Below are 144,179 nucleotides of genomic sequence, written 5' to 3'. Positions count from 1 at the left end.
AAGAAAAAAATAGTTCCATCAATAGTCACTTCTCCTAACCAGGAGACAAGTGAATATATTATGTAAAGAGTCTTTTTTCTCAGTCCTGGGGTTGTAACACCACAACCTCCTCAGTCCGTAATCAGAGAGTGTCTATTTGACAATAACCAAAATGTCTTTGGATAGTCTTTGTGAATGCAAAAAACAAAACAAAACAAAACAATGGTGTTAGCTGGCCAGCAAAATAAAGAGAGTGTATGGCACTGAGTGCGGGCGTGTGTGAGTACTTCGGTCCAAATAATCGAAGTCCGGATGGATGAATGGATGGCAGCCGCCGGTCCTTTAATGGCACCAGCGAGACAGCACAGTAGTAAGGCAGCACAGCAGTAAGGCAGCACAGCAGTAAGGCAGCACAGCAGTAAGGCAGCACAGCAGCGAGGCGTCTGGCAGGAGAACGAACAATAGTCTTTTTTAAGGCTACTGCAGAAGAAGATATTCCCCGCTAGCTCACCCAAGCTTGCTCTCTGGCACAGCTACAAGCCATGTGAGCTCGTAACCCCACAGTGACATACGAACTTGGCTACCAACGTCCGCTTAGCATGGCAGCTAATTGTCGAGCTTGCTAGCTTATCCCCGATTAGCGATTAGCACCTTAATAACCATTACTACACAGCACATCATAGCAAACACATGATAACACATGGAATAATATAATATACATACAAAACAGATTTTTACCTGGCAGGAGAACGAACAATAGTCTTTTTTAAGGCTACTGCAGAAGAAGATATTCCCCGCTAGCTCACCCAAGCTTGCTCTCTGGCACAGCTACAAGCCATGTGAGCTCATAGCCCCTCCCGCTAGGATGTACTACCACAGTCGACTGTCGTAAAGCAGCCGCAAACCAATAACAATAAAAAAAAACTCAAAATCATTGAAGAACATTTTATAACTGAACACCCAATATAGATATACATATATATATATACTGAATATTACACAATATCAGACAACCAAATTAACACTGGGTTACATCCACCCCTGCTTAAAGTGTGACGTCCCCGTCACTATCACCTGACAGAGATTGCACTAACCCAGCAATCTGTTGCTGTAATGACAGGAAAAAGTTATTGAGCAATGCAAGTGTCATCGGCGCATTGAAACTGTGATGCTTACAATCGACTTTGTAGCCGACCTGATAGTCACTGAGATAAGCCGGTGGCACTCTCCTCCTTTGTGGCCTACCACATGTTGGGGCTGGGCTGAGCACCTCCTCAGCGTTTGCTGTCTCCGATCCCGTCAGATCTAGAATGAATTCAGGTGCCCCAGGATCCAGAGGATACTGTGGCTGGGACGCCTCCTGTTCTCCCAGAACATCCCTTTGGTCCGCCAACAAGTCATTGTCAGGAAATTGGCTGGATGAAAAGTTTATTTCCTCGTCTTGCCCAAACTCCTCCTCCAGCTGAGTTTCTTCTGTGTTGCTCCCTGCATCCGCTCTCATGAGAGGTTGAACCGAACTGGTTAGCACATCCTGACTGTCACATTGCAGGTTAACTGGTAGGAACCCACAGGGAAGAAGCATGTCACGATGCAGAACTCGCTCTCTGCCCTCTGCATCCTCTGGCCTAATCACATAAACTGGGATAGACTCATCCGGCTGCTTAACAACGATGTGCACAATAGGTTCCCACTTATCAGAGATTTTGTGTTTCTTTCTGAGGCTCAGATTCCTTACCAGGACTCTGTCACCCACTTCCAATGGAAGGGCAGTAACCTTAGCATCCCAGCGTCTTTTGTTCAACAATTGTCTCTTCTCAGCATTTCTTGAGGCTAGGTCGTATGCATACTTCAGCCTACTCTTTAGTTCTCGTACATACTGAATGTGTGTTCTGGTGCTGTGGCCACGTGGACTAAGTCCAAAACAGAGGTCAATCGGAAGGCGTGGCTCTCTACCAAACATCAGAAGGAAGGGTGCTTCTCCAGTTGCGTCATGTTTTGTACAGTTATAAGCATGTACAAGGGGGCGAACATACTTCCTCCACTCCTCTTTTTTCTTATCCTCCAGAGTTCCGAGGAGGTCCAACAGAGTCCTGTTGAATCTTTCCACTGGATTTCCACGTGGATGGTAGGGTGTCGTACGGGACTTTGTAATCCCTGCTAGTTTACAAAGCTCTGCCACTATTTCAGATTCAAAACAAGCACCTTGATCACTATGGATTCTGCGAGGAAACCCGTAGTGACTGATGAAGTTCTCCCATAACACTGTGGACACCGTTTTTGCTGTCTGATCTCTCGTGGGATATGCCTGTGCATATTTTGTAAAATGATCAGTTAGTACTAGGATGTTCCTGGTGTCTCTCGAATCGGGTTCTATTGTCAGAAAATCTATGCACACTAACTCAAGGGGACCACTGACTTTGATGTTGACAAGTTTAGAAGCCTTCTGCACTCGTGCCTTTCGTTTCACACACCTCTCACATGTTTTACATTTGTTCTCAATGTAGCTAGCCATTTTTGGCCAGTAAAACCTCGCTCTAGCCAGTTCTAAGGTTCTCTCAATACCCATATGACCTGTCTCGTCATGAACACCTTGGAAGGCTCTCTCTCGATGGCTATTAGGGATGACAAGTTGATGGAAGGCCTCCCCCTTTTGATCAAAAACTCTACGGTATAGCACCCCCTCAACTAGAAGTAACTTGGATTTCTCTCGTAAAAACAGAACCACCTCAGGTTCCTCAGACTTTCTGTCAAAAGTCTCATCCCCAGTCTCTAAAATGCCTATGATGCGGGCTAAAGAGCTGTCATTTCTCTGTAACTGATACCAGTCCACCATAGACATTCCTGGTAGGGCTGACTGGCCAGGTATGGGGACCGGATCCTCAAGGTCATCAGGAACCGCACTGTCATTGCACAAGAGTGTTTCCACGGCAGGGATTACAGTGTCGACTGTCTGTGTGCCTTCACCTAAGATCGTGTTGACATTGACACTATGACGCTTACACAAAGTACTCATTGCCTCCCCATCGAGAACTTTAAACTCCTCAGGGGACAAGCTAGCACATTCCAGCATGCTGGAGATTTTTCTGTCTGTCTCCAGGGACTCCTCGTCCTCCTCTGAGGGTCCATGAGGCCTCCTAGAGAGCCCGTCAGCGTCAGTGTTATGTTGGCCAGATTTGTAGTGTATGTCAAAGTTGTAAAGCGACAGAGCAGCAAGCCATCTGTGACTTGTAGCATCAAGCTTCGCACTGGTCAACACATATGTCATAGGGTTGTTATCAGTCAGCACCTTGAAATTAGCCCCATACAAATAATCATGGAACTTCTCACTTACTGCCCACTTGAGGGCGAGAAATTCTAATTTATGTACAGGGTAATTCTTTTCGCTTTTGGAGAGGCCACGACTAGCATAAGCTACTACTCGAGTCTGGCCGTCTTGAACCTGATACAACGCTGCCCCCAGGCCTGACATACTGGCATCTGTGTGTAGTACGTACGGGAGCTGCCAGTTGGCGAAAGCCAGAACAGGTGCTGAAATCAGTTTTTCAACAATAAGGCCAAAAGCAGCCTGGCAGGCAGGGGTCCATTTTGCCCCAAGTGAGGGTGACTTTGTACGTGGCCAATGTTTTTGGCCTTTATGCCTGGGGGCTAGTTCTCCCTTCAACAAGTCATTGAGAGGCCTGACAATGCAAGAATAATCCCTCACAAACCGCCTGTAATACCCCGTGAAACCTAGAAATGACCGAAGCTCTTTGGCAGTTTGTGGGCATGGCCAGTCTTTCACAGCAGTAATTTTGTCTGGGTCAGGCTGGATCCCCTGGGCAGATATTACATGCCCCAGATATTTCACGGAGGTTTGGAAGAACTTGCATTTAGAAGGGGATAACTTCAGACCAAACTCAGCAATGCGCTTAAGGACCTTCATCACCCGCTCTTCATGCTCTTCCAGTGAGTTGGAGAAGATTATGAGGTCATCTAGAAATGCAACAACCTCCTGGAGGTTAATTCCCTCCATCACTTTCTCCATGGTCCGTTGAAATGTGGCAGGGGAGTTAGTCAAGCCTTGAGGCATCCTCCGAAATTGCCATGTTCCAAACGGCGTTGTAAATGCTGTCTTGGGTCGATCACATGGCTCAACTTCAAGTTGATAGTACCCGCTCTTGAGATCTAAAACAGTGAACCATTTTGAACCAGAGAGCAGAGTGAACGTCTCCTCTATACGAGCCAATGGGTATGCGTCCTTTTTGGTGAAGTTGTTTAGTCTCCGATAATCTACAACCATTCGCAGTTCCCCATTCCTTTTCCTAACAAGCACTACTGGAGAGGCATAGGGGCTATGTGACTCCTCTATAATGCCTGCTGCCAAAAGGTCTTGGAGGTGTCTTTTCAAGTCATTGAAATCAGCGGGCGAAACACGTCTTGTCCGCTCTTTGAATGGGACATGAGGTTCTAACTCAATGCGATGACTGACCCCAGTCACACTACCAACGTCAAGATCATGTTTCGAGAAAGCATCTGATGCTTCTTTGACAATTCTAGCCTGTATGTGCTCTTTAAATTGTGGTGATATCGGGCTGTCCCCAAAATCAAGGCCAAGAGGCACAGCAGATTGGCTACTGTCTTCGCGGTGAGAAGCTAGCAGGGAATGTGCCTGCAGAGGAGCATCTTTGGGCTGGGGGTTCAGATCAGGGAGTGCAACGGGAACTGCCCAATCAATGGGGGAGCACTCAGCAATAGCTGTCCCAGGATACAATGTGATGCCCCGCCGAGAGGCATTTTTGACCGCAACTTTAAACTTACAGTGGGACATAGGTTTTACATCCACTATCTGGTCATAGATGATAAGCCCCCCTGGTGTGGGTGTGTCCTCCGAGCTACACACAAGAGCCTGAAATTTATCGCTCCCAGGTTTAGTGTGGCAGATGGCTTTTAAAGTATACACCTCACCAGGTTTCAAATGCACCGGTACCTTGCTGGAGAGTGCAACACGGAGGGCTTTGACCTCGTCTGCTTGGGGGTCAGCCTTTTTGAAACATTCGGTATATGCCATGACCCAGTTGGTGTCAATGGGTAGAGTCTGCAGGAACTTTGCTCCACCCTTTTTTTGACAGTCTTGTATCATGGGACCTAACACATTTGTGCCCACAAGAAGAGAAAACTTATCATTGTATGATTGATCTGGACTAACTAATGCTAAGATGTTGAAACACTTGTCTGTGCCACAAGCACTTTCAGGGAACTGAACTTTAGCCTCAATGTACCCCACATATGGTACCTTTTGTCCAGCCGCACCTTCGATGTCTAGTACCTCTTTTATAGAGAACAGTTCTCTATGAGAAAGATAGCGAGAATAGAATGACTCTGATATTATTGACACTTGGGACCCGGTGTCAATTAAACACCGACACGGAACTTGATCTAACCATGCTAAACCATCACAAGGCTCCCCAATTAGACCCTGGGGAAACTGGGGAGGCACCGTTGGAGCTGGGGCTTCATACATGCACTGGCTTGAAGGCTTGGAACTACTCTGACCATCAGCTCCTGCTCGTTCCACAGCAGGAGCTCCTACTTGTTTAAAGGCCAGTTGGACTGTGGACTATTCTGTCGTTGAGCTATTGAACACTGGCTTTGCCCAGCACTGTGCCTTTCACACAATTTCTTTTGCACTAATATGGCATTGGTTGGGTTTGAACATTGTGGCAGCATATGTGAATCCTCCCCACAATTATAGCAAAATTTCCCAACCCTTTTATGATCACCAGGTAGCCTAGCAGGAGTTGGTGGAGATGGATTGTGGATTTTGGTTTTGTGCGATAGCTTCTGCCTAGTTTTATCACTTCTGGGAGATTGAGAATTTGCTGCAGATGAGCTGTTCGTTAGCTCTGCTTCTAGCTGCCTGATTCTCTCCTCCAGTTGCTCTCTGGTACAAACATCCAGAGCTGTGGGAGGTGTGCCAGAAGGCCTGCAGTCATCTGTGGCTACAAGGGTTCGAGCCTGCACTTTAGTTGAGGTGCCACTCATATAACGTCTCCTGCGCATTTCTTTTAATTGACTCTCTTTCTCATAAGTTCTGATTTTAAAAAGCAGCTCTGAGAAAGTGGGAATAACATGATGTGCAGATCCCACTATTTCTTTTAGATGTAGAGTGGCAATTAGAGAGTCATCCCAGCAACCTCTGAGGAACTGCTTTAGTAGCTGAACATCAAAATCACTTCTAGGTATGCCGTTACCGTCAACTACCTCCTGCAGCAACGTCTGGAGTCGGCGCAAGTAATCAGATGCCTTTTCTCCACTATTCTGATGAGTCTCTAGGTACTGGATATACAGCTCTTCACCTCCAGTGACATTGCCATAAGCCTTGTCGAGCTCATTGAGGTAGTCTTTTGGTGGTGCTTGAGACCCAATAGAAAGGGCCACATTCAAAGCAGGGCTAGCCAAGCTATCGAGGAAAACACGGCGCTGCTGCCCTTCGGAAAGGGCAGAGTCATTTAGCACCTGTTTAGCTCTAAGTCGCCATACCCTGTACTCTACCTCATTAGGGGGTTTTGGAGAATTTCCTGAAAATGAGCGGAGCTCAAAAGCAGAGGGAGTGTGCATGGGCGAGTCATGTTTTACAATGTGCTCCACAATGACTCTCTGAACCTCCGCTGGCACAGGATCAACAAGCAGGGAGTCCGCATCAAGTGGCTGTTTAGCTTTGGGCGCATGGCTATCATCACAGGCAGCAGTTGACCTGGGACCGGGTGTGGACTGAGTTTTAACTCCCAAGGCAGGAGTTGAGGTAGCTAACCCCTTATATGTATCATTTTTCCCACACATGTGGCTCACTGCAGCCTGATATAACGGATTATAAAGCACCAACAACCGGTATGACGAACACGGCCGTGACTCTGGCAGATGAGCTGAACACTTTCTATGCTCGCTTCGAGGCTGCAGCTAAGGACTCCAACGATGCTAGTGCTAGCGGCGCTAACGGCTGCAGACAGGAAGATACTGCCAGCACCGGAAATGTGCTCATCATCTCCGAGCATGAAGTAAGGAGAGCCTTCAAGAGAGTGAACACCAGGAAAGCAGCAGGACCAGACGGCATCCCAGGTCGTATCCTCAGAGACTGCGCATACCAGCTAGCTCCTGTGTTCACTGAGATATTCAACATCTCTTTATCTCAGTCGGTGATCCCCACATGCTTCAAAGAGTCCATCATTGTTCCTGTCCCAAAGAAACCCCACCCTGCTTCTCTCAATGACTATCGCCCTGTAGCCCTCACCTCAGTAGTGATGAAGTGCTTTGAACGCCTGGTCAGAGACTTCATCATTTCTTCACTACCAGACACACTGGACCCACTACAGTTCGCTTACCGTCCAAATCGTTCCACAGACGATGCCATCTCTCATCTCCTCCACACATCACTTACTCACTTGGACACTAGAAGGGGGAATTATGTTAAAATGCTCTTCATAGACTACAGCTCTGCATTTAATACCATAATTCCCTCCACACTCACCACCAAGCTGGAGCATCTGGGACTCAGCTCATCTATGTGTCAGTGGATCTCCAACTTCCTAACTGGCAGACCACAGGCAGTAAGGATGGGCGGACATGTCTCAGCCTCCACCACTCTCAGCACTGGAGCCCCCCAGGGGTGTGTTCTGAGCCCCCTGCTGTACTCCTTGTACACATATGACTGTGTGGCCACTACCAGCTCCACCACCATCATCAAGTTTGCTGACGACACCGTCGTGGTGGGCCTGATCTCTGACAACAACGAGACGCCCTACCTGAAGGAGATTAGGAATCTGGAGAACTGGTGCCAGAGGAACAACCTCCTTCTAAACGTCAGTAAGACAAAGGAGTTGATAGTGGACTTCAGCACTAAGCAGGAGAGGAACTACCAGACCCCCGTCATCAACGAGTGCCCAGTGGAGAGAGTGGACAGCTTCAAATACCTCGGAGTTCACATCACGCAGGACCTGTCATGGTCCTGTCACATCAACACCGTGGTGAAAAAGGCCTGTCAGCGTCTCTACCACCTCAGACGCTTGAGAGACTTCCAACTGCCCCCCAAGGTGCTCAGGAACTTTTACTCCTGCACCATAGAGAGCATCCTGACGGGAAACATCTTAACCTGGTTCGGGAACAGCACCATGCAGGACAGACGAGCTCTACAGAGGGTTGTGCGTTCAGCTGAGCGCACCATCCGCTCAGAGCTCCCTGACCTGCACTCAATCTACAGCAGGCGGTGCTGGACCAAGGCCAGGAAGATCGTGAAGGACCTCAGCCATCCCAACAACGGACTGTTCTCTCTGTTGAGGTCAGGAAAGCGATTCCGCTCCCTGAAGACCAACACAGAGAGACTGAGGAGGAGCTTCTTCCCGCAGGCGATACGGTCTCTCAATCACACCACCACACAGTACTGACCCACACATATGGTTCTTACACACACGGTTCTTACACACACACTGGACATTCTGGACATTGTTTTCACTTCATCACTTTAAGCATATTTGCACTGCACAAGACACTATATAATGTGGATTGCAGCTGCTGTTATTGTGTGTATATATATTTATATTTCTCTTACATTCTTATAAATGTCTATACTTTGTATTTTGTTGTACAGTTATCTTATTTTCAACTTTAATTTATATATTTTATCTTATTCTTTCCCAGTTAAATTTACCCTTCATTCTAATTTGTGTTGTACAGTTATCTCATTCTTAACTTAATTTTTTTTTTATATTTTATTTTATTCCTTCCTGGTTAAATTTACCCTTTTTTATTTTCATATTTATTTATTTATTTCCTATCTTATTCATAGCCTTTTCTTTTTTCTTTAGGTCACAAGCAGTTGTCCAAGCATTTCACTACATATCATACTGTGTATGACTGTGTATGTGACAAATAAAAAATTTGAATTTGAATTTGATTTAAAGTCATGGGGCTCACATTATATGCTAATGCCAGTTCGTTTACTTGTTCTCTGAAACTAGCAGTCACATCATCAATTGCTCGAGCAAGGGGGACCACATCATGCGCCAGGTGAAAACTGTCAGGTCCCTGAGGACAGTACTCCTCTATCTGAATAACCTCCCAACACTCCCCATCTGCTGAATGTTCTCCATCTAATAGCATTGGGGTAATGGACTCAGTGAACTGACACAAAATAGTGTCAGGGAGACTATCTATTTGTTGGATTTTGACAACGTGATCCAGCAAAGCGAATGCTCTTTGCACCTCTTGTAGTTTAATCTTGGCTTTAGCCCCTTTTAACAAAACAGTGTACTCTGGATCAAAACCATACCTGTCACAAAACTCCATTGTCTCTCTCTGCAAAGCAGTAGATTAATTCACAGATGTCTGTGCATGTGCTTCAGGATAAAGTTAGTGATGCGCTCCAGTCCCTGTTCGGGCGCCAATTTTTCCTACTACTTTTAGTTGTAACCAATACGTCTACTCACCAAAGAATGAGTGAAGCAATATGGACAACAGCAGAGGACAATTTATTTAGGGTCTGATGGCAATTTACCATCGGTGTCCAGCACTTTAAAGGATTGATGGACTGGAGCACATCTGTTCTTAACATACCCTCTTGAACATCAGCTTGACACTGATACATCAAAGGAAACTTAACAGACTTTAAGTGCAAATGTTTCAACCTGAACAACTTAAAACTTCTCTGGGATACAATACAAACAAAGACAAGAAGAAGAAAAAAATAGTTCCATCAATAGTCACTTCTCCTAACCAGGAGACAAGTGAATATATTATGTAAAGAGTCTTTTTTCTCAGTCCTGGGGTTGTAACACCACAACCTCCTCAGTCCGTAATCAGAGAGTGTCTATTTGACAATAACCAAAATGTCTTTGGATAGTCTTTGTGAATGCAAAAAACAAAACAAAACAAAACAATGGTGTTAGCTGGCCAGCAAAATAAAGAGAGTGTATGGCACTGAGTGCGGGCGTGTGTGAGTACTTCGGTCCAAATAATCGAAGTCCGGATGGATGAATGGATGGCAGCCGCCGGTCCTTTAATGGCACCAGCGAGACAGCACAGTAGTAAGGCAGCACAGCAGTAAGGCAGCACAGCAGTAAGGCAGCACAGCAGCGAGGCGTCTGGCAGGAGAACGAACAATAGTCTTTTTTAAGGCTACTGCAGAAGAAGATATTCCCCGCTAGCTCACCCAAGCTTGCTCTCTGGCACAGCTACAAGCCATGTGAGCTCGTAACCCCACAGTGACATACGAACTTGGCTACCAACGTCCGCTTAGCATGGCAGCTAATTGTCGAGCTTGCTAGCTTATCCCCGATTAGCGATTAGCACCTTAATAACCATTACTACACAGCACATCATAGCAAACACATGATAACACATGGAATAATATAATATACATACAAAACAGATTTTTACCTGGCAGGAGAACGAACAATAGTCTTTTTTAAGGCTACTGCAGAAGAAGATATTCCCCGCTAGCTCACCCAAGCTTGCTCTCTGGCACAGCTACAAGCCATGTGAGCTCATAGCCCCTCCCGCTAGGATGTACTACCACAGTCGACTGTCGTAAAGCAGCCGCAAACCAATAACAATAAAAAAAAACTCAAAATCATTGAAGAACATTTTATAACTGAACACCCAATATAGATATACATATATATATATACTGAATATTACACAATATCAGACAACCAAATTAACACTGGGTTACATTTACATGGAGAGCGGTCTTGGCAACAAAATGACAACAACTGCCAAACTCGCCAACTCGTTGGTGCTTTGGAATACTCAGTCTCTTTTTCAAACGCCAATAAAATACTACAGAAAACAAAACAGATACGCCAAATGACGTTCCCACTGTGTGAAACAGTTGTGTGTATTACGTTAAAGCTGGCTATCTCGTAACCTGAGAGCCTTTCTCATGCCGTCGTCTTGGCCTGCTCTCTTTTTATCCCCAAATGCCTACTCGTTCATTAAAAGCGCAAACCGACAGGGTCAGTAAACATGCTCATTCGCGATTAACTTTATCCATCTGGTTCGATCCAAGATCCCCACAGCCATGTTTGTATCATTTATTGTTGATTATTCCTGTTTGCGCGTACCACCACCCTTCCGAGGGAAACGCCGTGGAGCAGCACTGCCCACTGTCAATTTATACAACAGGGAAAATACGATTTCCGCTTGTAACTGTCTTTAATCACAGTGAATTTGGCCGTCTTGGCATGGACTGCTGGCTTTTATTACTTCTGTTTATCGGCTTAAATGGAAGCATTAGAATCGTAATTTCACCACAAACAGGGTATGCAGATGTTTGGAGTCTGTACCCCGGGGCAGGTCGTCGCTGTCTTAAGTTACCATCCATAGCACTCATTGGTCGCATTGAGACATTTTTCATTCGTATATGTCGCTGTTGGAAAATTCTGCAGTGTTCTTTGTGAAGAGGCGAAGCACTAGGCAAAAGGGGGCAGGGATAGCTCAGTAGGTAGAGTGGTGGCCCCACGATCGGAAGGCTCGAATCCACTGAACGGCTACGAGGTACCCCTGAGCAAGGTACCGTCCCTGCACACTGCTCCCCGGTGCGCCTGCTCAGTGCTGGCCATTGCTTTGCTGAGTGAATGGGTCAAATGCATATATATATATAGATAGATAGATAGATAGATAGATAGAGATATATAGTCTACAACATTACTCCTTTACATCAGGGGCCACAGTGGGCTCTCACACACCTTCCAGTGTTTTGGTTGTGAGTGTGTGTTTAACACTGAAATAAATGTGACAGAGACTTCATGCATTTCAGGCTGAACTGCTGAAAAGACGATTGAATCCCTCGACAGTAAGCGACAGAGTGACGCTCATACTCAGTCCATCATTTTCATATTTATTTATGAACTCTCACGCAGGCGACTGCATGCACCCCCTGCAAGCTGATATGCAAATGTGTCCATGGGACACACACAGAGATGCAGTTTACCTCATCTACCCCTTGTTTTACTCTCAGCAGATTACAGCTGGCTCCTTCTCATTAATTACCTACTAATTAACTGGCCAATCAACCAATAAAGCTAAGCACTGACTTCCTTCCTCGTCCACAGTCCACCTGCTCGACCCACCCCCGCTCTTGCATGCACGCACACAAACACACACGCATACTGCCATCCGTTCTGCATGTTGCCATGCCAACAGGGACCTAAGCCCCTCTGGTTGATGCTTGCAATCAAGGGTCTTTTTTTCTGGTTTTCATACAAACACAAATCGACACACAAACACACATTAGCATTACGAGGACTGTCTGGTAGTTTCATTATATAATTATTCACAGTTTTAGCTTCTCACTCGCAACTAAAAGCATCTAAAAAGGGCAGACATGTGTTTTCTTTTCTTTAAATTGTTGAATAATTTCATTTACAACAAATAAGAAAGGATAGAATAGTGCAACGTTAGGAAGTATTCTGTAGACTGTATGTGAAGGAAATTGTCACCCAGAGCATGTAGTGCTTTCCTTCATTCATTGATTTATTAATTCTTGCTTGTGCAGAGATAGTGGGTTGTAGCACAAACAATAAACATCTGTTCTGTTAGGCAGAGAGATTAAATGAGGCAAAGTGTTTTTTCTATCGTTAATTCTAACACTTTTTTGAAGCAGCAAGTTCAATTGAAGCTTTGAAAATTTGAGCCGTATTCTCACGCAGCTGCTGCCATCTAGCGTTCAGAAGGGAGTTTGTTTTATAAAGCTGACGTCATGCCTCGGAGGATGACGGGAGTTGGAGTCGGGACGGAGTCAGAGTACTTCCTGCTCCTACGAGGACGTCCAGGAAAATTTCCGTTGATACTAAAAAGTTTTTCTTTCACCTCGGAAAAGAACACCACCTCGGAGAGCCAAAAGTTAATACATATACAGAGTAAGTGTGTATTTTTATAATTACACGAATGAGCTCACGAAGCGGTGAATATTTGGCTTATTTAACAAAGAAGCGGTGAAGTTTTGTCATCGGAACAATCGCTAATGCCACATAAGCTAGTCTTGACAGGGATGTTACACGGTACTTGTCTTTAATTTAATAATTTCAAGTGTTGTTATTAATAAATGTAACAATAAACACATGTTACCAAAGGCAGAAGTGTGATGACGTGTGTTTAACGTGTGGATAGGGAAGTTTAGCAGCTGTTTTAAGATACCTGCATCTGGCTGGTATCGATTTCCTCAACCGCTTACCAAAATAGAGCTCAAGTTATAACAATAGCAAGCACTATGTCAGGAAGTTTGATCAAGTAAATAGAAGTTATTACAAAAAAGTTCAATGGTGAAATCATGAATTGCTGAGATTTTTTTTCATCTTCATTTAAAATCTGAGCTTTATATGCTTGTTTGTCTTTCTGTTACATTGTGACTTTGTTGTTCCAATGTACTAGTCGGTTTTGTTTAGTCAAATGTACTTGTTTGAATTTACCACGCAGTAAAAAGTCTTTACCAGTAGAAATGTGTTTATGTTTATGGGTGTCATGTAGCCAAAAGTTGTTTAAAAAAAACAAAGAAATTAAAATCTATATTAAAATTGATGCAAGTGGATTAAATACTTCTGCTGCTGTTTAAGATGAACTCTTACACTGAATAGTGTCATTCTCTGCCCTAATATGTATATGGACGACAGCCTGAATAGGATCGTCCATATATATATTAGGGCAGAGAATGACTATTCAGCGTAAGAGTTCATCTAAAGGTAATTTCGACCTAATTGAGTTCCCATTTAGGAGTCACATGAACTAAACGATTTGGGTGTGACAATGCCTCAGTCTCCGAGGGAACATGTTATTGTACACGCATTGAATTTGAAAAAAACAGATAAGCTTTGAGAAAGTTTGTATTAGAATGACAATCCAAAAACATCCTTGGGCAATAAGAAGACATAATTTATGTTAAGACCAACCATTAAAGCATTTTGTACTTTGTTTACCTTCCATATTTATTAAAACTTTTGTTTGTGTCTTCCTCAGATGTCTGTGATGGAACGTGGGAATGTCCGGCCAGTGACCGCTGTGGCCTGGGCCTCCAACTCTGGCACTTGCCCCAAAGATTTCACCCTTGTAAGAACAGAGATAGATTATAGATATTTCATTTTACTTAACTCCAACCACAATGTTTGCAGGAGAATTACAATAAAATCTCTTGTCCTTGTTCTAGGGTCGCAATCACATAGAGACTAGTTAGCAACTGCTTGGTTACCTCCAGTCTCTTGGGAAAAATTTGCATCCCCTTATTGGGTGCAAGTAGTTTCTGGAAATTGATAAGCTCCAGCAATACATGCAATCCGTTGATTGCATTCAACAATTATTCGTGGTGAATCAGCTAGGATTACAAATCCGTTGCTGTCGATATACACAGAAATTCACTTGAACTACTTACGTTTAGAGTCCAGCCAGAATCTTTTTGATTTTAAACAGAAATTCCTCCTGAAATAGTGATGTGGTTGCTGCAGATGCTCACTGCCCTTGTTTTTCTATAGGAATATAACCAAAATACAAGCCAGTTGAGTTGAGTCCCCTGTTCTAAAGAGACACATTGCAGTTGTGCTGAGTTGCACAGACTTGACTCAGATTGATTGTTACAAATTAGATGGGATTTACTTCCAAACCTTTGCTAATCTGTCTGATTGCATTTAATCCCAGTCAGATCACAATTGTACTGAAACAGGTTGCCTCCACCAGGTGACCTGTGCAAAGGTGTTGCACACTCAACTTCTGGGTAACCAGACGGTCGCTGCAACAAAACAAGTCAGCGTGTTAGTGACTGTGACAACCACAAGCTTTTTGGTGACACATCCTATCTGGGGTGGCTGTAGTTTAGGAGACAGAGCAGGTCACCAACTAATCGGAAGGTGGTAGTTCGATCCTCATCTGCTTCAGTCCGCATGCCAAATATCCTTGGGCAAGATACTTATTCCAAGTTGCTCTCAGATGCATCCTTTAGAGTATGAATGTTAGATAGAAAGCACTTACATAGGAAAAGCATAGAAATAAGTGTGTGTGTGAATGGGTGAATGAGGCAAGTTGTATAAAGCGCTTTGAGTAGAAAGCACTATATAGGACCAAGTACATTTACCAAACCTTTTTGACCCAATGATAGCCAGCAACCTCTACAACAAGAGGGCTCTTTGTGCTCATTGAGTAGAAGAGTACTTGTATTTTTTCCTTGATAAATTAACTTGTATAGTAAGTAATAGCCTGGGAAGTGGGATTTTCAGAAAGTAAGCTTAAGCATCTTAATATATATACAGTGGTGCCTTGTTTATTGCGGGATAAACAGTTAAACAGTTAAACAAATGTGCAATGATTTTTTTTCTGTTGAATCCAAAATCCCAACTTTTAAACTGACTGACTCAAGCTGACTCAAATTTTCATGGTACTTGCTTATTTTGAAATAAATCAAATGTGTTTGTGATGCCACAGCTGTCTCACTGTATCTCCCTTTTTTCTGCAGATCAGCCTGACAGAAGATGGAGCATCAGCAAATTTTACACGCACCTTTGGGATGAAGTCTGGATATTACCTCTGTTATAGCAAGGTGACCAAAAAATGCGAACTTATACACGTATTACCTTTGTATTACCACAATACATCATTTATTTTTCTAAATTTTCCATAAATGCAGGACTCAGCAGGTGGTATGGTAGTGTCTGACATCCGGATTATTTCTGATAAGGACTCACTTCCTCATGGTTACTGCTTTATAGCCGAACATCTTGAGCCAAGTGAGCACACACACACATACTTATTTAGCAGAATGCATCATATTCATTCACTTCTGACCTACCGTGTGATTGTTTGTCCAGAGGCCACAGTTTCCAAGAAAAAACGTGTGTGCGTACGCATCGTCCCAGTGGGCAGTGTGGAAACAGCTGTGTTGGATATCAAGCTGACAGCCAAAAGCAAAATGATGTTGCAGCATTACACGTTTGTGGGGTACATTCAGATACATGGACTTTTGTCTTGGGCCTGTTTTATAAAAGCATTTTCATGAACTTTTATGAATATTATGTTGCATATAATTTGTCATTATATGCACTTTTTCTTCAGAGACATCCACGGCTATGTGCTGTGGTACAGAAAAGGTTACTTTTCTAAACCCACGCCTCAAGCCAAGCCCCGCAGTGTCAGCCTGGACATCCGCCAACTTTCCTTAGAGCAGCAGTCTCCTCCTCTACCCCTCAGACCTAGGTACAAAGCCTATGTATATTTAAAATGGAGATGTTATAATCAAAATGTCACATATGTCTCTTATTAGAAGTGTATATAGTTAAAAATTATAGCGATGTGACATTATTACAGCAAAGTGTATTATCTTGGAGGCGTTTTGCTCTTGTGGTCGACATCTTATTTGTTTATCTTATTTATTTCTGCAGCAACCCTCCTCCTCCTCAATTACCACCCAGCAGACTTAGTCACAGACGCCACACTCTTCAAACAAAGGATGAGTTAGACAAACCTGCTGATGGAAGCATCCATGGAATTACAGGTACCATGGGTCTCTCGTCACACAAAGGGCTTCTCATTTACACTTCTCACCGCATAGACCCACTCACCTAGGCATACTCTTATTCTCTGCAGCTCTAGATGGAGTTCCTTTCAGCCTCCACCCAAAATTTGAAACCCAGGCAAATGAGACGGTATGTTTCAAGTTTTCAGTATTCAAGGGATGGATTCCAATGCCAAATACCGCTGACTTTCCTTTGTCATCCCAATTCTCTTTGACTATTTTTGTCTTAGAACTCGGATTTGAATATTCCCATAAAATCTCTCCAAGACATTGAAAATGAGGTAAGTTCCCATCTGGTACTTTTTATTGGGTATATAAATTGAGAATATTGCCACATTGTTTTTTGATTATTTTTTCCCCCAGTATAACTACACTTTCTCCGTGGAGGAAAATGCTGCCAAGAGGATCAGACCATCAGTACAGATGGCAGGGATCCCGTCAACTCAGTGATGCTTACACTTTGTCAAAGTTACAAAATAAAATGTTCTGTTATTCTGTTCTCTCAAGAGGGCATTTGCCAATCATGCTACAAGTAAAGGATAATCATCCCTCCAGTTAGGTTTATATTTTCAGGCTTTAAAAGGTCAACTCTGGAGACCCCTATTTAAGTCTTGATCCAGATTTCCATTTTCAAGCGTTTAAAGTTTCTATCTGCCAAAGACAAGGCCTATTTTAGCAAGGTCCTAAATGTAAGTGCCTTTAAAAGTATAACGGCTCCTTTCTGGTTAAAGATGTTGTGAACATATGGCTTAAGAACATTCTTTTCTTTAACACGCTTAATTTCCAAATTTAGAAAACTGTGCCGACATACGAAGGTGCACCTTCGTTTGCTCTGTTGTGTGGTGTCCAATACAGTTTGCCGTTAGATATTTTTGAAGAATAGTACTGTAAGTGGCCTTAGTGAATACATTTTCCTACAAATGATGATTCATTAGATACACTAATATATCTCAATATAGACTATGGTGCATTTCTTATATGAAGAATACTATCATTTTTTTATTATTTCAAAAAAATGTGTACATAAATATAAATATGTTATTTAAAGGTGAATATAGTAAATTGGATCATTTTTGAAACACTTTCTCTGTATATTAGTTACTTAAAGATTTGTGGTAATAAGGAGAGCTCATCACTTTTTTTGTTTGTTTGTTTGTTTTTTTAAGACCAAATATTTCATCAGTGTATAATGTCGTTTTACTATCTCTTTAACATGTGCTACATGGGGAAAATAAAAACCTGAGAACAATAAAGCATGTGTGTTGGTTTAAATACTATAACTTACAAAAACAAAAAAACTGTCCAGAGGCACATGTGACCGGTTAAGCTTCAAGGCTTGTGAAAAGGCCTGCTGATATCGCGCTGTTCTAGATGACATACTATGGTTTCATTACAGCAGCAGTGAAGCTATTAGGAATTTATTATGTTGACTGTGTTGTGGTGGTTAGCAGTGTTACCTCACAGCAGGAAGTCTCCACCATCTGGCCGGTGCCTTTCTGTGTGGCGTTTGCATGTTCTCCCCGTCTGTGTGTGGGTTCTCTCCAGGTACTCTGGCTTCCTCCCACAATCCAAAGACATAATTAGTGGCGTTAGGTTAATTGATGGTAATAAATTTCCCTTAGGTGTGTGTGGATGGTTGTCTTTCTCTATGTGTTAGCTCTGCGATAGACTGGCAACCCGTCCAGTCCGCCTCTTACCCTATAACAGCTGTGATAGGCACCAGCTGATGAGAATGGATGAATGGTTATTTTCCACTTTTCATGTAAAGAAAACAAAGAACCAGATTTTCTGGTTGGGTGACTTTCCAGCTTAATACTGCCACCTGCTGTCCTAGTTTTTTATGCTGAGGAGCTTCCTTTTATCATAAATTATTATCAGTCTGCATATAAGGATTTTATTAAGCTGTAATGTTTCCTTTTACTTTTCACTTTGTGTCCTTTGTATTCAAGGTGACAAATTGAAAAATGTATTTCTTAGCTGTTAAGTGAAAATACTTCCTATTTGGGAGCCATTTAAAATATTTTTTTAAAAACAGATGCAAAGGGAAATATATATATATATATATATATATGCACATATGAGCTGCTCAGTCATGCCATGAAGCTCCTGGCATACAGTTTTTGTGCTGAAGTTAATGCCAGAGGCAGTTTGAAAGTTTGGTATTATTAAGTTAGCAGAGTGTTGGTAATTTTAATGCACTATGCACCCCAACATTCAGTGACTCTGTTCTTTAAGGTTACGTGATCTACCACTTCATGGCTAAGTTGCTGTGGTTCCTCAACACTTCCACTTTGCATTAATACCACATACAGCTCACTGTGGAATATATAGGAAGGAAGAAATGTTACACACTGGCTTGTTACAACAGTTACTGTAGTAAACTTGAATGCACTGAGTGCTCTAGAACCACCCATTGTTTCACAAATATTTGTAAAGGCAGACAGAAGGTGCTTGATTTTATACACTTGTGGCAATGGGACTGAAGAAATTAAGAGTTTTTTCTGCTGCTAAGCTTCCTACTCTGCTGCAAACATTTTTAGTAGATAATATTGATTTTAAAACTTTGGTTACGTATTATTTCACAGACAAATTGCATTATGGGGACAGATGATCCTCTGAAGTGATCCTTAAAGGGTGCAGGTGAAAGGAAAGGTTATAAGTATCCTGAACAGCAGCAATGAATGTAATATAATATGATTAGATGGACACTTTTCATAATGAACATTTTTACATTGAAAGCTACTTTCAACTGTTTCCTTGTTCATAAGCAGTTTCTACAGCAGGTAATTCTGAATATTTTATTTGGCAGATTTTTGGATGCCCTTGTAGACAAAAACTACACAATTACTACACAATACCACTGCACAAATAAACTACTTAAGTAGTAAATGTTATTACTTAAGTAAAAACATCTAATCATATGTTTTCCACTTTGTGAAATGATCATGAAACACAAAATTATGTTATACTCTTGTGCGGCACCTCTGTTTGTGTAATAAGTCTGTAATTGAGCTACACGTGAGCATTTCTCTGGATTTAGTATTGTGATGGTCATTATGGTCATTTAAATTGTAATCCTTAAATAAAGTTCAAACAGTTAAGCGGTAACACACATATATGAGTACATTTAAAAAAAAAGAATTGTCACCTTTAAAATGAAAGTAACAAACCGTTATTGTGATTTCACCCCCCAAATCCTCCAAAAACAGTTTGTACAGTGTTTGGTAGCTGAAACACAACAATCTGCATGATGCATGCGTATTTACTTATTAATGCTGCACACCTCAACACCACATGTGCATATGTAGGAGTGTTCATCTCTGTATTACTTCTTTGTTTTATTTCTGTCTCCAGTAGTTTTTTGTTGTTTTTTTTTAAACTTGTGTTGCTTTGGGTTTTTCTTTTGTTAAATTTTACGATGGTGACTGACTTTTTTTGTCCAACACATTTTCATGTTGGTCCTTTGTTAACTATGACAAAAAATGAAATGAACTGTAGGACGGTTTGTCCATAAGCTTGGTAATGCCATTTATTTACAATATTACTTCAACTTTTATCACAATCAAGATATCAGTATTGGATTTTTATGTGATACGGCTATTGGCAGTACCAACACTGGACAGTCAGTCGTTGCACTTGGAAAAACAAGACGCAAACCGCTGCAGTTTAAATTTACCTTTAACCCTGCTGATTCCCAGGTTATAGTTCGGCGTAGTTCAAATTATATAGTCGGTATTTTGCTTACTGCTCGTAGATTTGCAGCACTGCAGTCAGATTCTTGCTGGTCTGTTTGTTCTGCTTTCCGGAAAACGAGCTCTGATTCCAACCAGCTGTTTCCCGCCTCACATAGATCAGCTGCACACACACACACACACGCTCGTAGTAGGCGGAGGCAAGAAGCCACACACACACACACACACACTGGAGGTAGCCCCATCAGCTGGGGAAAGCAACACAGCTTGAATTGTTATTTTTCTAACGCTTTTCTTCAGTCAAACCGAATTGAAAGCGGCTTTTTAGATGTAAGCTATTGGCAGGTACAGTGGGAGTTCTACGAGGGAGAAACAAAAACCAACCGAACATCTATTTATTTTAATAAGGAGCGCAGGGGAGGGAGAAGAAAACAGCAAACACGGACTGAAGGTGGCTTTGAAAGCATGGAATATTTCATGATGCCGACAGAGAAGATACAGTCCTTACAACAGTTCAAGAAATCGGAGAAGGATGTTATTGGAGGTCTCTGCAGGTGCGCAAAAATGCTAACCATCGGTGTTGTTACCGAACTGCGTGAATAAATAACCTTTCGTGTAGCGCGTGTATGTGTGTGCGCTGCAGTCAGCCTTCATGTAGCATGCTGTTAGCTTCGCTGCCATTTCTTGGCAGCAGGAGCGTGGTTGTGGAAATTAGCAGCCAGTGCTTGTGCCAGTTGATGTTGTTAGAGACGAGGATATATGTAACATTTCACCCCCTTGTTTTTAAATACGCTGGCTGAATTGTTTGTAATAACTTATAATAAAGCATGTTTGTAACCGCCTGGCTCAGGAATATGTAAATCAGTGAGGTGAAATCGATACATTGCCGTCCAGAGCACGTGGTAGTTAACCCGCCGCTTTGCTGCTACACAACAAATCACGTTTGTAACGTCACCGTTGCCCAAAAAACTGGCCATATTAACTAAATCGCTAGTGTGTCTCATCTATGTGTAGCTATGATGAAGTATGTGGTGTAAAACCGTGTTCGGGGATAAAAAATGCGTGTTTAAATACTGATCCGCGGCGTAGTCGTCGTTGCGTCTTGTGCTAAAATTAGCTTAGCGTGGCTAACTAGTTAGCTCTCACTGCGCACTCCTTCCAGCCGTATGAAATACACACAGGCGTCTCATAACTCGTATTTCCCGAGTCGTTTAGCCGAAATACGTCGTTTGTTGTGTGGTGCGACAGTTATGAGTGTTTATCGGTTAATGTTGGATCGATAACTTAAGTTCTAGCTTCATGCTAAATGGGGAAAGCATTGTTCTCTATGACGCCAGGGGGGCCTGCGGCTTGTGGCGGAGTGGAGTCACGTTTCACGGCTGCTACCGTGCAGACGCGCCCCCCGGCGGCCGTGCCGCAGGCCCGCAGCTCCCGGCAGCGTCAGCAGACAACAGCTGGTTTTATGTCTGAGCTACAAACCCCGGCGCGTTCAAGTCTGTAGGAGAAATGCGGTGTTTCTTCCCGAGTCGACGTAAACACCCCTATAATTTGTGTCAAACGTTAATATGATCTTTTTGTTTAGATAATTATTTTTTGCCTTTGATATTCACAGTTTTGGTTGTTAATCTGTTATTCTTTAGTCAATCGTTCACTTTTTTGTAGCCAAAGAAAAACCTTTGTGTGCTTAAACATTGGTCTAGATATGGTACAGAATTTCCGCGAATAGTTTTTCCTAACACCAAGGAAAGATATGGCAGGCAAAAAGACAGTTTTTATCTAAAAAAAAATAATAATAATGTTTTAGGGTATTTACCTTACCAAAGATGTCTTCCTCGTGTCTAAATTTATAAAAGGGAAAGTAAATAATGCATAATTTGCATATTTCACTCTAGAACTAGACCCTCAGATTTATACATATTTAAAATATTGTATTAGATCCTAAGTAATAGAGAAAGATTACTGATTATATGTTAATATCACAGTTAATGTTCACTAAATGTTGTTAAGTTGCAAGCTTTACAATTTGATTGGCACATGCCTGCCTACTCTTTCATTTTTTGTAGGACAGACATGTTTACAACTATGTTGAGCCGTGTGTTCGGTCTGACCTTTAGGCCTAGTAAAACATCACAGATCTGGTTCTTCAGGTTTGCTGCGGAAGTCTGGCTTGAATGGTTCACTTATTTTTCCCTCTGAGTAAATATGTCAGAAGGTTTTGTTACCATGATATTCATACTCATGCTCTACAAGTGCTTTAAGGGGCAACGAGTTCATCGCAGGGAAACTCGAAGAGTTTTCCTTGAGACAAATGCCCTGTAAAGTTCCAGGTAAAAGGTTTCAGATTGCAGCTAGTTACAGACTTTATTGTCCCAGTGTGTCATTTTAACCCAGAATACAGATTTGCTCAAATCTAATGCTAACTTTAATTATGTTTGAAAGGGGAACTTACGCTTTCTTGGTGACTTCACGACACAGTCATGATCATCTTCTTCATTTTACCTCTCTCCTTCAGCCTGGCCAACATCCCCCTCAGTCCAGAGACTGCTCAGGACCAAGAGAGGCGAATTCGCAGGGAAATCGCTAATAGCAACGAGCGCCGGCGTATGCAGAGCATCAACGCAGGATTCCAGTCCCTGAAAACACTCCTGCCGCACACCGACGGGGAGAAACTCAGCAAGGTGCTCCAAACGTGCACACATTGACACACGTGCGCATGCACAGTGTTGTTCAATTAACCAAATGTTGGCACAGCAAGATTGCAAAGTGACTCAGCACAAATGCGCAAAGAAGGGAATAAAGTTAATTTGTGCCTGTTTTTGCACTTGCACTAATGTCACATCTGCTCTAGAGTTCAGCTTTTGTTTTTTTTCCCCACTTTCAGGCGGCCATCCTGCAGCAGACAGCAGACTATATCTTCACCTTGGAGCAGGAAAAGACGCAGCTTCTGGCACAGAACAATCAGCTCAAGCGCTTCATCCAGGTAACAGCATGTCTCCCTGTTTTTCTTTTTTTTTTTTTACATAAAATGTTCTTAAGTATAAAATCGGGTTGAATTAATGTCAGTGTCACACAGATGAGATACTGATCTGTTATACAGAATATATATTATCTTACATGAGTACTAATGGTTTGTTTTAGGGCCAAAACAATCCTTATGGTTTTGTCTTCAGCTCAGGTTCTTCCCCAGGAGGAGACTTGAATGTAGTATGCTGTTGAATGTAGAATTGCTCCAGATCACTGACATGTACAACAGAATTTAGAGAATATATAAGACTTTTTTTTTTTTTCAGTATACCTTCAGTAAAAAACATGCATTGTTTTTCTGTTAAGGAGGAGCTCTGATAGTGTGTGAGCTCTGTGAGACCATAAATCCATATTGGCCTGATTAAAATAATAGTTGTTTATTCAACAATGGCAAAATTGTGTGTTCACAAGAGCAGATACTGTTTTTACCCCTCAGACGTAAAAGGCTGATGGGGAATTGTCCTCCTGCCGGGCAGCATGGACACATAAGTCTGGTGAATGCCATAACTTGAGAACAAGGAAATGTAGAATTTTGAAAATGATACTATAGGTGTAATTATTACGAGGCTGAGGGGTAGCACTGGCGGTCTCACACACACACACACTGGGAATCTTTACAATATTGACATACAGCAAATGAATGATCTAGCTTTGCTTTAACTTGTTAATGGAAGTAGGCTGACAGCTATGTTAAATCTCAATATTTGATGGTTCAATATTTTATTGTACCCTCCACACACAGTCAAATTTTTCACCCATCAAAAACAGCTACGTTAAGGGAAAAACGAGTGTCTCTGCAAGTGCAGTCACATTATGTTGTAATTTAAAGATTAGCCCAGTGGTCGGAAATCTCTTCCCATTGTTTGATGGATCAGTGGATTTAACTCACACAACCAGTTTGGTTGTAGTTGCTCGTGCACATCCAGTCGCGTCGGTTGCAAACGTGATTGTGTAGAGATGCAACATTAAACTATAGTGAGGCAGAATCAGGTCATTTGGATTCTGATTAGAGATATTAATTTAATGCATGAAAGGGGAAATGAGCTAAATGTTGCTTTGACTGGAGAGCTATTGTCCATCACTTTGACCATCATTGATTGCACAACACAGACTGGTCATTTTCTTCAAAGGTATTAGACAGTAGTGTAAGCAGACAGTGTATTAGATATAGTGTTAGATATAGAGATGGGAGGCAGTCTTAATTGAGTCCCTCCACCAATTTCAGTTACTCGAGTCACTATTTGATGACTCCTGAAGTGAAGATTGGCAAATAAAGCGGGTGGAAAAAGTTAACCTACTTGAAAACGCTCAGTGAGAGGAAGCTAACCTGAGAGCTAATAAATAAAACCAAAACATTTCATTTTAAAAATACAGATGCACACTGACAACAAAGAAATTCTGCTTTTTGAGTGTTGCAGAATCACTTCAATTATTGTGAGCAGCAGATTACACCAATACCGAGTTGGTCTGTGATTCTTACTTATAGTCAGTTAAGTTTTTCCATCTTACACGTTTGTCATTACAGACAAATTGTAACTTCCTGTTTAATAGAGGTGGGAATCACCATACAACTCACGATACGATATTATCACAATACTTAACGCATGATACGATATTATTGCAATTTTTTAAAAATATTTAGCGATATTCAAATTCTGTACATAAAGGTAAACTTTATCAATATTCATTTTATCTAATATCAAAGTCTCACACTCAGTCTTTCTCTCATTTCAGTTTTATTGTTGACAAACTGAACGGTTTGTATTGCAGTCTAGTCCAACTTAACTGAATGCAACCATCTGCTACAATTATAGCTATTCTGAACTATGCAATTTATGAAAACTATGCAGCCCCTTCAGCAACTGAAGAATTTGAAAGTAAATTAAAACAAAATATAATTTTACATTAAATAAAAAAGTTTTAAACTTAATTAAAATAAAACATGTTTATTGCTGCCAAAAAAACAGTTAAACACATTTGGACAGTGAAGGAATGTCAGGATTCTCGCTCAGAAAAAGGAGCTGATCAACATGCTCTGAAGTCAGAGCATGTTCCAGTCCACGAAAAAATTGTTTGTAACAAAATATCGATTTCTGCTGTCCCTGTATCGATACATTATTAGCAAACAAAATATCACGATACTACACAGTATCGATTTTTTTCCCCACCCCTACTGTTTAGCTTCATGGAGTTACAGTTGTAGCCAAACTTAGCTTGAATTAGTTTTTTGCACATTTAAATGTATGTTTACTGAAGTCATTTTTTACCTTCCCGTTGGTTCACACTGCCTCTTTGTTCAGGTCAGCATAAGCACCATGTGTTGTTTTAAATGGAGAAGAAAATTACACCAATCGTGTTGTTTCACATTTAACCGAATGTGGTTTCCATGTCGTTACAGGAGTTAAGTGGCTCATCGCCTAAAAGGAGGCGAGCAGAGGAGAAGGATGAAGGGATTGGGTCTCCAGACATGTTGGAGGAGGAGAAGGTTGAAGAGCTGAGGAGGGAGATGTTAGAGCTGCGGCAGCAACTGGACAAGGAGCGCTCGGCTCGCATGCAGCTGGAGGATCAGGTGAGGTTAAAGCAGGGGGTTGGAAGTGAAGTTGGAAAAGAAATATCTTTTTCCTTCCGTGTTATTATGTGTATTTAAAACACATTTCACTTTCTTGCTGTCATTACAAATAAGAGAGAACGTTTGATTCAAAAGAAAAGGTACAAAAATAGGACTGTTGATTTACCCAGGTTATACAAATAAGTTAGTTTACACCTTCAGGCTACAAAATAGTCTCAACTACTGGTCATGATATCGTATTAGAAAATCTTCAGCTTGAGGGGCTGACAGATTTTCCGGTACTCGAGCCGGTTCCTCATAAGCTCGCATCCTGGATCGACCTGAAGAGCAGGTTGAGACAAAGGAGGTGGGACAGGTGCAGAAGACAAACAAGACTTTAATTACGTTGTTTAAGTGGAAGGTAAACATCAGAGGAATGCATGGCAGTTATGTGTCTTAGACACTTTTTTCTTTTTCAGACAGTCATTATGTTTCCAGTGGAAACACTGTCTTGATATTACAGTGTTAAAATGAAGTTTCCCATTAGAGTATTTATTTGACAAGAATGCTGGGATATATTTTCTGTTGCTCTTAAAATTGGCAGTCTATCTTTGGTTGATGTAATTGCGTGCATTGTGTAGGTGCGCTCTCTGGACACTCAGCTGCACCCAGAGCGTCTGAAGGTGATCACCCAGCAGGTGGAAGAGGAGCATGCACTCATCCAGAGCCAGACCCTGCTACGGCTACACCAGATCCACGCTGTGGACAGACAGACACACAGTCCACAGGTTAGAAACAAACATGCTCAAAACCTAATGTGTACCTGTGCTACTGTTTCTGAACTGGAAGAGGCGGTAGATTGCTCCAACAGCCTCTGAAGTGGCCAATATTGTATGGAGCTCAGCTGTGATGTGGGCATATGTATTTATGGAATGGAAAACACACTTTGATGTCTGTTTTATAAATATTTTGTGTGTTCCTCTAGGTGTTGGCTTCTCCCCCTGCCCCCACCCACCACCCCACGGTGATAGTCCCAGCTCCAACACTAAGCCAGCACCCCCACCATCACGTCACAGTGGTCACCATGAGCCCATCAGCCCACACCAGCACGGTGTCCACCTCTAGACAGAACCTGGACACCATTGTGCAGGTTTGAACTTTTTCACTTTAGAGGATCCTTGCTGATTAGGCATTGACATTGCATTACTTTACATTACATTTTCACACTGTAGTATTTACTAGGCAGGTTTTGGGTGTCTGACACGTTCAATGTGTGTTCAGCGGCCCTGAAAAACATCTGTGTGGTGCTCGATGTTATTTGAGTAGACTCCAAGGCAACCGAAACAAGCATTTTCCTCGTGTTTTATAGCACTTCCTTCTAATGGCTCAAATAATGTTTCTGCAGTGGTCCTACAGGCAGGTTTGAAGACCTATGTCTACATATTATAGTTTACTGTCACCAGGGGGCAGTGTCACAAACAACTGGTCTGCAGTAGGGATGGGTGCCGAAACACCAAGTATTACTGACCCTGAGGCAAAACTATTAAAGACTGGTGTGTCAGTAAAATCTGACGTTATTGTTATTTTACATTTTATCTGACCACCATCATTACTAATTGAGACATTAATCTGTCATGCATTTTGGCATTTCCTGTCCAGAAGAGAATTCTCTGCCTCTGAGCTTAGATGTGAAGGGTGGTGTAGCATGTGTGAGGCAGAACTCAGCAGCGTGATTGCACTTCACTCAGTCCATGCTGACAGCAATTGTTGCCCTGAAAAGGAAAAAACATGAAAACACTAAACAAAAGTGCGTCACATTCAGACAAAGAAAAGCAAAGTTTTCTCCTTTTTAGCTCATAGTTCATCTTCCGCTGTCAAGTTATGCAAGACTAGCACCCTGAAACATGCACACAATTGTCTAAGTTATCAGTTAACTTATCTAAAACATGAAAGTGGTTTAATGATTAAATGATCAAAGTAATTAGTAACAAGCTGATTGTTATGCATTCAGTCCAAGGTTGTCAAAACATCCTCTGAGCCATTACTTTCAATTCCTAATCCCAAATCCTCAAATTCAGTTTCAGATCACTCAGTGATTTGGAGGCTGCACTCAAACTAATGTCACTGCACAATAACTTGTCTTAAAAAGCCTGCAACATCTGTTCAGTGCAGAGGTTTGAAATTTTTAAAATATTGGATACAGTGTACATGGACTTAATTTACAGTGTATTGTTTATCCATCCATCCATCTTTTTCCGCTTTATCCGGGGCCGGGTCGCGGGGGTAGCAGCCTAAGCAGAGAAGCCCAGACCTCCCTCTCCCCAGCCACCTCCTCCAGCTTATCCGGGGGAACACCAAGGCATTCCCAGGCCAGCCGAGAGATATAATCTCTCCAGCGTGTCCTGGGTCTGCCCCGGGGCCTCCTCCCGGTGGGACATGCCCGGAACACTGCGCCCAGGAGGCGCCCAGGGGGCATCCTTGTCAGATGCTCAAACCACCTCAGCTGGCTCCTTTCAATGTGGAGGAGCAGCAGCTCTACTCTGAGCCCCTCCCAGATGGCTGAACTTCTCACCCTACCTCTAAGGGAGAGGCCAGCCACCCTTCGGAGGAAGCTCATTTCCGCCGCTTGTATCCGCAATCTCGTTCTTTCGGTCACTACCCACAGCTCGTGGCCATAGGTGAGGGTAGGGACGTAGATCAACCGGTAAATTGAGAGCTTCGCTTTTACACTCAGCTCTCTCTTCACCACGACGGACCGGTACACCAATCCGTCTGTTGATCTCTGGCTCCCTTCTTGTGTTTAGTTATTATTAATTCATTATATTTTATCTTTATATTTTGATGGTTCTAGACAGATGATAAATGACAAAATCATATATGATCTATGTTAGTTATGTTAAAGTACCGGTTCAATAGCATTACCACTAAGAGTAGTAATGCTGTTACAGTGGTGTCAGTCCTTAGTCTGTGGGCTGCTTTTGCTTGTTCTTGGTCCTTGCCAGCTGCAGCAGAGAACATACAAAGAGCTTAAGTGAAACAGACTGTTTAAAAACAATGAAAAGTGTCCGCCGCGGTCACCATCTGTGCTTCTCATGCTCCATTTTATCATCTTCTGACATCCTGTTTGGAAGGAACTTGGCCATCGCTCCATTCCTTGTTCCAGCCCACTTCTCAACCAGTCAGCATACACATACTATCATGCTTGTCGAGCTACATGCTGTTGCGTCATTGGAGGACTGCATGCAACCACATTTGTGCTGGTTGCATACCCCTCTGCAAAGTCAAAAACCTACAAAAATAAACACACGTGTTACCATAAAACAAGCATTAGCCTGATTGCCAATGTTGGGTTAAGTGAAGCCAGATAATAGAAAGAGAGTCTGGGTTTGCTGAACTTGATTCATAGTGCACGACCCAGGTGCTTTTCTGCATGTTAAAACAAAAGGTTCAAGCAGACTAATTAGCCTGATCTTCATGGGTCTTTACTGCAATGGAGAGGAAAAAATAACTTCTGTGTACTTTGTATGGAAACTTTTGATTGTTCGTCTGTTTATTGGCTCATATTTAAAGTATACTTTCTTACCTTCCCAGGCCATCCAGCATATCGAACGCACTCAGGAGAGGAGAGCCAGCGCTGAGGAGGAGCAGAGAAGAGCTGTCATTGTAAGCCCCGCCCACATCGCCATGGACACCGCCTGCTCTGACACAGACACTGACACAGAGGGGGAGGACAGTTCAATGAATTGATCCATCCCATGAACTCTCTCTCTCTCTTTTACTCTCCCTCACACACACACACACACACACACACACACACACACACACACACACACACACACACACACACACACACACACACACACACACACATAAATACCTTTTCACTGTAAGATTCCCTCCAGGAGGTTGACTGCTTTTTGACAGAAAAAAAAAAGGAAAAAAAAAAGTCGTCTTTGGCATTATCCAAACTCCTAAAATCCAATGGTTAAGCTCTGTGTCAGTCTTGTACTGTAAAATCTCTCAATATTGAAAACATAGGATGGTCAGCGTGCAGAAGGAGACACTGTGGGATCTCTCGAGGCTGTCTTTCAATGGCAGAGCCGGTCTGTGACTATTATGAAACTTGAGGGTCTTCTAGTGTAAAAAAGCTATCAGCATCAGTCCGCCCTTCATTTTGTGTTTACGCGTCGCAGTAATCCATCGTCACTGGCACACCGGCAGTATTACTTGTGCTTCAAACTGATGGGAGTCAGTGTAACAGAGAGCTGAATGTATGATCGCAATAACCGAGCAGCTCTCAATTCTGAAACTCAAACTACAGCTGAAGCAGTTTTGAAATGCCAGAATTTGGAATGAAATTCACCTAATTACAAGTTTAATTTGAGGATACTCGCTTAAAGAAATTGTCTGATTTTACTTGAAAGAAAAAATGCTTTTGATGTCTAAATAAGCCCTTAAAATAAGCTCTTGATCAATTTACTTTGGTCGTCTTTTTGGTTATGTTTTTGTTAACTTTATGTCAGCGTTACTGAATACGGAAGGTGAACAATTTCTTAAATTGAATTTATCAAATTGGATGTTTATCAGGTTTTTACAGGGAACCGGGGTCCCTGAGGGGATTTTTTTTTTTAAATTTTATTTTATTTTTTTTAAACAAATTCTGATTTCAGTTTTGAACCAGCCGCCGTCAAATGTTGGTTTATCGCTCGAAAATATTAACCAACGTTCATGTCTGGTGTTAATTTATGATCGCTCCCAGACAATTTGACTGAATCAGATTTTTTTTTCTTCTTTTTTAATTGTAAATGAAAATATGTGAAGTTTAGCTGATGCGATTTGGATGATTCATATGCTTGCACTGCATGCAGGCTTCTGGTGTTCCTCCAAAGACTATCTAAGTCTCTTTTAGTCCTGGTTTATTAATTTCAGTGACTATGCACTAACGTTTTTTGGTATTTATGCAATTCCATCTTCATTACATTTGTTGGTGTCATTTCTACATGAGGTGAAGATCTCTATGCACCGTCAATAGGTGTTCACGCGCCTACAGTATATGTATGAAACTTGATGAGCTCGTGTCAAAGAATGTAGTCTCTACTTGCAAGGTGCTCTTTTGATAACCCTGGTGCTCTGCTGATGAGCAGTGAGCTGAGGCCAAAACCCTTCATGTAACCGTTAATCACATTTCCTATAGATCCAGTTTTGTTTTTGTTTGTCATTTACACACTTTGAACATGCTCAGAGTGTAGAGCAGGGATGGGTTTTCAGGGTTGCTCACACGCAGAAATAACTGGGAAGAAAACTCTTAATCACGGCAGTTCATGATGAGCAGCTTTAGGTGGGGAAAACTGAGCAAATAAATCAGATCATTGTCAGTTTTCAGGGCATCAACATTGGCTACAAAAAGGGCAAAAACACTGTTTGGTAAAATTGATACAACACCCAGCTACAATCCCTCCATTTGTCTGCCTCAAAAAAGCACCAAGTCTGTCCACCTCATGTTACTTTGTTCATATTTCTTGGGAATTTGACTGGAAACCCCTGCTACAAGCCTCTGTCCTGTCATACTCAATTTGATACGCTGACTTGATGCTGTAAACATTCCCTTTTCTTGGATTTGTATCTGTCTTTTGATCTCTTGTATGTTCTGTTGCCAACCGAATGCATATTACTAATCGGCATTTTCTCTCGTCTGAAGTAATCTTTTGTTATGACATTTTGTTTATTTCTTGCGGGGTCTGTTTTTTGTTTGGTTTTTTTGGGGGTTTTTTTCATGAACACATGACTGATGCGTTCAGTGACACTGTCTTGTGTAGGATGTGTGGACACTAGTCACTCCCAGGCATCAGGTTAGACTAGACTAGCATTTTCATGCCAAACGTGGGGTATTTTTCATATTTTGTTTGTGAAACTTTGTTAAAGGGTTTGGTGTTGCTCTGACATATGACAACAGCCTGATTTTAATCTGGGCTGTTGTTGGTCAGAGAAACTCTTACACCCAAATGTTTCTGTACATTGTGTTGCAGCACTGCTGTCTTTTGGTGGAATTTGACATATTTGATATGAAGCACTTGCTGTTCTTTAATGCCTGAATCAGCTTTCAGGAAGGGTTGTTTTGTTTTGTTTTGTTTTTCTCCCCATACGCTCTTTGCTGTGACGCAGTTTAAAATCTTTAATTTGTTTTGCTTTTCATTTTTTAAGTGACAAGCCTTTTATATTGTGATTTTAAGTTTTGTTTTTTGTTCTGCATCAGTCCAGGTCGATGAGAAGCTGTTATATTTTGTTTATAAAAAAAGAAAAACCTTGGGTAAACAGGCCTTTGTAAAGACGAAAAAATAAAAATTTGTACTTTTTTATTACACTCCCTCTGTTTGGTTGCTTTTATTCATACATACGACCATTTCTGCCCACCAGGTGGTGATAATGAGTGACTATTACTGCTGCGCAGAGTTCAAATTGGTGATAGAAGATGTGGCACATACACATGTGCACTGCAACAACGTGTAAAAATGATAAAATATTGTAGTGTACTATTTGTTCTGACAGATTTAAATGCAGTCCACTACGTATTTGTATTTGTAGTATAACAGTAGTATTTGAACACGAGTCATTCTATTAAAATAACTTTATAGCACCATTAAAAGATGCATAGTGTACAACAGCTTTGTAGTTTATTTGAAGGAAGTCAGTGAATCTGCGTGGCTTTTCTGAATGTTTAAGTTCAAATGAATTATATTAATTTTGACACAACTTTTAGGGGTTGGTTATTAGTGGCAGATTGGCTCGTCTGAGTATTTCAGTATTTCTGCGATTTTGCCACACAGCCATCTGCAGGGTTTACAGGGGATAGTTTGACAAAGAGGACAAAATCCAGTGAGTGTCAGTTCTCTGTGCAGATGGCCAGACTGCTTTGAAGAGCAGTAACTTGAAAAGCCACTTGTTAGAAGCAAGGTATGCAGAAGAGCATCTCTGATCATACAGCACATTGAACCTAGAAGCAGATGGGCTACAGTAGCAGAAGACCACACTGGATCCCACTCTTGTCATGTAAGAACAGAAAACCGAGGCTACAGTTACAAACAGCTTCACAAAAATTGGAACAATGTTTCCTGGTCTGAGTCTCAAGGTCTATATCAGCTGGATGACAGAGTCAGGATTTGTGTGTAAACAACATGAAACCCTGGATTCACCTTGCCTTCTATCAGCAGTTCAATCTGGTGGTGGTGTAAAATGGTGTGGGGATATTTTCTTGGCACACTTTGGGTGTGTTTGTGCTGTTTAAATCATTGTTAATGCCAACCGTGTCCATCCCTTTCTAACCACAGTGTACCAGTCTTCTGATGACTGCTTCCAACAGGAAAAACACACCATACACAGAGCTCAAATGATGTCAAACTGGTTTCTTGGGCATCATAATGAGTTCACTGCAGTCAAATGTGCACCACAGTCTCCGGAACTCAATCCAGTAGAGCGATGTTCGGAAACAAAAGTTTCCAAAATCCCAGAGGAATGTTTCTTCGTGACTCCATGACTGTACCTAATAAAGTGGCCACTTACTTTTTGCCCCCAAACCCATGGTAATCCATTCAGTGTTTTTTAATCTGAGCTAAAGCAATGAAGCAAATGAAAGGCACTACTGCTGTACTATAAATGTGACTTAAAAAAACTTCTCATCAAATGTAAAGCTTCTGAATTTTTCTTTTTCAGTTTTCCGAGGTGCTTTTATACAGCCTGCAAACCAAAGCACAACATGATCACTTAGTCTCCCTCTTCTCTCAACATTTCCGATTAGAACCGGCAGCTGCTCTGACACACAATGGCCGACATGGGTGCAGCTGCTGTCCCCCCCCTTCCTTCACTGGCATGCCCTCTGACCTTCAGCTAGAGCAGTATATATAGCTGAGGGAGATGAGCGGCAGGTCCCTGGCAGCCAAAATGAAGTCTGTGGTGTCTGTGTGCTGCTTGCTGTCTCTTCTGGCCTTGTCTGCTGCAGGTACGGTGGAGGGTTGAAGCTGGGATTTTGTGAAAATGTCTAAGTTTTGTAAAACCGCTTGATGGGTGTGTAATTCAAGCAGGTGTTATGTTTGAAATGGACCAGCTGATCCAATACATTTAGATGGCTGTAGGTATATTTCGCCTGTGTCTTTAAGCATGTGGGTTTTTGCACATCTTGCTGGAAACTGAAATGATAACGAACAACAAATGGAAATTTTAAATATTTTTTAATAGTCTTTATTTATTATTATCATGATTTGAGCCAGACAACTATAATGGGGTCACTGCTAACTGAATGCATTCTCAGGTTTGACTTTTAGGTGTGTACTATATGCTTCTGTGGTGCAGTGCAGAATTTTTGGTTGTGTAAGTGGAAATGTCAGGGCTGACTCCAGCTGATGGAAACTGTCCTGCCTGCTGCTTATTCTCTGTGCCCTCCAGAGGAACACAGTGACAGCACTGACAGAGTAACTTGGACATACTCCAAAGAATCACATTCTCTTCTGCATCCAAAGTAAACGCAGTGATTGAAAATGCAAATATAAATCATCTGCATTAACAGCACCGTCTGGTGCCCGAGTAAGGATTTAGGTTAGCTTAAATTTTGCTTGCTCTCCTTACAGATATAGGCATGACACTTAATCAAACTTATTGCGAAAGTTGTTTCAGAACGTTATAGTTGTTTTAAATTGATTTCTTTACTAAAGTTGAGGCCAGGAACACCCTTGTCTGCCCTTGCATTGCTTCACTTTGGCCCCTACAAGCTGCTGTAGTCAGGTGTCACAAAGTCGTCATCAGATACTGTAGTCACCAAAGCCGGGGATCAGTATATCTCTCTTTCAGAAATGCTCACATATTTGCGCTGTGTGAATAGTCACATACAGTGACTCACTCATCATAAAGTCATACATGAGCACAGACAGTCAGTACTTCATTTAATGTCTCAATAAAGCTTCACCACTCCCACTCTGCAGAGCCGCTAATCTGTCATTCCAGTCGGCGCTGTCCAGTCAGGATGTTCCTTCTAAAACAGGCGCGAGAAGCTCGGCACAGGGAATATAAGACCTGAGCCGAGAAGCCCAACAGTTGGGCTGTTTAAAATTACATAATGGGGCATTAAAAGTCGAGGTGAATGAAAATAAACTGTGGTGATAGAGTTGCTAACAGAAAGCACGCTGTCTTTGGAGGGTTAAATGATTGTATTTAATTAACTGTTTAAAGATGATGCTAAATGATGTATTTAAGTACTTGTTAACTGCTGGTGGCCTTCTAGCATATAAGATGGCATTTGCCAATGTCAGGAGTCGAATGAAGAAGAACAAAAGAAAAACACACATATCGACCCAAAATTTAACAGTCCTTCCATCCTGTATGCGAATAACTGTGGTTGTTATGCTCAAAGTGCAATACATAGCTGCATGTCATTGATCTCACCACTGACGCTTTTATTGTTCTTGGTCTTTAAAAAGAGCTTTGTGCAGTTGCACACTGTTGCAGGGGCTGCGTGTAATAGTGCAGCACAGATGCAGGCCTGCCTCATGAGAATCACATGGAGAAGAAGAGCGTCACACTTCCTGAAAATAGGAGTGGAATTATCCCTCCTTCTTTTCACCCTCTGACTCATTGTGTCACTATTTCTGTCTCAAAGTTGTACCATCCAGCACCCAGGCACCTGTCCCACTCTATCCCCACAACACCACGGTCTCCCCAGGCTCCACGGCAGCAGCCGGCGGTGCAGGGATTAGGAGCACATTGCTCCTTGATTTTGATAGCTTTACAAACTGAATCATTATCTATTAAATTATTGTTTTTAATATACTAATATCACAATAGCACATTAGCTTGCTAAGATTAACACAAAAGAAGCTTTATTTCTAAATCCAATATATTTTGTTCTGGGCCACTGATCACTGTATTCATGACCTTAGTAAGGCTCCAGTCACAAAGACCATTCTTTATATTTGTGTGGCTAACCATCAGTATCCAAAGAAAAGACCATTTGGGGAGTGGTTGCCAGAGGTTCCTGGCAATCACATGGTGAAAATTGCAAAACCTCCTTGCGATTGCTCTTGTCTGTAGCAGGTTTCCGCAGTGAGCTTCCATGAAAGACGCTAGTTTGTCTTGCAAGCAAGTGGTAGTGAAACTGTAAAAAGCGTTATACAAACTGGAAATGGAGACCATTTGCTTTCAAAGTAAAAGTTGACCCTTTTAAAACGTCTAGCCTATATTACTAAGGCACAACTTTTACTTGAAGGTGAATATTCTCTATTTCAAGTTTGCATCGCGCTTATTGAAGTTTTGCTACCACCCAGCTAGTAGTTAGTAGGTGTTTGCAGACCAGCCAGCATCGCCTACAAGCAATCTGCTAGCAGCCAAAGCAATCACAAGGAAGGGTTTTTTTTTTTCATTTTGTTTGTGACTGGTTTCTGTACATTTTTCTCTATCAGATGGTCGCCAGCTGGTCTGTGAGACTGAGGCCACCTTTGCTGATGAGTTTATGGTCGGAAATCTTTTTTATTTTTTTCATGATGCTCACTTTTTATCTAAAGTAAAATAAATACAAAAACAGTAACTTTTAGCTCATAGCTACCCTGTACATCAGGGGTGGGCAACTCCAGGCCTCGAGGGCCAGTATCCTGCAGGTTTTAGACATCACCCTGGATCAACACACCTGAATCAAATGATTAGTTCATTACCAGGCCTCTGGAGAACTTCAAGACATGTTGAGGAGGTCATTTAGCCATTTAAATCAGCTGTGTTGGATCAAGGACACACCTAAAACCTGCAGGACACCAGCCCTCGAGGCCTGGAGTTGCCCGCCCCTGCTGTACATCAAGTGTATATGAGTAGGTGATGCAACCCTTGCTCGTCAAGCCTGGTTTCAGAAACTGAATCAAAATGATGAGTTTGAGGTTTCAGCAGAGGACTTCACAAACCCATGGGTATCATAAAAGTGGCTACATCCATCTAATATGTACAGCAGACCAGCAGCAGACCCTTATTACCGTTCTCACAGCTATGCTGTAAAAAATGCTATAAAAATGAGAAAAACACTTATTTTGGTTTCTTCTAAATGTTTTTTTTTACATTGGAAAGCTGTGTCTCTGAAAGCACAGGGGATTATTTTCACACATACTATGTCTCATATAGTTTTTTCCTTTCACACTGGCATGTCATTCCCATTTTTAATTATGTTAACTTTAATTTAATTTGGCCACTGCTGGCAACTAGCACAGCAGAAAATGATCTCCCTGCTTGATGTGATCTTGAGACCAGCAGTTTCGAGAATAGCGTGTGCATAAAGTTCAGACAGCGTCGCTGCAGTGTTTGCAAGTTTAAAAACGACATGTAAATACCAGGTTCTTTAAACATGCACTTTCAGCAGTTAGTGTGATAAAGAGCCTTCCACTAAATCAGCATATCAAGGATTTCAAATAAATGTTTGGTACATACGCTTGGATAATTGATCAGATGACAAAAACAGCGGATATTTAATCTGTTTTGTATTACATAATTAGTGAATGATCTTTAAACAATGACCTTGGTGTGAAATGTCATTTAACTCTGGATACCTTCATTCAGTAACTGAACTCAGGATTGCAGCGCCTGCTGCTGTTCATGTTACTATGCAGACAATGCTGTAACAACATGTCTATGGACAGCATCCAGACCTCCCCCAAGCTTGATCAGAATCTCTGAACCAAACACCCTCCTCACTTTTCCTCTCACTAATCCCCTCTCTTTGAGTCACTCATTTGCTGACACCCATTGTGCACTTAAGTGTGGCCAAGATGTGTTTTATTAGCCTTGTTACACCAAAAATGCCAGAGTCTGGACAAGCATGACTTAGCCTCCTTCAGTAACAGCGAGGAAGCATCTTAATGCTGTCTCTCTGATGCTAATTATGCTCAGAAAGTGTGATAAAGTCACTAGACTCTTCTGCTTCGAAAGGAATTATTTGTGGGATTTTCAGTCTTTTTGTTGTTAGAGCTGAGGATTGGACAGGTTGTGCATTAAAGCCATGTTTAGCGATGGACCAGTGAAACAAATCTTGTTGTTTTCACTTGTATGAATGGACAGTTCCAGCACAAAGTGTCCAAAACATTTTAAATTATAACCTTTATAGTTCGTGAACAGTGAGGATCCTGTGGGATTAGAAACCTTCTCTGGTCACAGATGCTGACAGCAGCTCAGTAGGTGATAAGCTAATGACGCTTCCAAGAGGTGATAAGCAGCATCATGAGAATAAAGTTGATGTGTGGTGTTTGATTCAAGGCCTTAAAATAGGGTAAAGAAAACATAAATCAAAGCTTAAAGTCCAAGTATACCTGACTAAGAGGGAGCTACTGGTTACTTTCACATCCACCTTTTAGACAGAAAGTAGCCGATATCTGCACTACTCTTTGCCCACAGAGACGAAATGGAAAGGCATTCGGTGTTGTATCTGCATTGATACTAACCTGATAGTTTGGCTCACTCAGCATCTGGATTTTCTTTCATGAACTAATCTTGGATGTGCACACCGATTCAGAGGTTTGGAACTAGCCAATCCTGATATAGCAAAACAGAGAAAGTTTCCTGTGTTGTGGATTTTATGCTGTTGTTACAGTTTTTCCCCCAGCAGCCTTTTAACTTGTCAAAACAGGAACAGTTTGGGTAATAATGATTTAATTTCATCAAGTGTCCCAGTAAGCCGTGACAGTGAAACTGAAATATAAAGCTTTAGATTGTGAGTCTAACCAAAGAAAGTTTATCGAGCAAAATAATTCATGCACTGGGTTAAATTAGTAGAATTTAAATACATTTATGTTGGAAGTATTTTGTGCAAAAATGTAAATGAAATGATCACAAATTACTTATCAGCGTAGGACAATCTAATAACCATGACAGCTGCCTGAGGCTATTAGTCTTCATCCATTACACTGACCCCATCGTGTAACATGAACCACAGACATGTATTTAACTCCCTCACATCACACGTTGTACCACTGTGCATTCCTCCTCACACGCAGTTATAATTAAACAGAGGTCGTGGCCTTGTGCTCTCTGGTCACTGTGGTAGTGAAGCGTATGTATGTAGTGTAATGTAGAGGGAGAAGCTTGTTTATAGGTATGATTGTTTAGAAGCCACGGTAACTGTACAATGCTGATGTCTGTCTACCTGAACGGGTGCAAGCAACTTGGTGTAGTCTCTGCTAATAATGTCATATTGACCTGTGAGAAACATTTAAACCATTTTATCATCAATCACTGAACAAATCTTTGGCTTTAAAGTTAAGAAAACATTATTTAGTGGGAAAAGGCAATGTGTGGGTTAAACAGCATGTTTCTTGGTATCTTCTACAGTTGCAAATAATCCTTATTTTTTTTATATACCTGGTCTTGCTGCAGCCTGTCAGGTTATCAGTTTTCTTCCACTGCCTAATCATCCAAACAGAAGATTTGAATGGCATACATCACAGTTTTTGATTCAGTACAAATCAAGTGATGCTTCTATTTGTCCTTATTAATGATAGTAAAATCAGGAAATAAAGGAACTTATTTATTCATTGACACTTTCGGCCAGAAATTTCATGTTAATTAAAAACACCAAGTGAGCAAAAATGTGTACCCTTACATGAATTCATTTCTGTTTGGCGTCCTCTGCCACTGTCCAGTGTTTGTAGCCTTAAATAGTCCATTCCTTCATTCCACCATTCAAGGAACTGAAATCTGAGTCAGAAATCCGAGAGGTGATAAACATGCGATCTGCTCTGTTCAAGCATCCTGATTGAATGCGGGTCGAACGCTGACGTAGCAAACAAGGGTGACTTGTCTGTAAATCTCTACTTGAAGTGAATTGCATAACAGTGATTTTTGACTATGAAATGTGAGGCATTTCATTGCATCTTTTTAAAGTCCGAGATGACAATGACTTCAAAAACAATCACTTCTCTTTCTTTACAAATTTTTTCTGTCAGAGATATATTTCAAAGGTTTCTGTCATGCTGAAAGGTAAACTTTTGTAAAATCATATTTCCCTCTCTTTTCAGATCTCCTGACAGACTCCTCTGTCCAAGATGAGGATCCTCGGATGCGTCTGAAACTCCAGCGGCCAGAGGGAGACCTCTTTTCCTGTGGCTGTGACACATCAGAGGAGCATTCCAGCCAGAGCTCCTCCAATGACACCCCAGCCCCAGAGAGGGCCGTGTGCCATCCCTGCAAAGCCCCATCGACTGCAGATGCTGAAAAAGATCCACCCTCCTCAGAGGATAAGGAGGAAGAAGAAGCACCACAAGATGATTCTTCCACTGAGGTGGCAGCAAGTGAAGAAGAAGATGAAGAAGAAGTGACATCAGATGAAGAAGCTGAGGAGACAGTAGATGATCCACCTATTCCTGAAAATGAGGAGGAGACTTTGGCTGTGGCTGAGGAAGACGAGGAAGAAGCCAAAAATGGAATATCCCAGGAGGAAGAAGAAGGGATTGAACCTAAGGATACTGATGGAGAAGATGCGGTTAAAGAGACTGAGGAATCAGAAGATGAAGACGTACAGGAAGAAACAGAGGAAGCTTCTGTAGAAATGAAAACTGTGGAAACAGTCCTGCAAGACGATACAGATGTGGAGGATGCAGCTGAGAGGGAGACGGTCGAAGTGACCGAATCAGAATCACAAGAGGAACCAGTGGTGGTTCCTGAAACCAACCCTGAGTCTGAAGAAATGGAGCCAGAACTGATAGAAGAACCAAAAACAGTATCAGCAGATAGTTTAGAAACTGAACCTGAACCAGAAGTCACTGCAGAGTCTCCGGCTGGAGTGATTTTAGAAAAGCAACAAGAGCCAGGAGTCACTCCACAGGTTCACCCAGAAGCTGTTACAGAGGAGATAACACCACAGTCGGTTGAGGAAGCAGGAGTGCAGGATGTAACTGAGGAAATTACAGTAGAGGCAGTGGAGGAGGTAACTCCAGAGGAGCCTTCACAGTCTAAATCCAAAGGTACAAAAACATGATGTCCCTAAGATTTGTATATCAGATGTATATGCTCAGCTTTTATATAAAATCTTTTTGTTTGGGGGAGTTTTTTGTAGAAGAGGAAGGTGACTTGTATGTTTTTGCTGAAACCAGAGCTAAATGTCTTGTCTTCATTCTGACCTGCAAGTAGACTTGGAGGGATCATGTTACAGAAAATCTGTCCCCATCCAGCTGGTGCTTCTGTGATTAAGGAAGCATGTCATTATCTGGTATCCGGGTGTTGACACCTACTATAAAAGAGGAAGGCAAAGTCCTAAAGGGATTCCAATCTCTTACTCTGATCCCACTTCATTAATTTGTTCATTCATCATGTTTGGTGGGGTGTATGCTGTCTGTTTTTTTAACCCTAAATAAAAAAGACCTGTTTCTTTGCCTGCTTGTAAATATTAGATGAGAACCCTGACAAAAATCTCATATTTTCAGACTAAATATGAAAGTGCAGCAAACTGGAAGAGAAACTGAACTCAATGCAAGCAACGCCATGTGGTTTTTAGACTTTGTTCGCTTGCAAGCATAAAACAAACATTATTTATGGTTTTAGTTAGTGGACCTTATGGATGATATTAGGGAGATTATTTTTTTATATAACCAGTGTAGCTGTATCTGTTTTCAGTCTTTGTGCTAAGCTGATCTTCTAGTCATTTCATAGCTGTAGCTTTTTAGCTTTCAGACCTAAAATTGTATGTAGATGGTGACTATAGGCATTGTGGTACCATCCATTGGTTTGTGGAGCAGTATTTTGAAGTTTTATGGCATCCATGTGACTTTTTGTGTCTTCTTTGGCACCAGTTTCTCAAGTGAAATCATGCACACAATAGTTGGGAGTTGCTGAAAGCACATTTTCTGTTCCCGCTTTGTTGCTGAAAGTCAGATAGTAGTTGGTGAGAGTTTTTGCAGATGTTGGTGTCTTCCCTGCATATTAACCGAAATTAGATTTTCTCCCACCGGGCAGGGAATATAAATTATTCCCACATGACCGATGGTTGCCAGATGGTCTGACTGGGACCTTATTCACTTAACCTTACAGGGTCACACATCTAAAATGGCAAACAAGTTACTCTTACATGGTTAGCAGTCACATGACTGTGATTGAATCTCACCCCTGGTCTCTCTCCTGTTGTCCTACTGCAACAAAGGCTAAAAAGCCAAAAAATATATATTTGAAAAATGTAAAAGTTTTACTTTTGTTACGAAGGGGTAAATTATCTACAAGACTAACATTTTTAACTCATTGTAAACACGTTCATTTCACTGTAAGTTGGCCTCTTTTCACATTGGCTCACTTTTGGAGGCAGACTCAAGTGGCCACTTAAGGACCTGCCATATTTGGCACTTGTGCTCTGGCTTCATTTTTCAGCCTCGGAGTCGCTTACTATGACATGCCTACTGATTTTCTCATCGAGCTTCTGACAAGAAGGAAATAAAAATTAAAAAATGAGTCCCTTAATTTAAAGAACGCCTCACTGGAACATTTCATGCTTACCCTTCGGAAATGTTCGGTGGAGCACTCAGAAAAGAATCTATTGATAAATGAAAACAACCCGAGCTTTGAGGAGATGAAAAGATTTTTTTTTTTTTTTTTTTTTACAAACGCAGTAATGTGCAATTTGCTTATTTGGCAGCTTATTGGTGTGTCGCAACTTTAATAAAGACATTGTGTTTTATGTTTTGTGTATATAAAATGTGCCTTATGACATAAATTCTGTTTGGTAATGAGATATTTGTGTCACTGGGCATTTAACTGAGACAGGTCATGAAATGACAGCAAAGGTCTATGGTATCCGGCTTCTCTCTTTCTTTTGTGCACATGCCAAATCCCCAGAATATGACACTGTGTGTAGTTAAAGAGGAATCAGAAACAATCTCTGGTACAGAAATAAACAGCCGGGAGTAGCTGTGGAAAGGAATAGACAGATAGATATATAACAGCATGACATAACAATTTAGGACATTTTACATTGAGTCCACGTTTGTTTTCCCACCATGTCAGCAGTTGTGTATATTTTTCACAGATAAAATCCGATTACTTGCTGTCACCGTGTGCCTGTTTTTCCATGTTAATTGTCACGTGTTAACCTAAACAGTTGGTTCTTCCGATTTAAATGCACAGAAGGAGAGACATTAAGCGTGGCACTGAGGAACCGTTCCCACATTGAGGATACGCTGCGACTGGCGTCTGCTGAACCATCAGAGTTCTCAGGTAAGGAAGGAACGGCGGCGGTTAAGAATCCCCCTCTTTAAAACTCCCATGAAACACATCCTCTCAATAAAAAGCTGGCTCTTCAGTGAGCGCATTTGCTACGCTGCACACTGTTTCAAACATCTTTCAGACTTTTGCTGCAGAAATAACGCCTGGAGTCATGTACTGAAAAAATGCAGGAGAATGTTTACAGCTACTTTGTCAGTGGAAAAGAAAAACAGATGCTTTTCTGCTTGCATATGAAAGGACGTTTGAAACAATTTTGGAGCTTTTTTTCTGCAGAAACTATTCTGGAAATTGCTTCCCGATGTCTGGGTCCTGAGGCCTTTATGTGAGCGTGTGTGTGTGTGTGTGTGTGTGTGTGTGTGTGTGTGTGTGTGTGTGTGTGTGTGTGTGTGTGTGCAGACATGTCTTAAGGGAAGGTGATTAATCAGTGAAAATGCCTAACTCTGTCCCCGGCACAAAAAGCCCCTCTGTTCTGTTGAGCTAGATTGTTTTGTTGCGGTGAGGCCAAAGAGCTGAGCAAAGCCAGCCCCTAATCACCTCAGATCCATTCAGTAAACTTTAAGAAGCCGATTCATCACATACAGCAGGAGCAATTGGTGTCGTCAGTAAGGGTAGTAAGAGCATTCGTAATGCTCTTTTACATAACCAACAGTCCAGGTTGTCTTTCCTTTACTCCCCTCCAGGTGCCGTGAAGACGCTGCTGAACATCTACCACAAGGCCGTCAAGCCAGTGGAGCAAGCCTTCAAGTACAATGAGCTCAGGCAGCATGAAGTCACAGGTGATTTAGCTTCCCATGGAGTTTAACTGCACTTACCAAAGCACTAACAGTTTGTCTGTACAGTCACAAACAGGTTTTACAGGTCCACATTAGCAACATGGGAAGAAACTGTTGGTCACGATCTCTTCACGTCTATTTTTAACTTCAGCAGCGGCCTCTTGTGTTATAAAGTTCACTCTTAATTGCAGGCCGTTAGAAATCAGAATTTCACATGCTTCCCTGTCACAGAAATACTGTTGCTGTGAATGTCAGTCAGAAGCCACAGTCCTGGTAACTTGTCAAAAGAAACACAAAACGTACGACACGACTTCAACACATTGCTTTTCCAGCCGTTTACTGTGGTGTGTAAAACCAAAGCAGCACACCCTACCCACATTCCTTTATCAGTTCACATGTACACAGTGCCTGGGTTTAATGAAATGGAACAGCACAGCAACACTGAAGTACAAATAAAGTCATAATTAAAAATGAATATGAAGCCAAGATGTGACATTGATCAAACCAGGCACACAGAGAAGCACAATAAGGACTCTGTCTGCTGAAATTTAAAGGGAACATTGTGTGGGCCAGGCGTACTGCAACTTTGTTCCATAGCACTTCAGGGCATGGAGTATTATTTATGCTAAGGAGCAGGATCAAGACTTCACGCTGTGCCATGTGATTCTGGGACACCTTGTGTTCCAGAATGGAAGTACACAATTACAATCAATTCAAAGGTAGTTTCATTTATTATTGTTATTATTATTTTTTACATTGGTGAGTATATATCACAAAGTGTACCATTAAGGTCTTTTATATTAAGAGATTCTATGCTTTGTTTTCTAAGTTTATATTCTGAGGGGAGAATAAATGTGCTTTGAATTAAATGTCCCCATTCATTTTGGTATTTCCTTTGTCCAACGGGAGGTTTTAATTTAAAGACAAGGACGCCACAAAAGAATAATCAGAGGGATTTACTTTAAGTGGTCACCTTCAAAACTTTCTAGCATTCTTGAAAGTCTTTGCTGACCTGGGTTGTTCTGAATTAAAGTGTCAGGGGTGCATACCCACTGTATACTGGCAAACCAAACAACCAGTGTGTGGTGTGGTGACATGAGCAGGATGGCTGCAGCTGTGGATTTACTGTTAACTCTTTCCCCCAAAAAGAGAACATTTGGTGACCTTTCCTGTACCCTTAGTGATGAGTTTTGACACTTCAACATATATCAATATATCAATATGTTTTCAAAGGGTGATGCTAGCGAGCTGTAAAGGCAGAGGTCACCCTCACTAGCTTCTGATGCACAGCCAGTCATTTTGTGCTGGAAGCAAGCCTGAAAAATGACAGAAACCTGGATTAGCTCTAGTAAGCACCCGAGAAAAAAACAGTAGTTAAACAGTAGTGTAGTTTAAGTTTTTCAAAAACAAAAAAGAGGAGGGTTTGATGTGTTTAATGACTTCTTTATCTATGTCTTTGTTCCTTTTTTCTTCATCCTTCTTTTTTTATGTCTGGCTCTCACATGCTCAGAGGGCGAGGTCACATCCAAGCCCATGGTTTTGTTTCTGGGACCCTGGAGCGTTGGCAAGTCCTCTATGATCAACTATCTGCTGGGTCTTCATGGCACCCCCCAGCAACTCTACACAGGTTCATACAGATAAAGCATGATTGTTAGTTTGTCAGTGACAGCTTCATCTTGACTTGTAGCTATAACGTAACAGTGTAAATAAACAGAATAGTATTAATAGTAATAATAATAGCTTGATGCACGCTCAATAATCCAGGTGAGGAAATCCCAGAAAGTGGATTATGTTGTCCTGGATGCGATGTTTTCAGTGGGACAAGAGTTTCAACACGTCCTCAGACTATATAACATATTATATATCATTTCATTATTAAGGAAGGTTCATTACCACTTTGGCCCGTATGACACAAATAAAACAACCCTGAATATCTGCCAAAAGTTTTATCCCTTCTTTTAAACATGTTAAAAACACATTTGTCTAGAAACATTTTACAAACAAGGCTCAAAGTTTAGTTAAACATTTAAACAATAGTTTATTTTTACAGTCATTAAACATTAGACAAGCATTTTGTTTTAGTACTAAAATTATATGTTGGAGTTATTTGGCATTAACAAATTCACAATTAAGTTATTATTACAAGTTAATTAATCAAATTAATAAAGCATTTCCTTTTCCATCATTTCGACAGGTGCTGAACCCACTACCTCCGAGTACACTGTCATAATGCACGGCGAGAAGTTTCGGAGTGTAGAGGGCATCGTCATGGCGGCAGATAGCTCGAGGCCTTTCTCGCCTCTAGAGAAGTTCGGCCAGAACTTTCTGGAGCGACTGGTCGGCATTGAGATGCCACACAAGCTGCTGGAGAGGGTCACCATAGTCGACACACCGGGCATCATTGAAAACCGAAAGCAGCAGGAAAGAGGTGATGGTCGCATTTCTTCTATTAGTGCATCAGTTGATGAAATATTTAATGTTTTTGTTCTAATTCTCTAATTAGACATGTAAAATTTAACTGCAGGCTGCTATTGCTGGGGTGATCCACCACAATGACATTTCCACACTGGTTTATAGAGAGAGTTGTGAGAGTGGATTAAATCAGTATACAGCACTATCGGATATCTACACACTAATAGGCTAGTAGTTTATTAAACCTATATTTTTGCTAGTTATTTGTTTTTTGTGATTTTTTTTTTACTAAGCCTTTCACAGAAAACAAAGAATAGCTGTTAATAAAAAGCATGCTGATTGGTTTATCTTCTGGATGCAATGAGAGGTTTCCTTGAAGCTTTCTGACTCTAAAACACACATAAATTGTCCTCTTTTTCCTTCAGGATACCCATACAATGAGGTGTGCCAGTGGTTCATCGATCGGGCTGATCTCATCTTCCTGGTCTTTGATCCTACTAAACTGGATGTGGGAGGTGAGCTGGAGATGCTCTTTCGGCAGATGAAGGGCCGTGAATCACAGATCCGCCTCATCCTCAACAAGGCAGACAGCCTCTCGACCCAGAACCTGATGAGGGTCTACGGAGCCCTGTTCTGGAGCATGGCACCGCTCATCAATGTCACCGAACCTCCTCGAGTGTACGTCAGCTCCTTCTGGCCTTACGCCTACGCTCCAGACACCAGCCGGGAGCTGTTTATGAAGGAGGAGATCTCGCTGCTGGAGGACCTCAACCAGGTGCAACTTCTACAGCAGTTTTTGTTGACTTATTCGTTTAATAAGCAGGATTAAACTGGAGTTAGCTTTCAGGTGGACGCCGGAGTAGAAGTGGGGGCTTTTGAAACACTGGAAGCAAAAAGTAGCAGCAAATCTTTTAAGTGAGAAGTGTGGCAGCACAGATGCAAAAGAATTACCGAAATACAGCTTAAACCAGTGTGATTACAGAGAGGAGGTTGTGTTTTACTGAGAGCAGTACATATGTGGAGAAGTAGTGGACTTATGTTGGGTATGAGCTTTCAGACTTTTTCAGAAGTCTACTTGTTGGTTCAGTACTACTGGACTTCATAATGGTATCATTGCAATCAAAGCACACGTTCATGCTAGTATTCTATAATTCATTGTTTCAGTTTGGTCCTTTTATCTGTTTTGTATCACCCACTCTCTCCCGTTTCTCTTCCTCCTCCCTTGCAGGTGATTGAAAATCAGATGGAGAACAAGATCGCATTCATTCGGCAGCACGCCATCCGTGTGCGCATCCACACTCTGCTGGTGGATCGCTACCTCCAGACCTACTACGATAAGCTGGGCTGGTTTGGTGACCCCCATGAGGTGTTCCAAGACATTGTCAATGACCCCGACAAGTATTACATCTTCAAGTCCATTCTGGCTAAGACCAATGTCAGCAAATTCGACCTGCCAGACAAGGAGGCCTACCAGGACTTCTTCGGGGTCAACCCGATTTCCAACTTCAAGCAGCTCTCCTATCACTGCAGCTGGACTGGAGGCTGCCTGCTGGAGAAGCTCGAGAGAGCCATTTCACACGAGCTCCCGGCTCTGCTCGGCAGCGTTAGCAAGAGGACAGATGCACCCGCCCCTGCGAAAGCTGCAACAACACCGCCGCCCCCCCTCCCTGGTACCTGCGAGGGCCCTGCATGTGAGGAGAAGCCCAAAAACCGCTGGAGGAGACAGTGAGATGGAGGAGAAGGGTGCAGGAGGAGGCAGATGGTGGCTGGGAAGACAGAGAAATGAGACGGGAAATGTACCACGAACTAGAGAAACTGGAAGACCCGAATCAGAAAGTACTTAAGTTTATTTATTAGTGCTTGTTTGTGTCTTTATGATGTACCAAGCAGACGGAATATTTAACCATGTGGTTTTCATTTATCTAATCGCTCGGTAATAACGGCTCTCTGGAATGAATTTAATACATTACATTACATACATTAATTTTTGCACATAACTTTTTAACTGCAGTTTTAATTTGAAGTATAAATAACTACACGTATGCCAACCTTTCTATCGGAAGCCACTGCTGTCTACAAGATGTGCCAACTGCCTCCATCATGACAGGCTCGTATAATCTCACAAGATATCTGAATGAAATCTGAGAGACATTCTATCTCACAGCTTTCAAGTTTGTATATTATTTATTGGCTCTGCTTTTCATCAGAGAAAATTCACTGGCAGTGACTCTACTCTTCCAACAATATTAAACGCTGCGTCTTTTGTGTGCAATGTCTGAAAATTCAGTGCGATCTGCTGTGCTGTGTTTTTATGGCCTCTCCTCACCTAGCCACCAGGTTAAATGTCCTAAAATCAGAATAATTTTATATTAGTACAACGGAAGAGGGAATGGTGCTCCTGTTGTGTTTTCAAATGTCCCTGTACCACATTTAGTTGTGATTCCACTACCCTACTGTAAACTGTACTGGACTCTGTATTTTACTATACAATGTTCATTATACAAACTGTTTTTATTTGAACATCTCTGGTGATTTTCTGTTTATCCAATGCAAAAAAAACTATAATAACACGTGGCCTTTTCAGCCATCCAAACTGATACTAGTGTTACCTCAACCACGGCTGCAGACCACATGGGCATTTCCTTTAAAGTGTAATCTTCTTCTCATTCTTATAGGCCTGTTTCTCATTGTCATTGTTTTGTGTGATTTCTTTTGAGTAAACACCAAAAATCAGGAATCGTGCCTGTTTCCTTTGTGAGCCTTCAAAGACATTACCGACGAAATCTCTCCCACTGAAACGATTTATAATTCATATCATTTGGTTGTTCGGCTGCAAAATTTAGAAGGCTTTGGGAATACACAAGGTAAAAAGCATCAGTTCTCGCAACATGCTGTTTTGGACTGTCAGTCGGAAGAAACTGCGGTCAGATTTATTCACATATATCCATCCAGATACAGGCTTTATGAATCCGAGGCATAGCTGAGCGTGTAGCAGCTGAGTGAGCTCACAGCAGCCCAAATCACAGCAAAATACAAACGCTAAGCTTTTTTATAAGCTGCTGGTTAATTATCCTTTGCAGTGAGTGAAGACAGACACCAGGTGGCGCTTCCATTCAATGTGTTAATTGAGTTCAAAGCACTGCATGGTGAAAAGAAAGCAATAGGTTGGATGTATTTTTATAAGCTGCCCGTTTTTTGCAGTTTGTTTAACAGCAGCACAAACTTGGTATAGACACAATTTTTATGCTTGCTCGTGGTTTGTCAGCAGCTTATCGTTTTATATAGGCTCAAATTTCTTTAAAGCAGTGCATTTTTCATCAATCAAAAGTTTGTGTGTGCGTGAGTATAATTATATATCTATGTGAAGTGATTTAGATGGATCCCACTACAATCGTGTGCCAGACAATGCTACACAGTCAGCGCAGAAGTGTGCAGGCAAGCAACATGAGATGCGTTCATAGTTGTAGGACAAAAGTCAGACAATGTAGACAGTCAATAATAAAAGATCACACTCTGTAAATACGGCATATGGTGGCCTACACAATTAGCGCGGCTTTTCTAAATCACCGCCCACATCGCAGATCTGTTCAGCGATGAATGAAATTAAACAAAGAGGCAATTCAAGCAATTCAAGCAACAGTGTCTCGCTGCTTCAAAAGCACATAATGAAACCTTGAATCTGAGCTGAATAATCAATGCTCTAGACCACTTAGACACTACTACAAGTGACTCGACAACACACTCCAAACAAACTCATCTTTAGTGTATATGGTGGCATACAAGCAACATTTCAAGTTGCTTGTCGTTCATTCACTTATTTTTTCGCCTTTCTTTTATTCCAGACTGTTTGGACACTGGGTAATAAGTCACTGTACATGTTTACTTGTAATTCAGTGTATTTTTACCACAATTTGTCTGAATTAGATCAAATAAATAATTTTTCTTGCTAGGCGCCTGAGTGTGATTGTTCCAACATGAAATTGCTACCATACTAATGCAAAGAAAGCATGCTTATCATGTTTAATATGTTAGTTTAATTTGGCTTATTCACTCTAAATGGTAAGGCATATGGAATATTTGATACTAACCCAAAGAATCACACAAATTATGGTTATCTATCAATTAAACTTCATTTTTATCTGTATAGTGCCAGTTCATAGATCATAGAATATTAGAGGAACTCCAACAATCAGGCAATCGTATATGAGCAAATACTTGGCAACAGTGGGGAGCAAAATGTCCATTTTAACAGGAAGACCTCCGGCATTGGTTGCACTGTATGACCTTGTACTGTCTCTTTATTGTAGAAGTCTGTCTTGTTTGGAGTGGTTTTCAGTTTTGCAATTTTGCACTCAGACTGGGAGAAACACAAATTTATCCCAGTGTGTTTTAATATAACTGGAATGACAAATAAAGTGAACTTGAAGTTGACTTGAGTGGAACTGTAGTCAGAGAGGGACAGGCATCTGCTCTTTCGGGGTAAGGGGGAAAAAAGACAGGAAAGTGGAGCACAGACAGACCACAGTTTGATGATGATGAAGTGAAAAATCAGGGGGTCACTGCGTGTGCACTTCACTGCAACAGCACCACACATTTCCTTAAAAAATATCAGGATAATCTATCCAGCAGTTGCTGAGATATTTTGAGTCGAGCAGTGTTGTGGGTGACGCAGATTAATGGACTGACTTTGCCATATGACAATAGCGAGGCTAAGAATGTCTTTATTGTAGGCTTTTCAAAAGTGGGATATATTTAAAGGTAAACGTTTACATCAGTCGGGCATGCTGATTGTCACCGCAGTTTTAGCACCTTGCTGTGAAAAGTCACAACAACAAAAATGTGTTTTCACCCTTCCAGGCCTGCTGCTCACACTGAGCTTTAGAAGAGCTTAATTTCCCTGCGGTGGTCAATATGCAAAAGCAGCCATGTTTACGGTACAGTGCAAACTCACCTATGCATGTGCTCCAAATCCTCATCTGTGTTTGAGCATAATCTGTGTTTGCTGAGTTGACAGACGGGGCCGTGCACAGTGTCAGCGCAGACTTATCAGCGTAGCTTTATCAGCTCTTCAAACAGGCCTCTCTTGTAAGCTCTTGAACACAAGCACGCACACGCCACCCACATGCCACACACACACACACACTTCAGAGGGCAACTTGCTTCAATTCAAAGTTAAAACGTTATTGCTTCTTTAAAGATTCACAAATACATTAAATAAGCATAATAAACATTTATTACCTTGTTTATCATATTCTTATTCATGGCGGCTCAACGCTTATTTGATTCAGCTGCAGTGAACACAGGGTGGTGCACAATAGCAAAGCACACGTTACTGATCCTTGAGAGTCAAAACACCTTAGACATAAGAAAAATACATTTGATATTAATCCACAAGTTTGCCATGGATAATTGCTGTTGTGTCAAATGTCAAAGTTGTGGAACCACTTTTCAATGACTTTTGCAAAAGTCCTTAATTCCCCAATTCATACATATTGTAGTCAATTTGCATGCTGTGAATTTAAGCCCTGCTACTGTGGTTACACAGTTGCCCAGCATGGTTTCAAATTTAGCATTACTGTACTTCTTAACTTAAGACGAATGTAATGTGATTCTGATCTGATCTGATTTCACTGCAAACATTAGTAATTTACAACTGGAAAAAGCTCTAGATTTCATATTTTCCTACACATCAGACTAATCTGAAGAGTTTGGTTGCTGGACTCTACAAATATAGATGTGGACCAGGATGCACAAGTTAGGCACTGAGAGCAGTTCATTTGTTTCAAAGACAAAGTAAGACGTTCTGCTACTATCAGACAGGATGTACAAGGTCTAACCAGAACAAAAAATGCTGTATTTTATAGTATAACCCAATACTGAATACGGGTTTTAGTGTCCCATATGCATACCGTCATGTCAAACCCATTCCCCCCTATTTAAGGCCTGCATTGAAGTAATTAACTGTCGGTTTAATCAATGGTAATAATAGGAAAGACTGCCATATTTGATCTTCTAACCTGAAAACTTGACTCATCTGAAGTTCCAGTCAACAGACACATCAGATATGACGGAGTGTGGTGCAGGATATCCACAGTCAGGAAATGATATTTCAAGCAAAACAAAAAAGGAACCACGCCGATTAATATCTTGTTCTTCTGTGGGTGTTACTGTAATTAATGCTTTATAAGCACAAACTGTTAATTTAAAAGCGCCAGTTAAGCGCGTGAAGAGGCGTGAAGATAATCACCCAGAAAACATTCAGTTATTCCCTCTGACCAGATGCAGCGAAGCTTCGTACTTATTTATGGAAACCACCAATCAACAAACACTGATCGAGGAAGGTAACAGAGTCGAGCTTAAAACGATCAATCTGGTTTGGCAATTGTGTCGTATTATTATGGTAAATTAAGATCACTTTTAAAAGGTTTATTGCTGCCTGTAAACTTGATATGAGGTTAATTATACTTTAGCTTTTAGCTTAAGCTGAGTGCTGACTAATATTGGAAAACTTATGTTATTTGATTAGTTATTTGAGTTACTTATTTTCCAGTTAAATGCATAAAAACCAAGTACTTGTAATAAAGTATTACTGTAGCTATATATATATATTACATTTATAACATTTTTGTATGGTTCCTTTTAATGAAGAACAGTAAAACTGGCTTAACTTGCAAACTAGACCAGGCAACGACAGCATACCTTTCTCTTATTTTGATAAATGATATTTCTGTTTGTGAATAACAAACAGTTTTTTGTTTTGTTTTTTAACTGAAACCGCCACAAACACTGCCATTGACAAAATACTGTTAATGTACTATATTTATTTAGGTGTAAGTAGTGCGCTGCTTTTATTGTGAAAACGTGCTGCCCCCCACCCCTCCCCAGCTTTAAACGTTTCTCTTTTTTTAAACTTTAACTTACAAAATGCTGTTCATGCGTTTTTAAGTGATCCTGTTTCTATCCCGTGTTTTTTTCGGAGTCATTATCCTTTACAAAGCAGCGAGGTGACGTTTTTTTTTTGGAGGGGGGTGAAAAATGTTTTACTGTCTTTGCGTTTCTTGAAAAGCAAGACCGGAAACCATGTTTTTTAAACTGTGGTTTGCTTTACAGGCTCCTCGGTCACAACCAGCACACCAGCTGGGGCGCGGATTTCAGTCACAGCGAAGACCCCTGGAAGCTGCAGGAGAGGAGATACCACGTTCGCCTGGATAAGACCGCGAAAGCAGCCACAAACCTGTATGTGTTTATATCCACCACACCAACTCCAGCAGAGAGCTTTATCAGGGAGGGGGGAGAGAAAGGGTGGCACCAACGACGGACGGAAGAGGACGCACCACAGCCAGAGCGCACAGTGTTGTGTTTGTTGGACACACACATGCCAGCGAAAACTAGCACTATCCAGACCTAAGGAATTGCTTGAGATTAGAAGTCACCGCTGTTTGGTGGGTGGGTTTTTTTTTTTTAATCCCACCGAGGAGATCCAAGAGTTTTCTGTATTGCTCTGGGGATTTTCGCCTTCTTTGCTCTAAGGGAATGCGAGGGGAGGAAATCCAGCCTCAGCTCCAAATATCTAGAGACTCTTAACTGGGTCTCCTCTCCAAACGCAGGAAATACGGCCTGGGATAAAAGTTTGGGAGCTTTTTGGAAAGTGGAGGAGGTTTGTGGCTGACGACTTGCACACGTTTTGCGACTTTTTAAAACCGGGAACGTTTTCTGCTTTTGGCGCTTCTGGTTTTCTACAGAGGAGGTAGAAGAAACGCATTAAGATGTTACACGCTGTCGATGTTGTTATTTGCAACAGTTTTGATCATCACTATTTATAGACCAGCCTGTTCCGACCGAGGGTGTTCCTCATAGCTGTATGTTTTGCCAACTGCGCGCAACAAGTTGCAGACACTCCCAGCAGAGGCAAACCTACGCTAATTTGGGCCAGCGGATGGTAGCCTATTTTCTGCTCTTCTCTGTTCTGATCATGCGTCTTTGAATAGCGCATACCCCCTCCCCGAGCCCCTCTTTGGAAGGCAGAGGGGAAACAAACGGTGGAGATCCGGAGAGGGAGTTCAGGAAAGGACGGGGCTGGATCCGTGGGAATAGGCCTGCCTGTCAGGCCTCTTATGATCTGGGTTTTGGACTGGACAGGACTGCGAAACAACTCGGTGTGGAATATTTGCAAGGGCCCGCTGTAAAGATAAAAGGGGAATATATGGGAATAAGAAATGCAAATCCTTAGCAGCCTGAGCCATGCAGTGACAGTGGATGTAGTGGAAGGTAAAGCCGCATTCATTACAGAGCTCAAACTTTAAAAAGGAAATAAGGGAATTAAACGTTTGCCCTTATTTTAGGCAAACAAGAATTTAAATATTTAGTACTTAAAAACATACATTCTGTGTAAAGGGAGAATAAAGCTCATACATTACTTTTTTGAAAACAGTTTACTTCTTTTGATCCTTTACAATGAGGGAATTTAAAGTGTCCACGCGTTTTTGTGTCAGCACTACTTGTTCATAACACAGACTTTAGAGTTTTTTGTTGTTGTTTTTAAAGAAGGAGTGTAAAGGGATCATTTGTCCGCATGTTGTGGAGATAAGAAGGGACAGAGTAACTTTTGTAGCCAGACGCCTGTTGACAGTCTAAATCTAGCATCTGCTCACACAATAAACATTCGCCTTGAATGCTTTCCCCCCTACCAAACAAACATTGCTATTGTGGAATGAGGGAACTCGTAAGGGTTTTTGTCCGTAACGGCATCTAACTGTAATGTCAGTAGTACCGAAATATTGCGCACACTCAGAGGAGGTCATTTCCAGTCATGTAACGACAGGGCCGACTTGATAAAGGCACAAAAACAGATGCATCACTAAAGGCTCCTTTCCGAGAAGGATGTTCTATTCAGGAGGCAGTAAGAGTGATGACGGTGTTTTTACCGCAGCTGGAGAGAAAGCCGGGCTCATACCCAGAGCCTCTTTGGAGAAGGATACATGTAATGTGAGTACTGACGCAAACCCGGGGTCGGATAATGGACTGCTCAAGAAACTGGAACGGCGCGTCTTATGTGAGTGAGTGTGCGGGCTGCTGCGTGCGTAGCAAATACGTCTGTCCCGTGCTCACCATTCATGCAGTGTGATTATTCCAACAAACACCTTTGCTCTCGCTTCCCCTCTGTCTGCCTGTTTGTCACTCCATCACCGCCGCCTCCTCCCTTCTCCGCGTGCCACTTGTGCACACACGGCGCCCACGCACCGCGTCTAATTGCCTGAGCAATCATCGGGAGATCAACATAAAATATTAATATCTGACACCTCGTCTCCGCGTCACACCAGTCAATATGGCCACTCTACAGCATCATCGGCAGCTTCTTATGCGTGACACGGAGGTGGCATGCGACTCCAGCGGGGACGGCGCCGTGACAGTGCGGATTACCAACAGCGCGCCACGTGTGCATCAACATGAGCCCCTGAGGGCTGCCAACAGTGGAGGAGGAGCGGCTGCTGCCCGTGGGGCTGTGAATAAAACGAACCCTAACACCCACAAATGCAGCATCTCCTCCAGCTGCAGCTCGGCAGACTCCAGACCGGCTGTGACCTCCACATCCAGAGTTCACAGGAAGGTACCGCAACTGTTTGAACGCTCTGCTGCTCAGTGCTGGGACCCCAAGTTCGACTCTCCCATCCTGGAGGAGGCGTGTCAAGAGAGGTGCTTTCCTCAGACCCAGCGGCAGTTTCGTTATGTGCTGTTCTACCTGGCAGTAGCATCTGTGGTCTGGGGGGTGTACTTTGGGGTCAGAAGTGACTGCTGCAACCCCGTCACCTTCCTAACCCCTACAGCCTTCTTTTTAGTCTTACTAGTGCTCCTTTTTTTGTTTACTTTCACAAAGTCATACACGTTGCTGTACAACCAAACCTCCTTGCTCCTGATAGCGTTTACCTTTGCCATCACATTAGCTCCACAGATACAAACCGATGGCTACACTGGGCTGGAGAGGGCCGGTGGTGGGAATGCCTCACATCCCTCACAGGACAGCACACCAGTATGTTCATCCCCTTGTATTTCCTCTGTGGGAACCTTTTCTTTGTGCATGGAGGTGCTGTTGATTTTATATAGTGTCCTCCATGTCCGCCTGTATGCCTCTGTGATGTTGGGGCTGCTGTATTCTATATTATTTGAGGCATTAGGATGGCTGCCGTTCCTTCAAAAGACTTCTGACACTCTCCATTGGCTGGGACCCGCCAAAGCTCTGCTCCATTTGTGTGCCCATGTGATTGGCATCCATTTGTTCATTATGTCAGACGTGCGTTCTCGCAGCACGTTTCTCAAAGTGGGCCAGGCTATCATGCATGGCAAGGACTTAGAGGTGGAGAAGGCCTTGAAGGAGCGCATGATCCACTCAGTCATGCCGCGACCGGTCGCAGACGAGCTGATGAAGCAGGGTGACGATGAGGGCGGTGGTGAGAACTCTGGAAAGAGATATTCCTCTGGTGCCTGCTCAGCCTCAGCAGTTTCAGTGAGTGGCGGAGGGGGCAGTGGAGCTTCACAATCCCAAAGTGTCACAAACTCCAAGAATAACCCCCACAACAATCACAAACGCAAAAAGACCTCAATCCCTAGTGGGCAGATAATATTTAGGCCTTTCAACATGAAACGCATGGACCCTGTCAGCATCCTTTTCGCAGACATTGTGGGTTTTACCAAAATGTCTGCCAACAAGTCGGCACCGGCCTTGGTGGGCCTTCTCAATGACCTTTTTGGACGTTTCGACCGGCTCTGTGAGCTAACCTGTTGTGAAAAGATCAGCACTCTGGGTGATTGCTATTACTGCGTAGCAGGCTGCCCTGAGCCCAGACCGGACCACGCCTACTGCTGTGTAGAGATGGGCTTAGGCATGATCCAGGCCATCGAGCAGTTCTGCCAGGAGACACGTGAGACGGTCAGCATGCGCGTTGGAGTCCATACAGGCACCGTCCTGTGTGGGATTCTTGGAATAAAACGCTTTAAATTTGACGTATGGTCAAATGATGTCAATTTGGCTAACTTGATGGAGCAACTGGGTGTGGCAGGAAAGGTTCACCTATCAGGAGCCACTGTGGGATTCCTGGATGACCGTTACCTGAGAGAAGATGGACGTGTGGCAGAGAGAGCCGGGCCGAGCGTGATGGAGAAACTGAAGGGTAAGTGGTCGTTCAGCTCTCGGTGAGTTCTTTCTTTGCATGACAGTCACACAGAGAGGGTTGCTGCCTTTGAATTCTGCTTAGACGTGGATTATTATTTTAAAAGATACATTAACAAATTGAAGATTACCAGTTGGTTTATCTTCAAAGTTCTTTGAGTTTGTAACATTTGCACTGAACACTGGACTGGCATAAAGAGCTAATTAGCTGCTAAACAGCAAGAAAAGCGGGCTATCACATTTCAATAAATTCATACAGGTGGAAGCTTGAGAGCTAACTAATCTTAGCACTTGGTCATTGCGAATGAGTAGGGTCACTGCATGTCTAGACAGCACTAAAATATGTTATCTGACCAGTTATTCCTGTTGAAACAATCTACCCGCAGAAGTGGGAGATCAACCTTAAAGACTAAGAGATTAGAGCACCAGGAAGAGAGACAAGTTTTGGTTTCTATCAGTTGGATGTCATTCAAGTAGTAGTAAGTTAATATGTTGTCTCTGCACGTGGGATCTTTGACTAAACCACTGCAATACATTTAAACTCTTATACAGCATTCAATGCATATTTATAATGTCACGTTGTTCCTCAAGGACATATATCACCCTCTCCATCAATACCCTAATTATGACAGTAATTGTTTTGTGGGGATAAAAGTGCTATTTGGGAGCACAAGTCTGCAGACAGAGTCTTGTGTTATTGTGATTAGAACCTTTTAATCTCCCAAAACAACAAATGGATTTGAAGTCCTCACTACAGGCAGGAAACATGCATAATATTGACATAAATGGATGCTTGTGGCACAAGGGTAACAGGATAAGTTTAGGCATATACAGCAGAGATGGCTTAGATTTGTGAGCGTGACTGATACACAAAGTTTACGTTTGATCAAGCAGTTCCCATGAAGTCAAACAAGGTCAACGTGGCTGCGCAAATCAGGCACTCTTTATTTAAACCCAGTTTCTAACCATCTGTTTTGTGCTCCTCAAAGAAAATAACCTCCATACGTGACTTTTGTTTTCTCAGCGCTCTCAGTCAGTGCTGTGTTTGCTGCATATTTCTGACTGTGTTTGGGATTTGTTGTCGCGGTCGGGCAGCAGGAGCTGGAGATAGTGGTTGATAATAGCAGGACCGGCTGGCTTTACTGTTCTGAGGCAGGTATTCTGTTGGATTCCTCTGGATTAGGCAGGTGTTCGTCGTAGTGTGACCACCATTTGTAGGAAAAGGAGGTGATAGGTTGGAAAGACTAGACAGACAGCAGAGAAAGGGTTAAAAGTATGGGCCGAAATTGAAGCTTTATGCAACCTGTTCAGCATTTACAGGGTTTGGAGTCCACGAGTAAATGATTCATAAAGTTTGCTGAGGAAAAAAATGTATAGGAATTTTTTTTGTATTTGGTGGTTTAGGAATCGCAGCAATTCATACAGTTGTGTGTTCTTAGGAGTGGGCTTAGCAGGATTAAAGAGCAGGATATCTTATTTAGTCCGGTTAGTTGCAATAGATTGCTTAGTCATTTATCATGTGAAAAATAAACAGTGATTGTCACAGCCTCCCAAATACCAATGCTCGAGCCTTTTCTCTGCTGGTGGTGGTTTGATTAAGTTAGGACTCTTAAGACAAAACATGACAGACTTCTTTCATAATTTTTGATAATTAAAAAATGATAAATTGCGATAATATGACACATAACCACCGGACATATCTTTTCCTACAGACACACAGAGTGTGTCTCAATAGTCTGCCGAAAGCGGCATCAGTGGAACTAATCTATCCAGCAGGGAATTCCTCGTGGGCCGTCTAATCTTGGGTTGCTTGTGAAAAGAGACTGTCTGTTCTATTGTCAGGCCTTATGTCAGAGCGTATTCACACTTGGCTCTAAATGGTGCCATCACTCTCTATTTCTAGACTGGCGAACAGTGACAACATGAGATATTGACAAGCAGCTTTTGTTGAGGGAGAGAAAAGTGGAGAATGACATCTAGTTTCCTTCTGAAACATAAACCATTTCCTTCCTTCAGGGAGGGAGATGAGAATAACAGTTTGCTTCTGTTGCAAAGAGAAAGAGATGGGTTTTTTTGTTTGTTTTTTTTTGTTTTTTAAAAGAGCAAAAAAGATCCAGACTGGATTTTTAGAGATTGTGCTGATATGGATAAACTGACAGAAATTGCATTTGTACTTAATCAATATGTAATTTTAAAAAGGGAAATGCATTAATTAACTTCCCAGCTATGTATTTTACAAACAGCTTAATGAATCATCTGCTCAGCTGTGATGCATACTGTGCTGACGACAGTGCCAGGTGAAATGCATTTGGAACTACTCAGATTACAGCAATTTTCACGGTTTTCCGGTGCATCCGGTTCAGGATCATTTCCACAGTTATCCTTTCTCATGAGTAGCACAGAGCGGGAAGTAGTCTGCTTAAGACGCAGTCATTACTGCGTCTTAAGCAGTAATTAACATTAATGCAAACAATCCATGTGGTTTAGGGAGAGAGGGAAGGGAGCTGCCTGGATAAAGCGTGCAGGAAACGCCCACACGCTAGCAGCAAATGCAACAAAATTCACACCTTTGCACATCTTCTGCACTTTTAAATCACTTAGACTTGAGAGCTGGCAAGATGAAGACCAGCTAATCAGGCAACATTTGACATTTCTGTTCTCATCTGCATGTTCAGAGCTGCAGTGCATGTGTGATTGCAGAGCAGTGATACTATTTGTAAATTACCCACCAGCTTCTTTTTATGCATTTTGTTCCGTGCAGCGGTGCACATCGACGTGTTTGTGTTTCAGAGAATCTCAATGTAGAAACTTTTACTGAGAAATATTGTGTGAATATTAGATTGGAGAAAAAGGCAGGTAATGAGAAAGGTAAGAATCGGCAAGCTAACCAACTTTTGTAGCTTTTCCCAGTGTTAGTTTTCTCACCTTAAACCAGAGATTTGTAAAGCTGCCAGAATATTGTGCTCTTTAAGACATCTTTGACTCTGAAGGTAAACTGTTGCAACTGCTGTAGCCAAATGTTCCCATTTGGACATTTTTCTCAATTTATTGTGTGGTTATGGCCTCTCTCATCGTCATCCTGTCACTGTCTCCAAGCTAGCTTTTTCTGATATACTGCTTATTGACTTACTGTGAAATGCTAACTGAGCTATCCCATTTCTCAACGTTCCCTTTGTTATCCATACGCCTCAATTTCACACACACAACCCTAGTCAGTTATTGGGTTTGAAAATAGGTTACAGAGTAGTTATTAATCCCCGGTACCTTTAATCTCAGACAGTTGCGAAACTGAGATTTTATGATTCACGGTGTCCGTTCTCCTTGTCTGACACCGTCGCTGTTAGCGCGAGTGATTAATTCTGTGCGTTTCTTCGGTGTTCTCTGTCTGTAAGCTGCGTTTCCCCCTCCTCTTCACCCCATGTCGGGGTCTTCTTCCCTTTCATGTACCACATCTCTCTCTCTGCTTTGCCTCATCCTCACTGTGTAACACATTCATTGCCTCAGTCTCCCACCTGTCACCCAGGCCTGTACATGTGGTCCTGTTGTGTAACAGTGCTTTAGTGCTGTCTGCTGTCTGTCTTTAGTCACAGCTTTGCTATAGATCCTTCGCTAGGCTGAATGAGCCGGCTCCGGTGTCATGCTTCCATTCATTCTCTCTCACTGAAACACCACTTGCCATTCTCTCCTTTACAAATACACAGCCTGTATCAGAAATGCAGTTTGTGCAATGGATGACGCTGCTGCAAATCACATCTCAGTGCACCGTGAGGAATCTGTTTTCTTTACAACTTGCCTTACTTGAAAGAAGAAGAAGAAGTCATAATTATTTTTTTTTAACTATGTGGTAGTTATAGCAGCGCTTCTTAAGTTACCAGTAATAAAGTTAAAGCGCTTTCACGTCCTGCATCCTGCATTTTGGGTCCAAATCCTCCCTCCAGCTCAGTGGTACATGACAACTTCCATTTACCTTTGCTCATTTGATGCATATCTATTCACACCCACAACTGAAAAGCTCCAAATCTACAGCAACTTTTTATTAAAGCCCATTAGGCCTGTGTGTGTTGCTGTATTTCTTTCCTGTGCGTGTGTGGTTTTTTTCTGCTTGACCCTTTTGATGTTATTGTTCGTGCTGTCAGATTTTACACGCAGTTTATTTCCAGCGAGATGATTTTTGCATTCTCAATTTTCCTGCTTCGCCTCGTATTTAAATCCTGCTTGTGTCACTGATTGCTCTGCTCAAATGCTCGTGTCGCCTCCGTCCTCTCTAATCCAGGCCTGCCATATCTCTTTTAGCTTCAAGCACACAAACACGCTCAGATTTCACTGCAGGTGGTGAGGGAAGCACATTTCTGTCGCGTATTCGTGTTTAGCCAGTTTCTATATCCCTGCTTTATCTCTTGCGCTAATGCGCAATGTTTTTACTTTACAGTACAATATAGCAGCCTGTTATACGTCTGCTAGACTCGAGGTATCGGCCTTGAACTGTTCTCATGGTATCATGGCGTAGCGCCTTTTCAGTTTCGATATGCGTCTAAACGTGGTGCCCGTGTGTACACATATTTGTGTGCTTGCACGTGTATACATGCAAGCTGCATGCATTTGGCTTTTTCCCACACACACTCGCACACATATTTACAAACTGGTCCATCCTACTCTTGCATAGAGTTTCAGTGGAAAGTCCATGCCCTCAGGCTGATTAGTCTTTGCTAAATCAAACATGTCACCTAAATATGCAGTTGCAAACAGCAGATCCTTAGCCGTACCAGGCCAGCCCCAGTGTGTCACGGGGCTGGCCGTTTGTATTCTTTTCTCTATATTTGGCGTCAACCACTGTTTTCTGGAAGTAAAGGTGACTGGCTCATTTTCAGCATTTCTATTAATCTCAGATCTTACACGCTTGCAAAATCATTTACTGTGAAAGCCACCGTGCACGGTCCTCCTATCTGTCTCAACACGATCGGGGTATTCATGGGTCAAGTGACAAAATCTTTTTCCAAATCCAAGTTCCAAATCTCATGCAAATACATTAAAAAGCTGCCCAGACAGTGACTTTCACACTATGTCAAAACAAGCTTTCCTTGGCTCATTAATTACATGTAATGTATATGAACTCCATTTGAGCTGTTTCAGTTTAAAACCATGGTGTTTTCAAGCCTTACTGGAACACTTGAACAGTGATTTAATTAGTTAGAGTTTTGCCAGTATAAAGAAGTATATTCTGGATTTGCTGATCATTTAGCTCAGCGGTCCCCAACCTTTTTTGCGCCACGGACCGGTTTATGCCCGACAATATTTTCACGGACTGGCCTTTAAGGTGTCGCGGATAAATACAACAAAATAAAACTAGTACCGGTACCGAAAAAAAGAACATTTATTCATAACACACGTGAAAAGACCCAGGAAAACCGAGTTAACGATAAAAACGATAACAAATAACGCTGAAAACCGATAAAAACCCTGAAAACCATACATTTCACACCTGAGCCTCAACTCTCGCGGCCCGGTACCAAACGACTCACGGACCGGTACCGGTCCGAGGCCCGGGGGTTGGGGACCGCTGATTTAGCTGATCAGTAAAATAACAAACAAAAAACCCCAACGACAACCAACACTGAACCCCCCCCCCTAAACAACATCTTAAATACCACTGAACATTTATCAGGCACGCACATGTATTGATGAAATGTCTGGTGTGGTAGATAATTAACCATTAAAAACTGCTTTATAAATTGACAGTATGATAAAAGGATCATTGAGTCTTTGCACAAAAGAACCACGACAGCTGCACAGGCCAAAGAGTATTTCATGCTTTCGCTCTGTAGCTGCAGTTTCTCAGCTGTCAATCCTGATTTTTTTTTATTTTTAACAAAACCTGTCAGGAGGAGATGATCAGTAACACAGAGACAGAAACACACAGCAGTGCGCTCGCTGCCACGTTATAATTTGCTCTGCTCTTCAGATCTTCACCCTTCCTTGGGAGCTACACCACCGCGCTAGCTAGCCAAACAAAACGTGGGCTTGCGCTTCCGCCTGTGTGTGTTTTACAGTAAAGATAAGAAATGGCTGATCAAAGTCTTTGTGTCTTATGTACACAGAGGTGCTTTTACTGTACACATCAGTTTATCACTCACAGGTGAACTCAGGTTGCCGGGGTGGCTTTAAACATTTAAAACACGTTTTTTCTGACGGTAAACTCTGTGTGTTTGTTCATCTCTTTCTCTTAGAAAATCTTTTTTTGTCTCATTTCATCTGCTTTTGCAAGGCTCTCTCATGGTATTGTCACGTGCATCACCTCGAATCTGATCTGCTTGTTTGGAGGAATGCGTTCACTGTAAGGTTCAAAGGTCACTTGAAATCACTTCTCTAGGTGGTCTTCCAAGCGGCTCTGTGTCTTTCGGTATCCACTGCGTATGATAAAAGTGATAAGTACAAAAGTACAGTAACGTTAGAGCTAAAAACAAAGGAAAAACTAGGTCTATATATATTTTAATAAACATATGGGCATATGATTGGGCTTTTATAACCACTTTTACCACTTGATGTTCTTACTCTAGGTGTGACAGACATTGCAGGCAATTAAAGAGGACCAGGGCTTATGCTTATCACTCATTAATCCTGTAAGTCCCATAAAGTGCAGTATGAAACGCTTTATGGGACTTGATGGTGGTAACATACTAATAAAAACAGTTCTGATTTAATTCCTCTAGCTTCTTTAAATGTTAATCTACTGAAATCCTTGGCAGCAGCACTATTTTGATACTTATATTATTACTTATAAGATTTGCACATTCGCCTAACAAGAGAAAAGATGCTCTGTTTGATCCTGAGAGGAGCCACAAATCCCTTTGGGGTTATGTGAGGAAGAACATGTGGCGTAAAAGTCTGCCAAATCAAATCAGTTACCTGCAGTGGCGACCACATTCATGAAGCAGCTAAAAGTAGCTTCTTCTTGTTATTTGGGACTGTTTGTTTGGTGTGGTGTAGTGTTTGACCACAGGGGGATGTAAGCAGTGAAAAACTTGTAGTTTCTGTATGTAGAGCTCTTGTTTTTTCAGACACAGGCTCCAAAATCCCTCTTTTTAATAGGAAATATCAAACATTTCACTTATTATATGTTTTTTTTCCTTTGAAAAACTTTACAGATTATTTGTTATGTTTTCATTTTAGGAAGTTTACATGAATTTCTGACACGTGTTCTAAACTGCTTAAAAAAATAATTTTCCAACTATTTCATCAACTCTTTTGTTTGCTGATTGGCTCTCATGCAGGAGGTCGGTTCGAACCACCAAAGTGCGGCCCAACATGACGTCCAACCTCAAAACATGACTATTTTGAGGTTGGACGTCACGTTGGGCCGCACTTTGGTGGTTCGAATCCACCGTCAGGCCGGGGCCTTTCTGTGTGCAGTTTGGATGTTCTCTCAGTGGCTGCGTGACTTCTCTCCAGGTAGTACACCTTGTTCCCAAAGTCTAAAGCCATGCCGTGAGTGGGTCAGGTTAATCGGTGACTTTAAATTGGCTGTAAGTGTGAATGCGAGTATGAATGGTTGTCTGTCTCTTTGTATTGGCCATGCAACAGGCTGTCGACCGGTCCAGGGTGTACCCTGCCTCTTGCCCCATGGTAGCTGGGGTAAGCTCAAGCCCGCTGCCAACTTTAATTGTATAAGCAGAAGAAAATGAATGGATGGATGCATGAAACTGGACATGACTGTGAGATGTGTATCTGACTGAGAACCTAAAGAAAATATCTTCGATTCATATGGTAGCAACAGTCAGTCACAAAGTAGTGAAGCCCTCCTGTTTTACTGTAACTAGAATCATAAACTGCAAAATGAGATCATACTGTACTGAGGAAGACTCTAAACTTCTCAAATTCATTTTAAAGACGTTTACTGAAATAATAAAGCAATTTTCTCATAGACTTCCGTGTAGTCAGGGTTCTTTTTGCAGCCTGTGGTGGCCTTTAAAAAGAATTTGATCTTCTCCATCGGCTTCATTTTTCACACCTGGAGTCAAATATTTACATCCTTGAAATATAGTATGGAAGCAACACTGCAGGCATGGATGGGGAAAAATATGATCCAAGTGAAACTAAGCTGAACGAGTGAGATTTTTGTAGGCGTAGCAAATCAGTTTGTCCTGATAAAGCTGTGTGTGCGTGTTTTAGTTCACATGACTACTTTTTTAAATTTAAAATGATTTTCAGTTGACACCTGATGAAGTTTAGCATAATGTAAAGACGTTCAAAGCCGAAAAGCATTACCAGCGTGACGCTGCTCTGCTCTCCAGTCTTGTACATGCACAAATTGCTCAGAAATGACTTGCAAAATGGTCTCCTGCAGTATTATATTAAGTACATCCTAATTCCATTACCATTAATGCTCTGTGTGTCCCAGAGAGAGAAATAATATTGTAGATCTGATAGTAAATCATAATGTAACTCTGACTGTCAGGAGCTAATGAACCAGCAGAATATAATAGGAGCAGGACCTTTCTACAGATGGTCTTCTTTGTCTCGATTCTAACAGAAACACACTTTCCCTTCCTTCTAACGTCTGAATGACCTGTAATAACGCTCTGTTATCCTCTGCATCTGTTTCTTTAAATAGATCTGTAGTAACAGTTAGTTTTCCCTCACCCATGCAGCTGTCTAATCACCTTGCTGTTATTCAAACAACCGGCTTATTTCACTAGAAGTTTGTCATTGCCCAAGAATGACATGACTCAAACGTGCATGTGTGTGTGTTCAGTGTTGATAAGCGTGCCCGGCCCTGTCCTAGTCTGATTGCAGATGTATAGCAAACACAAACATGCATTTGTACATGTACATGTAATTAAATTAAATTATGAAGTCAACCTGTATTAGAAGTAAATAAATCTAATTCTGACTTGAACCATTATAACCCAACAGCGAGATGTTTGAAAGTAGCCAAAACTGCCTCCACTCTGTGTTTTAAAAATCAAACTGGTCCTCAAGAAGACTAAACACACAGACACAGACAACTACATTTAATCTATAACTAGTCTTTTCTACGACCTACACCTTACTCGGGAGTCACCTGCATAACTCTGTCCATCGTGAGTCCATCATGTATTTGTGTGTTTCCACCTAACAGCGTTGGCACACGTTGCGCTGTCTTTACATTTGGTGTATGTTTGCCTGCGTTTAGCGCATATTCAGAAGTCTTCAGCATGATCACATGAAGCCATGTGACGGTGCTAGAATATGACTTGTTGATTGTTTTGTTTGGTTTTTTACTTCATGCAAAGGTGCCACCCTTTGTGTGAAGTACAAAGGGTAACATATAGTGAAATAGCTAGCACAGCTTAAAGTGGAGACTAAAAATGTCAACATTAGGTAGAGATTGATAAAGCTGGCTTGTGTAAACACAAAAATCACGTGAAAACACAATAAAAATCCCGCTCTTTATCAGTCCGGGTGTTTGGGGACGAAATTCCGATGAATTTGTTCAGAGACCCACAAGAAATGTGGAGGGCTCGGAGAGTAGATGATAACATTTATTATGGTCTGTGACCGGGTTTAACCCATTGATATCATGGTTATGTGGTAAGATGCAGTTCGTGCCATCAGACCCTAAAAGTTTTTGCCTTGTCATGATCATCCCTTTCACCATTAAATGGTAGATTGCCATAATAATTCACTTTCTGGGGGCAAAGGCCTACCTGACATTCCTGCCTCGCTGTTACTAATTGACCAGCTCAAAGAAATTTTATGACTGGTAGAATCGCAAAAATTGAACATGTGCACGTTGGCGCTTGGTTCAAGGTCGGGCCATGGACATCTGCGGACTTTCATTTAGGGTTTGCACACGACACAATAATATGTCTAATTTACCTGCTAGTTACTCTGCTCTTTATGTCTGTTTGTGTAATCTGACAGCTGTTTAAAATTCCACATTCGTAGCAGCTGCGCGTGTCAGTTTGGCAGCATCGTGGTTTGCCTCTACTGCCCTGTGAGTGTGTGTGTGTGTCTGTGTGTGTGTGCTGGCTATGGTTTGCTGGAGTGGTGCTGAGTTAAACGGCTGTTCTGAATAATAGATATGGAGCGCAGCCCCTAGCCTGTTAAAAAATCCATGAGCTTCCGTTGCACTGGTTTATAAAAGCCAAAGTGCTTGGAGAAAAAGAGTTTATAGCCTGTGAGGGGAACAGGCAGAATAAGATTTGGGCAGTCACATCCCAGATATGTCAAGGCATGAGCAAAGAATGGAAGACAAACACTTTGCTCAAATGTTTGACTGCCACATTGTACTGCAGGCAAGGTTTTGTGTAGATGTGTATTTTTTTTTTCTTTTTTAAGTGTGTAAAATGTTCTTTTTAAATATCACGGCTGCAATGGAAAAAGACAGGGAGGCATTACATTCTGGCTTTTACAGTTTTCTGTTTTAATTGAATGAATTCAAAGAAGTTTTGGATTTGACATATTAGCACCGCTGTGTTTTACTTTACACTGTATGCTACATACATAGTGTTCCCTATGTATGCAATGAGTCATTTGAATGATCACATATTATGAGATGTTGTCACAGACACATCATTCATTCGTTTAAAAAACCAAAATAGCGAACACCCCTGGATGCAGAGCCACTAACTCAGTTAAAAATTGCAAATGAGTTGTTTAAGGTTAGGCTACAAACAAAAGCATCTATAAGCTTGAGTCTGACATTGCCGCACTATAAAGCCACTGGGATGAGTCACTGTTACTCAATGTTTTCAATGTTGTAATTAGTGAAAATAAAGTAATTTTTAACAACAAAAACAGATTTTTTTGTGCCTGGGTTTTGTATGTTTCTGATGGCACGTGGGTCAAAATGACCTGCAAGCATAATTATAGAGACACGGTGCAAGCACTCCACAACACAGTATCCGCAGTCAGAATAATTTCACTGAGTAAAAGAAAGGAAAACTCGCATTAGTAGTTACAGTTAAGTAAAAAATGGCAATCTGTAGAGGATTTCCAAATGGGGGTTATCTGTTCAACACATCTGATTTGCGGGGTGTGGCGACTTTTCGCTAACCTGCCAAGTTCAGTCAATAATTTCCTTTGTTTCCCAACATGCCCTTTGGTCACATAGAAGACGTGATTGCAGGTGTGAGACCTTGAGAATTAGCATATCCAATTATGGAGACGCGAGAAGTGCATACATACACATAAGTTACATAAGTTGTGAGTTACTGAGTATTTTCTTAAAACACTTGTTTGTTGTACCCAAAATGGCCAGTGGTTCATAGAAAGACGGGCCTAGCTTCTAACCCAGCCATGGCCTTTCTGTATGGAGTTCACATGTCATCCTTGTTTACAGCTTTGCTCAGGTTTCTCCTGCCATTTAAAAACACGTTCATGTCACGTATAACGGTGCCAGACACGCCCACAAAGAAGATTCTCAGAGTTTCACTTTCTGGTTACCTTCACAAAGGAGGTTCTGTTTTTGCATGCATGTCTTTCTGTCTGTAAACAAGAGATCTCGAAAAGCTTTTATTAAAATCTGATGAAACTTTTTATGAATATAGAGTGGAGTCATGTTAACAACCCCTTCAAATTCTGCTTATATCCACCAAGGCCTTTAGGGTAAACCTAATGATTTATTGGCAGAAAATGGATTAAAAATCATTATAACTTAGAAACTATGAATTTTACAAGTGTGGTGTGTGTTGTCAACTATATAGAAAGTACCATATTGGGTGGCTGTAGCTCAGGTGGCAGAGCAGGTCCGCCACTAATCAGAAGGTCGGTGGTTTGATCCCAGGCTGCCTCCTGGCTGCATGCCAAATATCCTTGGGCAAGATACTAACCCCATGTTTGCCTACTGGTGGTGGTCAGAGGGCCCGGTGGCGCCTGTGTCCGGCAGCCTCGCCTCTGTCAGTGCGCCCCAGGGCAGCTGTGGCTACAATGTAGCTTGCCATTGCCCGTGTGTGAATGGGTGAATGACTGAATGTAGTGTAAAGCGCTTTGGGGTCCTTAAGGACTAGAAAAGCGCTATACAAAAGCAGGCCATTTACCATATAAAGATGTAAAATATCATGTCACATTTGACTTCTGACCTTTCCTTTAGTGTCAATAGATATATCTGAATGTCAAAGTGATAATAATGTTATATAAGGAACAATGAAATGAATGCTACAGATGTATTAAATGCACATAAATCATGAAAAAACGATTATCTATTGTTTTTGTTGAGCCAATAACAAAAGCCTACAAATATGTTTAAAAAGAACAAAGAAGACAAATTGATTGAACACAAAATACAATTCTTTTTCCTTAGAAGTAAATACTGCCCAGACAGTGAGCTGTTTTAGTGGAGGTTTGCCACTGAACAACAACATGGCAGAAGTTCTTTTTCCAAATATCTTTTTAATAGCCTTCAAAAAACCTGTATCAGTAAAATCATACTATAATAGGAATGCAAAGTGGCGTCCCTTGGTGGTCTGTGGAAAGAGAGAGTTGTGTGACATCAGTGGAAAGAGAAAAAGAGGGAGGGGGAAAAAGAAGAGAGGGAGCATATTTTGTGGTTATGACCTTTTCCCAAGGATTTCCCACAAACTAGCTTCGGGCAGCAAGGAGGTGTGTATGTGTCTTTGTGACTGTGTGACTGGACATTGTGAATCTATGGCAGATAGCAGAATGATTCACTCTGTGCAACAGTTGTTCTGTGTAGTGTTGCAAATCAAGTTCATTTGCACAAAAAGCAGATAAGATCTCATGGAGACAATAAATATCTCTCACCGCACTGCATGTGTTTTGCATTAGGTTTAACCACCACACTATGGAGTCAAGATTAGTATGTGCCCATCCGTGTGCGCATGCATTAAAAAAAACACACACACACAAAAAAAGTGATGCATCAGTCGTCATCAGCTCTCCCGAGCAAGACCAAGGTTGGTCATTTCTTCCTCAAGGACTTTCCTCTGCCGCTGAACAGCAACCTCCCCGGGCGAAACTCAAGAGACTCTGCGAAGTGAGACACTTAAATGCCTTTTAACAGCTGTGTGTGCGTGATTGTATGTTTATCAGAGTGACGCAGTGGCAGTTGGAGTGCGTCACTTTTCCTGTCAACCCACTGTACTGCATGCCGCGCACTCACACACTTGTAGGACCTCCACATTGTGGCGCAAACAAACTGCGGGTGATGAAAATGCTAATATGTTCTCTTAAAACAGGATGTTAATAGGAAATTCCCATGACCCCAACCTTAATCCGTTAATGCCAACTCCAAAATATGTATATGAAAAAACAAAGTCAACATTTTGTGTTGTTTGTCAGACTTTTACAACTTTTCCTGATTAGACCAATTTAGAAATATGCGAACAAACCCTTGGGTGATGGGACCAAGGTCTCCTGTTTGACCAAAGCCAGAGAAGAAACCCACCAGGGTCCCTATAGACACTTTATTAAATTCCAGCAATGACATTTAAAAGATCAAGGAGGTGGTGCAAAGGAAAAGAAATGGATGAAGCAGAGGGAGAGAGTGAGGAACTCCCTGGACTAAAATGATGGCACAAAAGAGGGAAGGGAGGAGGGATAGAGGGATGGATGAGAGGGAGGAATGGGAGGGTATTTGAAGGAGGATCGTGTGAGAGCCTCATCCCTCGGTTCCATCAGCGTGTCCAAATATGGAGGCTTCTGCTATTGTCGAGCCCTGTTCTCAAGACCCGCCACGGACCAGGGAGAAAACTGGAGGATAGGAAAGGGAAGGGCTGGAGAGGGGAAGATTGAGTGGTGGGAGAAAGTTGAAGGCAAAAAAAAGGGAAAGAACAAGACAGCAGAGACGAGGCAGATCAACTATAAAAATAGGTAGCGAGAGGTGCTGCGAGATGTAAGGTCTGGCGAGACAAAGGAGAAGTTGAAGGTGAACGTGAATAAAATTGGACAGTTGGAACGATAAATCTATAAAAGGGGGAAACTATTTTTAGCTCTGGATTTGTTTATTTCTGATTGTTCAAGCAGCAAGATGAAAGAATGAGAAAACAAAGAACGATGGAAGTTCTTTAATTAGTCTGCTAAAGTGTCTCCATCCCTCTTTTGTATTCACATACGTTCACTTCTCTGTGTGTGGGACCAGGGGGGAGTCAGCGACCTTTGGGTCACTGTTTTGATCATGTGGTTGGAAGTTGCCATAAAGTCAAAGGTCATTTGTCAGGAAGTAGTGAGTTGGGAATGAGCCATCTCTCTGGGGATGGTCTGAAATGTCAGATGTAGTTTTAAAACATTTGCCCAGACATTTGTCTTGGTATGCTTGTTACACACATTTTTTGGAGCAAGTCTGTCTCGATTCATGTTTACATTTGTGCTTACGAATTGTAGAACTACCTTTCAGGAGTTTATGTTTATATGTACTAAGGGTGTGTATCAATGCAAAGCTGCAAAATCATTCGGCCTGTATGTACGAGCAAATCATTGTGCTGTATGACATCGGAAAGTGAAAAAGGCCATCACAACTTATCAAAGCTTTAGAAATTATTTGAAATTCATTTACATTAAAGATAAAGTAAGTCATTTTTAATATTATTTAATTAAAAAAAGAATGTTACACTCATAAATATCTATTGATTATTAAATCGTGCAACAAATTGATGAATGGATCATTATAAAGTTTGATTTAATCTATTAAATATGCAAAGGAGCAGCTGCTGTTTTTTTGGAAGTCGCCATGTTGGTCTCCACTTTGAAAATAGTGGCCGAAACTGATTTCACCGTCCTGAATGATCGCATTTTATGTATGTGGTTCGAGACCAGCCACGTAAAATAATTTAAAGATCACAGATATCTCTAGCTAACCATTTCACATTTGTACATGTGTATTATCTCTTTTGAATTACGTCTTTCTCATCTTCCTCTTCCATTCCTGTCCCCCTCTCCTTCCTTCCACATCATCCTCTTACTCCTCACCTCAACACTCATCTCCTGAACTGAAGTCAAGGCTCTAACAAGCAAAGATTTGCACAAATATGCTTATTTATTGGCCCAATCACTTAGTGTCAGAAGATTATACATCTGACCCTCCTGTCACCAGCTTGTCAGGTACTGTTAGGCCAAAGCAGCAACTTTTACCGACACAAACGTTCAGGAGATCTTCAACAAATCACCTTAGAAGGATTGTGCACTTGAATTGGTTGGGGTAAGAAGACAGTATTCACTTGACTGCAATCTGACATCTAGCAGTGGTATTTTACACACTGTATCTTTAAAATTAGGCTCTAAAATATTTGTATTTATCCATCCATCCACTTTCTTCCGCTTATCTGGGGCCGGGGCGCGTGGGCAGCAGCCCAAGCAGAGAAGCCCAGACCTCCCTCTCCCCAGCCACCTCCTGAAGCTTGTCCAGGGAAACACCAAGGCATTCCCAGGCCAGCTGAGAGATATAATCTCTCCAGCGAGTCCTGGGTCTGCCCCGGGCCTCCTCCTGGAGAAACCTCAACCCAGGAGGCACCCAAGAGGCATCCTTGTCAGATGCCTGAACCACCTCAACAGGCTCCTTTCAATGTGGAGGAGCAGCTGCTCTATTCTGAGCCCCTCCCTTATGGCTGAACTTCTCACCCTATCTCTAAGGGAGAGGCCAGCCTTTGGAGGAAGCCCATTTTCTGCCGATTTTATTCGCGGTCTCATTCTTTCGGTCACTACCCACAGCTCGTGACCATAGGTGAGGGTAGGGACGTAGATCAACCGGTAAATTGAGAGCTTCACTTTTACACTCAGCTTTCTCTTCACCACCACAGACCGGTACAGTGGAGAAGTTATGTGTATTTATATTCCATATAAATATTTGTCATTTTGATTGATAAATTAAATACATTGTGCTTCACATCATAGGAGAATTCCCCTGGGATAAGCATTGGTTCCTGGTCCAGGTGTTTTCAAAGAAGGACTAAATTCCTGGGAATTTATTTTGCCATTTTGCCCTCCAAGTACTACTAACTGCACAGGGAGTAGTACTTCTGGAGTACGTCGTAGAAATCTCTTCACTCACGTAAAGGTATACTACAGGACTTAGTTCGAACTATTGAGCATCCGCCATTGTAACAGTATATATAGTGCAAATAATGAAAAAGTGCAGTGGGTGCTCTTTAATGTTGATAGAGTAACGCGTTTATATGTGTGTCAGTGTCAGGGAGTTGGGAGTCTGTTTTCTGGAGAGTAATTTTCTGTGTGTGCATGTGTGTGTTTGTGTAGCACGTGTGTGTTTGTGTAGCACGTGTGTGTTTGTGTAGCACGTGTGTGTTTGTGTAGGTGAGTATGTGTAGCCATGATGTGTATGGGCTTCAAGTGTGCATGTGGAATGTGACGACTCAGCTTTACTTCCTCTCCATTCATCTTCGTGTCCACCGATTGATTAATTGATTCATGCCTGTGTGGATCTGGTCTGTAAAACCAGCCGTGCACGTGTGTTAAGAAGTTGGGAGATGGTTTCTAATGTATGAGACTATCAGGGAAAAGAGCAATCGTACCGCATTGCACTACCTTCGATGAGTCATACGCTTCGAAAATGGTACTTTTGTGTGTGCATGTTAGTTTGATTCATCCACTTTATGTGTCTCCCACATGGAGATGCTGCATATTTCCTGAAAACGGTATACGCTAAGGAGGTAAGATATGCAAAAAAAATAAAGTTGGTTATTATAATTGTTATGAGTGTTGACATTAAGTGTCATCTGGTCAGTTGTGTCATTTTTAAGTTAAAGTTGCGTGTTAATACAGCTGTAAAACTAAGAAACTTGTCATAAACAAGGCATAGCAGGTAGCAAACTGAAAGTAGCTGTTGCTTTATGTGTCAACACTACCGTCATATGTGGTTAGTTTTGACATTGCGTGTTGCAAATATTTTCCTTGACCACGCTGGTACATTTCGGCCTTCTCATTAGGATGTCCATTCATTCATAAATAATTTTTAGGGTCCAAACAAAAGCCACAAGGAGCTTAAGAGACACGTTATACTGTTACAAAACATAATTTAATTCATAAAGAAGCTAGTCCAGCTAATACAGGAGGAGGTAACATCGGAGCTGCTAATGTAAAATCTCATTTGCTGTGTTGTGATTTATTTATTTATTTGTGTTTTTCCATTGTTATTGTGTGTTAGTTTATGATTTAGCAGTCTTTAGCAGGCTTTAACCTCAATAAGTGGGTTCAATGTGTGTTAAGGTCATCTAATGCAGATCTATTAAATAAAAAAAAACAAACATTATGAAACGATGCATGGACAGATTGTGAAAGGATGAATAATAATAAAGTAATAATTATTGAAAACCACAGTTCGGTTTGTGTCTTTTTTTAACCACAGGCCTCAACATTTGATCGCAATTAGAACATGAAGCGAAAACAAACTACACTATTCTGATGTATTCCCAATGTATTTACCAGTTCTGTTACCTGAATGATCCGAAAACATTGCAACACAGTTTCACATGGCTATCACGGAAGATGTAATCACGACGTGTTGTTGAATGTCTGATGCGTGCACGCGTTTCTCTGTGCGTTTGTCCGTGCTTCAATAAATTGGAAGTTTGTGCAGAAAACAACAACAACTGGGTTTTTATCCTACATGCACGTCTTATCTTATCTGGCTCTATAATTGAAAAAAAAAAAATCTTTTGAGTCTTGTAACATACATCAAATGTTGTTTGATGTTAATTGACAAAGAACAGACAACATTCTTGGGGGTTGGGGGGCGGGGGTGGTTGCTGGACAGATGTAATTTTCTGTTTAAAGTGAGTTTAAAATGTTTGTTATGAAAATCATTGACGATGGCTTAGTCTGGAAAAATGATATGCGAAAGGAGACTAAAGAGGAAGAAACTTTAAGATATCCTGCCACGTAATTTAGGTTGTTCAGGTTCTTAACTCTGATAGATGTCTAGGTATATGGCTAAGTGTTTACAGCATGAGCATTGTGGTGTTTTTGTATGTGTGGTTGTAGTATGTGTAGCTGTCCCCAGCTGAACCCTATCTGCTCCAGGCAGCTGGTCTGAATAAATCAATAAAGCCCGTTGAGCTGCATTGAGGCTTAGAGTACTGGTGTCAGTTTCTCCCAGAGTGCTGCCTTTACAGAGCCTGTAGAAGATCAATAGACAGACACGTAGTAGTGTGCTGCCCTTAGAAAGCAGTAGATACTCATACCTTTGAATCCATTCGCACAACTATCAACCTGCTGTGCACTTTACTGCTGGAAAACTTCATCTTTTCACTGTCTGTTATGTCAAGCGTTTAACTGCCTCAAGGTTTGTTTTAGACTTTCAAGCACGCTGTTGACAACGTTTAAAATCTGAAATGGAAGAAGACAAGGAATGCGGATTATGCCAGGCATTGTGAGGCTCAATGGCCTTCAAAATACTCTAGGTCGATTTCACCATCTTTACAATCTGTGTGCCGCTTTCTAGTGCCTGTTTTTGGGTTGTCCGTCTGTAGCGTGTCAGCATTTTTGTTATGAAGAAGGCATGTCGGAGTAAGAAGGAAATTCACAAAATAGATTTTTGTCTATCTAAACTCTTTAACTTTTTACAGTTATTAACACTGGTGCAGTTCCTATTAATACAAGTCAGAATGTCTCCTACTTATAGATGCAGATGGAACACAAATTTTCAAAGTTTCCACCGAGACCACTCTTGTTTACCGGTTATGTAATCAGATTTACTGACTGGTTTCTCTGCCAATTCAGTACAGTTGGAGTTTTCTTGGTGTCAGACTGATGCATCTTAAGGAATTTCTTGGCTTCTCATCTATGAAAAATGAAAGTGTGTTACTAAGCTTGTGGGCCAACTGCCTCCAGAAGAGCTTTTAGCCTCATTGACATAGATTCTGGGCACAGGCTTTTAAAACCTCACTAGGGTGATGAATGATATGTTTCCAAAAGACATTCCCTCATTTGGTGTTTTGACGCAAAGAGTGCTTTCTAGTATTGCAGTCAAAAATCTTCTTTAGTTGAGGTCAGGTTACGAAATGTTGATTGCGCAGTGCAAAGCATTTAATTCACATAATTTTAATCCACGAAACCATCAGTCGTGTTTCTTAATGTTTTTTCCATTATTTTGTTCCGATTTAGGCTCGTTGTCTAAATGATCCATTTAAAACAATTACTTGGATATATTTCCTGATAATCTGCTGTAGCTGAAGTCCCACGTCACTGTTGTACAAATTATTCATACATAAAGTAACACAGATTCTTGTAGTTGAGTAGCACAGGGTGAGGACACTGACTGGTTCAAGGGCCCAAAATAAAGCACAGGACACTGGAATGATTAAATTAGTTTAACAGAATGATTTTTATGGTGATAAGAAGCTTAATAACAAGTTTTGGTGAAACTGCAACTCACATCTGTTGGTTCGAATCTCTAAATAGAGAATTTTTGCATCTTACAGTGGATTAACACCCTATAAAGCTATTATACATCTAATAATAAAATTAGTTCAGCCAATACCGTTATCAGTGGGAATTTTTCTTAGACTTTTATCGAAAGCAACAGGTTAGAAAAAGAAATTGATACCTAGGTATTAGTGTCAGTTGTACCAATACAGTATCTGTTACGGCCCCAGCTGGGCCTGCTGTGATTTTGACTCTGCGTGGGTGTGTCCACCATCTCTCCCGCCTTAGGTGCCACGCTTTTGTGCAGCTGACTCTACTCAGAAATTAGGCCAGAGTACTTAAGGCCAGAGAAAGGCGAGCTCTAGTACCAGAGTTTTTGTGCAGCTTGTGAACTGTGTGTGTGCGGCTTTTGTTTGCTGGCCAACTTCTGGGTTTCGTTTTTTTTAAGAGTACTGGCTATCAACTTGTCCGTCTCTTTCATTTTAATTATTTATAAATAAAAAACTTGAATAATTTAGCTTTACTTTACACCATTCCTTGGACTTTTTAGAGGAGCGTAAAAATTTTGTATCCACATTTCGCTCCATTAGACTAATTTAATAAAAGTACAAAGACTGGAGAGAGTAGAAGAGTTAACTCCCTGCAGGAGGACTGAAAGAGATGGAAATGTGTGTGTGTGTGTGTGTGTGTGTGTGTGTGTGTGTGTGTGTGTGTGTGTGTGTGTGTGTTTGATAATCTTCTGTAGCACACAGACCAACTTACAAACACTCCCACTCAGCATCAGACTGACGCACAAGCTTTCACATATAAACTGGATGCTCATCAGTCACACGTATCAGACTGACACATGGTTACATATCTTCCTCTTTTTTCCAGTTAAATGAAAACAGTACATTGGCATGCAGACAGATCACGAGGAATTTCATAGAACGAGCACTCAGATCTTTATTTCACTTTATTTCAAGAACTCTTGAAATAAATGCTTTCGTTCCTCCCAATTAGAGTAATTGACTGTACAATAGAGTATCTGTCAGAAATGTGATTTCTTAGGGCTGTACAGATTCTCCAGATCCACAGCTTGGTTCATAGCTCAATTTTTAGGCCAGAATCACAGTTCATACCTCAGTTTTGTTTGTTTTGTTTTTTCAAGAACAAAACAGAAAAAAATCTAACATTTATTTTTATGACAGGGATTCATTACTTCATTACTGTGATGTATCCAGGTCAGTCTTCACCTGAAATGATTTTTGGAAACATTAAACATTAAATCTTTACTACATGTGTATGAAGCATGCAAGCATGTGTTTGCACATAGCATATGCATGAACCTGCAGGGACCACAGAACCCCTGAAAAGGTCTCATACATAGCTGAGCTAGGCATGCGCTGATAATAATGTGTATTTGTCCTAAGAGCTCTTATCTTGCATACCTGGAATAGCACTTATGTAGAATAAATGATAGTCTATTGAAAACACATCTTTTTGCAGGCCATCAAGTTCAATTTTACTAGTAAATAGTTCACATTGCAATGATAGCAACTTCATCAGTCAGTTCACAGTAGAGAGCACACGACCTGTTATAGACCATGTCACTGTAACCCTTTAGATGCTCTTCCAGTCACCCCCCCCCCCCCCCCCCCCCCTTGCTAATATGGTTAGCGTCTTTAGCTGTTTGAACAATGAGGCCAGCTAGCCAGGTTACTGTATGTTTGGACATGCTGATAGTAGCTGGCTATGGGCCATCTCTCTAATCCACTGTTTGTATATTTCCTTGTTGGCTCTTCAGCGGGGTGAATAGGCCTGAGCCGTGGGCTGATATGCAAACACAGTTTGTGAAACGCCCAATATTGCATTACCGTTGGCTTGTCAGCATTTGTGTAAATCCACTAAGCATGGATCATGTGTGCTTGAAGGGTGTGTGTCTACATCTAGCCATGATTTTCACAAGTATAAAATTTCCTCCTCAAATGCCATTAATGGCTAACGGTCAGCGTTGTGCTGATCTGGGAAGGGAGGGTGTGTCCTTAGCGCTTCCTTGTTGTATCCACACACCTGACACAGCTACAAATGACTTGTTTCTGTCCTTTCATTAAATTAGTTTATTGACAAATCAGTTACAGACCTGACTGAATGATCAGATTTTTGGTTACATCTAACAGTGGTTAACATTTAAAACCCAGCTGGATCATCTCAGTACATACCACTATAAAAATGACTTATGTCAGCAGTTCATATTCATATTCCTGAACATGACCATCTGTTTGTTCATAATGGCAAAGGAAATTTGCCCAGAGTCCACATTTTCAACATAATCCAGTCCATTTTTATCAGCGACATGTGCAGTGGTGCCTCTCAGGGAAATAGACCCTAATTTAAAAGTTACTACACCATTTTAGTTGATTTTTTTATGTAAGTAAGAAAATTTGCTTTCTTTGGGAATTCAGAGGCACATGATGACTGGTCTTTACAAATTCTCAAGTAATATTTTAGCAATTGCAAGCCACTGCTGTTAGGATTGTGTTAAGTGACACCGCTTTGAAGAAATTATCATCGGTTGTGCTCTGCAATTCACTTCTTTTTAATCTCACTCAACCAGTAAAGTGAAAGTTATGCTACACTCCTCTAAACTGCATTGCTTTTTGTTCTCTTGTTAGAACTGAAAACCTACCTGATATCAGGGAGGAAGCTGGATCATGATGTGCAGTGTGGCTGTTCTCAGATGGCACTGCCAGGTGAGGATTTTGAAGGAGTCAGCCGCTCCTCCTGTCCTCCGACCCACACACCAGACCTCATCCCTGGAGGGGCGAAAGCCGCTGAGCCTCTGCTGCCACACCAACCACCTGACCGGATTGGGGTAAGAGGAAAACCGCATATGAGGAACTCAAACTGGCATTGATGCTTGTTGTCCTTCTGATGAATGCCTCACTTAAAGCAGTGGCTCTTATAATTGTCATGTCAAGAAATGGAGAATACTTCTCACTCTGCATTGTTTTAATCAGGCATTAACAATAAAAAGGGTTCCCTTGGTCATATTCTTTTTTTTCCAGCTCTGTGCCCCAGCAGTCAGAACCACTTGTCTATAGTAACATACAAAACTGAAGTACAGGGTGGGCCATTTATATGGGTACACCGTAATAACATGGGAATGGTTAGTGATATTAAAGTCCTGTTTGTGGCACATTAGAAAGAATAAAGTTACGTTAAAACCAAGCACACCATTGTTTTTCTTGTGACATCACCAAAAAGTTTGATGTGTCACATGGCCCTCTTCCTACTGAAAAAACAAAAGTTGTATCCAAGATGGCCGACTTCTAAATGGCCACCATGGTCACCACCCATCTTGAGGAGTTTGGCCCCTCACATATACTAATGTGCCACAAACAGGACTTTAATATCCCCAACCATTCCCATTTTATTACGGTGTATCCATATAAATGGCCCACCCTGTACTTTTGGTGCATAATGTTGCTATCCACACCCCGCAGCATGAAAAAATAGTTCTTGTAACCTATTGTCAAGCTTTTCTAGTGCTTCTTTATCATTATTGAACCAGTCAGTGATGAAGGGAAGCTCGCCTTGTAATCAGAAGGTTGCTGGTTCGAGCCCCGGCTTGAACAGTCTCGGTCGTTGTGTCCTTGGGCAAGACACTTCACCCGTTGCCTACTGGTGGTGGTCAGAGGGCCTGGTGGCGCCAGTGTCCGGCAGCCTCGCCTCTGTCACTGCGCCCCAGGGTGGCTGTGGCTACAATGTAGCTTGCCTGTGTGTGAATGACTGGATGTGTAAAGTGCTTTGGGGTCCTTAGGGACTAGTAAAGCGCTATACAAATACAGGCCATTTGCCATTGTGTGACTCACACAGAGTTATTTTGTCTCGTATTCATTGCTAAGTCTTAATTATTAGGGGGGTTTATTATAAAACCGAAACACTCCAGCTCATCATTTCACTTTTATTTAAACTTAAAACATGCCAGTGCGCACAGCTCAGTCGTATATAATCTGATGCTGTTATTGCACAAGCCGCTTCTGTATGTTTAATTTGTCAAAATCTCCCCCTGCTGTCTTTTTCTCTCTCCAGCCTCCCTGTGTGTTTCATAACACGGTCCTGTCTTCAGTGGCAGAGCAGGGTGATGATGTGGCTGTGCTGAATGGCTGCCAGGAAGAGCACAAGACTAGCAGTGCCAAGGTACAACACGCACACACGAGCAACGACAGCATCGGTGCACTTGTCAAGCACTCGATTAAGCATTTGTCACTAAAGCTACTTGACAGTCATGCCCCGTGCTTATCGCTTTTTGTGTTCTTTCTTCTTTTTTACCTCCGTCGTCTCTCCTCTGACTCTGGTCCCTCTGTCTTTGTCATCGCCTTTATCTCATCTACTCATCACAGTTTATCCCAGGTCACAGCCCCAGGGCAGTCAACGGCCTGCTGAGTCCACCGCTGGAGGAACCAGTGCGGGCCAGTCAGAGTTCTCTATGTGACACGGGAACTGGCACCAGTCTCGGCATGGCTGGGGGCACGGGGGCAGCAGGTACAGGCATGGATCACTCTGCCTTGATACAGTTGCGTGCCAAGAACTACAGACAGAAGAGCGACGCCCATTTCGTGGATGTTATAGGGGAGGACAGGTGAGCAAAGTGGTTAAAGGTGGAATTTATGATCTGATAAGGTCACTCAAGGATGACTAATTATGCAGTAAAAGTTATCACTTTGGCGTTGAATATGATGCCATGTTTTCATAATTTTCTAAAGGTTTATTACAAATAAACCTTTGTACTGAGGGCTCGCCTCGCCAGATCACAGAGATAAACGCATAAACTCCACACACAGAGTTCTCAGGATGCTCTTAAAGATGAAATGCAAACATCGTATGATTACTTGAGGACTCAAGGGTTTAATGCTAATGTAGGAGCAGTTGTTTCAGACTTACAGTGTGTTTGTTTTGTCCTGAATCACCGGACGAGTTGTTACAGTTGTTGCATTTTTTTCGCACAATAAAATAATAAGTGAACCATGTGACTTTTTCTGACCTTTTGTCGTATTTTTTTTTCCTTACTCTGATCTCCAGTCTAATGAAGGATTACTTTTTCAAACCACCCATCAATAAGATCAGCCTTAACTTTCTAAAGAGCCCTCTGGAAAAAGCCTATCGGAGCAGCTACAAGGAAGAGGTACACACAAGTACACAAACACATTTTTCTACTCAACTGTTTGATGATCCTACCAGCGATTGTGATTTTAACACTCTTCGCTGATTAACTTGAGGCTTAACTAAAAATAGCACCCAGCAGAAGAGAGGGCTTCCTTTGTGGATAAGAAAAAAAAGAACCACCCGAAAACCTGAACTGTTAAAAAGCAGAAGACAATAAGGAGACGAATGACAAACAGTAGTGTCCTAATGCATCTTTTCAATCTGAGGCAGAGCGTTTGATTCTCTCTGTGTCACTGCGTGCTTGTCTCTTTGACCGATGGGGTGGAGTTGTTGTAAGTTTTTCCTTGTACCCCTCTTGTTTCCGAAATTTTATACCACATGCTCTCTCACACAGGCACACACACACACACAGGACCAGTTCCAGTTGGCCTGCATTGACCTCAAAGTCTTGTAGCCACCTGGTGTTAAACCAGTGTTACTACAAAAAAACAAAAACCCCATAACACTAGGATCACTTCACGCAAAATGTCTACAGTGTGTGATCATAAGAGTTTGCACATGACTATGACTTTTGGGTTTAGCTGTGAAAATATATTCAGTATGTAAATAATATTTATTATTGGCTAAAGCGGCACAAGTTTTAGTTTGTGCATTCGTGTCTAGAAAGAATTGTTAAACAATTGGAAGAATTCAGGTGATTTTTGCATTTGTAAAAAAGCTTTTATTTGTCACTTTTACTGTTGTTTTGCACCTCCCTTTAAGGATGAAAATAGGATTTAGTTGGGGTTTTTTTAACACCCACTGAAGAAGTGTGATTAATTTAGAAATAATCTGTCAGTTTACAGAAGGCAGTAACATTTTTTTAAATTAAATCAGATTAGGAAACCGTGTAAAAACAACGCAGATCTGGATACTACTGATAAAAAAAAGGTAAAAGAAATATTTTGGAAGTTTCATTGTGTCTGTACATTGTTTTGCATTTAGATTTAGTAGTTTCTGTAAAAATGAGCAATTGCAATGACTCCTCCCATTTAGGTCAGAAACATGGTTCCGGTGCAGACGTTTGCAAGCACTACCTTCAGCTCCTTATTGGATGTCCTCCTCAGCTGTTTTGTCTTCCTGGCCCTCACCCTGGCCTGCTTTCTTCCACCTCTCATGAGCTCATCCACTCTGGCTACCGCTGCCCTGGCCTTGGCTCCCCTGGCTGGTCTGTTTGAGCTGGCCTCCTTGGTGCTCTCCATACGGTGAGGATGTTTAGGCAGCTGATGCAGATGGAGAGTGTTTGTGGGTGTTAGTGAGTGCGCACACATGTTGTATATCAAAAATGTTTTGACCGATATGCCAATAAAAACATTTGTATAAGCTATTTTATAACTTAACACATTCATTGTCTCAACATTTGACCTTTTTACGAAACAATGACAAGACCTCAGTGTTTTCCCCAGATTTAATTTTTCCTGGCGGGATAGAGAACTCGCTCAAGTGTTATTTATACCGTTGCTCTCGGTGCGGTTCCAGCTGGGCGTAAGAATACGCAATTGTTTGTTTTCAAGTCGAGTGCCGTCGCAGTCGAATAAAAATCTGTATCTCTTGGGCTTCAGTGCCACGGAACTGAAACTACTGATAGACCAACATGCAGGACTGTGACTTTCCACTGAGACTAGCATGAATTGTTTTACACTGTTTTATGTTTTATTTGGCTTCCACACCACGGAGAAATTTCCCCAGTCAATTACTGGCTTAGAAACCGGCACAATGACAAACTCATACCAGGCTTAAAGAGAAAAAAACCAAACTTCTCCTTGGATTTTCCAATACTCTGAGTAGTGCTCGGGATGTGTTTTCTTGTGGTACTTACTTTAATGACTGTGCATGGAGAGTATTTAAAGATTAATTAATTTTCACTTATTGTCTTGCCTAAATGGGCAATAAATCTTCATCTTCTTGCTGTGACTTGGACAGTATTATTGTTTTAATAATGTATCATAATTAAGGGTAATGAGAATCTGCTGCAGTTTTTTCCCAGACTGAGCAAGGATTGAGGAAGATAGAGGAGAAGAGGCGGCGTGTTTTTCTCTACTTTATTTTCTGTCTAACTTTGAAATTTTTCAGTTATGGTTTAAAGTTTTTGTTCATTCTGATTTTCATTAAGACAATAAATGATTCCTCCTTCTCTTCTCTGCTCCTCTCGTGCAGCATGGCCTTCTACTTGGAGGAGGTGATGAGCTGTACTCACTCCCTCCTCCTGGTAGTTTCTGGCTGGGTCTCTCGTCACGTGATCGGTGCCGTGTTGGTCTCTCTCCCTGCCATCTCTGTCTTGTCCCACCTCACTTCAGGCGTCCAGCCGGAACCTCAGGTAAACACTAAAATTAAACTCTTGTCGTGATCAGAGAACAAAACTTCTTAAACATCCCAAATATCTTCTGGTTCACAGCCTCAAAATATTTCACACATTTCTTATCTGAAAGTATCTCAAGGAGAAGTTTAAAGTAAAAATGTAACCCTACTAAACTTGCACCGTCATAGTTGCTGCTTCTTGGTATCATTCAGAGAGATTGCAGTTAAAACTGCTGACAGGACGACTACTAAAGACGCCATGCTGGGACTAATAGTACTTGTATTGCTGCTGATTTAACTGCAACTACTGTGCCTCTGTTGTCCCTGCTTTTGAGTAATAGTTTACTCTGACTGTTATCTCTAAGCTGATTTGAAACTCATCATGGTCTAAAACAGCTCATTAGCTGGTGTTAACCTGTTATAGGACCACTAGAATGAACACGCATGGATTTTGGCACCAGAAATGTCGACTTTCCTTCTTTGAGTCCTGCATGTGTTAAGATTGAGTTGCGCTTGTTTTGCGGCGTTTTAAGTCAAGTGCATTTCCAGCTCTGTATACGTATGAGTCTCGTATTTCATGTTGGAGCCAACGGCTGCTTGCAAGATGTGCATTGGTTTCATATCTTGTTTTTCCAACACCTGATGTCTTTATCCATTTCTCTCCCACCCTGCTCACTCTCTCGCCTCAGCTCTCGCCGTCGCTTCAGGGCTCGCAGATCAAAGCGACAGTCTCAGGCAGAGTTGCTAATTAGACATGCAGTTTTCTGGACTTTAATGCCTTTGAAGATGTTAAGGCCCAATAACAGTGCTGAGTGAGGGTTGTGGGGTGTTAGGGTGGGGTGGAAGGGCATGACAGGGAGAGGGGAGGACATGTGTAGTGATGAGCTGGGAAAAGATCTTATCTTGTCAATGTAATTGTTAACAGCGTGAAAATGTCCCCAAATTCATTTTGCTGTCAAAGAGCTCTGCGTATTTCTAAGAGCCTAAATCACTATGTTTTAGACTTTTACAAATCACATTATATTTCATTTATGTTGCTTAGACCTGACCACTAAGACATTTCCCCAAAACTATGACAAAACAGCTCACATTATTGGGTCAAGGATCCCTTTACAAAGCTAAACCTTATGGACAAAAGTACTGGGCCACACCTCCTAATCACTGGCTTCAGCTGTTTCAGGCCCATTACCACAGGTGTATAAAATCAAGCCCCTGGCCCTTGTAACCTGCTTTGGCAAACATTTGTGAAAGACTGTGCTGCTGTGAAAAGCTCCCTGAATTCAAGCGTGGCACTGTAATAGCATGCTGTCGTTGCAACAAGTCAGTTTGTGAAATTTCTGTCCTCTTAGATATTATATGATGAACTTTAAGTGGTATTATTATTGCAAAGTGGAAGTGTTTAAGAACCACAGCAACTCAGCCATGAAGTGGCAGACCATGTAAAGTTGCAGAGCAGGGTTGCTGAGTGCTGCAGACTTATCAACATCAGCACAAAAACTGTGTGCCGGGAGTTTCACTGCATGCGTTTCCATGGCTGCTCAGCTACATGCAGGCTTTACAGCACCAAGCACAATACCGAGCATCGGATGGAGTGGCATAAAGCAGTGGTCCCCAACCCTCGGGCCTTGGACCGGTACCGGTCCGTGAGTCGTTTGGTACCGGGCCGTGAGAGTTGAGGCTCAGGTGTGAAATGTATGGTTTTCAGGGTTTTTATCGGTTTTCAGCGTTATTTTGTTATCGTTTTTATCGTTAACTCTGTTTTCCTGGGTCTTTTCATGTGTGTTTTGAATAAATCTTCTTTTTTTCGGTACCGGTACTAGTTTTATTTTGTTGTATTTATCCGCGACACCTTAAAGGCCGGTCCATGAAAATATTGTCAGGCATAAACCGATCCGTGGCGCAAAAAAGGTTGGGGACCGCTGGCATAAAGCAAGCCACCACTGGACTCCTGAGCAGTGGAAACATGTTCTGTAGGGTGACAAATCATGCTTCTCTATCTGGCACTCTGTCTGACGAGTCTGAGTCTGGAACGTTCCAGTGAAGGGGACTCTTAATGCCTCAGCTTACCAACACATTTTGGAATATTCTGTGCTTAGGTTTTCTCTTGCAGCATGAGTCTGCTTTAGTGTAGATGGCCCAACACTTGCTCATGTGGTGGATTTCAATTTGAGATTGAACACACTACAGTTTGTTCAGTGCTAAATCTTCAACATTGGTGAAAAACTCATTTTGACAGCATTGTTTTGAAATCCATCCAGTTATTTTCATGCTATATATAGAAGTAATCCCTTCAAGCCAAAGTGCAGGTTTCAGACTGCACTAAACACTGTTGTAGACCAGTGGTTCCCAAACTTTTTTTGCTGGGCCCCCCTTTGTTTTACATGAAAAATGGTCACGCCCCCCCCCCCCCCCCCCCCCCATGCAATGGCTCTGCGCCCCCCCTAGGGGGCGGGCCCCACACTTTGGGAAGGTCTGGTTGTAGACAGTTTTTACCCCTCAATCTTAAAAGGTTGATGGGGTATTGTTGCTGTTGACACCCAAGTTTGTGAATATGACAACTCAAGGCTGACGTGATGTAGGATTTTTAAATTCATCCCTTAGGTGCACCTACTAAAAATCTCAAACAAGTTTGAATCTCAAGGACCCTGACCTAGAGTTCAAGACCAGAGTCAACTTTTCTGAAAATCGCCTAGGATTTTCAAATTAAGGTGCGTCTACCAGGAAGCTTTTTTTAAATGTAAATTTTAAATTTTTCCTGCTCTTGGCTCTATAAGAAGTCGGTGACAGAGGATATTCCTAATAATGCCACCTTAGGCTGGGAATGCAGCAGCACCACAGCTCCACCCACCTGCTGTTCTAATCGTTTGCAAGGACCAGCCAATGAGAAGAAAGCTAGTTTAAAGGAAGAGGTGCAAAAAAAAATCTTGCTTCACAGTGTGCATGAAGTGAAGTGTCGCACTACAGCCCAGGTTAAGATGAATAAGGATTATTTTGAAATCAGAATCATGCAAAGATACTATAGTAAGGTCCAAGAATAAAATATGGAGAAAATTGGAAATGAGCAAAATAGAATCCCTTTGATTGTCGTAAAGGTCTATTTGTGACAATAAACAAATAAAATGATTCATTAATTTAAGAAAATGTTCCATGAAATTATAGAGCTAGTCCTGAAAACTGAAAACGTCTGTGCACTTATTCCCTGAATTGCTCTTGACATTTTAGGATATAATATTGCAGTTTTGGTGACACAATCCAGGGAAATACCAAGGAAATGGCAACAAGAACTGTAGAGAAAAACGTTTGCCGTGGGGGAAATGGAAAGCTAATTAATTCAATTTTATTTATGTAGCAATAATTCACAAGGGTAATCATCTTAAGGCACTTTCTGGTAGCAGTTATCTGAACTGAACTGTAGTACTTTGATCCAGAAACCTTCGAGCTTTTATCATATTTTATTCAATAAGCCTATGGATTGTCTTTGGGCTACAACATGCTGGCTTTGGCTCTGGTGGTGAAAGATGTAGTGTGATGCACTTGTGTTACACAACATAACCACTAAGTGCTTAAACAGAAAACCTGGATTTTACAGCTGAGGAGTAGCCAGTGTTACATCATTACATCACTACGTGCTTAGTAGGTGTTTTTATGGCACACGCTTCAGTTGAATGTGCAAGAATTCTTTGTTGCTGTTGTATTTGCTAAGACATTTGAATAACTAGCTTTTGTTTTTCCTCAGGTGACCGCGTTCCTGTGCTGTGCCACCATCCTGGCCATCATCCAGTTTTGTAACTTCTGTCAGCTGAGTTTCTGGATGCGCTCAATCCTGGCCACTGCTACAGGGGTTGCTTTGCTGCTGCTGCTGTTGTGCAGTCCTCTGTATGGGGAAAGGTGAGACGCTAACTGCACATACACACAAACACTAAGTGCAGGGTACTCTGTGGGATGCTATCATGAATCCCTATAAAAGACTTAAGTAGTCAAGGGTAGAGCAGTGATTTCTAGCCAGCCCTTATTGTAAAACAAATTTGCACCTTTTATGTTTAGTCTGTAGAGCTCATGCATATATTCACTACATATAATCCTCAGTGTACAATGTACTGACTAAAATGGCACAGTGTAAGTGGAGGTATTCCACATTTTCTCTCCAGAAACAGCAGTTCAGATCAGTGAGAGTCAGCGGGAGAATAATCAATGTGTTTTGATAGAAAGGGAGAAATCTTCAGTTAGAAACCGATGGAGACTTTTGTGGAGGGGAGAGCGGAGAGCTCGGGTGAAGTGTAGGAGTCATCCAGAGATTATTCAAGCATTATTCAGCTTTATTTCAAACTGTTCTACCATATAAACACGGCATCTGTGTATAACAGCTGACCTGCAGGATGTAGAGAGCATAAAAGGTTATTTGCAATCCACTCTTAATGAAGTTACTGCAGCTGTGCCTCATCTGTAAATGCACACATTGCTCTTGCTTTTTTCTGCATGCTTCCAGTCCGAGTCGCATTAATAGCTGCACATTTCATTATATTATGTAATTGATCTGATGGAGAGGAGGGAAAAAAGCAAAATACATGAGGGAGTTTGTGACATTGTGGGCATCTGTGTATGCACAGAGACACCGCAGAGGCTTTTGTGCTCCATTATGAACTGATTTCTGTGTACAGGATTATTAAATCTACGGCGCAAACTGCTCTTCTCGCTATAAAAACGTAACTTTGCTGCCTTTAAAACATCCATAGCATGCATGCATTTTGTATTTGCAGTGAGATGACTTCTTCTCAGTTTCAATAAAATGCCACTATTACAGAGGACCAGAAAGATGTGGGACTCAGATCTAAACATTCAGGACAAGCGCTCAGTAAAGAGCTACAGGACAGAGCCAAAGCTTTACATGGCGCTTCTATGCCAATCATTCTCTCGTGCCAATTATCACTCCGATAATATCTCCCCCTGGCATTCCAAATTAACACTTTGAGCTGCAACTATCACCTCCACACCAGGCACAAAAGAAGGCAGGCTTTTTCCTTTGTTTTTGTTTTTTATTTTTTTTAAGCACTTTTTTGCAGTTAATTGCCTCCTGCTGACCTTTTTAAAAAGCATTTGCATTGTTAATTTTAAATACAATCACCTGCCAAATTTGCACTTTGGGAAAAATACCAATAGGGAAAAATAGTAACCAATAGAACTACAAAAATTATTGCAATTATTGCTTTTTAGTCTCAAAATTAACACTGAACTTCTTTAGTAAATAATAAAAGTCCTTTTTTTAATGCTAAAGAAAGAGGTTTGCATTGGTGCACTGAGTCTGCCCTGTTTGTTTGTGGCTCAGATTTGAATTGGTAGTTTTTAAGCACTGTACCTGTAGCAGATTCCGCAACAGAAATAAGAATATCTACATCATATGCAGGAATTCAAATAGCACTCAAGATCCAGTGAAGCAGTTCATCAGGAAAAAAATGTCTTTCCTCAGAATAATTTATAATTAATTTGTTTTGTGAGCTCAAGTAGATTTGTTTTCTTTCTGGAAAGGCTGTGATCAGCTGACCTGTGATGATGCTATAGAGTTTGGGATTTTTAACCACCCATCTAATATTTTAAAAATAGGTTAGCATAGCTAGTTCGCCAAATAATGATGGGGTGATGTTACTTTTTGATTTCTTAATTATCTTCCTGGCATCAGCTAGAAGGAACCCCATGAAACATGATCCTGCTTGAGATTGTGGTGTATTAAGCCACCTATCGCATTTAATTACTCTGTAATGAAGATGTCGAAACACCATTTTGGCTTGTTCTGCCCACTTTAACCCCTGATTATATGCTGTCATGCATGCGTATTGTTTGTGTTTGTGTGCATGTGTGTGACTGTTCCTGACTGGTCTTCTGACTGACACCACTCTTGTGTCTTTCAGCTCGAGTAATAACAGCTTACCAGTTCAAGGGTGAGTGTCTCCTTGGAAACAGAGGGGTTTGATTGATGACTGACATTTGAAGGGTTAACAGGAGCGACTCTTTTTTTTTCTCTACTCATAACTACAGCTCTCTCTAGCTTTAACCTATGCTCACACGGTCATGCTTTTTATTCTCCTATCCATCTCTCTCTCTTCCTCTGTTTTCCTCTTTGTGTGCTGCAGTAATAATGCCTGCAAATGCCAATAGTGGTGGAAATGACTCATGCAGCTCATGCTGGCTTAAATCTTGTATGAGGGCTACAACTAAGCCTTAATCAAGGCTGCAGTAGAAAAAATGAAAGTAGGGAACTGCTTCTTTGTATTCTTTGGTCTTTGTTGGCTCCTTTTCTGGGCATTCACGATACACCTGTTTATATTACAGTTGGATATGTAAACTTGTACATTGCATTTTTTATTTTAGTTTTTATCAAGGGAATTACAAAAACAAACTGAAACAGACAAATTCTCCGTAATTCTTTTTCTCCCCATCAGTGATGGATAAGTGTGGGCCACAGCCTTTTACTGTGGTTACACTGAATGCCTAAAGTATGCATTTTACTTCTATTATAATCAATGGAAGTGGCTACACCAGACATGAGAGTATGTGGCACGGAGATCATCTTCTTTTTTTTTAAATCTTTGCGTGAGATGCATGCAGTTATTGTATACACACATGGGTCATAAAGCGTTGGTATGTTTTATGCAAGAAAAACTTCAGCATCCACCTTTGCCAGTAGCCCAGCAGCTGGTGGTTACTTAGCAACTTAACATTAAAAAAGTCTGGGGATGTGGGGATAGAAACACCTCTAGACCTTGTTAGGTCAGCTATTTTGAAGTTTTATGCAAATTCACTTTAATTTACATTTTCATCAGGACATAAAACTGCATGTATAGAATCACCAGTCAAATCTGAGTTAAAAAGACGACTTTTTTTGGACTTTTTCCAAAAATAAGGTTTTAAAAAGCATTTTCCCCCGGATATTATACTTAATAGGTATGCACTTACTGGCCACTTTATTGGGTACACTTTGCTAGTACTAGCTTGGATAAAGGGATGGGCACAGTCAGCAAAAATAATCAATGTTTTTTGTTTGTTTTTTTCACATTAAATTCTGACCCTACAATCTGAATGTTGCAGCAGAAATTGAGACTCATAGGAAGGCAAAGCTGAAAACAAAGCACCTCTTGTTTTGCCTGTTACTCACATAGCCCTATGCAAAACAATCTCTGCAGGTGTGGTTACTTAGAACAAATACTGTGCTGCACACCTGCTTTACAAACTGTTCCCATGTGTTATACATTCAATGTATTCACAGAGTTTGTGTAAGATATGACACAGATCACACACAAGTAGTTTTTTCCCTCATTCTTTCGTCTTGATAAAATAACTGAATTTCAATTGTACATCAGAACATCTCGACATCATCAGTTTACATGTTCTGCATTGGGGTGATGATGATAAATAACCCCCCAAATAATATTACATTGAGGATAACTTGTCTTATTCTAGTGCTAATTACAGTTTTTAGCTAAAGTGCATTATCAGATAAAATTTACCAGGCATAACTCCTTGAATTTTCTTATCTGTCACATAAATCCATAAAGTGATTGGATGAAAATCACTTTGGATTTTTTTTTTTAAATTTTCAATCAGCCTTCATCTTCTTTAACTCAAGTCTAGTTTCTAAATCTTCCAGAATTAATTAAACTGCAGATAAGCAGTGGTTGGGGAGTTATAACTGGCAGCTCTGCGATAAATCAGAATTTTCGTTCAAGTCCAAAATTATACTCTTGCTCTTTGGCAACGTTTGGACTCCAAAAATCTTAAATCAAATTTGATTAAGGCTAAACCAAAATTTCCCAGCATTACTGCACGTTATCCGGATTAAGCACATGCAACTTAAAAACTGGACTAAGAACTGCAAGATATATGTTAAAACTTTATTAAGATGCTATGTCGTAGATTCTCCAAGAAATTTCTGTAGAAATCTCCTTACCATCTTTTGTCTTTCAATTCTCATCTGATCATTTCTCCCATATGTCCCTCATTCTTTTCTGATTCTCCCATCATTTTCTTCCACAGACCAAACACCTCAACATTGATTGACGGCAGTTCAGAAAATGGTCCTAAGATGTTTTCTGACCTTTTGATCTCAGAGGCCATCCTGGCCTTCTTCTTGCTTCTTCTCCTTGTGTGGTTCCTCAACCGCGAGTTTGAGATCAGCTACCGTCTCCATTACCATGGCAACGTCGAGGCTGACAAGCACCGCACCAAGATCCAGATGATGCGAGATCAGGCTGAGTGGTTACTCGGCAACATCATCCCCATCCATGTCGCTGACCAGCTCAAGGTTTTGTTGCCATTTAAATGAACTATTAAACTTGAACTTAATCGTCTAAATACTGATCAATAAATAAACATTTTCTTGGTTTTTATTCTTTGTAATCAACCATTATTAAGCAAATCCTGGCTAAATTCAGCAGTAGTAGTTTTAGCAGTTAATGAGCAAAAAATGGCAGTTGTGTTCATTTACAATGAAATCTAAATTCATCCTGAATCTCATGTATACACGCGTTCAAACTATTGACTACAGTTGAAGTTAGTTCTCTCTTGTGAGTCCATTATAACATGAGCCTCTTCTCTCCATATATTTCAGGTGACCCAGAGCTACTCCAAGAACCACGACAGTGTGGGTGTGATCTTTGCCAGTATTGTGAACTTCAGTGAGTTTTATGAAGAGAGCTATGAAGGTGGAAAAGAGTGCTACCGTGTCCTGAATGAGCTGATTGGAGACTTTGACGAACTCCTTCGCAAACCTGAATTTTCAAGCGTGGAAAAAATCAAGACAATCGGGGCCACCTACATGGCTGCGTCGGGACTGAACGTCGAGCAGATGGCTGAGAATGAATCGGATTCTCCGCATGCTCACCTCATGGCCCTTTTCAACTTTGCCCTTGAGATGATGGGAGTCCTGGATGATTTCAACAAGAACATGCTAGGCTTCGGGTTCAAGCTCCGCATTGGATTTAACCATGGTCCCCTGACGGCAGGGGTCATCGGCACCACAAAGCTGCTCTATGACATCTGGGGAGACACAGTAAACATTGCCAGTCGCATGGACTCCACCGGCGTGGAGTGTCGGGTGCAAGTGAGCGAGGAAAGCCATGCTGTGCTCAGTGCCATGGGTTTAGAGTTTGACTATAGAGGTACTGTGAATGTTAAGGGCAAAGGTCAAATGAGGACTTTCCTTTACCCAAAAAGTGGGGAAAGTATATACCAGGATCAAGCGGAGCAGGCTGTCAGAATTGGACCCTCGTCCGTGGTATTACCTGCCAGTGAGACTTCAGCTGCCCAGCCTGTGGCTGCCCCTTCCACTCCTCCCTCCTCCTCTCTTTCCACACTCTCTACTCAACCCCAATATGCTATAAGGCCTCCAGGAGTAGGCCCTGAGCCTGTCTCAGTTAAGCCCACAGAAGTGAGGGAGGAAGGATATAGGGACGCTGGACAGCCCCCTGCCACAGACGTTCACACCCCTCCCCATTCTGAACTAGGCCCAGAGCCCAGTTGTGCACAAGGCCCCTCCCAGGTGCAGCCAGCTCCTCTCGCGCTTCAAGAAGAGGAGGATGAAGATGAGGAAGCGAATGAGCTAACTAAACTCAATGAGGAGTTTTATGCTCGCCTCTGATCCCTTCTGTCTCCTCCCGCTGTCTTCTATTCCTCTTACTGCCCCCAGCTGCTGCCTCCCCAGGACTGATTACCGATGTTGGCGGGATGTCTTTTCCTTTAAGCAAGTGTCTTTGGCATGGAAGACAGACTGGTCACGTCAAAAACAAAACCAGTGGATGCAGTGGCTATAAGATTGTACTTGATGTCTTTCATGGAAGTGTTGCCTGAGTCCTGGGGCGGGTTTTACCTGTGTTGAGCACAGCAGTTTATGATGGCGAACAAGCTGAAAAGGGAAAGAGGGATCTGTTGGTGTTGTTGTTGTTGATGCTTTTGTTATTAAGTGCCTTCAGGATTAGAACAGTGAACAAAAATATGAATACTGAACAAGTTTTAACAATGTTAGACTACAGAATATGCTGTGGTTTCTTTTTTCATGCTTTTATTTTGAATGCAAGTATTTCTTACAGAAATCATTGTTGTGCCATATCAACTGTTTTAACTTGATCAAAGTCCTGACCTTACTTAAGGGGAAATTATTTTAGATTTTATATAAGTGCCAATGCAGAATGACAGGCGGAGCAGGAAACTTTGGGAAGAATGAGGGAATCACATGAAGCAGTGTTAATTTATGTATTGTGCTTTGACATCAGGGCTTAATACAGTATTCATTTGTGCCAGAGTCTCACTTTCAAGGGACATGCAGGCTGCAGAGATTTTCGTTTGTGTAGCAGCTCAATGCACATTTTAAGCACAGGTCTTGCACAGTGTTTTTCTTTTTTTTTCGACCACTTGTATTCAGTAGTTATTACCAATAAATAGCTTTTAAGAAACTTTAAACAGAGCTGAGAGAATCAAAAGGACAAAATCTAATCAGATAAGGGACTATAGATCTGGAAGAAAGGTGGTTTGAAAAAGTGAGACCATCACAAATGCAGGAAGGCACTTTAAATATACTGGGATCTGTCTTTCGGGTATTAAACGCTCACCTCTCGCACACATGTCCAATTTTACAGGTGGTGTAAAATTGTCTCGATGCGAGCTCGCTGATATTTCAGCTTTTTCTTTGATCAGAACCACTCCTGCTTGGAAGACCAAATATCTGTCTGGTGATATTTTGTATTTTTGTTTTGACCAAATGAAAAGAGTGAAGAGGAAGCCAGCAGCGTGTTGGCCTGTCTCTGAATACAGCCACTCTCCCATTTGCTCCTACTGGAATCCTGATAAATAGCCAAAATACAAGACTCACTCATTCAAACGACCATAATTTGAGTACTCCCATTTACATCCACACCAACAACACAGATTTCACTCATTATTAATTATAAGAGAGTCCTAATAATGCTGGGAGGTAGTATGATACTTGCAAGTATTGGCAGTATTGGCAGCTTTAATTTTGTTTTCATTGGAGTCAATAAGTCAAATGCAGAATATCACCATTCCTGTCTTCTGATGAGGTGAGCGCTTGATACTCGAAGGATTTCAGGTGAAGTATAACTTTAAATGGGACTGTGAGGGACAATCACTGCGTAGTTCTTGGTCAGTGATGGGGTGGTCCACAGGCTGTTGGCGTGGGTTTAAATTTAGAGATGAGTGACAGTTTCCACAGTACTGTGTGTAAAACCTCAGACTCAAATCTTGTGACTTTTCTTTAATTTCCGTTGCCTTCATTGCTAAAAGAAAAAAAAATCTAGACAATGGTCAGCCCAGCCGTGCAAATTACCCAACAGATCATTGTCGTCTGCCTTTATCTTTGTGATTTGCTGTTGAAAGATCGGGACGTATTACCTTGATCCTGTCACAGTCTTTTCACCAATCGGGGCCTCTACTGAATCAATAAAATTGTGCCACTTTAATTGAGTGATTATGGGTGCAGTGCAGCCTAATCTAGCTGATTGTTTGTGGTGCCTGAAAGTATGACTGTATTATTATTTTTTTTTTTAGTTTTTGGTTTCCAGAAAGTTTTTCTTCTTTCATTTTTTTTTTTACCAAGCTGTCATTATGCAGAGGATAGATTGTGATTGTATATTTGAGACAATTAATGGTCGTTGTGTGCAGGTTTTGTTTCTTTTTTGATAAATTCCAGATATTTTTTTGTGCTTCTTTCCAGTTCTTTCCTCCTGACACAGACCAGCCATCTGGAAAAGTGTGGTGGTGCTCCCATTAAATCGCTTGCTCGTTTTTCTCTTTCCTCACTTCGTGCTTTGTCTTTTCTCCTGAAAGCACGCGTTTCTCTCTTATATTTCCTAAGTGTGTGAGAAATATAAGCTTTTACGTCAACTCAATCATATAAAAAAGATCGAAATGGGGACAGTTTGCTATTGCCTTATCCATGGATTATTCATTTTCAGCTTTCACCACCACATGTTTAAAAAATTTGTCAGCAGTTGGGTTAGATGGACTTTCTCTGTTCAGAAATCTGTCCACGTGCAAAAATGCCAAAATGACAAGAAGGATGAGTTATGTAGCTGTCGGGACCTGTAGCAAAACATGTTTATTTACCTCTTTCACTAAGCTCTCTGGACATACACAGCCTGTGCCTTTTGAATGTGGACTATGTTTAATCATAGCATCAACTTTCATAATCGCTGCAGCATTAATACCCTGAAAATCCAAAGAGGTTTCTCCAGAAGCCGTCACTGCAGACGCTGAAATAGTTAAATGAGTCCTGCTTTTGTTGCCCAGAATCATTACTTTTTGAAAGATTTACACTACTTGTACATTTTCTCCACTTGCTCTTGTTTGCCAAATCTAATGAAGCATAGCACACAATGGAACACAAATAAAGGAGAATATCGAGTATCAGCTGCGAAGGAAAGTTCACCGTCTTGTTGCCTTGCGTTGTTAGACGATCTATGGGATTTTCAGGCCATGTGCCTGCAGCCCTACCATGCACAGCAGTGACACTAACTAGCCATAGATCTGAGGTGGCGTAGGAAGAACCCCACAGGTTCGTGGGTACACATCCTCTCCAGTAGCACTAATCTGTACACACACATATGACTAAAATATTACACGCTGCTGACTTATGTGATCTGGGGTGCAGTAGGGGGAGATGTGTGTGAGTGAGACTTGTTTGCATGCGAGTAGTTTCCTTCTTTGCTAGTCTCCTTATTTTTTGTTTGATTCTGTACTATACTGTCATCCTATTTCATTTCAATGTCATTCTACATATATGTTAATTATTATGCATATATTTCCAGTATTCAGGAAATTCAAATCACTAAGCTTTGCTCATTAAAGGTTACCTGAATACTGTCCTTCTTTGACAGTGTATTTATAAATGATTTGTTCCAGTTTTGGCAGAAGCTAGTTCTCCCCGTTTTAAAAAAGGATAAGTTCATGGCATTCAGTCATCTCTTTTTTTTTTTTCTTTTCCTTTTGGAGAAGTGTGATTCTGCTTTATGACAGAGAAATAAGGGAAATACATAAAGGCATAGAGTGTCAGCACTTAAGCATCACATTGTCACTCATTTTAAATTATGTCAGCTGCACGTCTTTTCATTATAATTTGCAAGTAAATTCTACCCGTATGTGTTCTAAATTACACTGGGACAGATTTTCAACAGTGTTGTTTGATTTGAAATGTATTTGTTTTATGTTCATGAATGAGATGTATAATGTACGTTTTGTGCACATTACCCATGTATCATTTATCAACACGTGATAGTAATCTGTACACATTTGCACAAAGCACTCAGTGTTTGTACATATGCAGTTATTTTGTCACATATGATTTTTTTTATACATGTGCATGTGTCAGATTCTGTCCAAAAACAATGAATAAGAGACACGTATTATCAGATTGAGTTTTGTGTGTCTGTTTGCTTATGTGTGAGTTATATGACTTTATTCCTCTTTTTTTTCAGTATGAGAGAAATAAATCTCCAAGCGGAAAGCTTGGACTGTCTAGCATACTGTAACGTGTAAAGTCACGTAGAGTTGAATTTCTGTGCATATAATGAGTGATGACAGACTGTACTGTCATTTAGTTTTGTATTATTAAAACTAAATAAGAGGTGAGGGAAGCAACTTAGAGATTCTCAAAAAGGCAACATGCAAATTAGCCAGGTTTTAGGGAGGATTAGGCCTAACCTAAAAGGTCTCAAAATTGGAGACAGGGTTGTGATCTTCATCAGCAGCCAGCTGATGACTGAAGTTGGGGCGCAGTTTATATTAACCAAGTGCATTTTAACTGCAAGAAGGTATGTTTTAATAATTTGTTGCAAACTGTTAACAAATTTAAAAGAAGGTTAGTAAAACACGATTTCAAAAATGACAAATAAGTGGCTAGAAACTGACAACTTTTAAGTATTTTTTATTGTAGACGAAAAAACTCCTATATCATGTAGAGATTCATATTTTTCCAGTTATTAAAGGAAATTCAGATCCTTGAAATGTACATTTCATATCTAATTTCTTTTTTCCAGAAAAAAATCACGTGAATTTGTAAAAATAAGGTAAAATATTTAAGTTAACATCTTAAAAAAGATATTTTTATTCATTAATGTATATATTTTGCCCCGAGTTTACAAAAAAAGATGGGATCAAATGGGTTGTAAAGTGCATGTGTGAATCACTGGTTGTGCTGTAGCGCCCCCAGCGGTCAGCGGTGACGGTGTTTTCACGTAGGGCGTGAATGCGCGGCCCCTCCCCCTCTACAGCCGATCTGGAAAAGAAAAAAAAAACTTTTTTGTACCGAAGGAATCAACAGCCGCCATCTTGTCGTGGCTCGGAATTAGGATTTCGGTCCAACACTGGGTTTTACGTAGAAATCGAGCATCCTTCCCGTGATATGACAGCGGCCTTCTGCCGAAAACGAAATCGTAATATCGCTTCGGAGACATTTTGTGCGAAAAAACGGGAATTGGATTGGTGGTCGTCGGGCAGAAAAGCTCCGTATATCTGATTTCCCCTTCAGAGTGCGGTGATTCAGCCCCTGTCGCCGTTCGGGAGCAGTATTGTTTACCGTGGGCAAGCGGTGAGCAGATCGTGACTTTCGAAGAGATTTGCAAAAATACGGCATTTTTATGCAATTGTGCATTTTTGTGGAGCTTCGCGCGATTTTTGCATGAAGAAATTTGACGTCACGCAAAATGGGTACTTTGAACATCTAGAAATTACGACTTTTCTCCCGGAATGCAGCAATCCACCTGATTTAACTGGATCGTCAGTGTGAGGCTCGATTTTTACATGGGGAATATTTTATTTTGGGGTATTTAACGATAATAATGTGGGTGTTGGGTGTTGGATTATCATGGGGTGAATGGCGGTGGCGAAGCGGGGCGCTATTGCATCTCTTTTAAAAGACACCGACTCTCACGGCGAGGAGTAGCTAAACGCTAACAGTTACTTTAGCTGGTAGCAGGCAATTAGCTAGCTATTAGCCAGTTAGCCAACGTTAGCAGGCTGTCAGCTTGCTAACGTGCTAACCGGGAAGGTTTTTGGTGATTGAACAACTTTCTACTAATAAGCTAATCAGAATCATCAACTTAAGCGACCGGCCAGGCAAGATTTCAACTATGGCTGAAAACCTGCTGGACGCCGGACCTCCACTCTCTAAGCGGCCGAAACTGAATTCACCTGCCCTGTCAACGTCTGATGGACAAGGTAAAGGCCTCGACACTGTCGGCACACACAAACCCAAATGTAAGGAACATTTGCACTGAAACTTCTCTTTTACTACTTGGTATTAAATCAACCGATGCCCGTGTAGCAACGTTACACGTTATCCAGTCGGTTGGGTGTTCTTTCGGTAGCAGTTGATGTGGTTTTACCGCAGTGTTGTGGTTTCATTCTGAGGTGAGCATTTACTGCACCTACCCTTAATACGCTAATGCCAGCCTTTTGGTACACTCGCCTTAACTTATGCAGCAAACCATAACACAATACGATCAGCAGAATAACTAACTTGAGTGTCTAAAATGGTCATGGCTACAACAACTGTAACTTTTGTTATCTTCAGAGGTGTTGCATTAGCTTTGCATTGCTCTACTGTAACGCTTTCGTTAGTAAAGAGAATTTGATGGGTTATAGTTGAAAAATCAAAAGACTAAAATGGTAATTATTTCACGAATCAGGTGCAAAGTGGTGTCTTTTGTGGTAGCCTGATACTGCATTAACAGCAGGTACACATGGCGTGATAAACTCACAGAGGTAACCTAGGCCCTAATTAGCTTAAATAATATTGTCTTCAAAATCCCAAATCACATACGACTTAATGCCAATGTTTGTACACCTTTAAATTCTAAGTCTGATAATATTTGCATCCATTTCCATATATTTCAGGTACGATTTTAGGTGTGTGTAATCACCAGTCAGAGAAAACGGTAAATGTTAACATTTACCGTTTTGGTAGTAGTGCCCACTTGGTTCAGCTTGTGGCTATAAAACGAAGTGTTAATAGGCAAAAAAACCAAACCCAAAAACCTCATCTCAATGGCCACTCCATCTATCCCTGAGCAAGCCTACATAGCCACACTCAGTCTCGATGGTGCTAGCTTCCTTTAACTCATTGAATTCTTGCAGAGAGTGCAGATAGGGTTATAACGTCACACATCTCAGCAGACGTGTGCACTGCTGAAAATAAATGTGTAGAAATGCAAGATAGAAATCTGTATGTGTGCTCTGAGTATTGGAATCTGAGTGATTAGGAAATGTCTGTCATATTTCTTGTAATTGGAAAGCAAAGATTGGGGATGCAAGTTCCCACTTGGCCCTTAAAAAGTTCATTTGTATTATAAAACAAGACTAGTGCTTATTTTAAATCAACTTTTTGACTTGTTCTTCCAAACTTTATAGCTGAAATTATAAAGTCATCTGGAGACTTGAGTAACATGTCTTTTTTCTTTCACCTGGTAGACTGTCCCTGCTTGTTTTTGTTGAGGTGGTTTGTGAGCCCTCAGTGAAAACCCGAGTTATTGCAGCACTCTTAACTCATCTGCTGTACTGTGTGGCAAAAGTGGAGTAGCTGAACTGCATTTCTGCAGCGCTCGCTGTTTCTGTGATGGGAAAATGCTGCTCCTGGTATGAAGATACAAAAATGAGTTGATTTCATATTTTCACCATAATTGGAAAGTAATGTATGCTTTACGTGCAGAAGCATCCCCACTTAGAGTTAAGCTAGGGCTCAGCAATTAACCAAGTAATTCCAGTTTTTGTATTTCAGTGAAAATAAAGTGTTAGGGATAAAACCAATTTTGACTGCAAAGCTCTCTCTCTTATCTTTCTCCCATGTGCTGTACATCAAGCACAGACCTTTCATTTATAGTGCATATTTTTGCTGTTTGGTTCACTTCACGGCATAATGACATTTTAGCTGGAGCCCAGCATTAACCGGATCTCTCTAGAGTTGTTAAAAATCTCATTGTTTCCATTGGTGAACTTGTTGAATGATCATTAGCAGTTTTGTCATTGTATCACTCAAGGTCCTTCACCTGGTCTGTTTTCTGTGCAACAATTGCACTTCCAAACATCCCCTGGGGATTTTCCACAAATTTACAGGCTTTATGGTCAAAAATACCCATTAGTCTGGACCTAAAATGTATTATCAGTGTCCTTCCTGCTCTCTTTACCTGTTGTTTTGATTTTATTTATTTTTTTAATTTTAAACATATGAAAGGCTTCTGTGAAAATACACTGCATCCAAAATCTTTTTGATGTGGGTAGAAACTCTGGCTTACTGTATTAATCAAAGTCATCTTGATTATGATTTTTGCTGTAATCGAGGCACATTAGGTTCCGATGTAAAAAGTCCTATTTGTTTAGCTGGTGTCTTGTATGTTTGCTTTTTAACCAAGAACTGAAACTTTAGAGCCCAGAAAAGAAACATTAAACGAATGCGTTTTTCAACTGTATCGTTTACAGCGTGTGGCACATTAACGTCTTGAAAACAAAAGAAAGCTGTTTTTAGTGTAGATGCTATTAAGGGTAGCTGTTGGCCCTCTGTTAGTGAAGTGCTGCTATCAAGCCTTTAGCGGAGCATTTTTGTTTTGACCACCTTTAGTGTTTTCGAGACCAGACTTGACTTGCAAGGAGCGAGTTTAACTGTCAATCTATGTGATTGATAAGTTGCTAACTAATGGGCATGTCCTGGATAATCCTTCTTTCTGACTCTTAGAGTTACCATAATTTACACATTGAAGTGACTGAGCCCTTAAAATGATCACTAATGTATGTTCACTGGGAATGAAAGCCATGGGATTTTTTTCTTTTCTGCCATATATAAGTGGAAGTCTTTTGCAACTTTGGGGTGTCCCTGCTAACCATTAAAAAGAATCAAGGCAATTTTGTGTTGGCTTTACTCTCACACTTGGTTGCTCTTTTTTCCGGCTGTGGATTAGAGAAACGAGACCTAGGACAGCAATGTTTAAAGTTGGGACATGTGTGACTAGTCAGTTAGATGTTGAAATGTGGTTACTACTGCTAGTTGGCTCCAGAAATATTAGCTGGGTTAAATGGTGTCTAGCCATTGAGTAGTGCTGCACATTTCTGTTGCTAACACAAGTAACAATAATCACAGTAGTTTAGAACCATATACAGTGCAGAATAGGTTCAATATAACGATATATATCGGATGACAATATGAAAACGCCTATCGTTTCATATTACGCTATCGTTTGTTTCGCAAAATAAACTGTTTTCGGCAATATTTTTTTCATCGTTTTGATGGTCACTGTAGAATTAAAGTTCTCTCCTTTTTCTTATATTTAATATAACCACACTATGGACGGACAAGTGACTGTTTTTATGTATTGTCGTTAGCAACAACGACGGTAAAACCATCGCGTGTGTCCACCGTCCGCTTGTTTATTTTCCACATAAACCTTTCACAATAAAGCTCAAGATCCGGTTGAGATTTTTCAAAATAAACGGAATCACGTGAAATAGTATGCAGAGTGTTTACGGACGAGAAGCTAAAAAGAGCCGTCAGGTGCTTAAAAAAATAAACCTTAGAATAGGCTTTTCCCCGCAGCACACCGTGTAATAAATACTCACAAAGAAAATTGCGGCCGGTTCAACTTATGTAACACTCCACTCCAGGTACATGGCACCCAGCTGAAAACACTTCATGCAAGTCGAGTTGCCCGAAATTCACAGAATTTACAGAAAATGTAAAATTTTTGTGATATGTATCGTTGTTGGGACGATAAATGTCTTATATTTATCTTATGAGATTTTGGTCATATCGCACAGCCCTAGTGCAAAAGATATTTTAAATTTCATATGATAGGGATTTGTTCAAAGCGGAAATACTCATTGAGCAACATAAGTATGTTTACTTTTGATTCTACATTTGTTTACACTGTCATTAAAGACATTACATATATAAACGGCCAAAAAAGGTGTATGGCTTACTACATTTGTGGTATTTATTATTTGCTGACTTTAAGCCCAGCCTCACAGTCTGCATGTAGCCAGAAAAAATAGTTTTCCTGTGTCTGTCATTTGCACATGTGCCTCATTGTGTTTGATTTTGTCAAGTCTTCAAGAAAAATGAGCTGGAAGACCTTTCAGGAACAATGGCAGTCACAACATCAGTGATTATAAATTACAAGAGCTATCACACATGACAGAGGCACCACATGTCTGTAATCCATCAATAAACCTGCCACGCCCCCTCTTTATACTTTTTGCCAGTTGCAGTTGGGACTCAATGGACCCCCATGGGACAGCGCAGGGCAGCAGTAACATCAGCTGTAAATTACTGCAGATAAAGAGCTGGCTTTCCCTCTTTTATGACAGTCATGCCTGGAGCTTTATATGCAGCACCCATCTGCCCTAACATTTGGCCTTTCCTCTTTCCCTTTTCCTAACATATAGCCTGGCTTCTTTTATGAGAAAAATAGCCAAATTTTAAAATGAAATGACAGCATTAACATACGCTGTTGTTCTCCTTGTGATGTCTCTATGCGTGAGCAGTCCTATTTAAACCTTTGTAGCAATGGGAATTGAGAACCAGTTCCAGCTGAGATCAGATTCCAAATTGTTCACTTAATTGCAATTATATGACGCCGTGTGTGTGTGTGTGTGTGTGTGTGTGTGTTTAATCACCGCTGGCATGTTTTCTGTCTGTCATACAGTGTAAAATTGTAATGTCAAAGTTATGGCGATGAGGCTTTTCCACACCTAAGATGAATGGAAGTAGTCTTTTTTTTCTCTCTCATGCAGAAAACTGGCTAAGATGAAAAGTCCAGCCTATAAGCAGAATTAGTAATGGTATTTGTATTAGCATTATCCACACCCTCAATAACGGCAGCTGGTAAGGAAACAAGACCAGAGTATCGCATGGTACAATTTAGTTTTGTTTCACAGCAGATAACAGGTCAGAAAGACAAATGAGTTAAAAATGGTTTTAATAAAGAAAAACATTTTTGCAGTTCAGTGAGAGGTAGAATATTACGAGTAGTCAAGTTTTTTGTGCACTTGGGGAGTTTTTTAATTATTACTTTTTTAAAATTGGTGGGGCAGAACAAACACGAGCCCCTGTCTTTCTATTAAGGCCATCTGTTATCCTCCTCTTCTACCCCTTTTATCCACAAAAAAATGTGCTTTTGCATGCACTTTATGTGATCTAACCTTTTGACTATTTTTAATGAAAGAGCAGGGTTTTTTTTTTTTTAAAATTTCATTGTTTAAGATTCATAGTCACCCTGTTTTAATTTTATAACTGTGCCCTGTGGATTCTCTCACATTCTCTCTGTAAATATGTAGGTAGGTTGGGCCTCAGGATATCTGTGTCTGTCTTAGGTTAGAAAAGCTGAAATTTGCGCTGAAACCTAAGAAAAATTTGTATTTGCTACTCGTTTGCGTCTTAGTTCTGTTTCAGTTGTCAGTCAAAGATTTGTCAGGGACCTCCCAACCCCCAGACGTCCAGTTTCTTGCTCACTCCGGCACAAATGGCACTTCTAATATCTAAAAGGACAGGCAGTAAGCTTGCAGTGCAGCCACTGATTGAGGCATTTATGCCTGTGCCTTGGGGCAACCAGAGAAATCATGAGAGAAAGATGGCGAGGATCAGCAAAATGGATAAAGGCAGATGAAGGGAGTTATTACCACCAACCTACTGCTTTTAGCTGACTTAATAGGCATCAAAAAAATGGGCGACATGGTATTTTAAATGCCACTCATTTCTCATGTCTGTGCTTGTATTTAAGCTTAAACAGACCATTTGACTGTTCTATTTTTGCTCATTATACTTGGAACAACTTTAGCTTCATGAAGTAGAGAAGATTTAGACAGAAGCTCAGTATGTGTTTTGTGTTTGCAGAAAACCTAGAAAACTAAACTAAATCCCCAAGAGGAAGTAGGAGTACTTGAGGAGCTCCACATGACTATAATTTTACCAATGGATGATGTTTCTGGTTGTATTTTCTTAAGAAAAACAAAATCCACGAAGTTTAAAGGTGAACAATACCATCTCTTCCTGCTGATTCAAGCAAGCCAAACTAAAGCATGTAGCTGTGTTAATGCGATGAGGAACACAAACAGTACAGATCACTGGATCATGTTGCAACCACAAACAAAATAATGAGAATGCATTTCTAAACTGGGTGCAGACTTCAAAAACTTGGTTTCCCCTGTTGTCATCAAATCTCCCCCAAAGCAACCCGCCAAGAGGAAACAAACCTGTGGGTTAGATGTCATGTATCCAGTTGCAGATTCCATGCAGGTGTAAATGGATCTTAACTGCTGTTGCTAAATTAGTCTGTTTAAAAAAAACAAGGGTCGGTTCACCATAGATGAGATGATGATATTTGTTAAAAATGGGGAGGGAAGAGAAGTCTTCCTGTTACAGATCCACATTCACTCCCTACCAGAGACAAAGCTGAGTGTGCTTTAGATAGAAGTTCAGCATTGACCAATCATCACCTGCTGCTCTATATTGAAAAGCCAAAAAATAAAATAATATATTTCAGAGTTTTTCTGGCACCATTTGGCAAGGGAAGCAACATTAAAAGTCTGGTTGACTAGTTGCATGCACTCTTATTGCCACTGCCTCTTGGGATAACTTGCTATCTAGTTAATGCATTTGATTTAATAAAATGAAGTGTCATTATTACTCTGTTCTTAAAATCGTCTTGGCTGTACTGTTTTTTTTAATTTTTCTCAGTATGTTTCTGCTTGCCTTCAATGTAGAACTGGTGATTTCAGCTACCAGCACATTTTCATACAAAGGAGGAAAGACACTTCAGATTTTGCTTTAAATGACAATTCTGATATGGCTGAGTACTAGTGGTGCAATGGATCAAAAATCTCACGGTTCGGATCGGATCACGGTTTTAATTCACCTATCGGACCAATTTTCGGATCAGTAAAAAAGACAAAATTTTAACATTTACTTATTAACTTTTTAAGTATTTTTTTGCCTATTAAAAACATTCAACTCAAGACTCATTCCACGCAATTATATAAAAACAAATTAAGGTGCAATATAGGGCAGTACAGGGCTTTATATCTACCACTCCGCTGTGATATAATGAGCGGTCACGTAGCTTTCCGTTGACCTGGAGGTCCACCCGTTTGTAGTTGAGCAACAAAAGATGCGTGGGACAGTTCAGCCATAACTTTAAAGTTTTCCTGCTCATGCATGCCTGGGTACGATCTTGTCACTGAAGTGGACGCGCAACAGGATATCATAGCGTGGCTCAAGCACGTTCATCATAGTTTAAACCCCTTGTTTTGCACAAGGGAATACGGCCTCCCGTCTGCAGCTAAACACCCCAGTAGCTTTTGTAATAGCTTTAGCCCAGTCGGATTGGGGAACAAAGGGCTGCTTAAATGCCGCAAACTCCTCTGCTCCTCCACTTGGACCGCTAGCCATAACTATCGCTTGACAGACTCACCACGCACACCATACATATACTTTTTTTTCCTTCTTTTTCGAATCTTTGGATCACGTGCGTGCCGAACCGTGGAGTGGGATCGATTCAGATTACGGATCAACCGTGATCTGTTGCACCACTACTGAGTACTAAATTCAGCAAACAGTTATTTTCATATTTTCTGTTTTTGATTTGGCGCAGGCTCGCTAAGTGGACTGTAAACAAAGCTATTGCAGTTTGACTATTGTCTGTAATAGAAGTAGTCTTGTTGGATTTAAAAATGTTTTAAACTGAAGGTCTGTAACTTGACATATTTTTTCAGTGTCTTTGGGTACAGTTTGTATTTATTTACTCAGTGAAGTAATTTTCCTCTGCTGTTCTTTCCAACTGTTGCAATGGCATACTTTCTTGGAGGATTTATTACTGCAGAAAGGAAACCTAAAATAAGATAAAATAAGAGTCCCTTTCCACTATTAAGTGGATTTGTTTTGCTATCCACCAATTTATATTGAGCAACAATTAAAAGAATGCCAGTAGCAATGTTGCACCTGTCCCTCTGAGAGCAGACGCACATGGCTTTAGGGCAAGATGACAGAAATCTCCAGGCGGGACCACTGCTGGGGCTGCTTTTGTAGATATTTATAGCCATCACCTCAAGACAGTGGCCAAAGGGGGGCAGGGGAGGGAGTGATAAAGTCAGCTATGGGAGGGTATAAAGGAGCTTTATGAACGACTGTGTGAAAAGTTGACACACTGATTTGTGTGTATCCACTTTTGACAAATCACACATTGTTTCCCGAGTTAAGTGTTTTTGTTGTCGTATTTGCACTCATGTAAGTGACCCTTCTTTACCTGTGGATGTTTTTCTTCTGCCTTTGAGACAGTGAAATGATATGGAAAGTGAAATGTAATCGACGTTCCCATGTGAATTGGTTTATCACATCAATTCGCACACTGGTTCAACTTTATGCAGACTCTGTCCAAGGGAGCTTTTATTGTAAGGTCCGAATTAAACTTTCGCATTCCTACATACAGCTCCATGGTTTATGTCTGAAGAAAACTTCAGGACTGCAGTGCATATGTTAAAACGGTTAATGCCCACCTTCCCCCTCCTTACGGTTGGGGTTCCCCAGACTGCATGTGGCCATACCCAACCAAAACATTGCTTTGCATTTTTGGTATCCAGCCAACAAGCTTAAGGGCAAGGTTGGGGTGTGTTTGTGTTTAGATTTCCATTTTGAAATGAAAAATGCAATGCCAGGCCTTAGCGTATGTAGTTGAAGTGAATACAGCTGCTTGGAGAGCATCCATGTGCCTGCCTGATAGACGGCATGGGCTGAGAGGAGAGAGAGAGGAAAAGATGGATTGTCCCTTCAGCCTCAAACAAGCTTCCTCCACATGGAGCACCTGCGTGCCTGATGCTGGGGACAGACAGCGAGCTAGCAAGGCAGATCTGCAAGCCTGTGTTTACTCAGGGAAGTGTGTAGGCCAAGTGCCCTCATTAAAGCCGGGATCCTGACTGAATCTCAATGAAGACATCCAGCAGCAGTGCTCAGTCCTGTAGCATTAAGGTCTTGTTCATCATATACTGAAAAGTAATTTGCTTAACAGCGCCTTTCATACAGTGACATTTCTTGGCTTCATTACTTTCAGTCGCACAAATTCAGTAAATTTGCGCGTTTGTGGAAGAAATTGTCAGTTGCATACAATCCAGTTATGTCCTCCACTCTTTACACAAGACCAACAAACCGCTCCACAACATGCTTTTGAAGAAACAAGTTAGCCAAATAAGATTTCAGGTAATATTTCTACTCTCGTCAGGCACGTTATACTGAATAGGCAAGTTAATGTCACTTATAGAGGAAAATGAAAACGGAGAGCTGCAGGGTTCGAAGCATGTTTCTTTGGTGATTTTGTGCCGTTAGGTGAACTCGTGATCAAGGCTGTGGAAAGTGATCTTGTTTCACAGTTTGTCCAGAGAGTTGATTCTTCTTGGTGATTCAAAGCTGTAAAGCATGCACAGCTCCTGTGCTTTTGTCACCATCTTAATCAGTAATTCTCAAACAAATCGTGGCTCCCTAGGCTCTCACCATTATGCTCACACCTCTGGATGGTGTGACACAAATATTCCTACGCCACCCAGCAGGAACCCCGAGTGCTGCTGGATTCTCTTGTCACACTGTGTTTGTCAGCCAGTAGCGATGCTTTATCACGCTTTATGCTTATTTTGTCTTGCACTGCAAGGGACAAGGCCACAGTGCAGCAGCAGTTAGCATGTTGGCTCATTAATATTTCATAATTAGAATGTTTGTGAACACTTGGACTGAGACCAAGGGTCAACTGAGGAGTAAGAGCCCTTTTTTCTTTTTTCAAACACAGCAGGATTTTTCATGGCTCAGCATTTGGGTGGGGACTACAGTCCATTAACTAAATGTATTGAATCTTTTATTTGATAAAAATTACGTTTTTCACCTTTTCTGATCATTTGATAAGCAAATGCCTCTAATTCTAATAAACCATAACTGGCAAAAATGGTTACAAAGTTTTATTACCATGCTGGCTATTTTTCTGCTGTGGTTGGAATGTTTATGGTGGGGACTCAAAACTGTTAAAAAGTAGAAAAAAATCTTCCCAGTGTCATGTGTTGCATTGTAGAATAAGTTGCTAGCAGTAGATAAGAAGATCTAGATGCTCTGGTACTCAGTGATTTGAGTACAGGCTTATTTGAAGCAGAGGAGAATGAATGTTTGGCACTGATTCAGATGGTTGTATAAAACATTTTGTGACATTTTGCTTCTCTATCCCTTCTCATAGATCTTGGGTCACTCTCCTGGGACGATTTGGAGAATGACCTTCCAGATGAGTTGATCCCCAATGGAGGTGATATTAGCCTGATGGGCGGGATGCCTTCAAATGGAGGAGCAGCACCTGGAGCTGGCGGACCAGGAGGCACTCAGTCAGGACATGGCGGTGGCAGTGCCTCTGCCGTTCCAGATGCAGCGGCCAAGCACAAGCAGCTCTCAGAGCTGCTTCGGGCTGGTACTACTTCTAATATAGGCACAGCTAGCTCTCAGCCAGGCAGCATGGGGCCACAGTTAGGAGCACCACTGGGTAAGAGCCCTCTTGGCCAGGGCTCCCCCAACAACCACCCGTCCCCTCAGGCCCAAAAAGCAGGAACCCCAACTGGAGTAGCAGGACAGAACAACAACAACAATACTGCAACTATGGGCTTAAACACAACTGGGTTCAGTCAGGCCATGATTAACAACAACCAGGGCCATACTGGACTCCTGAACCAGGGAGGGCAGCCGCAGCCTGGGCAAGTGATGAATGGTGGCCTCGTACCTGGAGCTGGGAGAGGACGTGGGGCAGGGGTAACAGGCATGCAGTACCAGGGACAGACAATGCAGGGAACTGCAACAGGACAAGGAGGATCAGGTAGTGCATTGGCAGAGACGCTCACACAGGGAGGGCAACAGATGGGAACTCACACTACCCTCAGTACTGCTCAGCAAGCAGGCAACATGAACAAGGTGAGTGACACTTATTTTATTATTTTTGTTTGTTTTATATCAAGTGTTGGCACACGCAAATTGTGAGTATTTTTTGGCACACATGGGATATTTCTCTGGCACTGATTTTTTGTTTTGTTTTGTTTTAAATTGCATTGAAGTATTGATTTTTGATTAAAGAAAAGGTGTGTTGGAACAACTTTAACACCGGACACAAATTAGGTGGTCACTCATTGTATAGGTGAAGTCGAAAAGCTTGTTAATGTGGCATTTTTGCATCTTGTCATTCTGGGCCCAGTTTATGCTGTGATTCTCTATTGATTGACGCTAACATTTAAGCCAGTAAAATTATTTTGTAAAAATTTTAACCTATGCGGAGGCCGGATTTGTTGAGCCTTGTTACTATGCACAAATGTTTGCACTTATTTGGGAGTGAAAGCAACATTATTTGAAAGCAATGTCCTTTTATGTGATCACCTGGCACAGCTTTAAAACTGTACTCATGTATTATTTCTTATTACATGAGTACATGAGTACAGTCTTATTTTTTTTAGTACCACAGTGACACAGCAGAAATTAAAACTGCTGTTTGAAGTTTATATTGTAAACAAACAAAGGTTTTGTTTCTCCCTAAATATATGACATGTGAAGATCCACCACAAAACTATGTTAAATGTTCTGCTACCCCAGAAAACATCTGTTTTAAAGCATTTTACATGTTTCTCTTCTTCAATTCTTTTGGCACATACTTAAGATCTATACTGTTAATTTTCATTAATAACCTTTTGGATAGAAATCACATTTAAAAACTCCTGAAACACCTTTAATTAAATTGAATTGAATTGAATTTTTTTTTTTCCTTTAATTCCTTTTTTTTTATGTTTTTGCTAGTTATCCGTTTGACCTGTCAGTGCTAATTAGGGTGATTTTTATTTTTAGAATCTCATTCACAATTTATCTTGTGAAATATGGAGAATTGTTCAACTTTCCTAAAATTTGAGGCAGATCCTAACTGAAAAGGAACTAGCATTAAACGAGGTCTATGGAATTATGTTTTTATTGCATTATATTTCAGTTCATTTTTAATATAAGATATCTTACATTTTCCTTAATGCCCAATCCCTTTATAAATGTTGTTTTACTTTGCTTTGTGTAGCAACCTTTCATAAATGGCAAAGTTACAAATCTAGACTCGTGGAATTAACAGCTCGCAGTAGGACAGGGCAATATGGCCAAAAATATTCATAACGATATATATTTGAAGATTTGCGATAACGATATAACTGACGATATAATTGACTCGAGACAAAATACTTAACAACTCCACAACTTTATTAGTGCAACACCCCCCCCCCCCCCCAATCAATGTATTTTCACTTAAACAAGCAGCTGTTTTTTATGTGCATTAAAGTTATATAAAAATTTAACAGTGCAAACGCAAATTCCTTGCTGACAGTTTAACCAAAAGGCATTTCCAGTGGAAATTGGCCGACATATCCTCAGCATAACCGTGTATAATATCCACAAAACTTAAAGAGCTTATAAACACACACAATACGGTAATATTATGTTGAAGCACAGTACGTATCACTCCGCGAGGCTCCTGACTACGGTAGCCGTAATGCCCCGGCAATCTGAAGCGGTGCGGCTTCGTAGCTTACCAAAGTCGTACTAAAACTTTTTTTTTTGAAAGATTTTTGAGCGCCGCGTACCACATAAAATCGGTTCGGTAATAACGACGGCCCGCTTGCATGCTCTACCAAAAAAAGTGCTTTGGTGTGTATCTGCCAGACGAAAGCCAAACCAGTTCCACACCACTGAAGTTACATCATGTTTACAAACCAATTCTGGTTCATCTGTTTAATTCAATGATCTGCTTTCGCCCTTCTTATTCTCCGTCGCCGCCATGCTTTTTCCACCATGTGCGTATGAAAACAAAGGCACTGCGCATGCGCGTTTTACCCATATTCTATCGCGATATTTCATTTTCTTATCATTGCCTAACATTATACCGGTATTACCGTGAACAGGATGATATGGCCCAGCCCTAGCTTGCAGTTATTCTCAAATTATATAGGGCACAGTTTGGTTTGCATAGACAGTTATTTTGAAATGCTTTTTGTACATCTGAAAAAATTACTAGAGCTTAGCTTTATATATAGCTTTTAATTGGCTGTGTAATGAGATGGAGATTCATCTCAAATGACTTTTTACATTCACTATAGCAACACACAAAAGCTTTTGTTATCATTGATTAGGAGCTTAATTGAAGCCCCTCCTCAACACACACACTGTGTGATGAAGGTAGGCACGAGTGCATCTGTATCTATACACTTCGCTAGTCACGTTTATGGTTCATCTAAACAGTTCTTTTTTCCAGTCCACTTGTTTGTAGCACTCAAAAAATGCATACTCCACTGTTGGCAGGGAACTGGTACACTGCTGTCAACTGTTCAGTTGTTGTTAAGATTAGTCTAGGGATGCATAATTATGTGTGTGTCTATGCGAGAGTTTATAGTGTCATTTGCGGCTTACACGTACACTTGTCACCAATGTGGTTTTGCAGGGAAATCACTAGGAAGCCATCTATTTAACTGGCTGTGTCAAAGCCAAGTCACCAAATTTGTTCTTAACCACAACACACATACACAGAAGCTCCAGTCTTTTGAGAAGAGACTTACTGAGATAGTGAATGTCTGTCGAGTCATTCCCAGCGTCTGTAGACACGATTTAACCACAGAAACAATTAAAAGCTGACGTCGAAGTAACAGCGACGGGGCTGTTTTTTGTGTGTGTGCCTCTGTCAGGGATTTTTCCTGCACAGATTTTGGTGCCTCCCACAGCCAGTTAATGCCAAGAAAAACCAAAAGCGCCTAAATGATAGCAATTGAGACTAATGTAAGCCGGGCGTTGCTTCCAAGCTGTTTTCGAAACTGTTTAGCGTATCCCAGTTTTATAACTAAAGTCATCTGACAGAGTCACTATTCACATGTTAAAAAAAGCCTAGAATGATCTTTGATTTCATAATTTTGTTCTGAATCATTATTTTGCATGAGAATACAGATAAAGCTACATGTTGCTGAAGCTTCCCGTTAGCAGCTACACTGACAGTTTGTAGCCCTCAGGTCAAGAGCTGAGGTTACACAGTTAACGGCTTCATTTGTCAAATGCCAACTTTCTGGAAGGGGAAAACAGGAGCTAAAGGGGAGTGGTGTACACGGAGAGTCCATGGATTTTCTGCAGGTTTAAATATAACCCAAAAAGGTGTAGTTGTTTTGTTTTTTTTTGTTTGTTTTTTGTTTTTTTTTTCTAGCTGCCCATCATAATTAAATTATGGGCCAATTCACTTTAAGTCAAACTACAAACCCCTACTTGATAAAAATTTAAAAATTGAAAGTTTTAGTTGAAAATAAAGAGTGTTAGGTCTAAATTTTAATTTAAAAAAAAGAGAGAAAGAAGGAAAACCTTATTTTTACCCCATGACTTATGGGCACATATGAATCATAGCTCAGCGTGTCTAATCATATAGGGTTTGTGTTTAACCCTTTAAAACCGGTCGGAGTGGGCACACTCCGTTTTGCATAACTATTTTTAAATCTCTGTAGAACTGGAACCATGTAAGCTAGCGCAATAATTTTTTTTTGCATATGAAACCGGAGGAGTTATACTTACAACTTGTGCCATTAGCTTGTCCTAGATCACAGTTTCCTTCCACATATAGCTTCCCAAAAATTGCATAAAAAGCACTTGCAGGAACAAAAATATAATATTCCAGAAACATGCTTTGCTGATCCGATCAGCTGTTCGTAACACTTTCTACGTTGGAATAGATGTCAGCGCGAACTATCGCGTGTCCGCCATTACCTGCCCGAAACCGGAAGTGACGTCATTTTCGCGGAACATGTAGGGGTTTTTTTTGCCTTCAGGGCCTTATAAGCCTGTACTGGTGTTTTTAAAAGTTATATTTGACTTTTATGCTTTTCTGTATTGTTTCTGGGATGGTTAGAACTCAAATTGCACTGCTGGAAATAGTTTATTTTGATGCACATGCTTTTTTTTTTTTTTTTTTTTTTTTTTGCAAATTTACATTATAATATTTATTTTTGTTTTTCCTGCAGTATATAAAAATTGGCGTATCTCAAAAATAAAACTAGGAAGGCACTCAAAATAAATTCCCCATGGTTGGAAACTATTTTGTGCAACTTTTTTGTATTTACAGTTTTGAGGGATAAGCCTCTTACATTACTCTAACTAGAAATATATGTTAAAAAAAAACCCAAACGATTTTCAATTTGTTTTTTGTAGTTTATTGCAATTTATGTAGCTACTATGGACTTCATGCATACATATTATTAAAATTTGGGATATACCTGTTGTATTGATGTATAGCAACTTGAAATGCTCCCACAAATGGCACTACAGCATGTAAAAATATAAAGATAATCTCTGGCGGACTTGGTTCTATGGTAGGTCTTAAAGGGTTAATCTATTTACTTATAGTATTTGCTTATTAACAACTAAATGTATAGTTTTCATTCAAATAACACAACACAGACTCATGGTGGGCTGATTGTATTTATACCCATGCGTAGTCACCCACTCAAGGCCCGTTCTGAGCCAGGAGAAACCTTGTCCGTGTGCATGTTTTAGACTCAGCTGGTCCTCTGTGATTATCATGTCACCAACTGCTCTGAAGGAGAAAACCACCAGACCCATTCTTTGTATGTGGCTTCCTCTATTGTCCTTTAATCGCAGGTTGTAAATCTCTTTCTGGGCATTTGTGTTGGTGAGAAGCTCCTTACCGCCACATGCTCCTTTTGTTACTGTATACGCATGAGCACTCGCCCAGCCTTCTCCAGCTTATTGGGTGGCTGCTTACCATTTCAGTGATGCAGAGAAAGACAGGTATTGTAAACCACTTAATAAGTTGAAATGACAGAGGCGGAGTACACTTGGGATGAAGGAGGGAGGCTAGCTCAGCTGAACAGTCTCGCCTGGCAGCAACGTGGTGAGATGATAGTTGGCAACTGTCCTGCCTGTCGATGTGTGGAGTGTGTCAGAGAGCGGGGGACTGAATGGAGAGAGTGAAACGAAGGGGGTGGGTGTGGGTGTGTGTCCGTCTGCTCAGCTGTGTTGAAAGCCTGCCAGTGTCTGGTCGTCTCAGCTGGGTCTTTTTTATCTGGTCTATTGGAGCGGTGTCAACAGCCTGAGGGGGATACAGCCTGGCCTGGCGTGGCAGAGTCTGGTCTGGTCTCCCAGCAGCTCTCTGGATGAGAGAGCAGCAGCAAGTTAATCAGTGTATAATGCAAGGCACTAACAAGGATTTTATTCCCTCCAGCGGCACACATCTTAATGTATGCACTCAGACTTCTTGAGCGTGAGCGCTATTTTGGCTTGGATGTAGTTGGATTTTTATAAACCCTTCAGCCAAACTTTGAAACTTATGACAGTCATGGCTGCTGTATTGCAGTGCTGATTTGGTTTGTTGTGCTCTCTGTTTTAGGCTCTGCTGACAGCTGTTTGGTTTATCTAGCCCATAGGTGTCAAACTCTGGCCCGCGGGCCGAATTTGGCCCGCAGCCTAATTACATTTGGCCCGCAAAGCCATACCAAATTATTATTAGAGCTGGCCTACTGGTATTATACAGTTAATATATATATTGTTTAGTATTAAGCTTTGCTCGTTCCATATTCAGTTTTTCAGCAAAACTTAAGAAGAGATTCATTCTTAAATCTGGAGGAAGATTTTTTTTTTCAATAAATATTAATGTTAGCCCGCGACTTTGTTCCAGTTTTGAATTTTGGCCCACTGTGTATTTGAGTTTGACACCCCTGATCTAGCCCATTCAAGTAGATTAAGTTGTGAATGCACTAGAGCTCCAACGATTCGAGTAATCCAAAAATAAAAAATTCTCGACAACCATTCTTTGCTTCGATGCTTCGTTTAACACGTGGCTCTGTGTTATTTCGCACACATTTGCGACGGAAAACAGACCTGCAATAGAAATGTATTTATGACAACATTAAGCCCACGCAGCCCCCAATTTTAAACAAGAACCAATAACACAACAGCAACAGTGATGATGACACTGGCACAGTTTAATGTGGAACTGGAGTCTTTTTACACACCGCGAAGATGTACTCACCATTAAAACATTTAAGGGGGGGGGGCATGTGGTATACATTCTCCTTTAAAGTCTTACAGATGCAAACTCACTTTTTGCTTGACTTCTTCACACTTAGACTCACATGCACAAAAACCCATAAACATGGACACACAACAAATCTGCCTCATCCAGGAGATAAAACTCTGCCAGAGAGAACTTTCTGTTTATATATTTTTGCATTCAAGACAAGGTTTTCTTTAAAAAATAAAATTTAATATGGCATGTGAATACAATCAAAGGTTTTTTTTTTCTGACAGATGTTATATGCAGTTAAACTTACAACATTGCAATTTCTAAAATGGAAACCACTTTATCTCTTATCCAATTACTCGATTAATCGGAGGACTAATCAATAGATTATTCGATTACTAAAATAATTGATAGCTGCAATTAGACCAGTAGTTGTTTGAACTTTGCTGTCGTTCTTCAGGTGCACAACGAAGCAATGTTTATTAAATCCCTTATTTGTATTTTATAACTATACAATGATGGTTGCAGTTGATTTGATTCAAAATTTTTGGTGCCCATTGAAGTTGCTTAACCCTTTAAGACCTACCATAGAACCAAGTCCGCCAGAGCTTACAGTGGGGCAAAAAAGTATTTAGTCAGCCACCGATTTTGCAAGTTCCCCCACTTAAAATGATGACAGAGGTCAGTAATTTGCACCAGAGGTACACTTCAACTGTGAGAGACAGAATGTGAAAAAAAAATCCATGAATTCACATGGTAGGATTTTTAAAGAATTTATTCGTAAATCAGGGTGGAAAATAAGTATTTGGTCAATAACAAAAATACAACTCAATACTTTGTAACATAACCTTTGTTGGCAATAACAGAGGTCAAACGTTTACTATAGGTCTTTACCAGGTTTGCACACACAGTAGCTGGTATTTTGGCCCATTCCTCCATGCAGATCTTCTCAAGAGCAGTGATGTTTTGGGGCTGTCGCCGAGCAACACGGACTTTCAACTCCCGCCACAGATTTTCTATGGGGTTGAGGTCTGGAGACTGGCTAGGCCACTCCAGGACTTTCAAATGCTTCTTACGGAGCCACTCCTTTGTTGCCCGGGCGGTGTGTTTTGGATCATTGTCATGTTGGAAGACCCAGCCTCGTTTCATCTTCAAAGTTCTCACTGATGGAAGGAGGTTTTGGCTCAAAATCTCACGATACTTGGCCCCATTCATTCTGTCCTTAACACGGATCAGTCGTCCTGTCCCCTTGGAAGAAAAACAGCCCCATAGCATGATGTTTCCACCCCCATGCTTCACAGTAGGTATGGTGTTCTTGGGATGCAACTCAGTATTCTTCTTCCTCCAAACACGCCGAGTTGAGTTTATACCAAAAAGTTCTACTTTGGTTTCATCTGACCACATGACATTCTCCCAATCCTCTGCTGTATCATCCATGTGCTCTCTGGCAAACTTCAGACGGGCCTGGACATGCACTGGCTTCAGCAGCGGAACACGTCTGGCACTGCGGGATTTGATTCCCTGCCGTTGTAGTGTGTTACTGATGGTGACCTTTGTTACTTTGGTCCCAGCTCTCTGCAGGTCATTCACCAGGTCCCCCCGTGTGGTTCTGGGATCTTTGCTCACCGTTCTCATGATCATTTTGACCCCACGGGATGAGATCTTGCGTGGAGCCCCAGATCGAGGGAGATTATCAGTGGTCTTGTATGTCTTCCATTTTCTGATGATTGCTCCCACAGTTGATTTTTTCGCACCAAGCTGCTTGCCTACTGTAGATTCACTCTTCCCAGTCTGGTGCAGGTCTACAATTCTTTTCCTGGTGTCCTTCGAAAGCTCTTTGGTCTTGGCCATGGCGGAGTTTGGAGTCTGACTGGTTGAGGCTGTGGACAGGTGTCTTTTATACAGATGATGAGGTCAAACAGGTGCCATTCATACAGGTAACGAGTGGGGGACAGAAAAGCTTCTTACAGAAGACGTTACAGGTCTGTGAGAGCCAGGGATTTTCCTTGTTTGAGGTGACCAAATACTTATTTTCCACCCTGATTTACGAATAAATTCTTTAAAAATCCTACCATGTGAATTCATGGATTTTTTTTTCACATTCTGTCTCTCACAGTTGAAGTGTACCTCTGGTGCAAATTACTGACCTCTGTCATCATTTTACGTGGGGGAACTTGCACAATCGGTGGCTGACTAAATACTTTTTTGCCCCACTGTATATTATATTTTTACATGCTGTAGTGCCATTTTTGGGAGCATTTCAAGTTGCTATACATCAATACAACCATTACAGCCTAGATTTTAATAATATGTAGGAATTAAGTGCATAGTGATTACATAAATTGCAAAAAAGTGCAATAAACTACAAAAAAATTTAAAATCGTTTTTGTTTTTTTAACATATATTTCTAGTTAGAGAAATTTAAGAGGCTTATCCCTCAAAACTGTAAATACAAAAAAGTTGAACAAAATAGTTTCCCACCACAGGAAATTTATTTTGAGTGCCTTCATAGTTTTATTTTTGAAATACACCAATTTTTATACACTGCAGGAAAAACGAAAATAAATATTATAGTGCAAATTTGCAAAAAAGCAGCATATGCATCAAAATAAACTATTTCCAGCAGTGCAATATGAGTCCTAAGCATCCCAGAAACGATACAGAAAGTCATAAAGTCAAATATAACTTTTAAAAACACCAGTATAGGCTCATTGAAGCCCGGACCGTAAAAAACTACATTTCCGCGAAAATGACGTCACTTCCGGTTTCGGGCAGGTCATGGCGGACATGCGATAGTTCGCGCTGCCGTCTAATCCAATGTAGGAAGTGTTACAAACAGCTGATCGGATCGGCAAAGCGTGTTTCTGGAATATTATGTTTTTGTTGCTGCAAGCGCTTTTTATGCAGTTTTTGCAAAGCTATATGTGGAAGGAAACTGTGACTTAGGACAAGCTGATGGCATAAGATGTAAGTACAACTCCTCCGGTTTCATATGCAAAAAAAATTATTGCGCTAGCTCACGTGGTTGCAGAGCTACCGGGATTTAAAAATAGTTACGCAAAACAGAGCGTGCCCGCTCCTACCGGTTTTAAAGGGTTAATGTCATTAACATTTCAGTTGCTGTAACCAGAATGTTTTCCTGTTTGGATGCCTTTTAAGATGTTACACAGACAGTAAATGGCAGCAACTCTGTCTCTGTGATGGGAAGTTGTAAACAAGGAATGTGAGACAATCCGAAAAACCACAGAGCAATCTCTGGAGTGTAAAATAATGGCAGTATGGAAGTGTCAAAAACTGCAGTTTCTCTTGTAACCATTTGAGACTGGCTCCAAAAGCAAGATAACCCCCTTAGACTCCTATGTTAAAATGCACAATATTACAGCATTAAAAAAAGTTCAATTCAATTCAATTCAATTTTATTTATATAGCGCCAAATCACAACAAATGTCGCCTCAAGGCGCTTCATAGATACAGAGAAAAGCCCAACAATCATATGACCCCCTATGAGCAAGCACTTTGGCGACAGTGGGAAGGAAAAACTCCCTTTTAACAGGAAGAAACCTCCGGCAGAACCAGGCCCAGGGAGGGGCGGCCATCTGCTGCGACCGGTTGGGGTGAGAGAAGGAAGACAGGATAAAAGACATGCTGTGGAAGAGAGACAGAGATTAATAACAGATACGATTCAATACAGAGAAGTCTGTTAACACATAGTGAGTGAGAAAGGTGACTGGAAAGGAAAAACTCAAAAGTGTATTTACAGTCTGGTACAAGCTAAGTTTTGGCATCTATGAAGGTTTTTTTTCCTCCTAACGGCTCTGAGTCAGCTGAAGTTTTTGTACAATTCAAACGCTTGGATAGTGGAGTTGGCTGCATTGTTGGATGTTTGTTCCAAATAGGAAGCTGGAGCTATTACTAGCATTTGGAGAATTTTTAATGGTTAATCTGCTTAAAATTATTGCTTGTTGTATGATATATGGTATTTTTAGGCTTGAAAAACAAATATGCCGTATCACATCAAAAGTTGGGAATGTAGAGTCCAAAACCAATAGGTGGCGTCAGAGCGGCAGTGTCCATCCTTTATACTGTCTGTGCTTAAAAACCTGTGCAAGCTTGGAAGAGGAATGACTGTTTGTGGAGTTAAAGTGGCACGTAACCACCTTCTCCAAGGGTGTGTGGATGTTAACCTGCAGGTGAAATATGTTGGCGTTAACACAAGCTGCCATTGGGCACACTGATGGAAATGTGTGGCATCAAACACACAATTTCACAATTTCAAATGGTGCTTAACCATGCCCTTTAGACTGTGGCATTGTTTTGTTTTAGTTGTTGAGGGAAATTAGTTGACAGGAACACCTCCAGTTTAAATAACAGGTGCACAACCCCACCCACATATGTGATAAGAGTCGCATATGTGAGACTGCGAAACTGGGTCATAATCTCTTAAGATAAATTGTGTTCCTGACAATTTGTGCAGATTTGTTATTATACAAGCTTTTCTTAATAAAACTTAGTAACAATTTCTCCTACAACCCAAAAGGATCTTGAGAACACAATTTATGATTAATTACCTGTTGTAATGGCCAATTAAAGAAAAAAGCCAGAGTAGAAGAGCATTTTTCTGGTGGCTCATGTTAATTGCTGCATTGTTAGTAAAGTTTTCAGTTGTGTCATCTCTACTAACTAGCTTAAGTAAAGAAGGGAGCTGGAGGAAAAATGACTATGTAGTCAAGAAGTCTTTCCTGGCAATAGCTTGTGTCATGCTGAGTTGACAGGATGCCAGAGCATCACTGTGCTGCTTAGAACAGGACCAGGCACAATTATCCTGGCGCAGCTACGCAAGTGCTTGTCTTGGCAGAGGGGGTCTTGTAATGACAAATTGGCATTGAAATTGAGGCAGAACCTTTTCTTGGCATGTTAAGGCTGTAAACGAGGAACTAACATAATCCCTCAGGTAAACATTTAATCACATTAAATCAAATGTTTTAAACTTGTGAATGCTTTAATCAATCTGTCTGTTCCTTCAGGATTCTGGACTGTAAGCGGTTTTGTTTTGGGGGTTTTTCCCCCGCAGCTAACAACACTGCTCAATTACTGTGCTGACTTATTGGTCATTTGTCCGTATTTTCAGATGGGCCTGGGTAGTAATGGTCCGTTCGGGGCGCAGTCCTATGGTCAGGGAGCTACAGGACCTGGCCAGCAGCTAAACCCTCAGCAGCAGCTCCAGAACAAGTCTGCCCTTGCCAACAGCCTGCCACCCTTCCCTAATGAGCTCAAAGGAGCTGCTGTTACTAGCGTGCCAAACATGGTCAGTACTTTTTAGACATATTCAGATATTACTGTACACAAAACATTTATTTTTGTTTTTCTTTATAAATACCATTTACAAATAAATGATCTCCTTTTTGGCACCATTTCTGAGTCACACTGTTGAATTGCTGATAACTAATCACAACTTTGACATTTGTCTGCCTGTTTCATGCGTGCAGCAGCTCCAGCAGCAGCCGCCTCAGCAGCAGGCAGCGATGCTCCCGCTGGCCGGCGGCGGAGGTGTGGCAGTGCCTTCGGCAGGCCCCACAGCCGACCCTGAGAAGCGCAAGCTGATCCAGCAGCAGCTGGTCCTGCTGCTCCACGCACATAAGTGCCAGCGACGAGAACAGGCTAATGGGGAAGTGAGGGCCTGCGCCCTGCCTCACTGCCGCACTATGAAGAACGTCCTTAATCACATGACGCACTGCCAGGCTGGCAAATCCTGCCAGGGTGAGTAGAAGCATTTGAAATGAAGTGAAGGAAATGAACGATAATTTCCAGATGGACAGTTCATGGAAGTCGACCCCTTTTTACACTGAGACATTAAAGGGTCAGAACAAAAATAGCTTAGCTCTTAGTAAACACCTGCAGCTTTTTATTCAAGCTGCTTTTAACAAAAAAATTGTTTTATTTTATTAGTTTATTTTGCATTTTTTAAGGCCTCTACTGCCCTTAACAAAAAAACATGGTCTATTTAATCTATAACTGTATCTATTTAGTATTAACTTGTTTTTACCGCTCCTACCCATAAGAGTAGCAAAACAAATGACAAAACAACATACAAGCTAGAAATTAAAACATCATAACATCACTTTTTTAAGCCACAGGAATTTGAGCTACATAGACTGGACTTTCCCCAGGGAAAGAATCTGCACTGGGTGAGATTTCTTTGCTAAGATCCAATATTGGTAACTGGATCTAAGGTTTATTTAATTCAGGTTGCGTTGTGTTGACAGCTGAATTTGCAGATTCAGTTGCTGTGTTACCATTTCAGAAGGAAAAATAGTTTCTTGAATAGATTGGACGGATCACCGTGCTTTCTCTTATCCTTATCAGGGTCGCAGGGAGGGCTGGAGCCTATCCCAGCTGTCATAGGGCGAGAGACAGGCTACAGCCTGGACAGGTCGCCAATTTGTCACAGGGCTAACGCATAGAGACAGACGATTCACACATATGGGCAATTTAGAATCAATAATTAACCTAACCTCACAAATTGCATGTCTTTGGACTGTGGGAGGAAGACAGAGTACCCGGGGAGAACATACAAACACAGTGATAATTCTACTTATTTTACACACAAACCTGATCAGTAACTGCCTCAAGAAGAAAACTGCTGACATTTGAGCATGCATTTGGGATTAACGTTTTTTTAGCAGCAGCTTTCTTTCCATTTATTCTCATATTGTGGCCATCTGTGTTGCTATTTTTGGTAGAAGTATGCCTTTCTGTCATCATCCTGAAACTGCGATTAGATTCATGGAATAAATTTAAAATTGGATTTCATTCACAAACATTTTCAGATGTATAAATCTCCATGTAGGAGCCCCTTGGTAGGAACTGCTTCTTTGAACATCCTTCTTGGCCAAGTTTCCACAAGCTCTGTGCACCTTGATCTTGGCAGTTAAACTAAGAACACTCACAGAATTGTCCCAAAGCTACTCCAGCTGCATCTTGGCAGTATGCTTTGGGTTATTGTTGTGCTGAAAGGTGAATGGAACTGTAGAAGTGGGTTTTTGGTTACCAAAGCCGTTCTTGTTTTGTCCAAATTTAGAAATTCAGAAATTCCTGCCTTCATGCATCTCATGGTTTCTGAAGCTAGTGTGCTTCTAGAGACACCCAAAGGTTTTATGGTTCATGCCTCTCCGTCATTTTTAAAGAGAGACACTGAACTTGATGTTTTGTTTTTTGTCCTCTCTATTTGTTGGATCATGAACATAAAATTGAGCTTCTCAACCCTGTCCCCTTTTGCCTCAGGTACTTTAGAATTTTAAAAATTCTACAATCGCCTACAGGTTAGGTTTTTTCCTCTTTGTTCTGTATATGTTTGAAATGTATATTTTGTGATTGGGTTATTTGAGATAAACTAATGGACGTGTCAGCTTTATCAATTTAGCAAATTTGCAACACAGGGGAAAAAACAGTAACAACATCTCCTAACTCAATATATCTTCATAAGTATTTTCATATATCTCTATTGTGTGGGGGGGTTTTTTTTGTTTGTTTGTTTGCTTTTTGTTATTCATAGATGATATATTAGTTTTAAAGTCCAATTTAAGTCCATTTTTATCATATGCAAGTTTGATGGTTGCTGCAGGTCTATTTATCTTAACCAGACTTTGCACAAGGGAAACTCCCACACTTATCGTTGTTTGTGACTAAGTCTGCTCCTGCTCCTTCCAAAAGTTGATTTCACTCCGTTGGTGAATTTTTCCTTGTTTGTTTCTGTCTGCTCCTTTCTGTGTCGGCCCCAGCATTCCTACCATGAAAAATTCCCCCAAAGCTACTCTCATTTAAATTTGGCTCTGCGCCCTTTGCACTGCTTTTGGGCTTGAATGCTCAAGTTCAATTGCAAGCCAAACACTCAAGGGGCCAAGGTGTGTTAAGTGTAAAGGAGTCTGTGTCTGCTCTCTCCATACCAGCTCATTTCCTCTTGGTTTGGATCCTTGCCTCTCAGCACCACTGAAATAACTGTGTAGTGAGATTTTGTTCCCCGACACACAGTTATCACTAACGTTATAGATTTATCTGAAGTCTGTTGGCTCCGTTTATTCTCGAGTGAGAAACCCCAGAGTCTATAGTGTGAGCAGTGTGAGTCGTGCTTGGATTGGCAGTGGACTTAAATATGAGAGCCTTTCTTTGCATACTGAATTTATAAAAAGATACCAGTATGATAGCAGTACTTTGAGTCTTCGCCAGCTCTTTTGGCTTTCTTACAAAAATAATAAAACATAATTATGTTAATTTCTGCCTAGCCCTTGAATCCATGTAGCAGTTTAATGTGGACCAGCATTTACTTAGTGCCAAGGAGCAAGCAAGCGCCAGGTTGTGATTTCTTGTCAGATTAGCTCCTACTACATTAGCCTGGCCAGAGATGAAATGAAGTACCCCGGTTTGTTCAGTTTCCCATTAGGAAATGCAGTGTAGGTCCCCTCTCCACTAGGCTCAACCAGCAGCCTTTCAAGAGGGGAAAATTACTGCAGTGGGCTGAAATGGTGAGCTAACTTCTTGGACTGTTCTCCAGTGTCTCTCATTTACTGTGTCAGTATGTTGTAATTTTCTTCTTTTTTTTCTCAGAGGACAAGAAAACAAGAGTGTAAACAAGTTTTTGTGTGTTAGTGTTCTGTGTAGAATTTTCTTATGACCAGTTGTTATGCAGTTTGAGGAAGAAAAAAAAGACTTTCCCAAAAGAGGCAAGCTTGAGGTTAGATGTGCAATTAGCCAGTACATTACAGAACCCAGTAACAACTGTGAATCATATGTTAAATCAATGATCCATCAAGAACGTCCGGTGTGAATTGTTCAACCTGGGTCTTTTGAAGTGATGTAATCTACCACAAGTGCCTTGTCTGTGATAGATGTTATTCAGATGAAGTAAAAACTGCAGCTGGGGATTCTTGGTAAACATAAAAAAGGAGGAGGGAAGAAACGATGTTGGTTACAGGTTGACTAGTGTGGAATAAAATGAAATTTAATTTAATGTCGTCTTACTGGAATAAATGCAACAACCATAATGAGTTCAAGTTAGTCAGGTTGGATGTGACCAAATATGACAGATGGTATCACAGTTTTCAACCTTGTTCCTCTCTCGTCTTCTTTTCTTGCAGTGGCTCACTGTGCGTCGTCCAGACAGATCATCTCCCACTGGAAAAATTGCACTCGACACGACTGTCCCGTCTGCCTGCCGCTGAAGAATGCCAGCGACAAGCGCACCCAACAGCGTAAGTAGCTAAGTAGCGATCTCTGGCCCACTGTCGCCCAAGCATTGTCAGGACACTTATATCTGCAGAAATCAAAAACTAGGCTGAAATTGTTTTCAGAGATTGTTTTTGGTAAGCAAGATGTTGAAACCTGGTGAGCTTTCTGTCAACGGCCTCAATTTGTATCTCAGTCATTACAGGATTGGTATATTGAGCTGTAATGGTCACAGTAGTAGTTTTTAGAAAGGCTCGCTTTCGAAAGTCAGGAATGTGTGTGTTGGAATTATGTATATCTTGGCATTCAGAGTCAGTCAGGCTATTTATTTCTAGGCCTTTGCTTCTCTGTGATGACTAAAAGCACTCAGCGAATAAGAGTGTGGTCCTGCTGGGCTTGTAATCTGACACACAGGAGGTATAGCAGTGTGATCGAGGGTGAGAGAGGATACAGAGAGCGTGTGCTCATGGAGTCCGACAGAGCAATTGGCTGTTGGGTTATTTACTTCTTCTCTCTACCAGAACAGAGCTGAGTTTGACGCTCTTTCCAACACATACTGGAAGCTTCTGTTGTTCCTGTTTAGTGTTGATTCTCTCATGTACCTGCTATCTTCTGGCTGGTTTGCTGTATTTTAGGTCCTATCATCTCATTCTTCTGCCTAGATTACTTGGATTTATTTTATTTTGGCCCCTCATATTTCAACACTTAAAGCATTTTAGTCTTAGTCTTGCCCAGTTTGGCTTGCATGTTAAAAAACATGATGTTGGGGCTTGTGCTCCTGCCAATGCAGACGGTGTAGTTTTTCTTTGTTCTGCCTCATTTGATTTGAGTCTTTGCACATACTAAGAGATGTTTTTTGGTCTTTTAGCCCAACCAACACCTGAACCCGGAAAAATATGCAAATACTCTTCCCCTTAAAGGGATTTATACATTTATTCACTCCCTGGCTTTTTAAAGCATTTAGCCTTACACTAGTGTTCTGATTGTATCATGCTGCCGTGTTGTGACTTAATCTTGCCCGAAGTCAAAGCATGCAGATGTATGTGTTTTTGTTTTTATCTTTTTAAAAAGATGACTGCATTTGAATTATTTCTATATTAAAAAAATGTTTCTATTCATGTCTTTGTCACTTGGCTAGTAGTATTCACATGTGCATTTTGTGTACAGACTTGTTGCAGTATTAGTGTAGAGACAGTTTGCAGGTTGTTACCAATATAAAACAATATGATGTCATGTGGCTGTTGTGGGCTGACTTTTTGATATCTCTCCCCAGCCATGCTAAGCTCCCCGAATACAGGCCTCCAGAACTCCATGTCTTCTGTAGGCGTGGGCCAGCCTAGTACTCCCACCATTAGTACCTCAGCCCCCATAGACCCCAGCTCAATGCAGAGAGCTTATGCGGCACTTGGGCTGCCCTACAGCAGTCAGGCCACTGGACAGGCTCCAACCCAGCAGGCTCCAGGCGCAGGACAGACAGCAGGTGCACCGAACACCCAGGCTCAACAACAACTTCCACAGCAGATGAGACCCATCAGTGCACTTGGTAAATTAATTTGTTATGCTTAAAAATGACAGTTCATACCCATATTTTATTCACTGAGTTTGATTTTTAAATCAAGAGAGTGCCCTTTGCTCACTGTATTCTGCATTCACAGGTAACCAGATGGCTCTTGGAAATGCAGCAATGGGTGTGCCCACTTCAGAACAGACAAACCTGCACACAGACTCCCTTCCCAACGCACTCAACACTAACAAGTCAGTCTCTGTCAAGTATAATAAGAATAATTACATTCCATTTATTAAAAATACTTGTTGCCCTGTTTGTTTGGGTTTTTTTAAGGTTTCTTTTTAAATGATATATATTTTTAAATTGAGGAACCACAGGAATAGATATCCATGGATGTAGGATTTCTAAATTTTCTCCATCTGCACCTGCAGTCAGCTGCTGTCAGACGGGTCAGCTGTGGGCTCAATGAGCAGCCTACCCACAGCAGCACCTGTCTCTGCCACAGGCTCCAGGAAAGCCTGGCATGAGCACGTCACTCAGGACTTGCGCAATCACCTCGTACACAAACTGTAAGTGTATAGCTCTGCTGGAGAGATCCTTACCTGTTAGTCTCCTTTTGATTTTGTTTGAAAGGCTGGATATTTAAGGCAATGGTTTGAAATTAAGTAGAAGTTATCAGAAGTTCTATTTGCTTATCTTGTGCTTTCCTGCAACAGAGTACAAGCCATATTCCCTACCCCTGATCCGGCAGCTTTGAAGGACAGACGAATGGAGAACTTAGTGGCCTACGCCAGAAAGGTGGAAGGTGATATGTATGAGTCAGCTAACAGCCGGGTAAGTATCCTGAAAAACCGCATCAGCCAGGGACTGACTTGAATTGCTCAACTTGGCGCATTCAACATGAAACGCTTTTCAAAGGCTTTTACCATAGTTCAAAATTTCACAGAACATGCCTTTTCCCTCAATGTTTCATATTGCCTTTCTTCATCCCTCCAACCTTCTTCCTTTTAGGACGAGTACTATCACTTCTTGGCTGAGAAAATATACAAAATCCAAAAAGAGTTGGAGGAGAAGAGGCGTTCAAGGCTTCAGAAACAGATCATCAACCAGGCACCTCTGGCTGCCCAGGGAACCCAGCAACCAGTCCTAGCCCAGCCCAATGCCTTGGGCCCACGACCACAGAGTAAGTTTAAGATTATATGAACATGTTTTGGGTAAAATCACATTGTTTTCAAATTGATTTATTACCCACTTAGGGTTTGAAAGGCTTATGGCAGAATTATAAATTGTACTTTTAGTAATGTTTGTATGCCCAGAGGCTTTATCCATATTGCCCTATTATTAGGGCTGTTCGATATAGCGATATATATCGGATGGCGATATAAAAACGTCTATCGTTTCATTTTACGCTATCGTTTGTTTCGTGGTGTTGCAAAATAAACTGTATACAGCAATATTTTTTCATCGTTTTGATGGTCACTGTAGTGGCTATATTAATTTCTTAAAGTTCACTCTTTCCCTTATTTAATATAACCACACTACGAACGGAAAAGCACCTGTTTTTATGCGTTGTCGTTAGCAACAACGATGGTAAAACCATCACGTGTCCGCTTGTTTATTTTCCACATAAACCTTTCACAATAAAGCTCAAGATCCTGTTGAGACTTTTCAAAATAAACTGAATCGCGTGAAAGAGAATGCAGAGTATTTACCGATGAGAAGCAAAAAAGAGCCGTCAGGTGCTAAAAAAATAAACCTTACACTCAAACGTTAGAACAGGCTTTTCCCTGCAGCACGCCGTGTAATAAATACTCACAAAGAAAACGGCGGCCGTTACAACCTTTGTCTAAAAATGTGTAGTTTCATGCATTGGTAAAACACTCGACTCCAGATACACGACGCCCAGCTGGAAACACTTCAGCTGCCCGAGATTGACAGAATTTACAGAAAATGTTAATTTTTGTGATTTATATCGTTATCGGACGATAGATGTTTTATATCAGGATATGAGATTTTGGTCATACCGCACAGCCCTACCTATTATATATGTGCTTTAACAGGTCTAATCACTTTCAAAAGGTCGTTTCCCCCCCCAGTCTAAAATTGAAAATGGATATATGAGCTGAGCTCAGTGAGCAGCCTATCCACAGCAGCATCTGTCTCTGATGTTGCAATGTATTTATTTTTAATTGTTATTGTTGTTTTCTTTTAACTGTACAAGTTTGTTTTGTTTTGTTTTTCCAGATGGACCTATTCCTCTTCCCAACATGCCAAATCAGATCATGAGTCGCATGCAGGCTTCACAAGGTACATTTTTAATAATACATATGGGAGTTTCAGAGTGCACAAAAAGAGAGGCAAGAAGAAGAATGGGGAAGTTACAATTGAACTAAATCAGGAAAACATCTCCCTCTACCAGCTTGGCTTTGGGTCATATTTTTTTATTCATATTTGTTGTGCCAATTTCTAAAGTGTCTGATTTACTCATCTGTACAGGAATCAACCAGTTCAACCACATGACTCTACCCAATGCCCAGATGTCTCAAGCAACAATGGGACCCCGTGCTGCCTCACCCATGAATCACCCTCAACAGATGAACATAAACTCAGTCCCAGCGGTAAGGGGGCAGACCAGGGGCCACAAAAATCACACCCACACATGGGGCAGGCGTGTAACATGAGCTGGCACCCAGTTACACACTCTCAAGGAATTCATAAGCTAACTTGGGTGTACAAATAAGATTACTGCACCTAGTAATATCTTCTTTCCTGCCTCGTAGATGGGAATGTCTCCCTCGAGGATGCCCCAGGCCCAGGGCATGATGACTGGACACAGTGGAGGAAACATGGTGGGTCAGACTGCCAACCAGGGTCAGTTTTTGCCTCAGAACCAGTTTCCTCCAGGATCTGCTCCAGCTGCTGCAACGGGTGCAATGAATGTCACAGTGGTGCCAGGCATGGGTCAGCCACAGGCACAGGCTGCTGTCACTCAGGTGAGACATGAAGGAGGTGGAGCTGTAGTTACCTGAGCCGCATAATGGATTTGGATTGGCTGATTTCTGTACAGTTGTTCAGAGTTCGCTTAATTGCAACTAGTTGCTGAAGAACTAAACTCAAATGACTTCAACCATTCATACAACACACTAATTACTCTTAAATTGTTTTTACCAATCACAAGGTGCTTTCTAAACCCCAAATTGTGTGCTATGTTGTGTTCGTCTGTTTGACCGTATGACTGTATGTTTGTCTGCTTGTCGTGTGTGTGTGTGTCTGCCTGCTCTTTGTGTGTCCTTCTCTCCAGCAGCAGCAACAGCAGCAGAGTGCTAACATCCCCATGAATGCACTTGGCCCCTCGCTGGGCCCACAGCTAGCCTCTTCCCAAACCCCCTTGCACTCCACGCCTCCGCCTGCTGCCTCCTCTGCCTCTACGGCTGGGGGGGCCACTAACCTGCCGCTCCCCCAGCCCTCCAGCCGCAGCTCTACCCCCACCCTCCCTGCCCCAGCCCCAGCCCAGGGTGCCACCCCGCCCTGCCCCACCCAGTCCCAACCCCAGACGGAGCTCCCTGCAGCAGCACAGACGCAGCCCCCACCTCAGCCCCCTACCACGCCGGTGAGACTGAGTCCCTTCGCATGCCCTCCACTTTTGACTCCCTCCTCCCTCCCGTGCAAACTCCCATCCCTCTGCCTGCCATGTACCAAACCATCCCATCCACATCCACCTTTTCTATCTAATAACTTCATTTTCACCACTGTTTGTAAGCCCCCACCCACCCCCCAATGGGAATATTACACCTCTCATTGTAAGGGAGCAATGATATGTATACGGGAGGTGTGCATTCGTGTCGTAGCCTCAGAGCCCTGCATGCAAAACAAAAAAATCCCAAAACAAACAAACAAAAAAAGGTTGTTGCAAACACATCATGACTGTATTTTTTCTCTCTCTTTGCCCCTGTTCTTCCCTGTCCTTCCCTGTCCTTCCCTGTCCTTTTTCCCTCTTTTGTGTTTCAGCTGTCTCAGCCAGGAGCCAGTCTGGATAATCGGGTGCCCACACCAGCCTCAGCCGCCAGCGCCGACCTGCACTCGCAGCATGTTGGAGCAGACCTGCCTACCCAAGAGGTCAAAACGGAGACGCACCATGATCAACAGGAATTTGAGGCTACTGGTGGCAAAATTGAGCCCAAGATGGAGGTGAGCTGTCACTGCAATTTAAAATGAGTAAAAACCTAAACTATAACTTATTTATGCTAATAATTTTAATTAATCTTAATTAAGAGACACCTTATCTGATAGTTGTTCATTAGATCACGACCTGATTTGGATTCACTTTTTGTTGTGAAGAAAACAACATGCCGCCTACACCATTGGCTGGTTGCAGCTAGTGAGCTGTCCTTGGCTGTCAGCATTACAAAAATCCTTATAAAGCATTTGGTCAACTTAAGAGCTTAGAATAACAAAGTCAAGGGATTCACAAATAATTGAGCTCATGAGGTTATAAACAAGAAAATCATTATTCTAAAGAGTATTACTGTCATGAATAGATGGCTATTTCTATTGTTTACATGACTGCGGTATGAAATGTCTTTTACCTTATATGTTTATAGACTGAAGATGAGTCTGCTTCAATGTTGGCCAAGAAGGAAGAGCCAGAGGAAAAGCCGGAGCCCATGGAGGTGGAGGAGAAGAAGCCGGAAATTAAGACGGAACCCAAAGAAGAGGAAGAGGGTGGAGCTAACAGCACAACCACCTCATCTCCATCTCAGTCACGGCGGAAAAGTGAGTCTAGGGCCAGAGGAATGAAAAACTCTGCGTAAACTCTGACTGAGTTTTACTCAGTAATCAGGGAGGGTTTTAGTTAATGCTGTTAATGTATACAATAATAAAGTCAAAATACCATCATTAGTTGCGCTGACAGAATTATGTCCAGATACTTTTGAGCTTTAATAATAAACTTTGTAATATAGAAACCTACAAAGAGCAGAAGTGCTGGGAAATGTAAGTGAAATTGTAGAACTCTGGTACGGTGGGAAAAAATTGTTATGCTATTGGTTATAATTTGGAAAGAAGTAGTTTTTCCTTACAGGCAAATAATTTGGGGTAGTAAGTAAACGTACAATATAGAAACATTTTTGTTTCATTTTTTTTCTCTTCACCTTTACCCAAAATTTCCCCTTACCTTGGCTTTCCATTGTATATTTTTCAGTTTTTAAACCCGAGGAGTTGCGCCAGGCTCTGATGCCAACTCTGGAGAGTCTGTACAGGCAGGACCCCGAGTCCCTGCCCTTTAGACAACCAGTAGACCCTATGCTCTTGGGTATCCCGGTATGTAGCACACAACAGCTGGCTGCTTAAACACAGCAGCACTTGTAGATGTTTCAAATTGTTGCTTGTACTTCTGGTGTGAACAGATAATTGAGATGCACCATCTTAACTCTTAATTGTGTAAAATTTTCCTCTTCCTCCTCTCTTTAGGATTACTTTGACATTGTGAAGAACCCAATAGACTTGTCCACAATAAAGCGCAAGCTTGACACAGGCCAGTACCAGGAGCCCTGGCAATATGTGGATGATGTCTGGTTGATGTTTAACAACGCCTGGCTCTACAACCGCAAAACATCCCGTGTCTACAAGTACTGCTCTAAGCTGGCTGAGGTGTTTGAGTCAGAGATTGACCCTGTCATGCAGGGCCTGGGCTACTGCTGTGGGAGAAAGGTGAGATCGAGTGGGTGGACAATAGATTATTGAATGCCTGCAGTTTTATTTCAGGATAATATTCTTTGTCTTCTATAAATAACTGTTTGGATATTGTTTATATTATAAATGCAGTGTTAAACTCTGCTTCTGCTCTCGGTTTAAATTAATGTTTCATTAGGATGAGCCCAAGTTTTACCTGCCCACATTTTGAGTACTAACTGAAATTTGGCAAAGATTTTCCAAACCAAAGCCAAAACTCTAAATTCTGATCTTCAGACTCACTTTTTCTGACAACTTTTTTCTTGAACAGTTTTATTTGGACCTTCTTGACCTTTCTTGTCGTCTCACTTGTGTTTACAGTACGAGTTCTCCCCTCAAACCCTCTGTTGTTATGGCAAGCAGCTCTGCACCATACCTACTGGAGGCACATACTACAGTTACCAGAACAGGTATCTTTTTATGAATAAATGTACTTAATGTGTTTTGTTCAACTAGGTCAAAAAACAAATGTTGGGTGAGCACATGCTTAATCTCACCGAGGAATCTCATGTGCATCGCACATTTGCATGCACAATTTTGATGGACCAAAATTGCAGCTATTTGAACTGTTGCGCATCCCCTGTGAGCCTGGGTTCTGCTCATCTGTAGCTGTAGTGGGATCGCTGTCATACCAGTAACGGTTTTCATGGCTCTGCCTTCAAGTCCTGGCACAGTATGAGACTTCAAAATGGTTTTGGTAGCATTTATTAAGTGTCAGGTTCCAGTGTCATACATTAGAAGAAACACCCAAATGACCATCAGACAAAAAAAACAAGCCATGTGTTGATTGTTTTTTTTCTCTGCATCTGTCAAGGGGACTATGTGAATTCACTGTCGCTGCCCCCTGTGTTGCGTGATGACTGAAAATATAACGCTTTAGTTTAGGCCACAAGCTGCCTTCCCCATCATTGACTTCTCTTCTCAGTAGAATTCAGCACATTGCTTTACACAGTGTACCTTGCACCCCCTCCTGTATAAACTGTGGAACTGCAGCGTTTTTGAGCAGCGCAGCAGCACGGCATGAGACTCCTGCAGCGCAGTCCATTTACACTCTCAATAGGAGTTCAGGGAATCCCCGCTCTACATAAAAACCTAGTGTTATTTTGCACAATTTGCCTGGGCACACTCAATCCTATAGCTTAACATCAACTTTTGCAATATGACTCACATTTGAATACAACAATAATCTTGTATCCTGGTATCTTTATCATTTTTAACGTGCTGAATGTGTGTTTGTTTTTTTTTTTCTTGCAGGTATCATTTCTGTGAAAAATGTTTCAATGAGATCCAGGGGGATAGTGTGACGTTAGGAGATGATCCTGCACAACCACAGACGTAAGTAAAACACTGGCTTCTGCAGATCTTTAAAATCCTACAACACTAAATTCATTATAATAGAAAAACAATGCCTTAAAATGTCTCTTAATACAGAAACTAAATCAACATCAAGATTTTGCTTCATGGTTGAAATCTGTACCAGACATACGTAAGAGGGAGCTTTTTTCTGATGTTCAGTGTTTCGATCTTGGGAATCGGCACAGTGTAATCCCACATGATGTTTCCAGACTCCAATATTTCCTGTTTGGATACATGCAGTTTGTTGCACAGACCTTGGTCGAACCACAGAAAACAACTGCAATCCAAGATCATAATATCTTTCTTCTCAAAATTTAAAAAAAGTGAAGTTAACAATTTGTTTCAGCAGAATTGCTTCATAGTTAAGATGCGAACATCCACTGAAATATTGACAACATCTCTAGCTTTAAAACCATCTTAATGTGAACACATTGCTTGAAAAAAGATTTCTTACTATTCAATATCTGTGTTATTTATCTACTATTTTATAGTCACGGTATTACTTGGTTAACTTTTTCTGGTCGTTTTGCCCACACTTTAGGAGGATATCGAAAGACCAGTTTGAGCGGAAGAAGAACGATGTCCTCGACCCTGAACCGTAAGTCAACACAAACCACACACCCTTCAGTGAAAGGAACTCAGAATGGTCGGTCTTTGCTTCTTTTCCCAGAGTTAATCTCTGATGCCTTTTTCTGCTCATGTGTTGCTGATCACGTCTTTAAACAGTTTTTTTTCCCCTGCCACCCACATCTGGCTTTGTTTTGGTGTGTTTTTTTTCTGCACCGTCTGCATATTTTCTCTCTGATCAATCTCTTTGGTTTCAGTGAAGCCCAAGGGCAGCTCAGCAGCACCACCTGCTGAGTGTAACTTGATGTCGAAGTTCTCTCTTTCTAGTGAGGGCTTGGATTAGAGAGCACAGGTCATAAAGTAGCTGTCTTTTAGATTGGTCACTGTGATTTTTAGATATGTTGCACAATTGTTATGCTAAACCTCCCACAAAGGCGCTCTTGTATTGGCTGGCTTGCACGAGCGTAACGACTGGAGGAACATTGACGTGAATGACGATCTCTATGTTGCTTGCTGCCCGAGCAGTAAAGATATCAACATTCATACAAATGATAACCACGGGGAAACACGACGGGAATAGTGTGTATTTTGTAACGGCGTGTGAGAACTGAGTGATATTTTAGTTCTGTTAAATTTTGTGTGCCTTTCTTTTTTTGTATTTGCATTTTCTTTGGTTTTAAATTTGAAAAGTGAAAGCATCCCATGCTAACTCCACACAGAGGGTTCTCTCTCTGTACTCTGGCTTCCTCCCAAAGTCCAAAGATATATGTGTTGGGCTCATTGGGGATGTGAAATTGGTGATTCAGAATTAGCTGTCGATGAGAATCCACAAACGGTTTTCCATCTCTTTGTGATTCCCTGCAACAGACTAGTGATGTGTCCAGCGTTAAGCCCACCTTGTGCCCCGTGACAGCTGGAATAAGCTTCATCCCCACTGATGATGATGATGAATATTAACGATTTTTTTGTATGTTTTCTTTTTTTAAGGTTTGTTGAATGTAAAGATTGTGGACGGAAGATGCACCAAATATGCGTCTTACACTACGAGGTCATTTGGCCATCTGGGTGAGAATTTTGACCGCCATTGCTTTTTGTACATTTTTGCAAATTTGTATTTCTGCTAACAGTGTGTTTAACCTCCCTCTACACTATACACACACTACAACTCTATTTGTTGTTTTTTCCTCAGATTTATCTGTGACAACTGTTTGAAGAAAAGTGGAAAAACACGAAAGGAAAACAAGTTCTCAGCAAGAAGTTAGTACTCCTTCCTGTTTCAGATGTGAAGTCTTTGGTTCATCTTTCACGGCTATTTATTTTTGGATTTTTCAGAATGTCAACAGATTATTGAAGATTTGTCTTAACAAGCTAAGACTTCCTCCATGTGCCCATGGTCTGCATACATCTCAGTGTGGTGTTAGCCTTGTAGTTTAATTATCAGTTTAGGCCTGGAGGACCATATCTGACTTTGATGGAATATGTTAGTGACATATTGGTGATCTGAAGTTTTACAGTCTCACATAGACCATCAATAGTGTCCTAATGTTGTTGTTCTCTCCATGCTGCAGGTTGTTGTGTACTTTTTCCTGGAAAAATGAAGCTCCTGCTTCAGGAAACAGATTTGACCCTTTTCAAACTTCTGCCTTGTGCTTGTCTGTTGTAGGGCTGCAAGCAACACGACTCGGAACGTACATAGAGGACCGTGTGAATAAATACTTGAAGCGACAAAACCACCCAGAGGCTGGGGAAGTGTTTGTACGAGTGGTGGCAAGCTCTGATAAAACGGTGGAGATTAAACCAGGCATGAAAGCTAGGTAAGACCATCATTAACAGAGGAGGAAGAGGGATAGGATGTTTGGATATTAGAATTTTAAAAACAATGTTTTCCATTGAAAGTAACATATTTTGTACTTGTCTACTAGGGTTGCCTTAGTCAAATAAATGAACAACCAAAGAGTCAACAGTTTGGGTGAGGGTAGCCAAACCTCCTTAATTTGTAGATAAGCTGGCAAGGCTTGTGTTTTTCCCTAGCTTATTTTAATTGCCATAAAGAATGCAATGTCCTCTATAAAGATTTTATACCCACTCAGAGTAATTGTGAAACATGCCTGTTTGATGAGATGTTGTGCACACCCTCCTAGGAGGCCTTATGGTGCTGTTAGATTCACCATGGGATCAAAGTCAACTATGCGTGTCCCATCTTTGCAGGGAGGAGTCCCTCCTCCAACAGCCTGTTATCTTAAAGTTAAATGATTTAAGGCTTTTAGCTTTTTATTGACTAAAGGCAACTTGACTTGAATTGTCCCATTGTGTTCTTCACATCTGCTAAAAGCAGTGACAGATGTGGAAAGCCAGTAGCTGTAGCTTTCTAAAAGCTTCTAAAGTCACAATAAAAGTGGAGAAAACTGTGCGTTAACATTCAGCAAAACCTCAGATGCAAAATTGCTCAGTGATATTATCATGGCTACATTTTAATATTTCCTTTTGTTGGTTTCAACAGGTTTGTAGATACAGGTGAAATGCCAGAGGCCTTTCCTTATAGAACCAAAGCACTTTTCGCATTTGAGGAAATTGATGGTGTAGACGTGTGCTTCTTTGGCATGCACGTACAGGAGTATGGCTCTGAGTGCCCATTCCCCAACACTAGGTCTGTGCATTCAATTATGTCACACAGCAATAAATAATATTAACTTTTCTTTGCGGTTTTCTGTGGTTCACATAAGATTTACCATGTCTTCTTTCTTTTTAACCTTTGCAGACGGGTCTACATATCATACCTTGACAGTATTCACTTCTTCAGACCTCGGATTCTACGAACAGCCGTTTACCATGAGATCCTTATTGGCTATCTAGAATATGTCAAGAAACTTGGGTAAGGCTCACGCTATTCTTTGTCTGTTCTTCCTGACGACTTGCACAACTGATAAAAGCCTCAGTAGATCCAGGTCTCGGGGTAACGTCATCACTGTCTCTTTGGCCTGACTTACTGTTCACGTGTGTTCACAGATATGCCCAGGCCCACATCTGGGCATGTCCGCCCAGTGAAGGTGACGACTACATCTTCCACTGCCATCCTCCTGACCAGAAGATCCCCAAGCCTAAAAGACTGCAGGAGTGGTACAGGAAGATGTTGGACAAGGCTTTTGCTGAGAGGATCCTGCATGACTACAAGGTAACAAGGCGAAATGAAGGACGGCATATTATTACCACATAAAAGCTAAAGCGACCAAATTGTAAAGGGCAGATGATAATTTTGTTGACTACTGAGGTCTTTGTTATATTGATCAGATGTCTCACTAGCTGTTGTTGGGATTAACCCACTGTGTTTTCCATCCATCTCTCAGGATATCTTCAAACAGGCAACTGAAGACCGACTGACCAGCGCCAATGAGCTGCCTTACTTTGAAGGTGACTTCTGGCCTAATGTGCTTGAAGAGAGCATCAAGGAGCTGGAGCAGGAGGAAGAAGAGAGGAAGAAGGAGGAGAACACAGCTGCCTCTGAAACTCCAGAGGTATGATTATTAAACTCCACTATCTTGTATTGTGTTACTGTCTTTGTCCTTCCATTGCAGTTGAATGATTCGATATAAGGAGTTTAAAGAATTAAAAAATGTAATTTCATGTACTACTACCTTAAACATAGGGATATTTGAATCAAAATAATTTCAGTGGAATTTAATAATGAGATTATGGTGACATCAAACACAGGCGGAGAGTAACTAATGAACTGTGAAAATTTGTGCACTCTGTGCTAAGTTTTAGCACTGGAAACAGTAAGAATATATAATGATGGAATAATTCATACATAACATGTTTTCTTTAATATATTTTTTAGGGAACACCAAGTGACAGTAAAAACGCTAAGAAGAAGAACAACAAGAAGACCAATAAAAACAAGAGCAGCGTGAGCCGAGCCAATAAGAAGAAGCCTGGGATGCCGAATGTAGCTAATGATTTGTCTCAGAAGTTGTACGCCACCATGGAGAAGCATAAAGAGGTCAGACTTGTTTCTTGTGTTTTTTGTGGTAGTGAAAATTGGGAGGTGATAAACAATAATTTTATGGATGTGATCAAAAGGTTAACTAGTGGGAAACAGTCCGAATAACGAAAGTAAGTCATACTTTATTTTGATTTTTTTCCCTCCTCTCCTTTGCTAAAGGTGTTCTTCGTGATTCACCTTCATTCTGGGCCCATGGTCAACACTTTGCCGCCCATCGTGGACCCCGACCCATTGCTCTCCTGTGACCTGATGGATGGCCGTGATGCCTTCCTGACTCTGGCAAGGGACAAGCACTGGGAGTTCAGCTCCCTCAGGAGGTGCAAGTGGAGCACCATGTGCATGCTTGTTGAACTGCACAACCAGGGACAGGATCGCTTTGTCTATACTTGTAACGAGTGCAAGCACCACGTGGAGACACGCTACCATTGCACTGTGTGCGAGGTTAGTTTCCACTGCACTGTTGTTTTTACACTCGATTATTTTGTGTCAGTTTGGAACTAGGGAGGAAAAAAAAAGGATGATTGGAAGTGGAAATCTGTCAGATACGTGGAATGACGTACATGAACTGAGTCAGAGATATCATTTGTTAAACTTTTTAGTTTACCATCTTTGGTTGGACTTTAATTACTATGTCCCCTTTTCTTCTTTTTCCCCTCTTAGGACTTTGATCTTTGCATTAATTGCTACAACACAAAGGGCCACGAGCACCAGATGGTCAAGTGGGGTCTTGGCCTGGATGATGATAACAACAGCCAGAGTGGGGAGGCCTCCAAGAGCCCACAGGAGAGCCGGCGTTTAAGTATTCAACGGTGCATTCAGTCCCTGGTCCATGCTTGTCAGTGTCGCAATGCCAACTGCTCTCTGCCGTCCTGCCAGAAGATGAAGCGAGTGGTACAGCACACCAAGGGTTGCAAACGCAAAACCAACGGTGGCTGTCCTGTATGTAAGCAGCTTATTGCTTTATGCTGTTATCACGCAAAGCACTGTCAGGAGAACAAGTGTCCTGTCCCGTTCTGCCTGAACATCAAGCACAAGCTTCGCCAGCAGCAGCTGCAGCACAGGCTCCAGCAGGCCCAGTTGATGAGGAGAAGAATGGCCACCATGCAATGCAGAACCATGCCGCTACCATCCCCACCGCCATCAGCTGCCCCTAGCACTCCCACTTCCCACACTCAGCCCAGCACTCCCCAAACACCCCAGCAGCCTCTTTCCAACCAGCCGCAGACCCCCAACTCAGCAGGCGTCATGTCCCCGTCTTTCTCCAATGCACCTCGCACTGCCCAAGCTCAGGCACCGGTGTCTCAGGGCAAACCTGGGCCCCAGGCCTCCCCTCTACACCAGCAGCAGTCCCCTCTCCCTCAGCCCCCCCAACCATCACAGCAGCTATCTCAGCAGCCACCACCCATCGCTGCAGTCAAGATGGCACAGCGCATCGAAATGATGGCGCAGGCCCAGCAGAACCAGCGGAACTACCGTGTCAACGTGAATGGTTTGCCCATGAATCCCCAGCAGCCACAACAGCGCATGACGGCACCAATGCAGCCAGCAATGCAGATGGTGCCTGGGCCCCGGGGACCACCAGTCATGCAACCTGGTATGGCCACTGGACAGTGGGGTGGAGCTTCTGGCCCCATCCAGCCAGGTCAAACTCAACAACCAGGTCTTGTTCCAGGCCAGTCCCCACAGCAGCCCATGACCATGCAGCGAGCCATGATGCCACCAGGGCAGCAACCCCAGCAAAGCCAGAGGATGCTGATACCACAGCAGCCCGGTGCCCGGCCACAGACTCCCCAGAGAGCTGGAGCTATACCTCCAAATGCTCTGCAGGACCTCCTCCGCACCCTAAAGTCTCCCAGCTCACCCCAGCAGCAACAGCAAGTTCTAAACATCCTCAAATCAAACCCTCAGCTAATGGCTGCGTTCATTAAACAGCGAACAGCCAAGTACCATGCCAACCAGCCGCAGCAGCAACAACCGCAACAGCAGCAACAAGCAGGCCAACAACAGCAGCCGGGCATGCCAGCAATGCAGAATATGGCTATGTCTGGAGGAGCAGTGCAAAGGACAGGGATGCCACCACAGCAACCACAGCAGCCTCAAGTGCAGGGCATGGCTGCATTAGGGACTCAAGGGCAGCTGAACACCGCGCACAATGCAAACCCCCAGATCCAGGAGATTTTCCGCAGGCAACTCTTATTGCAGCAGCAGCAACAACAACAACAACAACAACAACAACAACAACAACAGCAGCAGCAACAGCAGGGAGTGTTACCACAGAGCCACCCGGGTCAGTTTGCTGCTCAGTCGCAGGGTACAACACCCACCTACTCCCAGCTCCGCATGCAACAGCAACAACAGCAGCAAATGCAAATGCAGGCAGGGGCACCTGGGGGCCCCATGGGTCAGCTCCCACCAATGGCTCAGATGGCCCAGTCTGGCATGGGGATGGACTCGACCCAAAATTTACTGCATCAACGACTGCTTCAGCAGCAGCAGCAACTTCCCCAGCAGCAGGCTGTCCTAAAGCAGCAGATGGGCTCCCCTGGCCAACCAAGCCCCATGAGCCCTCAAACCCACCTCCTGGCTGGGCAGACTCAAGGCGGAGCCCACCTCCCCAGCCAACCTGCTTTAGCCAACGCCCTCAGCAACCAGGTCCGCTCCCCAGCACCAGTCCAGTCCCCTTGTCCACCCTCGCAGCAGCCCCCACATTCCAGTCCTTCGCCGCAGGTCCAGAACCAGCCCCAACCCTCACCTCAGCACCCACCCCCACCCCACTCGGGTTCACCCCACACAGGGCTTGGGGGCCCACTGCAGTCAATGGAGCAAGGACACTTGGGGACACCAGAACAAAGCGCCATGCTACCGCAGCTTAATACGCCCAACAGAGGAGGGCTGAGCAATGACTTGGGAATGGTAGGAGATGCTACAGGGGACACTCTGGAGAAGTTTGTGGAGGGATTGTAGCATTTCTGCTGGGAACTAAAGAACATATTGTCACTCCCACGGACCTGTCCTCCCACTCCTCTTCCTCGTTTTCCCTCAAACTCTTTATCCCGTTAGAGGGCTTTGTTTGTTCTTTGTAAGGCTGACAACGGTTTTTGTACTGACATGTAAAAAGTTTCAAACGTTGCAACAAAACAAGAAAATTTGGTTCATTTAAAATAAAAATAAAAAATTCAAAACCTTTAGGGAATGTAATTGTTTCCTATCCCTAAGGGGTAGGTATTTCTTCCTTGGGATGTTGAGGGATTTGCAAGTTGCTTCTTAAAATGAAATTAAAGTCACAAAGAATATATTTTTTTGGTTGAGACCAAATGTGTTCAGTACTCATTTTTTAAATTTTTTGTTTGTTTGTTTGTTTTCTTATCTTTTGGGGGGGTTGTTTGTTTTTGGGTTCATGCCTTTCTTTCCTTTTTTTTTTTCTTTTTTCTTTTTTTTTTTTTTTTTTACAAAAATGTAAAGTTGCATTATATTATTCATATCTTTATTTTGTACCTTTGAGAACTTTTTTTCTTTTTCGTTTTTTTTTTTTTCTTTCTTTTTTTTGGAAACTGTAAAATATTTTGTCTCTGAATTGGGCCAGGTTTTTGTTATCTTCACAAGCTGTCATTCCTGGCAATTGTAATCTAGTGTTGTACTATTACTGCAAGAAGATGCGTTCAGGGACAATGACCGCTCCCATTCTTTTTGTGTGTATGAAGAGCACTCATTTGTATTAAAGTAGGAAATGGCCTGCAGCAGTTTGTGTAAACAGGCATGTATGCAGGAGCACATGAAGACACTGACACAAACCCTCACAGTCACTAAAGCCGCGTTTCCACCACAGGAACTTTTACCAGGGACTAGGGACCATACTTTCAGTTACGTTTGGGGTAATTATTTAACCCCCACCAAAAAAAAAGGTCCCTGCTTTGGGTGGTTTTGAAGCGCTGAACATTTCTGATTGGAGTACCCGTCTTTACCACCAACTCCAGGGTGTAAAAGCAGCCGTCTCTTTTTATTATGTCAGCGGACTTTTTTTTATTTTCTTTTGCTTAATTTTCACGGGCCTTTAAACGTTTTTTATTTCCTTGGAAACAAAAATTTCTGTGACTACGACTTCCGGGTACTTTTGGGTGGACACGCGGCTTAAGAGATATACAGCTGATTGGTTCACCAATAAGGACTGCAGCCTACAACTCAGTGGCCTGGAATTTGGAAACGTTGTCTTGCAGGTGTAGAAAGTTCTTGCTTTGACATTAAAAAGAATTTGTCATACTTTTTTGTCATACAAATGTTGTAAAGTGTAAAGAGAGTGCGAGAAAGAGACCAGCCCCCTAAGCTGAGGTGGAATGAGCAGTGGTTGTTTGTAGGCAATGTCTCTGATGACGCCCAGTTCTCCAAATTTTACACTAAGTTGTGTGCTATCGGGGGATGAAGGGCACATTTGAGATTCACCTGGAGGAGAACTAAATGTCATCAACCCTCATTCCTCTCACAAAAAAAAAACTTGAATTAGGGGGATTTACTTTTTCTCCTATTGTAAATCAAGTTATTAAGCAAAATACTATAGATATAAGGAAGAGCAAATGAAATCACTGTATAAACTGGTAAAAGACTCATTTCTTACTTATATACCATATTGTTAAATAAACTGTGTGCAACAGAAGAACTCCAGTACTCTGTTGACTAAATAATGAGGCATCACTTCCTCCTGTTGGTGTGTATTCATTTGTTTCCGGTGTTACATTACCAGCAACGACTGTTTGGTTTTCATGTCACCTAAAATAACATTTATTTTAACTTTAGTCCTCATCCTGAACTTTTAAAAAGATGGAGTTGAATTGTTGTGTTTAGTAAAATATTTATCGATGCAGCACTTTACAAATAGTGACCGATGCCTCTTTTCCACCCATGTGAGTCTGGTGCCTGAACTAGAACTGGATTCATGCATTTCCACCAAAGCCAGACTATTGTTAGCAAAAATTGACACTTGGTTTTATTATTAGCAGGAATGTATGACCCCCTTCTTTCAGTCGAAGTGCAAAGCATTAATAAGTAACCTGCTAAACTCTACAAAACGTCTAGTGAGAACCTGTGCGATTACAGAAAATACTCATTTTAACCACTATGTCAGGTACACATTTGCTAATTTTTTTAGTGTTTTAGATTGAACAAGTTGCTGGAAACATTCCTCAGAGACATTTGGTACATGACGGCATCGTGCAGCACATTCACAATGGTCTGTGAAACCTGTGAAGTACATTTTAGTGCACTGAAGTAATTGTCATTTAGAAGAAAATAGTCTCAAATAATAAGAGCTTTATGATGTGCATTAACCTGCTAAAATAGCCATTAGAAGATGGAAACACTGGTCATAAAGACATGGACATAATGAGCAACAGTAGTTCAGGTTGGCTGTACCATATAAATAATGGGTGATTGGTGCTAAGCAGTCCAATAAGACATCCACCACACCATTCAACCACCATCAGCATCGAGAGTTGTTACAATGCCGCATGTAGCATAGGCTACATGCATAAAAGGGGAATCCAGACACTGTGATTTTACCCATTTGTTTGTGTTTTGGCTACCACCTTATTTGTTTTTCGCAAA

At 41.5% G+C, this 144,179-nt stretch overlaps 5 protein-coding genes across 12 annotated transcripts; all 5 read left to right on the top strand.

Moving 5' to 3' along the window:
• The first annotated feature begins 12,743 nt into the window (after window positions 1-12,743).
• Window positions 12,744-17,754, top strand: mvb12a (multivesicular body subunit 12A). The gene is made up of 10 exons (XM_087841927.1): window positions 12,744-12,869; window positions 13,963-14,052; window positions 15,446-15,529; window positions 15,617-15,716; window positions 15,798-15,927; window positions 16,042-16,182; window positions 16,368-16,480; window positions 16,573-16,631; window positions 16,732-16,782; window positions 16,865-17,754. Exons 2-10 carry the CDS (start codon window positions 13,963-13,965, stop codon window positions 16,949-16,951), a joined length of 855 nt encoding a protein of 284 aa, XP_087698053.1. The 5' UTR covers window positions 12,744-12,869; the 3' UTR covers window positions 16,952-17,754.
• A 2,633-nt stretch (window positions 17,755-20,387) lies between these two features.
• On the top strand, window positions 20,388-32,119 carry LOC102795968 (transcription factor AP-4-like). The gene is made up of 7 exons (XM_087841926.1): window positions 20,388-20,747; window positions 22,706-22,871; window positions 23,075-23,173; window positions 25,616-25,786; window positions 26,407-26,553; window positions 26,751-26,915; window positions 29,357-32,119. The coding sequence occupies exons 1-7, from the start codon at window positions 20,659-20,661 to the stop codon at window positions 29,510-29,512; spliced, it is 993 nt and encodes a 330-aa protein (XP_087698052.1). The 5' UTR covers window positions 20,388-20,658; the 3' UTR covers window positions 29,513-32,119.
• A 1,554-nt stretch (window positions 32,120-33,673) lies between these two features.
• On the top strand, window positions 33,674-48,904 carry srla (sarcalumenin a). 3 transcript variants are annotated; one of them, XM_006790786.3, is made up of 8 exons: window positions 33,674-33,758; window positions 39,793-40,737; window positions 42,884-42,973; window positions 43,663-43,758; window positions 45,266-45,382; window positions 45,950-46,183; window positions 46,593-46,942; window positions 47,396-48,904. In XM_006790786.3, the coding sequence occupies exons 1-8, from the start codon at window positions 33,674-33,676 to the stop codon at window positions 47,894-47,896; spliced, it is 2,418 nt and encodes an 805-aa protein (XP_006790849.2). In that variant the 3' UTR covers window positions 47,897-48,904. The 3 variants fall into 3 exon arrangements, with proteins under 3 accessions (XP_006790849.2, XP_006790848.3, XP_006790850.2); XM_006790785.3 differs by having other exon boundaries at window positions 33,675-33,758; window positions 42,887-42,973; XM_006790787.3 differs by lacking the exon at window positions 42,884-42,973 and having other exon boundaries at window positions 33,675-33,758.
• A 4,377-nt stretch (window positions 48,905-53,281) lies between these two features.
• Window positions 53,282-97,557, top strand: adcy9a (adenylate cyclase 9a). 2 transcript variants are annotated; one of them, XM_087841923.1, is made up of 11 exons: window positions 53,282-57,332; window positions 79,297-79,496; window positions 80,717-80,824; window positions 81,028-81,266; window positions 81,707-81,809; window positions 82,826-83,034; window positions 83,987-84,146; window positions 87,864-88,015; window positions 90,031-90,060; window positions 92,153-92,420; window positions 92,727-97,557. In XM_087841923.1, exons 1-11 carry the CDS (start codon window positions 55,493-55,495, stop codon window positions 93,753-93,755), a joined length of 4,338 nt encoding a protein of 1,445 aa, XP_087698049.1. In that variant the 5' UTR covers window positions 53,282-55,492; the 3' UTR covers window positions 93,756-97,557. The 2 variants fall into 2 exon arrangements, with proteins under 2 accessions (XP_087698049.1, XP_087698051.1); XM_087841925.1 differs by lacking the exon at window positions 90,031-90,060 and having other exon boundaries at window positions 53,285-57,332.
• An 882-nt stretch (window positions 97,558-98,439) lies between these two features.
• Window positions 98,440-143,235, top strand: crebbpa (CREB binding lysine acetyltransferase a). Of its 5 annotated transcripts, none has more exons than XM_087841920.1 (31): window positions 98,440-99,343; window positions 109,372-110,090; window positions 121,334-121,510; window positions 121,695-121,962; window positions 125,337-125,450; window positions 126,698-126,967; window positions 127,080-127,179; window positions 127,363-127,500; window positions 127,648-127,765; window positions 127,943-128,114; window positions 129,176-129,238; window positions 129,428-129,549; window positions 129,712-129,924; window positions 130,233-130,541; window positions 130,940-131,119; window positions 131,533-131,704; window positions 132,132-132,250; window positions 132,401-132,640; window positions 132,983-133,071; window positions 133,916-133,996; window positions 134,559-134,615; window positions 135,572-135,649; window positions 135,774-135,841; window positions 136,248-136,398; window positions 137,085-137,231; window positions 137,343-137,456; window positions 137,591-137,756; window positions 137,929-138,096; window positions 138,420-138,581; window positions 138,744-139,025; window positions 139,245-143,235. In XM_087841920.1, the coding sequence occupies exons 1-31, from the start codon at window positions 99,256-99,258 to the stop codon at window positions 141,546-141,548; spliced, it is 7,449 nt and encodes a 2,482-aa protein (XP_087698046.1). In that variant the 5' UTR covers window positions 98,440-99,255; the 3' UTR covers window positions 141,549-143,235. The 5 variants fall into 5 exon arrangements, with proteins under 5 accessions (XP_087698046.1, XP_087698045.1, XP_087698044.1 ...); XM_087841919.1 differs by having other exon boundaries at window positions 121,692-121,962; window positions 130,236-130,541; XM_087841918.1 differs by having other exon boundaries at window positions 121,692-121,962.
• The last annotated feature ends 944 nt before the right edge of the window (window positions 143,236-144,179 follow it).

Source organism: Neolamprologus brichardi, chromosome 6 (genome assembly GCF_056152115.1).
Source record: "Neolamprologus brichardi isolate AB-2024 chromosome 6, ASM5615211v1, whole genome shotgun sequence".
NCBI lineage: Eukaryota > Metazoa > Chordata > Actinopteri > Cichliformes > Cichlidae > Neolamprologus > Neolamprologus brichardi.
Note: the sequence above shows the minus strand (reverse complement) of the source record. Positions and strands in the feature narration are given on the sequence as shown.

Excerpts from the sequence above, each read along its gene's own strand:
- crebbpa (XM_087841918.1), top strand. The coding sequence starts at position 99,256 with ATGGCTGAAAACCTGCTGGACGCCGGACCTCCACTCTCTAAGCGGCCG. Across the intron at positions 121,511-121,691 it reads TTACTAGCGTGCCAAACATG|CAGCTCCAGCAGCAGCCGCC; the intron begins GTCAGTACTTTT and ends TCATGCGTGCAG. Across the intron at positions 133,997-134,558 it reads GATCCTGCACAACCACAGAC|GAGGATATCGAAAGACCAGT; the intron begins GTAAGTAAAACA and ends CCCACACTTTAG.
- mvb12a (XM_087841927.1), top strand. The coding sequence starts at position 13,963 with ATGTCTGTGATGGAACGTGGGAATGTCCGGCCAGTGACCGCTGTGGCC. Across the intron at positions 16,183-16,367 it reads CCTCTACCCCTCAGACCTAG|CAACCCTCCTCCTCCTCAAT; the intron begins GTACAAAGCCTA and ends TTATTTCTGCAG. Across the intron at positions 16,783-16,864 it reads TCCAAGACATTGAAAATGAG|TATAACTACACTTTCTCCGT; the intron begins GTAAGTTCCCAT and ends TTTTTCCCCCAG.
- LOC102795968 (XM_087841926.1), top strand. The coding sequence starts at position 20,659 with ATGGAATATTTCATGATGCCGACAGAGAAGATACAGTCCTTACAACAG. Across the intron at positions 25,787-26,406 it reads GCATGCAGCTGGAGGATCAG|GTGCGCTCTCTGGACACTCA; the intron begins GTGAGGTTAAAG and ends TGCATTGTGTAG. Across the intron at positions 26,554-26,750 it reads GACAGACACACAGTCCACAG|GTGTTGGCTTCTCCCCCTGC; the intron begins GTTAGAAACAAA and ends GTGTTCCTCTAG.
- adcy9a (XM_087841923.1), top strand. The coding sequence starts at position 55,493 with ATGGCCACTCTACAGCATCATCGGCAGCTTCTTATGCGTGACACGGAG. Across the intron at positions 79,497-80,716 it reads AACCACCTGACCGGATTGGG|CCTCCCTGTGTGTTTCATAA; the intron begins GTAAGAGGAAAA and ends TTCTCTCTCCAG. Across the intron at positions 81,267-81,706 it reads GATGTTATAGGGGAGGACAG|TCTAATGAAGGATTACTTTT; the intron begins GTGAGCAAAGTG and ends TCTGATCTCCAG.
- srla (XM_006790786.3), top strand. The coding sequence starts at position 33,674 with ATGAGCGGCAGGTCCCTGGCAGCCAAAATGAAGTCTGTGGTGTCTGTG. Across the intron at positions 33,759-39,792 it reads TCTGGCCTTGTCTGCTGCAG|ATCTCCTGACAGACTCCTCT; the intron begins GTACGGTGGAGG and ends CTCTCTTTTCAG. Across the intron at positions 46,184-46,592 it reads CCGAAAGCAGCAGGAAAGAG|GATACCCATACAATGAGGTG; the intron begins GTGATGGTCGCA and ends TTTTTCCTTCAG.